The 144,179-nt window shown below is 46.4% G+C and overlaps 1 protein-coding gene across 2 annotated transcripts; it reads right to left on the reverse strand.

The window, feature by feature from the left end:
* Positions 1-42,006: 42,006 nt before the first annotated feature.
* On the reverse strand, positions 42,007-96,198 carry TUNAR (transmembrane neural differentiation associated intracellular calcium regulator). 2 transcript variants are annotated; one of them, XM_070477881.1, is made up of 3 exons: positions 95,385-96,198; positions 94,777-95,109; positions 42,007-44,496 (listed from the first exon to the last, which is right to left on the reverse strand). In XM_070477881.1, the coding sequence occupies exons 2-3, from the start codon at positions 94,786-94,788 to the stop codon at positions 44,311-44,313; spliced, it is 198 nt and encodes a 65-aa protein (XP_070333982.1). In that variant the 5' UTR covers positions 94,789-95,109; positions 95,385-96,198; the 3' UTR covers positions 42,007-44,310. The 2 variants fall into 2 exon arrangements, with proteins under 2 accessions (XP_070333982.1, XP_070333980.1); XM_070477879.1 differs by lacking the exons at positions 94,777-95,109; positions 95,385-96,198 and adding an exon at positions 45,565-45,630.
* Between the last annotated feature and the right edge of the window lie 47,981 nt (positions 96,199-144,179).

Below are 144,179 nucleotides of genomic sequence, written 5' to 3' on the forward strand. Positions count from 1 at the left end.
TTTTATCATCCTTCAGCTGGTCAGCTCTTGCATGTGTCAACCAAATAGCTTATCTGCATGGAGGGCTGTGACTCACACCGGTGCTTCAGCGAACCTGACGTCAAGCTCTCTGCTGTGAGGCTTTACTGAGCAGCGTGTTTCTCCACCGCAGGCAAGTGACAGCCAGTGACTAATGTGTGGACGCAAAGGTGTTGCCCAGAGCTTACACTGCAGGGAAGATGAATAGAATCAATACTTGTCCTGCTTATGAGTCTGAGGGGAAGCTGATTTTAAACCAACCGTGAATCATGATGTTTGCTTTCTCTTCTTGATGAGACTAAATAAAGAACTGTCTTAATTCTGACCTGTGAGCCCTACCTGCTCAAAGGGGTCCTCTTTTGCTTTATGGAGCACTGAATGGTTGTAGTAACTCAGTGATGCATAGTGTTCTTGATTTCTGTTTAGTATCTTTGTCTCTCTAAGTCTCTGCCCCTCTGGCTATCTCTCTGTCTCTCTCTCTCTGCAGCATTTCATGTGGATATTCTGCAAATATCTTTGTCAGGCGTTATTAAAGATTCAGAGGATGTGAATTTATAATTCCTAGTCTTATTGCTGACAATTTACATATTGCTGAATATTGCTGAGAGTTTGGAAAGAAGCCACAATAACACACTGAAGGTTTGTCGTGTGAAATAGTAATGCCAACTCTAAGCACAGGCACCTTCTCAACCACAACTAGGCCAAAGCCCCAAGGAGATGTTCCTTGGCTTGGCCTACAGTGATCCTGGGAGGATTTGGATCAACAGAGAAGTTAAAACGGTGTCCGTTGAGCACCTCCTTGGTAGCTGGCCTGGGTTGGGGTCTGTAGATACAGATGAGTTAGGGACAGCTCTGTCTTCAAGAAACCCAGAATTCAGGCAGAGGGACAGCATACCAGATGTGGCATGCAGCATGTGTGCAAACAAAGTCTTTGCAGTTATGTCTGACTGTTTTTGACCCTATGGACTGGGGCCCGCCAGGCTCCTCTGTCCATGGGATTCTCCAGGCAAGAATACTGGAGAGGGTTGCCATGACCTCCTGTAGGAGATCTTCTCGACCCAGGGATCAAATCCACATTTCTTATGCCTCCTGCATTGGCAGGTGGGTTCTTTACCACTAGCACCACCTGGGAAGCCCTGGCATGCAGCATGAACAGCCAAACATGACTTGTCCTCAGCAATCAGATTTAGCTTGAGGCTGGAAAACCCCCTCTGCTTCTTGGGCCACAGAGTCCCCATGTGTACAGGTCTATACTTATGACCTTCCCACCCATCACAGATCCAGTCTGATTTCATTTTCAGGATCCAGAGCTGTCCCTGTCTGTGGTTCAGTTCAATCTCTCAGCCGTGCCCAACGCTTTGCAACCCCATGGACTGCAGCATGCCAGGCTTCTCTGTCCATCACCAACTCCTGGAGCTTGCTCAAACTCATGTCCATTGAGTCGGTGATGCCATTCAACCATCTCATCCTCTGTCATCCCCTTCTCCTTCTGCCTTCAATCTCCCCCAGTATCAGGGTCTTTTCCAAAGAGTCAGTTCTTCACGTCAGGAGGCTAAAATATTGGAGCATCAGCTTCAGCATCAGTCCTTCCAATGAATATTCAGGACTGATTTCCTTTAGGATTGATTGGTTGGATCTCCTTGCAGTCCAAGGAACTCTCAGGAGTCCTCTCCAATACCACAATTCAAAAACATCAATTCTTTGGCACTCAGCTTTCTTTATGGTCCAACCCTCCCATGCATACATGACTACTGGAAAAACCATAGCTTTGACTAGATGGTAAAGTAATGTCTCTGCTTTTTAATATGCTATGTAGGTTGGTCATAGCTTTCCGTCCAAGGAGCAAGCATCTTTTAATTTCATGGCTGCAGTAACCATCTGCAATGATTTTGGAGCCCAAGAAAATAAAGTCTCTCACTGTTTCCATTGTTTCCCCATCTATTTGCCATGAAGTGATGGGACCAGATGCCATGATCTTAGTTTTTTGAATGTTGAGTTTTAAGCCAGATTTTCACTCTCCTCTTTCACTTTCATCAAGAGGCTCTTTAATTCCTTTTCTCTTTCTGCCATAAGTGTAGTGTCATCTGAGGCTATTGATATTTCTCCCTACAATCTTGATTCCATCTTGTGCTTCATCCAGCCTGGCATTTTGCATGATATATTCTGTATATAAGTTAAATAAGCAGGGTGACAATATACAACTTTGATGTACTCCTTTCCCAATTTTGAACCAGTCTGTTGTTCCATGTCCAGTTCTAACTATTGTTTCTTGACTTGTATACAGGTTTCTCAGGAGGCAGGTAAGGTGGTCTGGTATTCCCACCTCTTTAAGAATTTTCCAGTTTGTTGTGATCCACATAGTCAAAGACTTTAGTGTAGTCAGTAAAGCAGAAATGATGTTTTTTTGGAATTCTCTTGGTTTTTTGATGATCCAACAGATGTTGGCAATTTGATCTCTGGTTCCTTTGCCTTTTCTAAATCAGTCTTGAAAATCTGGAAGTGTTTGGTTCACATACCATTGAAGCCTGGCTTGGAGAATTTTGAGCATTACTTTTGAGTGTGTGAAATGAATCCAACTGTGCAGTACTTTGAGCATTCTTTGGCATTGCCTTTCTCCGGGATTGGAATAAAAACTGACCTGTTCCAGTCCTGTGGCCACTGCTGAGTTTTCTGACTCCTAAAGAAGACAAATCAAGACGGAGGATTCTGAAAACAGGAGAGTCCAAACATGTGTCTCAGTTGCTCTCTATTACTACCTGTCCCAATCGACCGACCTCTTCCGACCCCAGCAGCAGCTAGGAGGGAAGAGCAGTGGAGGCCCAGAGGTAAGAGCTGGTCTGTGGCTACCCTTGCATATTAAGAGAGGACAGCAGGCTCAGGACATGTTTTTCCCTTTCTTACAAGGAATCTGGGGTCCAGCAGCCTGAGAGATGGGTCAGGGCACTTGGCTCAGAAAGATCTATGAAGGCTCAGTCAGACTCTCTGCCCCAGATTCCTTTCCTACACTCAGGGACAATGTGATGATACCAGATTTAGAACCCAGGTCTCCTGATGGTGCTGAAGCTAACTCATTGCCTCACCCACTGTCATGCACTTGCCTCTTAAACACACATAGATACCCTACAGTAAAATGACCTTGCTAGAAAATTCCATGAGGGCTGCTTTTGAAAGGTTGCTGCTGTCAGCCGTGCGTTACACTGGGATTCGTGACCTCCAGAGGAGAAGATTTCAATCCAGGGTCAGACTACCCTGGAGCTTTTCGTGTAGCAAAGTTTTATTGAAGTATAATAGAGATAGGGAAAGCTTCTGAGATAGACATCAGAAGGGGGCAGAAAGACCCCTCTTGCTAGTTTTTAGCAAGGTGTTTTATGTTGGGCTTCCTTGGTAGCTCAGTTGGTAAAGAATCCGCCTGCAATGCGGGAGACCTGGGTTCGATCCCTGGGTTGGAAAGATCCCCTGGAGAAGGGAAAGCCTACCCACTTCAGTATTCTGGCCTGGAGAACTCTATGGACGGTAGATGGTCCACAGGATCACAAAGAATCAGACATGACAGAGCGACTTTCTCTTTCACTTTATGTCAGTTAGGTTCAGTTCAGTTTAGTCGCTCAGTCACATCCAACTCTGCGACCCCATGGACTGCAGCACGCCAGGCTTCCCTGTCCATCACTAACACCCAGAGTCCACTCAAGCTCATGTCCATTGAGTCGGTGATGTCGACTCATCCAGCCATCTCATCCTCTGTTATCCCCTTCTCCTCCCGCCCTCAATCTTTCCCAGCATCAGGGTCTTTTCAAAAGAGTTAGCTCTTCGCATCAGGTGGCCAAAGTATTGGAGTTTCAGCTTCAGCGTCAGTCCTTTCAATGAATATTCAGGATTGATTTCCTTTAGGATGGACTGGGACTCCTTGGAGTCCAAGGGACTCAAGAGTCCTCTCCAACACCACAGTTCAAAAGCGTCAGTTCTTCGGCACTCAGCTTTCTTTATAGTCCATCTCTCACATCCGTACATGACTACTGGTTATGTCTGTTAGAAAGCTAAAGATAAGAGAGACACCGCAAGGCTGAAGGAGTTTCACCAGGCCCCTCCCCCACAATATGCATTTTTGAGAACATATGGCACGAGGTATGTCATCCCCCACCCCCACCCCCACCATAAAACAATTGACAGGAATACTAGCTTGTTGAGCCATTATCAGCCCAAGGTTTGAGAAAAGAAAAAAGTTAGTCTTAGGGGGAACCATTTTGAAGAAAGACAAATTCCAAAGCAAATACATTTCATTAACATAGCTTAAGAAAAACATTTCCATAAGAAAAACACATTGGTTAGCTCAAGGCAGAACAAGGTGTTGTCCACACAAAATTAAAAGAAACCTCTTTTAATTTTGTGTAGAAAAGGGGGGGAAAAATTGTCTGCCAGCTTCAGTTTATTTCCTTCTGCCTCTTGGGGACCTCTGGTCTTCCTTCCTGTTACACGCTCACTTTTCCTCGTGTTACTGTACAAATAAGGGTAATATGGGAAGGGAGCCTTGGATTGGCAAGTCACATAATTGATGCCTTCTGGAATTTCTCAGCTTGCCCTCAATCCCCACAGTGTTTGTACTTTAGGAATTTCATATTTACTTCCATATTATGCACAGATTACCTGAGGGAGCATGGAGATGTTACATGTAATTACGGTGAATCATTTAGCAAACAATTAGGGATCAGGAGCAAACAAGTCGCTCTTTCCAAAACCCCTTCTTTAATCACTTTGCACATCCCCAGAACCTGGAGCAAATATTAAGATAATTAATCCCTGCCAGCCTGTCAGTCATAGGGACAGCGTTCCCAATTAATTATGTGGAATTGATGCTCAGTCCTGGAATGAATTGAAGTTCTGTTAAAGGTCACATTCTAAATCCTCTGTGTGAAAAGGAGAGATTCAAGTCAGTTCCAATGCTTCCTCTAGGATTATCTGTTCTGGGTTTGGCTGTCATCAACGACAAATTCCACACAATCTAGCTGCTTCATCAGAGCATCTTTTCCATGGCCCTGCATGAACTCCCATGCTCGGAAGAAGCAGAAGAGACTTTCCAGTCATTTCTCAGAGGTCAAACTGTGGTACTTTTGTTATATAAGGGTGCCTTGGAGAATCAGACAAGTCTGGCAAATCCACTAGCATTTGGAAGCAGAATGAGATAGTGCCAGGTGGTAGAACTGCTCCATCAGGGTCTGAGGCTGGCCTCAGAAAACAGATGACTTCTTGGTGGGGGAATTTTGGAGAACTTAGAGCTCAAGGGGGGATTCCCAGACTTGTGTGATGTACTTGGTACTCACCAGGACTCACATGAGAAGTCCAGCACAGGGTGAAAGTGGTGAAAATGTTAGTTGCTCAGTTGTGTCTGACTTTTTTGCATACCCATGGACTATAGCCCGCCAGGCCCCTCTGTCCATGGGATTCTCCAGGCAAGAATACTGGAGTGGGTTGCCATTCCCTTCTCCAAGGGATCTTCCCAACCTAGGGATCGAACCCAAGTCTCCTGCATTGCAGGCAGATTCTTTACTGACTGAGCCAGCACATGGTGGGAGCTATTAAATATTAGTTTGGATGGATGGATGAATAAATGAATCAAAACTAGATGCGTCAGTCCTTGTCACAGAAGAAAGGTACGAATCTAACACCTTCTCCTCCTGAGAAGCTTTCAGTGGCTCCCTCTGCTGCTCTGGGGGCACCCACCTCCACAGCCGCCTTCACCTCCATCCCAGCTCAGACCACACCGCGGAGAGCCTGTTCACCTATCTGTCTCCTGGGAACTGTGAGCTCCTGTGAACTTCTGCATCCTTGGTGTCCACCTAGGACTCAGCACATAATATGCGTCCAGTAAGATTTTGTTGAGCAAATGAAGGACACTGGAAATTATAAACAAGCAAACAACAGAACAACTAAGTATAGAACACTGGTAGATGAATGTGCGTGCAAGCAGGAGACGGTCCCAAGTGGAAACAGAAGGACACTGGAAACAGACCAGTGGGGTCTGGGGGGTGGGGGGCAGGGTAGAGGAGCTGATGCTAATGAGGCAGCTCATCTTGGTAGTTCAGGGGTGCTGTTGGGAGGGCAGGGCTGGAGGAAGCTGTGGCTGTGTGGGGGTCCCCCGGTATTTGGGGTGATTGGCTCATAGGACTGTCTGCACTGAATGCAGGGAATCAGGTTGTAGATTTCTTCCTTGATCATCCGAGTCACTGTGGCCCAAGATCATGGCTACTGGATTGACTGGCAGAAGCCAAAGACCTCAACTCTAAGAGAATGAGCACAGTGTCAGATGATTTTCAGCGTTTATCTCCCTGAACTCCTAGGCTCTGGACCTTGCTGGCTGAGCCCTGCTCTGGCTGGCCATTTTGGTCCTAGCTGCCCTATCTGTGCCCATCTTCCATTACATCAGCATCCTCCTGACCTTTCCCATATTGCCCAATCCCCCTCCAAGACTCAACCTCCAGCTGCATAATCTGAGAGGCAGCATGGACTCTGAGGGATGGGAACTCTGACTTGGTTTTGAATCCCAGCCTTGCCATTTCCTGCTGTATGGTCCTGGGCCTCTGTCTTCTCATTTTCAAATTTACCTTTAGTAAAAAAAAAAAAAAAAAAATTATATTAAGCAATACATCTTAAAGCCCAGTAAAGGCTTAAATTTAAAGATGGAAGACTGAACGCATGAGTCCAGCTTTGTTGTTTTCTGAAATCCCATCAAAGCTATAGTAAAGGGATTTTCAAGATAGCTTAGATCATCAAGGCTAAAGGGAAAAGGAGAAGATCTCCCTTGCCTGGAAAGTTCCATGGACAGAGGAACCTGGTGGGCTACATGAGGTTGAAAAGAGTCATACACAACTGTGGGGCTAGCACACGCACACACACACACACCCCCACACAAGGATACTGTTTGGGGAAATAAAAATTTTTGGAAATGGATGTGGTGATGGCTGCTCAACATGTGATGGGTTTAAACTTCTCCCAGTACCACATTTTGCTTTTCCATTCATCCATCCATGGACACTTGGGTTGCTTCCTTTGTTTTTTTCTTGCCTGTTGCGAATAATGCTGCTGTATAAAGGAAATCAGCCCTGTATGTTCATTGGAAGGACTGATGCTGAAGCTGAAACTCTAATAATTCAGCATCCTGAAGGGGACAACAGAGGATGAGATGATTGGATGGCATCACCGACTTGACGGACATGAGTTTGAGTAGCCTCCAGGAGTTGGTGATGGACAGGGAAGCCTGGTGTGCTGCAATCCATGGGGTCACAAAGAGTTGGACATGACTGAGCCACTGGACTGACTGATATGTGGGTGTACAAATATTTCTCTGAGTCCCTGCCTTTGCTTCTTCTGGGTATACCCCCAGAAGTGGAATTGCAGGATCATACGGTAATCCTGCTTAATTGTTTGAAGATCACCATACCATTTGTTCAGTTGCTTAGTTCTGTCCTACTCTTTGTGACCCGTGGACTGTAGCCCACCAGGCTCCTGTGGTCATTGGATTTCCCAGGCAGGAATACTAGAGTGGATAGCCATTTCCTTCTCCAGGGGATCTTCCCAGAGCAGGGATTGAACTGATGTCTGAAGAGGAGATAGCAGCAAATTGGGGGTCTGGAACTGGAAACTGGTGAACAAATAGACAAAATGTAAGTGATTTAGCACATCAGAGGCACTGAACCCTAAGTCACATGGGCCAGAGGAAGAAAGGATGAACACTGAGAAGGGGTGTGTGGTACTTTTGGAAGTGGGGGTGATTTGAGCTAGAAACAGGAGGAATGGTTAAAAGTTCAAGGAGCAATTAGACTTCCGGCTTCCCTTTGCTACTTCATGTTACTGGACATTTCCTTTTCCCACTCCAGCAGAATGTGAGAGCCTTATTCCCTGAGGAGGGTAAAAAGGGGGCTCTGACTTGGGGTGTCAAGGATGCCATGCTAGAAAACGGGGATTTGCAGGAGAATGTTACATGCTGGAGGATCACCAAGTACCGACAGCAAGAGGGGGCGAGTCAGCCTTGAGTGCAGTCAAAGAGTCACACCTTGTAGGTACAGAACTTTGCAAAAACTGTAAAATTGATTGGAAGTGAGTTTGTTGTTTGACATGCATTCAGTTCAGGTCAGTTCAGTTCAGTCGCTCAGTCATGTCCGACTCTTTGCGACCCCATGAATCGCAGCACGCCAGGCCTCCCTGTCCATCACCAGCTCCCGGAGCTTACTCAAACTCGTGTCCATCGAGTCAGTGATGCCATCCAGCCATGTCATCCTCTGTCGTCCCCTTCTCCTCCTGCCCCCAATCCCTCCCAGCATCAGGGTCTTTTCCAATGAGTCAACTCTTCGCATGAGGTGACATGCATTAGGATACTTTTTTTTTTTAAGCAGAAAATAATAAATATTGAAGAGGATGTAGAGAAATTGAAACGCTTGTGTGTTGCTGGTGAGCACGTAAAATGGATCAGCTGCTGTGGCAAATGGTACGGTGACTCTTCAGACAATTAAGCAGGATTTCCATATGATCCAGAAATTCCTCTTCTGGGGGTATACCCAGAAGAAGCAAAGTCAGGGACTCAAAGAAATATTTGTGCACCCACATATACAGCAGCATTATTCTCAACAGGCAAAAAGTGAAAATGACTCAAGTGTCCATGGATGGATGAGTGGGTAAACAAAATGTGATACTGGGAGAAGTTTAAACCTATCACACTGTTGAGAAGCCATCACCACATCCATTTCCAAAAGTTTTAATTTCCCCAAACAGTAACCTTCTGTGTGTGTGTGTGTGTGTGTGCGTGTGCGTGTGTGTGTGTACACGCTAGTCCCTCAGTTGTGTCTCACTTTCTGCGACCCCGTGGACTGTAGCTCTCCAGGCTCCTCTGTCATGGGATTCTCCAGGCAAGAATACTGGAGTGGGTTGCTATTTCCTTCTCCAAGGGATCTTCCCAACCCAGGGATCGAACCTGCATTTCTTGCGACTCCTACATTGGCAGGCGGATTCTTAACCACTGTGCCACCTAGGAAGCCCCCAAATAGTAACCCTATACCCATGAAAACAATAATCCCCAGTCTCCCCTCTCCTAACTCCCACCTTCTACTTTGTCTCTATGAAGTTGACTACTCCCTGTACCTCCTATAAGTAGAATTTTAACAGTATTTGTCTTTTAGTGACTGGCTTATTCCACTTACCATGCCCTCTGTCTGCCTCTTGTCTAGAGAAAGACTCTAGCCAAAGTAGAAATTTAAAATCAGAGAAGTGAGGAAATGCAGGAAAAAAGAAATATTGTTAAGCAGGGCAAAAAGCCACTAAACAAAGTCAAGGACTTTTAGTTCCTCCTTATGGGTTGTAGATAATATTCTGAGCCATATCCTTTGAGCTGTCTTATAGATACTGAACACCCTCCTGGAGACTGTAAATAGTGCTGCAATGAACGTTGGGTGCATGTCTACAGAAGGTTTTAGAATTTACATTCCTTGCACTTCTCTTTAGGAAGCTATAGAAGGATGCACTGCTTCAAAATGAGGAGCCAGTCATGGAAGAGCAAGGCAGGAGATGGGGTACAACAGACGGGGACTGTTGATAGAGGAAGATCCCCAGAGGTCAGCCGCGTGGCAGGTGGAGGGAGTCAGTCCAGATCAGGGCCGGTCTGAAGTTGAAGGTGCCAGGAGAGGTTTCTTCATGACAAAATTCTGGGAGCCACCCGGCATGTTTGGACACATCTGGAGAAGACTTAGGTACCAGGAGAGTCCAGGGTTGACTTACTGATAAGTACATTAAAAAAGCGAAGCAGGGTGTGTAGGGGAGAAACAATGAATGGCAGGTCCGGTTGGGTGAGAAGAACACTAGGATGGAATCAGCTGTTCAAAAGATTGAGGGGAATATCTGTGAACTGCAAACGGGAGGGCGGCAGAAGGCAGGGGAGCCCTTAGAAGGCATGCGGTGTGGATCCACATGAAGGCGGGGGAAAGGATGGAAGTGGTGGGGGGAAGAATCTAGAATGTGATGCAGCATCCAGAAGGAAGCAGCCGGAGTGATGGGCAGTTTTCCAGCCAAAGATGCCCATCGGAGGAGTTTTGTGCCGTGGGAGCGGGCCTGTGCTCAGTCACTGAGCTGCAGGACCGAGGCCTTGGAGCAAATATGGAGATGGACCCAGAGTGGCGGCAGTGAGGTTGTCTGTCAGTTACGCTCCCCGAAGTGAAGGATCTGAGTGGTGTGTTTGCAGGGCCACTGCACCAAGGTAAACACACGCCACATGTCTCAGGTTGGTTTTATATTCACATTGTGGCTCAGCTGGTAAAGAATCTGCCTGCAATGTGGGAAACCCGGGTTCGATCCCCGGGTTGGGAAGATCCCCTGGAGAAGGGAAAGGCTACCCACTCCAGTGTTCTGGCCTGGAGAATTCCACGAACTGTATAGTCCATGGGATGGCAAAGAGTCAGTGATGACTATGCGACTTTCACCTTCACTTTCACTTGTCATAATACAAAACTGGCTGCTGGTCTAAATAAAATGGCAAAAAATCACCAAGTTGAGATGATGAAGGCAGGAAACATGTATGTGGTAGGTGTAGGGGGTGGGTAAAAGAGGACTAAATTTCACTGTGGAAAGTGAAAAGACAATGCTCCCAAATCAAGCAATAGAAATAAATTACATATGGAGGGGAATGTGAAAAGAATTAGGAAAAAGAATTAAAAGTGCTTGTCCCTGAAGAGCAGGACAGAGAGAAAAGGGAGAAGAGGGTGGAGAAGGGAGAACACATATAAGTGAAAGCAAGAATTCAGAAGCTTGGTCGAATACTCAGCACGTAGTAGGTGCTCAGAAAGTGATCATCAAGGTGATGATGATGATGGATTCGATGCACTCAGTGTTTGATGCATATTAGTCTTCACTTGTTATATAATAGTATTTCCCATCTTGAAGAGTGAGCAATTAGCCATGGCTGTTCATTCTCAGGGCTTCCCTGATGGCTCAGAGGGTAAAGCGTCTGCCTGCAATGCAGGAGACCTGGGTTTGACCCCTGGGTTGGGAAGATCCCCTGGAGAAGGGAATGGCAACCCACTCCAGTATTCTTCTCAAGGATTCTATATCAAGTGATCAGAGCCTTTGAGTATCCATCTGCCTCTCAAACCAACCACCTAATGGGAGCCAGAGCTGGTGGCTCATTCCACATTGATTTTTACAGTGTGTGGACACCTTCCGTCTCTTTCCCAAGCAGGTTGAGCCTGTGCTGCTGAGCAAACGTTTTGCTGGTGCAGGAGAGGAGGATGTCCTGTGCGTTTTAATAAGGGGAAAAAAAATGCCAGGGGGAATAGCTGCTGGCTCAGGTGACGTCAGCCCACAGATGGGGCTGGCAGGTAAGCTTGGCAGCCACAGTCGCTCCAGCTGTGCCCGTGGTCAGGAGCCAGACGCGGTTGGGGGAGCACAAGAGGTTCCACGCACACCTGGACATCAGCCTCAGTACACGGGGTCACAGAGGGGGAAGCCTAGCTTAGCTGAGCCAAAGGATGTTCCTAAGGAGGTCTGGGCACTAACCCCAACAGCTGGGGCTGGAGCAAAGCAAAACCAGGGGAGCCTGGCCAGCTCGGCTCATCACCTAGGGCTCTAAGGTTCCACTGCATTTAAAGACGGAAATCTCAGCCCAGCCTGCGGCTGTTCACTGGCAAAGGCTCATGAAAACCGAAGCACGGTACCCCACTGGGTTCTGAACCCTGGGTTCCAAAACAGGCTCTGCTCTGTAGGACCCAAGCAGTCTCCTCCCCTTTCTGGGCCTCGGTTTCCCCATCTACAAACTGAGGGCTCCTCTATGTCTCTTCTGGCACTTGCAAATTTCTATTTGGCACAGTGCCCCCACACATAGCTGGCCAGCTATCCACATCTCTAGAGTGAATGAATGATCACCCCCTTTGAGGACAGCAGTTTGGAAGGAGTAGTCCTTTCTACCTCTTAAGTGTAGGAGACACAGAAAGCAGGAGGGATGAAGGACTGGCTGGGGAATTTAAGAACAAACCGGGGATCCCTAAACGTGGCCGTCTGGGACCTCCTAGGGCGGGGGAAAGATCAGCTACACACTCGGAGTGAGAGCGGCAGGCAGATGCCCCTGTGTTACCGTGGCAACAGCAGCTGGTGGGAAAGGCAGCCAGAAGATGCCGAGAGAAGCTTTTTTTTCCTTCTTGTTTTAAATGACCAGCTTTCTTTCTGCAAAGGAGAGAGGAGTAGCAGTCAGCAGAGAAGAGGGGCTAAACAGAGGGGAGACTCGGGATGAGGGCAAAACTCACCCTTGAAATGGTAAGAAAATCTCTTCCCTTTTTTGAAAGCAAACTCTCCAAGTCTGGTTTTATGATTTGAGGACAGCAGTAAATTTCAACAATCGCGGTAGCGACTCGGCAGCTTCGGTGTCGGGGGCTCCTCGCTCAGTGCTCGACACAGGGGGTCAGTTTCACCCTCCTGGTAGTTGCCATCAAGACAGAGGATCAGGTCCATCTCACAGACAGGGAGACTGGGCTTCAGATAGGGTAAGTGCCTGCACCCAAGAGCAACATGGCAGTACAAGGGGATCGGCGTCCTGGTTTGGCTTCAGAGCCTGTGACTTAAGTGTGTGTTCTCAGTTGCTCAGTTATGTCCCACTCTTTGCAACCTCATGGACCGTAGCCCACCAGCCTCCTTTGTTCATGGGATTCACCAGGCAAGAATACTAAAGTAGGTGGCTACTCCCTCCTTCAGGGGATCTTCCTGACCCAGGGATTGAACGCTCATCTCCTGCTTTGCAGGAGGATTCTTGACCCTCTGAGCCACCGGGGAAGCCCCCTGTGACATGCCTTCGCAAAATCGTGTGGTATGACCCAGGGCAGGTAGTTGGGAAGCCATAGTGATTGCTGTTCATTTTCCTTCTCAAGTCATCTTTTCAGGATGGGAGCCTTAGACCCACACTCTGTGAAAATATTTGCTTCCTGTCCCTGAAATGGACTGACTGTCCTCTGCTTGCTCTTAGAGTTGATGTAGTTGCCTGCGGTGGAGTGGGGAAGGATCAGTGGGGTGGATGATGCACGGGCTCTGAAGGTTGAATCCGGCACTTAGCAGGTGTGGGCCCTGCGGCTGTGCCTTGGTTCTTTCTCCTGTCGGTGGAGATGGTCGTGGACCTTTTCATAGGACTGTAATGACTAAATGCATTAATGCATGTGGAACCCACTGGAGCATCTGACCCATGGCACTTGCTCAACAGATATTAGTTATTTTACTGAACACCCATCCTGTAGGAGAAGGAAGAGAAGCCGAGAGGAAGGGTGATTTCCCAAAGACCCACAGAGAACCAGCCTCCTAGGGTGGATGTGATGCCCACCACGCAGTGGGGTTGCTGCCTCACACCTCTGGTGCACCAAGACCCTCACTCACAGCGCGCCCAGCCTCTGGTCACAGACACAGCAAAGACATAAGGAACACAGTGCCAGGGAGCTCCCAACGGGGGAAAGAACCTGACTATTCAGAACCATAAACCCAAGGAGCCCTGTTACGGGGCCCACTGCTCCATCCTCTTGGAATTACGGTTTCATCAATGAAAGTTACTGTAATTCGTTATGTATGTTATTCATGCCATCACAATTCAGTAATCAGCTTGGACTATCCCCTGAGTTCATAAACAGACCATGTTTCTTAGTCCATTGCTCTGGTTTCAGGCAGGGTGAGGATCCCGGGGGTTAGAACAAAAGGCAGGTGTGAGAGGAGAGCAGGAGTCCTGCCTCCAGGAGACAGGTCTGAATGGAGAGCTACATACAAGCGATGGGGTTCACATGGGAGGCCCTGGCAAAGAGAGGAGGATCCAAGTAACAAGGAGGCATTGAAGGAAGAAAAGCAAGATACACCCTTGAGCACAAGTGCCCAGCACCAGGCAGGAGCTTCTGCACACATTCACTTGCTAATCCTTTGTGGTGGGTATTTTGGCCCCTGTCTTACAGGATGGGTAAGTGAGTCTAAGTCTAAGTGAAGTCGCTCAGTCGTGTCCGACTCTTTGCGACTCCATGGACTGTAGCCTACCAGGCTCCTCTGTCCATGGAATTTTCCAGGCAAGAATACTGGAGTGGGTTGCCGTTTCCTTCTCCAAGGATGGGTGAACTGAAGATCAAAAAGAGAGCCAGAAGCTTGCTGGTTGTCAAACGGGCGTGTCAGTGCTAACTGCCAAGCTCCAGACACCAGAAGGATGTGGTGGGGTCTGGGAAGACTGCATGCTTTTCCTGAAAGTGGGAATGGAGATGTGAGTCTTTGTGATACATATGTTAAAGGTCAGGGGTCAGATTCTCCAGGAACACCAACTGCTGTGTACACAGTATATGGGTTTTCCAGGGTGAAAGAGAAAGTATTCACCCCTTTGCACTGGGGAATCAGTGTGGATAGTATTCCCTGGATTCACTGGGGTGAGTAGAGTGGAATGTTGTACAAGGCCTGGCAGGGGCCAGAGGGCCTGGCAGAGGCTGGCATTCAAAGCCAAGTCATCCATCTTTACAGGGTGGAGGAGCCAGCTGGGTCACTGCCAGCCACAGGTTGGCGGCAGGTCTTTGTGAGAGAGGTTATAATATTGTTAGAAAGTGTGAACTTTTACTATTAGAAGGGGATGCTCTGTTTGCAAAACACTTCTTGGTCACTTTCAATTTGGCAGCTACTGGGTGCAAGTTTACTAATGCCTGAGCATCCCATTTTGGTTGGGGGTGAGAAAGTGAAAGTCGCTCAGTCATGTCCAACTCTTTGTGACCCCATGGACTACACAGTCCATTGAATTCTCCAGGCCAGAATATGGAGTGGGTAGCCTTTCCCTTCTCCAGGGGATCTTCCCTACCCAGGGACTGAACCCAGGTCCCCCACATGGCAGGTGGATTCTTTACCAGCTGAGCCACAAGGGAAGCCTGGTTGGAGGGGTAGAGGAGCTGCTTTTTGGTGATTCCTGCAAAAGGGAACAACACTAAATAGGAATTATTGCTACAGAAACCAGAGTTGCTCTGGAGAGTTGTCAGGATGTAGGATATCACCTTTTAGGGGTGAGGAATAGAGCAGGAAGTGCCCCCTAAACACCACCTGATCTAACCCACCATTTAGAGGGGCTGTTTGAGAGTCTGCAGCCAGACTGTGGTCTGTGGTCTGCAGGGTGTGTCTCTTGTCTGGTCACTGAGCAGGCAGGACTGGTGGCTAAGAGGAGCCAGAGCCAGGCCACTGACTGCCTGGGGGTCCATCTCGAAGCCTGAGGTCCGTGGGCACGGGTGGGTGTGACTCCTGTTGAGCCCTTTGATGAATGTTGGCGGCAGGACCACAGCCAAATGGGGGTCTAACCGAACCCACAGGTGGGGTGGCCCTCCTCCTGGGTGTGTCCCCGGGGCCCCGGTCAGGGAGTCTGCCGCCTGAGCAAGGGTCAGCCTTTGCAACACAGCCCTCCTCTCTCTTGGCCACCCCCCGCCCCCAGGGTTTTGCAGGCTTCTCCCTGGACCTAAAAGCTCCCACAAGGCACTTCTGTCACCGGTGGCTGCCAAGTCATTGTTGCTGAGGGTGATCAGGCCCGCTGCTGATGCTACTCCTAGAGGTATCCCATTGAGAAGTGAAGATACCATTGGCAGGACATCCTGCCCCAGACTATTTTTCCTTGTGTCTTATTGGCCAGTACATTGCGTCCTCTATTTTTCTTAAACCAGTTGTGGCAGAGGAATAATATTACCATCATGGTATGTATCAATCAGGAATCTTTACTCAGCCATAAAAAGGAGAGAAATTAGGTCATTTAAAGAGATGTGGATAGACCTAGAGTCTGTCATACAGAATGAAATAAGTCAGAAAGAGAAAAATAAAAATCCTACATTAATGCATGTAATATGGAATCTAGAAAAATGGTACGTGCATGCTCAGTCGTGTCCGACTCTTTTAGACCCTATGGACTGCAGCCCGCCAGGCTCCTTTTGTCCATGGGATTCTCCAGGCAAGAATGCCGGTGTGAGATGCTGTGCCCTTCTCCAGGGGATCTTCCCGACCCAGGGATAGAACCTGGGTCTCACGTGTCTCCTGCTTTAGCAGGCGGGTTCTTCACCACAAGCACCACTTGGGAAGCCCAGGGAAAAAATGGTACCCATGAATTTATTTCCAGGGCAAGAACAGAGACACAGAAGTAGAGATCAGATATGTAGACACATGGGGTGGGGGGAGGGGAAGGCCGGACAAATTGTGAGATTGGGATTGACTTTTATACATGACCATGTGTAAAAGAGATCGCTGGTGGGAACCAGCTATAAATAGAAGGTACAGGGAGCTCAGCCTGGTGCTCTGTGATGACCTAGAGGGGTGGGATCAGAGGGGGGACAATGAGAGGGAGGGGATGTATATAAGCACATAGCTGATTCATTTCACTGTACGACAGAGACTAACACAATATTGCAAAGCAATTATGCCAATAAAATTGTTTTTCAAAGGGATCGTGTCCTGGGCTGGAAAGGCCATACCTTCCCCAGCGTCTGAACAAAGGGGATCTGTGTTGCAGAAAAGAAGAGAGGAAGGACTCCGGGGCAGCTGCAGAGGTTTGCTGACTGCCTTCAGTGGGCCAGCCCTTGAGCTGGCCTCTTCTATGTCGCTTCAATCACATCACCCTCTCTGCAGCATGCAGGCGGGTATTACCATCCCCATTTCCTGAAGTTAAAGCCCAGAAAGTTGAAGAGTGATTTGCCTACGGTCCCACAGCTACTTCCTGGGAGAGCTGGGGTTCGAATCTGATTCCACCTTCCGGAACCACCAGGGTCCCCTGCAGGGAAAGCACTCTACCTGCTGATTTGGAGAGGTTTTGCAAAAGTAAGAAAAACGTCAGCTTGGAAATAGCTGGCTGATTGAAGGGACAGAAAGAAAATTGTATTCCCTTGCTGGAGGTAACCTTGTGTTTTAATAAAATAGTTTAAAGGAAAGAGAAACAGCTTCCTGTTGGCTGTTGAGAAGCCTAACTCTGAGCTGCTGAAATATTTACTCTCCTGTAATTTTTGGCCATCCCTCAGGCTCAGGCAAACTGCTGCGCAGGAGGAGAGAATCAGCAGCGACTCCATGGGCCTTTCACAGGAAGAAACTCCTGCCAGTGGGTAGCTGTGGTCCATGAATGGGCTCCCTGGGAGGCTCATTGGGGATTTATTTCCGGGCAGAAGTAATTTCTCTTTAGAGGGAAGACTCTAGGCTGCCTCTTCCGGAGGGAGTGGAGGTTAGATCTTGCTAATTTTCTTCCTATATGGCTGGCAAAATTTCCCCCCTAGGCACACGAGCTGTGCTGGCAAATTGCTTTGGATTTGAAGGTGGTTTTGTTTCTAATTCAGATACAGTTGGTTCATTTTAACTCCCACGTACTAGAGGCATCTACTCTATACATCTACACATCTACACCCTGTGCCAGGAATTACCAGAACACATCTGGAAGGTCCTGTCTGCCCCCTAGGGCCCCACTGGCAGCAAAGAGAAGATGCTGATAAACTAGGACAGTGTTGGGATGGGCTGTGGGTGTCCTTGGGTCAATTCTCCCACCTGGGGAGAGGCAGGGTCAGGAAAGGAAGGCTTCCTGGAAGAGGTGAAGCCTAGCATTAAAGGAAGAGTAAAGGAGGCTATTTCAGTGGGAGGGAATAACCATGAGAGACTAAATGGCAAAATCACAAAAGCCTAAACTTGTGTTGCCACCTCTACCCCAGGCACATACTACATAACAGTAAAAGGAACAAATACACCATCCTAAGGGTTTTGCATTTATAAAAGAATTTAATTCTCATAGAAATGTGTGGAAAGCATTTATTATTGCTCTTTTACAAATGAACAAACAAGCACAGAGAGATGAAACAACTCAGTGAAGTATATGGCAGAAATGGGATTAGAAATCAGGCAGCCTGGCTCCAGAGCCCCCTGCCCTAAACTACCAAGCTGGACCACCTCTCTTTATGTATTACACCTGTAAAAATTATTTAAACACTGTATACATTTACTGGGCTTCCCAGGTGGCACTAGTGGTAAAGAATCTGCCTGCCTTCAGGAGACAGGTTCGATCCCTGGGTTGGGAAGATCTCCTAGAGAAGGCGTGGCAACCCACTCCAGTATTCTTGCCTGGAGAATCCCATGGACAGAGGAGCCTGGCAGGCTACGGTCCACAGGGTCTCAAAGAGTTGGACACGACTGACGCGACTTAGCCCACACATACATTTAAGACTGCAGCAACATGTATGTGCACATGAAAGTGAAGTGAAAGTGTAAGCCGCTCAGTCATGTTTGACTCTTTGTGACCCCATGTACTATACAGTCCATGGAATTCTCCAGGCCAGAATGCTGGAGTGGGTAGCTTTTCCCTTCTCCAGGGGATCTTCCCAAACCAGGGATCAAACCCAGGTCTCCCGCATTGCAGGCAGATTCTTTACCAGCCGAGCCACAAGGGAAGCCCAAGGAGACTGGAGTGGGTAGCCTATCCCTTCTCCAGGGGATCTTCCCGACCCAGGAATCAAACTGGGGTCTCCTGCATTGCAGGTGGATTCTTTACCAACTGAGCTATCAGGGAGCTATCATAACCATATATAAAATTTAATTTGAAAAGATTAGAATTTACATTTTCTTCCAACCTGCCTATGGCTTACTTTAGCCATCTACACCATTGAACTAGCAGCTTACTGGAAGTAAATGAACCACAATGGGTTGTGATCAGAGCAAACCAACCAGGGAGAACATATGTTCTATAGGAAGCGGCATTTAGGATGGGGAAAAAAAAAATCTTCCTTTGTTTTGAGGTCTCTGCACATATTGGAATGGTCTTTCTGACAGTTCTTTTCTACGGTGTTGAAGTGAATGACAATCACGTCTTATGGATGCAGAACTCTACAGTTTACTAAAACACAACAAAAGCCTCTTTTGCCTTTCACTACCACCTTCAGAAGGAATCAGGGGACATAGTCTCCAATTCACAGACAAGGAAAGGATGCTCAGGGGGGGGAAAAAAAGGAGGCTCAGGGATGTGAAATGATGCCGCATGGGTCACAGAACAGGCAGTGGCAGAACATCCTAAGGAGCAGAACCAGAGAGACAGGTGGCAGGCAGGAGCAGAAGGGAGGCTCTGAATGGAGATTGTTAAGTGACAAGTGGACGCTAAGTGATTTTAGGAGACAATAAAGACATATATGCATGCATGCATGCTAAGTCGCTTCAGTCGTATCCGACTCTGTGCGACCCTATGGACAGCAGCCCACCAGGCTCCTCTGTCCACAGGATTCTGTAGGCAAGAATACTGGAGTGGGTTGCCATTTCCTTCTCCATAAAGACATACAGGTGGCTATCGATATTTCTTTTTTGGACGCTTAGTGATTTGTAAGATCATGCCATCTGAGATGCAGAGAGAGGTGGTCAGAAGTCCACTGGGCAGAAGACCTGGGGCTCTTAAACCCGTCAAGAACAACCTGGAATAGGAAGGGGCCAAGGAGCATCTGATCTTCCTTGGATGGTGGCAGCTTCACCCACAATATTTAAGCAAAGAGGCCCAGGAGTTAGGCAGGCTTGGACTCAAAATCAGGTGTTTATTCTCTCTGAGCCTCATCTGAGCTGAAGATCCAAAAGAACTTATTACATAGCATTAACTGAGATGACATACGTAAAGATCATGTGATAGTGCCTGGCACAGGGTAAGTGCAATTTATTTGAGTAATTGTCACTACAAGTTCTTGGGATGCTTAGCAATAAGGTATCTAAAATGTTTCACTTGCCTATCAGTTGTGCTAAAAGGCACTTAGTACTGTGATAAGAGCTAATGTTTATTGAGCGCTTTCTATGTGCCAAAAACCACTCCTGGTTTTTCCAGTAGTCTGTGTACGGATTTGAGAGTTGGACCAGAAAGAAGACTGAGCCCCAGAGAATAGATGCCTTTGAACTGTGGTGTTGGAGAAGACTCTTCAGAGTTCCTTGGACAGCAAGGAGATCAAACCAGTCCATCCTAAAGGAAATCAGTCCTGAATATTCACTGGAAGGACTGATGCTGAAGCTGAAGCTCCAGTGCTTTGGCCACCTGATGCGAAGAACTGACTCACTAGAAGAGACTCTGATGCTGGGAAAGATTGAAGGCAAAACGAGAAGAGGGTGGCAGAGAATGAGATGGTTAGATAGCATCACCGACTCCATGGACATGAATTTGCAAACTCTGGGAGTTAGTGAAGGACAAGAGAGCCTGGTGTGCTGCCGTTTATGGGGTCACAAAGAGTCCAACACATAAGTGAGCAACTAAACAGCAACAACAAATATCTCTCAAAAGACCTTTCATATGTCGATTAATTCAATCATCCCAATGACATTACAAGATAGGTACTGTTTTGAAAATAGAGTCAAATAGTGGATCAGGAAGCTCACAGAATTTGAGTAACTCACCTGAGGTCTACACAGCTAGGATTTGAAGTCAAGTCCTCTAGAAACTGCACTCAGCTACCGTACTATTCTGCCTCTCGCTGTTTAATATCACTCCTACTGTTGTGACATTCTTGTCATTATTCTTTTCTATTATTATTCTCACTGTGATGCTTCCCATCAGCAATGGGTTTTTCAAGAATAGCCTTGTAATTGATATTTCCCCACTGTTTCCTTTGTGCAGTTTGGGTCTCCTACCATCATGTGAGCCGTGAATAATAGGGAAGATCCTCGGTGGAGTATCTTGTTGAGGACACATGTGGGTTACATCCAACTGTAGATGCTGCTGCAAAGACTCATCTACTTGGCAGAAGACAGAGGGCCCCAGCTGTCATGAAAAGCTCCTTCCTGCACCTAAAATGTTACATGGACTTCTGATAATGACAGTGAACTTAACACATACTGCCAAATTGGTTTTTTGTTGTGTGTGTGTACTCAGTCATGTCCAACTCTTTGCGACCCCATGGACTGTAGCCCACCAGGCTCCTCTATCCATGGAGATTTCCCAGGCAAGAATACTGGAGTGGGTTGCCATTTCCTCCTTCAGGGATCTTCCCTGAAGATTGAACCTCAGGGATTGAACCTGTGTCTCTTGCATTTCCAGCACTGGCAGGCAGATTCTTTACCACTAGTGCTACCAAGGAAAGTGAACTTAACACAAACTGCAAAATTGAGGAACGTCTAAAAAACAATAAAATATTTGGTTAAAGCATGACATTGTGATATTGGATCATCTTGCAATTGGCTTTCAAAATGACAAGTTTCATAGGATTAAACTTAATACAAAAGTAAAGGCAACATTTAGAGAAAGCAATAAATGATCATGCAAAACCCTGAAGCTAGCAATTTAGGGAGCTATGACCACTGTTATGTCTGAAAAAGCAAGAAGAGGGAGTGGTTGCCAGAGCCCAGAGACAGAGAGATGCAAGAAGAAGCCACCCAAGAGAAAACATGGCCCTTGGATGAGCCCACAGTGATCCATCAGAGAGGGAGCAAGGGGATAAGTCTCTGGATAGCCTCTTCTCAGTTCCTGCATTCTCCACTGAGGCTCCCCACTGCCCGAACTAAACTGGAAGCCGGAGACAAGGGGGGCTTTGCTGCGGTTCATAGAGTTCAGCCTCTTGGAACACAGAACAGATGGAGAATAGTAGAGAAAGATTTGAAGAAGCAAATGGAAGACATTCAGGGCTGCTAATAAGTGATGGAGTTGAAACGTAGGTCCAGGCAGCTTGGTCCCCGGGCCCATGTTTGGAACCAGCACCTCTCACTTTGAACTTGGCAGAGAGAGCTGGGTCCACAGAATCACCAGTGCACCAAAAGCACCTCTCCACAGGGATTTCCACAGAGCTTCTCAGGCACTAAGCCTCACCCATGAATTATTCACTTTTCATATCAATATTTGATTTCTAACAAAAGAGCTGACTTTAAGAGTGCTGTGGTGCAGAATGGAGCCAATCTGAGCCCAGGGCTGCAACCAACTCTTTGTAAGTCCAATTCACCTTTGGCAGTTAAATGTTTTGGAATAGATAAGGGTCCATGACGAGTTTCATAATTATTTTATAAGTTGAGACTGGCTATCAAGATGATGGTATATTTATGAACATAAATGGCATCCAACCAACTGAAGGCAGCTCACTCAGACCACAGAATATCAACTCTGGGAAGACTCGTGATCCTGGAAATGGAAAGTCCATGCTTTGGGTACCTCTTGAGATGAAAAACACCAAAACAGCAGGTTCTGGGACAACCCACTGTTACTAGACAGTGGCAGAAAGAGGTGAGAGTATTTGTCCTAGTGTATGTGGCAGGAGACTTGCCAGAGGCTGAAAACAGCCCATTCTCTCTATACCTTTGGTACTTTTGCCCTTGATGTTTTGCCTGCTTATAACATACTCTACCTTTAACCAAATGACCAAATCTTACTCAGTCTTCAAGTATCCCCTTTTCTATGAAGGCTTTCATGATTTTTCCCCAGGCAGAGTGAAGCCTTCTCAGGTAACATGATATTTATCTGTCTCCTCCTACTGCCAGACTGTGACTTAGCTTTACCCCACGGCCAGAGACCATGTCAGAGTTATGTCTGGAGACTATGTCACAGTCATGTCTGGAGACCATGTCACAATCATATCTAGCCTAACAGGAAGCCTGGAACATAGTAGCTGCTCCATACCCTCTGGATGGATGGATACAAGAGTTAATAAAGCCTGCAGTTTCAGAGGAAGCTATCTTTAGTGTTGGAGAAAGGACTCAATAAATTTCTGTGAGAAATCCAACTGAAAATTCCTGTCTATTCTTTGGGTTCAGTAGGGAACCTCAGCTGGAATTCTGAGCTGTTAAAAGTGTACATGTGGCAAAAATGTGCAAGAAATATGTGTACTGGGGTACTGGGTTTATTCCCAGTGTTTGTGTGTGATTCTAGTCCCTGGAGGCCAGTCTATCTCTAAGTTTCTTTGTCTATAACATGAAAATAATCCTACCTAGCCTTCTGGGCTACTGTAAGTTTTAAATGAGATGGTACACTGATGTATGAAAATTGTTGGGCACATATTCAGCAATGAAGGATGATTTCTTGCTCCCTCTTTTTTTTTTTTCCATTTATTTTTATTAGTTGGAGGCTAATTACTTTACAACATTGCAGTGGTTTTTGTCATACATTGAAATGAATTAGCCATGGATTTACATGTATTTCCCATCCCGGTCCCCCCTCCCACCTCCCTCTCCATCCCATCCCTCTGGGTCTTCCCAGTGCACCAAGCCTGAGCACTTGTCTCATGCATCCAACCTGGGCTGGTGATCTGTTTCACCCTAGATATACATGTTTCGATGCTGTTCTCTTGAAACATCCCACCCTCGCCTTCTCCCACAGAGTCCACAAGTCTGTTCTATACATCTGAGTCTCTTCTTCTTTTTTTGCATATAGGGTTATCGTTACCATCTTTCTAAATTCCATATATATGTGTTAGTATACTGTAATGGCCTTTATCTTTCTGGCTTACTTCACTCTGTATAATGGGCTCCAGTTTCACCCATCTCATTAGAACTGATTCAAATGAATTCTTTTTAATGGCTGAGTAATATTCCATGGTGTATATGTACCACAGCTTCCTCATCCATTCGTCTGCTGATGGGCATCTAGGTTGCTTCCATGTCCTGGCTATTATAAACAGTGCTGTGATGAACATTGGGGTGCACGTGTCTCTTTCGGATCTGGTTTCCTCAGTGTGTATGCCTAGAAGTGGTGTTGCTGGGTCATATGGCAGATCTATTTCCAGCTTTAACAGACAAAGGATTAACCTCAAAAATATACAAGCAACTCCTCCAGCTCAATTCCAGAAAAATAAATGACCCAACCAAAAAATGGGCCAAAGAACTAAACAGACATTTCTCCAAGGAAGACATACGGATGGCAAAAAAAACACATGAAAAGATGCTCAACATCACTCATTATCAGAGAAATGCAAATCAAAACCACAATGAGGTACCATTACACGCCAGTCAGGATGGCTGCTATCCAAAAGTCTACAAGCAATAAATGCTGGAGAGGGTGTGGAGAAAAGGGAACCCTCTTACACTGTTGGTGGGAATGCAAATTAGTACAGCCACTATGGAAAACAGTGTGGAGATTTCTTGCTCCCTCTTTAGGCGGTCTCACCTAAGATTGCTGACGTCAAGTGCAGGACTCCACACGGTATCGTTGCCAAGGCAACGTGAAGCAGATAGAGCACCAGCCAGTAGGCTACAGCATGTTTCTCACACTCCCCTTAAGGCTTTCCTTTCCGGCTGCCTTGGTACTGGCCTGTCCCTAAAACCTCTCATCTCAGACTGCGTCCTGAACTGGTTTAACCTCCCTGGGTCTGATTTTTACCACTTGAATCCATCTCCCATACTGCAGCCAGAGTTGTGTTCCTAGAGCATAACTTAGACCAAACCACTGTTCAGCTTAAATATATATCACTGTCTCCTCCCTCCCAGCTGAGCTGAGTCCAGGCTCATTGAGGTAGCTGTCACACTGGCTGACTTCTGGCTCCAACATTCCTCTTTTTGCACAACTTCCTCCACTCACCCAAAGCTCTGAGAGTGGCATTTCTCTCTTCTTTGTGTAATTCTGCCTGTCCCACATTTGAGCCTTTCCCCTTGCTGTTCCTTAGATCTGGGATGGCCTTGGTCCCACCGTCATGCTAAGAGCAACTTGGCTTTCAAGAATCAGTTGTATAATAACTAGTACTAGAGGCTATCTTTCCCTTCTTGATCCTTAAAGCTGATTCTGTGTCTCTCTCCGTGACTCACATAGCACCACAAACCACCACCATCACTACCACTACTGCTATAGACTGAAGAGTTGTGTCCTACAAAAATTCACAGATTGAAATCCTAATCCCCATGCGTTAGAAGGTGGGCGTCTTTGGGAGTGGATTAGCTCATGAGGATGGAGCCCTCATGAATAGGATTAGTGTCCTTATAAAAGAAACCTCAGAGAGATCTCTTACCTCTTCTGCCATGTGAGGACACCTCAAGAAGATACCATCTATGTACCAGGAAGATGGTCCTTGTCATATTGAATCTGCCAGTGGCTTGATTTTTTGATTTTCTAACCTCCAGAACTATGAGAAATAAATGTCTAGGGTACAACTCAGTTTGTGGTATTTTGTCACAGCAGCTCAAAATAATTTAGACCACCACTACCATTACTGTTGGCCTCCTCCCTCTCCTCCGCTTCCTCATCATTGGGTTCTATCCGTGGGTTGGGAAGATCCCCTGGAGAAGGGAAAGGCTACCTACTCCAGTATTCAGGCCTGGAGAATTTCATGGACTATATATGTCCATGGGGTTGCAAAGAGTCGGACACGACTCAGCCACTTTCACTTCACTTCAAGACCGGCTTATGAAGTCCTTCCCCACACACTCTCTGCTCTTTGTCTTTCTACCACTTGCATCAGGACCAAGAGAAGGACAAAGTTGTAAGATGTGAGGAGGCTGGGTCCTAGAGTTACCATATGGAACAAGGAGCACTGACTTCGGATTATGACGGGGTAGGAAATGAATTTCTGTGTTCAGCCAACAAGAATATGGGTTCTGCTATTGCAGATAGCCTTCCTTACCCTGACTAGTATACCAGAGTTTGGGTAAAAGAGCAAAGTGTGAATTTGGGCTCTGCTCGTTGTAAGTCATATGACCTTGGTCAACTTCAAGCTCTTTTGCTTCCTTTGTGAAATGGGGATAATGAAACCATCCACCTCATAGGGAGCCTGTGGTCTAAAATGAGATCACGAGCAGAAAGTGCCTAGCACAGCACTTGGCACAAATGCAGGCATGTCAGTGCCTGTGACTGTTAATGTTATCCTCTGCCTGGGGTGTTGGGTCTGGAAACTTCCACTTTGCTTCCTGCCTGGCATTGCGCCTTGTGTTTCATCTCTTTTGGGAAATGCATAGAGAGAGGAGGCTACAGTTTGCTGCTCCTTCGTAATCACTGCAACAGCGCAGAGGGCAGTGTTTGTACAAAGAGAGGGCCGCTGTAAAGGGCTGGGAGCAAGGGATGTTTCTTAGAGGACGTGATGTCCAAACGGCTAACTGGGTGTTAACTTGCCCAAATTTTTATCCATTTTACCTAAGTGCTTCATTGCCCCTAAGTGATTGGGTTATGACAGAATGTGGTCCACTGGAGAGGGAATGGCAAACCAGTTCAGTATTCTTGCCTTGAGAACCCCATGAACAGTATGAAAAGGCAAAAAGATAGGACAATGAAAGATGAAACTCTGGGAGTTGGTGATGGACAGGGAGGCCTGGCGTTCTGCAGTCCATGGGGTCGCAAAGACTGAGCTACTGAACTGAACTGAACTGACTGAAGTGATGGGGGGTGCACCTATAAATGATGGCATGTGGTAAGTAATGGGCAGCATTTTTTTCTTTCTTAGAGGCACATAAAATGATGCACCCTAGACATACAGGATTGATGGCTGGAGGTGCACGTGGGAGGAGTGGGGAATGAGCTTCTGGTGAAGGGGAGTGCCTAGACAAAGACCCTGAGGAGGGGAGAACCAGGCCCCATAGGAGAGGCTCTCATGCCCAGGGTGGAGGCTTCTTGCTGTGTTGCAGATCAGGCATGCAGCTGCTGTCTTACATGGAGGGATGAGCATTCTTGAACTTCTGCAGCAATGCATTCTGCTGAGATGGAAATGAGGAAGTGTTACTCTTGGTACCCCCGTAAAGTCTGGGAATAAGAGGATCTGGGCTGCCTATGGTGATTGTACAATGGGATTATACCACCCCCCTACCCCTACCCTCCGCATCCTGTCCTACAATTGTCATCTCCTTCTGTGGCCCACATCCCAGGCTGCCTCAATAAAGATTTAGTCCCTAACCACAGAGATCCATTGGGTATCGGGGGCTATATCTTATTCATCATTATGATCCCCACTCCACCCTGCAGTGTGATGCATAATGTCCTACACACAGTCAGTAGGACTGTGTGAATAAATTCAGTTCAGTCACTCAGTCATGTCTGACTCTTTGTGACCCCATGGACTGCAGCACGCCAGACCTCCCTGTCTATCACCAACTCCCAGAGTTTATCCAAACTCATGTCCATTGAGTCGGTGATGCCATCCAACCATCTCATCCTCTGTCATCCCCTTCTCCGCCTGCCCTCAATCTTTCCCAGCATCAGGGTCTTTTCAAATGACTCAGCTCTTCGAATCAGGTGACCAAAGTACTGGAATTTCAGCTTCAGCATCAGTCCTTCCAATGAACACCCAGGACTGGTCTCCTTTAAGATGGATTGGCTGGATCTCCTTGCAGTCCAAGGGACTCTCAAGTGTCTTCTTCAACACCACAGTTCAAAAGCATCAATTCTTTAGTGCTCAGCTTTCTTTACAGTCCAACTCTCACCTCCATACATGACCACTGGAAAAACCATAGCCTTGGCTAGATGGACCTTTGTTGGCAAAGTAATGTCTCTGCTTTTTAATATGCTGTCTAGGTTGGTCATAACTTTTCTTCCAAGGAGTAAGCATCTTTTAATTTTATGGCTGCAGTCACCATCTGCAGTGATTTTGGAGCTCCCCCCAAAATAAAGTCTGCCACTGTTTCCACTGTTTCCCTATCTCATTTGCCATGAAGTGATGGGACTGGATGATGTCATGATCTTAGTTTTCTGAATGTTGAGCTTTAAACCAACTTTTCCACTCTCCTCTTTCACTTTCATCAAGAGGCTCTTTAGTTCTTCTTCACTTTCTGCCGTAAGGGTGATGTCATCTGCATATCTGAGGTTATTGATATTTCTCCCGGCAATCTTGATTCCAGCTTGTGCTTCATCCAACCCAGCGTTTCTCATGATGTACTGTGCATATAAGTTAAATAAGCGGGGTGACTATATACAGCCTTGAGGTACTCCTTTTCCTATCTGGAACCAGTCTGCTGTTCCATGTCCAGTTCTAACTGTTGTTTCCTGACCTGCATACAGGTTTCTCAAGAGGCACGTCAGGTGGTCTGCTATTCCCATCTCTTTCAGAATTTTCCACAGTTTATTGTGATCCACACAGTCAAAGGCTTTGGCATAGTTAATAAAGCAGAAATAGATGTTTTTCTGGAACTCTCTTGCTTTTTTTGATGATCCAGCAGATGTGGGCAATTTGATTTCTGGTTCCTCTGCCTTTTCTAAAACCAGCTTGAACATCTGGAAGTTCTCGGCTCATGTATTGCTGAAGCCTGGCTTGGAGAATTTTGAGCATTACTTTACAGCAAAATAAATACTTGCTGCATTGAAGCAGATGAAAGGAAACCTGGACTCCCATTCCAGGTCACTTCACTTTACAGTAAAGTTTCACACTGACACTTGTAAACAATCTGGTCCAGGGTGGTCCTGACCATGAACAAGTCATTGTGGGCACTTGGCTTGTTCCCCCCTTAGCATTCCTTCATTCCCGTCTGTAGGAATGATAACACAGAAACTGGGATTTTTTTTTTTTAATTCTCGGATCCTAACTCAACATTGGAGATATCATCATTCCTAGGAATACAGCTGTGAGTCTAGAAAAAAAAATAATAGAAATTCATTGAAAAAAGACTTCAAGAAATTTATTGGTTCTTGCAACCGAAAATTAGAAGCAGGCTGCCATCAGGTACGGCTGGATCCGGGGGCTCAAATAAGGTAGTTTCTAGTAGGCTTCTTCCACGTAGTGTTCCTTCCTTAGATTTAAGAGGTGCTGAATGAACACTGTGGCCGATGTTACTCCCAGTCTCTGTAGGAGACCCACATTACTCTGAGTCATCTCCTTGAAAGCCATCTTTATAAATGAAATGGCAGACATTCCCTGTCCTCCAAGTCCTTTCCAAAGAAACGCTCCCTGCAAGCCCTTCTCCAAGCTCCAGACTCGACCCTTTTATATCCTCAGTGTCAGCAAAGAGCTATCTCAACACTCACCTTGACATCTAATATCTGTTGTATCTGGCTGCTTCACTCGAAGCTACTAGACATCCCATTATATAATTTCTGTGCAGCTATAGGCAAAGTTGGAAGTGGATATGGATCTTAATTTAGCTTGATCTCAAAGCTAAGATAACTTAGAAAGGATCAGAATGAGTGATGGAGGCTTGGAAGTTCTGCTCATGGGATTGAGGTAAATATACCTCATCCCCAAGTCTCTGCTTTCTCATCAAGATTGCCTTCACAGGGGTGTGACTGAGATTCAACAAGGCAGTGAATTGCACGGAGCCATTGTAGGTCCTGGATCATAACAGCAAATCACTGTTGTTGGATAATCACATGTGTGAACACTAACTCGATTCTCACAGCAAGCCAATGTAACAGGCGCTGTTGTTAACACTCCCATTTCACAGGCAAGATCATTCAAGCACAAAGGGGTTGAATAACTTGCCAATGTCTTCTGGTTAGTAAGTAGTAAAGATAGAATTTGAACCTACGGAGGTGGACTCTAGGACCTTGGTCTTCATCACTGTGCCATACAGTCTCCTGGTAAGTTGTAGCTCCTTCGCTGCTGTCCCTTGAAGTGAATTCAGCTGACTTTGCCTCAGTCTTCCTTGCCATACTGTCCACACCTAGTTCCATCTTCATTGTAGCTTGACAAGTTACACAGCCCTGTGAGGTCTACTGCGCCCAAAATTTGGAGTTATAGCTTATGGATGGAGGTTTGGAAGAGTTTGCACAAATCTGTGTCTTGGAACAAATCTGGTTTTTTATATATGTGACAGTCTGCATGCCAGATTTATGAAGCAAATATATATTTGCCATTTGGACAAGGAGTCTCTGGGGGATAAAACTTAGTGGCTGGCTATTAACAAAGAAAACAAATATATCACACTACTTGGCAGGAAAGAGTGCCGTACTTCCAAGTGACATCAGGAAAATGGGTTGTGTCTTTTTCCCACCAGCTGGCAGCCACATTCTCTGCAGAGGGAGCCAGCCTGTCGCCCAGTGCAGCCTGTAAGGTAGGAGCCATGCTAGGCCTGGCCCTTCTGCCTGCCTAGGGAGGCAGGTGGTTCTCATCTGGTCATGACACCACCTGCGGGTTACGACTCTGGGCTATTACATCCCTGCTTGAGTCTGTCTCACCGCTGATAGAACAGGAGGAGGGGTGAACCGGAGGATGCAGAAGGTTCCCCTGCAAAGTATGACTGCAAATCCAGATTCCGTGCGTAGTGCAGTCAGTGGTTTAGATGCTGAGGAGCGTCCGTAAGACACCAAGCAAGATGGAAATCAGCATTTTGCAAGCAAAGGTGTTACGTAAAGGATGGTCAGGAGGAAAGGTATTGTTTGGGTTCTCGGTTTCTCAGAATAAGTTTCTGTCTTTTCTGGCTCCTATCCTATTGTACATATGCCCTGACAGAGAGTGAGAAGAGACGCTGGGCTGTTGTCTCACGTTGGATCTTTTGGATTGCTAGAAACACAAACTTTTTTTTTTTTTAAGTCCCTAAGACCACAGTCCAGAAAGGGAAGTGATGCACCTGGGCCTGAGGAACTCCTATCCTTCTTTGGATCTTACTGGACATAAGTTTCAGTCTCTAGGACCAGCATCCTCTCATAGCCAGAAATCAAATGAGCAGTGCAGGACAGTGGTTAAGCACTTCAGTCTGCCTGGGCTTAAACTGAAGCTCTTCTACTTATTAGCTTTGTCCCATTAGCAGATCTGTTAATCTGTCCAAGCCTCAGCACTCCCAATAGTAAAATGTAGATAATATATGAAACTACCCCATAAAGTGTTGCAGATACTAGAGTGTTCAGTAATTTCAGCTATGATGACGATGATGATGTCACAGCTTTGCCTTTCAAACCACCAACAGTCTTCCTAATCTTTAGTCTAATTGTTACAGGTTGGTTTTGGACCATTCAAAGCTGGTCGTGTGGGAGGTTACTCTGATTGACTCACCCACGAGCCAGTCAAGAGAAAGGGGGAGTGCGGAGAGCTAGGACTTGGAAGAAGATGTTGGCTTCTCACTACAATCATGTCTACTAACAGTAGAGCAGCATGCAAAAGAAGAAATTCTGTTTTTGCAAATAAGATTGTAGGTATCCACTACAAGATTAGGTAGCAGACTCCCTGTTAACTAACAAAACTGCCATTTCAGGATCTCTCACATCTGAATATGCTTTTTACAAGGCTCTGGATGGGGCACAAGCAATGTATTCACAGGGCCATAGGTCTGGTGAAAGTAATACATTTAACCACAATAGATTAATATTGCTGTCTTTTTCCCATCTGATTTCCCCTCCATCATACCTTCCTCTGGGTCAGGTAATATTGGAGTGGCTGTGAGCATATTTAGTATCTGGCTAAAGGGATGTCGAGTTAGGGACAAATTTATTTTTAATTTTGTGGAATAAATTTATGTCATTCAGTCTCTTTCATATACAGTTAAGCTATTGATAGCTCACTCTGTGCAGGAAGAGTTTCCAGGAAAATTGTCACTCATTTAACTGACTTAGCTGGCATTATGACTAAAAGTACAAGGCCAGAGATAAGATTCTTGAAATGAATACAACCTATGGCACCCAGCACCAGAAATATGTGGTTAACAAAGGAGGAGAAATAAAGTTTGAAATACACAAGGAAGACGCTTATCTGGAAAATTTCTGATTCCTTCAAGCTCCCAGAGTCTCATAGTTTGGATGGTTTTAAGCACACATGACAACTTGGAATTGAGAGTAGGAGTAATGAGATCTGCATATGATAAAACTGTTTAAGTCTTGCACTGCAGGTGACGTCTCGACATCTTAAAAGGTCTAGCAAATATTTTGGAAATTCAGAAGACATAAGATGCAGAAAGTTTATTCTAAATGTGGGTGTGTAGTTGGCATTTAAAAATTTCATTTTCCTAATGATTAATGACGTTTTCAAGTGCTTATTGCTCATTTGTGCATTTTCCTTTATGAAATTTCTATTCTAGTCTTCTGCTCATTAAAAAAATGGGTTCCCTTGCTTTTTATTAGTGAACTGCATGTGATCTTTGTGAATTCTGATGACAATTAAATTATTATGAACATTTTCTTCCAGTCTGCTTCAACTTTTCTCATGAGTAAGTTTTAAATTTTATGAAGTATAATTTATCAGCTTACTGTTTTCTAATGAGTACTTTCTGTGCCCCATCTTGGAAATCTCTACTGATCTCAAGATTGAAGTATTCCCTTGTGTTTTCTTTAGGAAACTTTATAGGTTTAGCTTTTTCATTGGGCTTAGACTCATATCAAGTTAATTTCATATAATCTGTATGAGACGGGGAGTAAAGATTCATTTTTCCCCTCCATGAGGAAATTCAACTGATTGATCATTATTTGTTGAAAAGATTTTGATTTCCCCATTAAACTACACTAGAATTTTGTAAAAAAAATCAATTTCCATATTAGGTATGGGCTCATTTCTGGCTTTTCTATGCTTTTTCATTGATCCCTTTGTTGCTCTTGACATCAAATACCAACACATCTTGTTAATTCTAGCTTCTGAGTGAGTCTTGAAGTTAAGTGATGTAAACCCTCAAACTTTGTCTCTTTTTAAAAAAATATTAGTTTAGTTGTTATATGTCCTTTGAATTTCCATATAAACTTTAGAATCAGATTGTTTATTACTACTCAGAAAACCTACTGAAATTTGATAGGGATTGTTTTAAATATATAGGTCAAACTTGGGAAAACTGAAATCTTAACAATATTAGCTTCTGGGTCCATGAATATACAATGTCTATTTATTTAGATCTTTAAAATGTCTCTTAGCAAGAATCTATTACTTTGATCACAGACCTGACATATATTTTTGAATTTATTTTTAAATAAATACATTTTTCATTTCATAAATACATCATACATTTTCGCATTAGTATTTTGTTCCCAATTATTTGGGGGAGGGGAGCATTCAGTTTTTTACCATTAAGATAATTTTAGCTATAGTCTTTATTTATGGATATCCCTTAGTACTTTGAAAAAGTTATGTTGTATTCCTGATTTGCCAATAATTTTTATCACAAATGGGTGTTGAATTTTGACATATGGTTTTTCTGTCTATTGAGATATGATCTTATGTTTCTCCTCCTTTATTCCGGTAGTATGGTGAGCCAAATGGATTGATTTTCTGGGATAAACCTTGCTTTGTCACAGCATATTATTCTTTTTATATATTGCTGGATGTGATTTGCTAATGCTAAAAGGATTTTTGCATCTATGTCTATGAGAGATGATGGTGTGTAGAGTGGGTTTGCTGTTGTTATTGTTTTTTAAATGTCTGTCTGATTTTGGTTCAAGGAGAGTTGGCCTCATATAATGAGTTGGTAAATGTTACCACCTACTTTATATTCTTCAAGCTTTTGTATCATGTTATCTTTTCTTTTTTTTTTTTCCTCCCTTGTGTCTTTGACAGAATTTACCAGAGAAACTACTCAGGCTTAAAATTTTCTTAGTGGGGAGGTATTTAATTTCAAATTAAATTTCTTTAATATATATAGGGCTTTTTCATTTTTTTAATTTCTTTTTGAGTCACGTTTGACAACTTGTGTCTCTTAGAGAACTTATCCATTTCATTCAAGTTGTTAAATTTCTTGACATGTAATTGTTCATGCACGCGTGCGTGCTAAGTCGATTCAGTCATGTCTGGTGCTTTGCCACGCCGTGGACTACAGCCTGCCAGGCTCCTCTGTCCGTGGGATTCTCCAGGCAAGAATACTGGAGTGGGTTGCCATCCCCTCCTCCAGGGGAACTTCCCAACCCAGGGATAGAACCCGAGTCTCATATCTTCTCTAGATTCTTTACCACTAGCACCACCTGGGAAGCCCATAATTGTTTATAATATGCCATTATTATCATTTTAATGTCTCTAGGCTACATAGTGATATCCTTTCATTCCTGATACTAGTAAATTGAGTCTTCTTTTTTCTTGATCAGTCTTGCTACAGATTTATAATTTTATCAATCTTTCCAAAGAACCAGCTTTTAGTTTCACTGACTTTGTTTCCTATTTTTCTGTTCTCCTACTTCATTGACTTTGCTCTTACCTTTTCCCCTTTCTTTCTACTTACCAGGATTCTTAATTTGCTCGTTTTTGCATAGCTTCTTTATTTTATGTATTTATTGGATGGTCTGGGTCTTCACTGTTGAATGGGCTTTTCGCTACCTGTAGGGAGCAGGGGCTACTCTCTCGTTGAGGTCCAGGGGCTTCTCATTCCAGTGGCTTTTCTTGTTGTGGAGCACAGAGTCTAGTGTGTGTGGGGCTTCAGTATTTGTGGCTTGAGAGCTCAGTCGTTGCAGTTCCCAGGCTCAAGACCACAGGCTCAGCAGCTGCGGCACACGGGCTTATTTGCTCCTCGGCTGTGGGATCTTCCCAGACCAGGGGTCAAACTCGTGTCTTCTGAGTTGGCAGGCAGATTCTTTACCACTGAGCCACCAGGGAAGCCCTCCGTGTAGTGCAGCTTCTTCGTGTGGATGCTTAGATTATGTGAGTGCTTAGATTTTCTATGGAAGCTTATTTTATGTTTCTGATGCAAATAGTAATGTTGTGCTTAATATCATTTTCCATTTGTTCATTTCTAGCATATAAAAAATTTTGCATATCAAGCTTACATCTTTCAATCTTATTAAATTCACTCATTATTTCTAATAGTTATGTTGTGACTCTCATAAGATTTTCTATGTAAACAATAGTATTATTTATGAATGAAGATGGTTTTACTTTTCTTGATCCAATCTTTATAAGTCTTATTTATTTTTCCTTCCATTGCACTGGCTAGGACGTCTGGTACGTGGTATGTGTGCATGCTCAGTCGTCTGACTCCTTGACCCTATGGACCTGCCAGGCTCCTCTGTCCATGGGATCTTCCAGGTAAGAATACTGGAGTGGATTGCCATTTCCTTCTCCAACAAGTGACTAAAACTTTCTTTCACTTTCATGCTCCAGGCTCCCCTGGTGGCTCAGACAGCAAAGAATCTGCCTGCAATGTGGGAGACCCAGGTTCAACCCCTGGGTCGGGAAGATCCCCTGGAGGAGGGCATGGCAACCCAGTCTGGTATTCTTGCCTGGAGAATCCCATGGACAGAGAGTCTGGCGGGCTACAGGGCATGGGGTCACAGAGTAGGACATGACTGAAGTGACTTAGCATGTAACATGCATGTCAGCAAACATGCAAACTCTTTCACTCCACAGGGACCTTTGGTACCCCTCTCTTGGGATGGCTTTTCACCAACTCTTTGCTCGCTGATTCTCTCATTTTGCACCAGAAGTATTGGCTCCATCAGAGGCATTCATGATTACTAGGATTAGATACATCCCATTCAGTACGTAGAGGTTTCAGAGTGCTATGATATGAGCTGAGCTATCGGTGTATCCATTGTTACTTGTGGCACAAACATCTAGTTTAGTTTTATGCAGAGATTTGTTTCAGATTGCCTGCTGTTTCTTTGTTCTTTGATCTTGTTTTCTAAAGTGGGAAGCATAAAATACCCTCCCAAAAGATGAGGTTAATGTGTTCAGTTGGGAACACAGACAGCTGAAAAAGAAGGCTGCCCTTTTATGTGGTCATTGCCAGGAAAATCTCCTCCAAACCACTAAAAATAGTCATATTATATATTCCAGTCTATGGAGTAACATCTTTTTGCTATCTTGCCAAGATTAGGGAAACAGTACAGCAGTGATTTCTTTATAAATATTGATAGAAGAGTTTGGCATAGAATATTTAAATTGTATCTATGACAAGGCACTTGGTATAAATGCCTAGAATGTGAATTGTAAATATAGTTATAATAATGTTTACAAATAGTGTTTACAAATTCTATTCTAACTTTATGCTGATAAATAAACTGTGGATTTAGTGTTGGAATTGAAAACTAAAAAGGACAGCTATCAGCCCTAACAGTGAGTCTAGCTGGGCTGGTGTCTACCAAAAAGACCAGCTCTGAAAGGGGGAGAGGAAACTGGAGGGAGGATCTAGAATGAGACACCCAAATTATCTTGCACCCAAATTATTGAAGACATAATTAGGATTATATTAATATATTTCATATATGAAAGTATTTAAATTTAAAATACTTTCCAATTATATTTCATAAATGGAAAATATTTTAAATTTAAGGAGGAATAGTAAGTCCTGGGGTGTTACTATCTATCCTTGGAGACTTTATTCAGATATCATTGCCTCTAAAAAAAAGTGCTCATATGCATAATTTGTCTCAAGGCCATACAACTAGTAAGGAACAGAACTCTTCAACTCCTTACACGTTTCAATGCAAGATCACTTTGCAAGAGGGGTCTAGAGTGTCATGTTAGAAGAAATGGTTGGTTGGGACTATTTCCAGCCAAGCAGTGCCTAAGACTCCATGCTCCCAATATAGAGGGACCCATGTTCGATCCCCGGTCAGGGAACTAGATAGATCCCAAAGGCCACAACTAAAGACCCTGCATGCCACAACTAAGAGCTCGTACAGCCAAATAAATACATATTTTGTGGTCATTTATTTATTTATTTGACTGCACCGGGTCTTGGTTGGTTACTAAGGTGGCTACTAAGGCTGATTTCAAAGGAGCTGAGGAGGCCTATACCCCGATATCTTGGGAAATAAGGCACAGTAAGCACCTTCCAGGTACCAAGCACCATGCTAGGCACTGGACACACATGAGCCATAAACCTGATCAAGGTTTTGCAAGACAGCATCCTAGTTCATAGACAAGAGAGCTGAGGCTCCCAGACTCGAGCTGAGGCTCACTGTGTAAGAGCAGCAGAGACCAAGCGCTATGGTGACCTCTTCCAGCAGCCATGACTGTGACTCTGTCTCCTGGAAAAGTAAAGAGCCAGCAGAGAAAGGATGTGCTCGTATCTGACCGAGACTGGAGGCTGGTCTCCATCTGCTTCATCCATTCCGCAGAGATTCTTCTGAGCACCCGGAATGCAGAAGCTTAGAGTACAGGGCACATTCTTTCTGCATAGAAGAGTTTTAAAATTTCCCATTCTCCATACTGTTCACAACACATTCACATACATACCTTTGTCTTTCTAATGAACACTTCTAATTTTCTTTTTGAGTAGAAGACAGAGCTAAAATTTCAAATTACTAATGAAGAGCTGATTATCCTTTCATTTTAATATAGGGCTACTTCCAAGTCTCCGATACTTAGTTTTTCAATTAAATAGACCTTTGCATCATCCCGGGTGAAATGAATCACTTAATATTGTCAGGAAAAGGATTCTGAAACACCACTGAATCTGATTTTTGTGTCCTTATTGTTATTCCTTAATGGAAAAAGATTTTTAAAGGCATGCTTTCTAATTGCTGTTATTAATAGCTAATGGGCTTCCCTGGTGGCTCAGAGAGTAAAGAATTCTGCCTGGAATGTGGGAGACTTGGGTTCGATCCCTGGGTCAAAAAAATCCCTTGGAGAAGGAAATGGCAATCCACTCCAGTATTCTTGCCTGGAGAATTCCATGGACAAAGAAGCCTGGTGGGCTATAGTCCATGGGGTCGCAAAGAGTCGGACATGACTGATCCACTAACACTAAGTATTAATAGCTAATAGAAGCGTACAGTCCTTAGTTTCCAAAATGCTATTACATAAAAATGTAATCCCCTGGAGTAGGAAATGGAAACCCACTCCAGTATTCTTGCCTGGAAAATCCCATGGAAAGAGGAGCCTGGAGGGCTGCAGTTCATGGGATCGCAGAATCGGACACGGCTGAGTGACTGGGCACACAGCACAAAAACGTGATCTACACAGCAGCACTGAGAGATCAGATTTATTAAATTCACGACAGGAAAATGAAATATTCTCCCAGGAATATTAAGGATCCATATCAAGATCAATAGTCAATCAGTGGCAGAGTTGGGACTCAAACACAGATTTTCTGGTTTTGAGCCCCAGCCCCATTTCTGAAGGTCATCCTGGTCCTTAAAATAAATGAGAGAGTGGTCCCTGATGAGGAATGAGTGACAGATTTGGTGCTCACCTTACTGCTCAAATATCCACAGGCGATGGAATTATCCACCAGCTTTTCTGGAGGAAAGTGTGGGAGGAAAGACTTTATTGCCCAGCTCTGGTGGCCAAGCCCACATCAAACCAGAGTGTCCCACTGAAGCTGAGTTCACACATCTCTTTAATACAGAGGCAGAAGCTTTAGAACTTCAGAAGCCCGAGTTCTACAGCAGAGTCATCAGAACTAAAAACACTAAAGTTGGACTCTTTAGCACAGAAAGCAAAGAGACCAAGGAGAAAGGAGGGCCAGTCTGATCAGGTAATGTCTCAGAGGCCAGGACAATAGAGGCTCAGATGGTGAGAAGGTAATACAACCAGGAGAAGGACAAGCACGTTGGGCTGTGTCCCCTGATTCCTATTCAGAATTACAAATACCAGTCGCTGGGAACTGACTAAGGAGTTAGCTTAGCTAACGATGTATGAGCTCCAATGGAACCTACTAGTTTATCCTGGAATGTGCGGGTTTGTGAAGAAATGTTTGAAGTCCACATTTCCTGGGCTGGAGATCCCAGAGATTCAGAGACCTGTAGGCATTCTAGGAGCCCTGATTTGTGGCTGGTCCATACCAGTGGATCATCGATTTGTGCTTTTGAATTTTCATGATAGAAGCATCTTCCTGGTTTAGAAGAAGATGTCAGCTTACAGGTCGGGGAGATGTGAGGAGCAAACTTTGGATCACCTCTGCTTGGTCTAACTTTGATTCCTTTAGTCCCAGTGGGTGCTGCATGCTAAGTCGTTTCAGTTATGTTTGATTCTTTGCGACCCTATGGACTGAAGCCCGCCAGGCTCCTCTGTTCATGGCATTCTCCAGGCAAGAATACTGAAGTGGGTTACCATGCCCTCCTCCAGGGGATCTTCCCGACCCAGGGATTGAACCCACATCTATGTCTCCTGCATTGGCAGACAGGTTCTTAACCATTAGTGCCACCTGGAAAGCCCAGTCTCAATGAGTCAGATACTAGTTTAAAATGTTGTCCTTTTATTGCTGACTAGCTACTTCCAAGTACCTTAGAACCATCCAGCTGTTACCCTTTGGCTTCCTGCTGTCTGCTGAGAGTAGGGAGTGGATGGATGCTTTGAATGTCTGAATAGGACGTTGGGTTGTGCTGTCTTCCAGCAGTTAGGGCAGGTGACAGAGGTGAACATCCAGGATTTGGAGCCAAGTCTCTGCATACCTGGCAGGCTGCTGTCCCAGGTAGGGAGAGGCATGCTGCAGAGACATCCAATCACGACTCTTACCTAATTCTGCATTCCCCATTATTGTCTAATAGAAATAGAGTAAATAAGCACAGCTCTTAACAATGAGTCTTGTAGTAAAAAATTATATATTCTGTGATCTTATTTCTCATGGCAACATGCAGTCCTTCTATGAAAAGCATACCCCAGTTTTATACAACTTGTTTACAAACAACAGAAAATGTTAAGTCTGTCCATTCCATCTGCTTCCCACAAGAGGAAAGAATCATTATGTAGTGAGGTCAGAAGGTACCCCGGTCCACAGGGGCATCTTTCTGGGGCGGTCTCACATAAAGATCCTTCCTTTAGGAGGTGGGGCTACAGGGCAGTCCAGGAGAGCCTCAGAAGAGAAGGCAGGAATTTGGCCTCTGTAGCTTTCTCTTCCCAAAGTGTGACATGATCATAGCCAGTCTGAGTTCCCAAAGTAGCTGTTAGGAAATTGTTTAAAAAGCCAATGAGATTGTCTCTATGAAGAACAGTGAAACAAGGAGGCGGGGGGGCTTTCTGGTGTTCTGCAGGCAGTTGACGGAAAAAGGGGAGCCCTTAGACTATAAGTATGGGTGATGTCAACAGTGAGAGACGGTGAGCTGGGGCCCTGGGGCTTTGAGGGGGAGAGAAAGGGAGAAATGAACAGAGGACGGGAAAGAAGGAGAGAGAGAAGGAGAGTGAGAGGGGAATATGGGAGAGAAAGAGATAAGAATAGTCCCCACATTAGAAACACACAGGTGTCTGTTAGAAGCAATGTGAACGTAAGTTTTGATCCAGTATTTCTTTAGTAAATGGTACTCATTCATACCCAGGGGCTTCCCAGGCGGCACTAACAGTAAAGAAACCTGCCTGCTAAAGCAGGAGACCTAAGAGGCACAGGTTCGATCCCTGGGTTGAGGAGATCCCCTGGGGGAGGGCATGGCAACCCACTCCAGTATTCTTGCCTGGAGAATCCCATGGACAGAGGAAGCTGGAGAGCTACAGTCCATGGGGTCACACAGAGTAAGACACGACTAAAGCGACTTAGCATGCACACACGCATGAACAATGACATGGGGGTTTAAGTGACATTCTTTGGTGTAAAGGTGAAGGTAGCAGCTTCTGGAACCCTGGCCACATGATGTCATGGTCCCCAAGTCAAAATGAAATTGTTATCCGCTCAGTCATGTCCGACTCTTGGAGATCCCATGGAGCCTGCCAGTCTCCTGTCTGGAATTCTCCAGGCAAGAATACTGGAGTGTGTAGCCATTCTCTTCTCCAGGGGATCTTCCCAATTCAGGGATCGAACTTGGGTCTCTCACATTGCAGGCGGATTCTTTACCATCTGAGCCACCAGGGAACCTCTGCTGAAGTCAGCTCATCTTTCCAGGCCACACTTTCTGTATCAATAAAAATGAGGTTAAAATTCCTGATGAGATTTGGGAGGCTATAGCACCCGCTGTTGACAGATGAGGAAAACTGAGACTCACAGAGCCGGTCATATCGATCATATAAGGCAGATGGAAGTCAGGCCCAGGCTGTTTCTGGCCATCGACAAGCACCTTGTGGCCCCAGACCACCAGGGGCACACTGCCATGGGGTGCCTGGCCCTCCCCTGCCAGAACCCAGGCTTTCTGAGTCGCTTTCTGGGATAGAAGTCAAAGTCACCGATTCAGCCATGTTTTGTTGTGACCAAGGAGAGGCAGGTGCAGTGGGAAACTGTGTGATGTAACTGGACTGGCCCAACGGCTCCAGGAGAGCTCAGACCCACAGCCGGGACCACTCAAGGTCTGTGGATGGCACAGAGATGCGGACAGGTCTGATTCTGCTGATTTCGAGCTGTGTGACCCTGTGACCTTGGAAAAGTTGATCAGCCTTTTTGAGCCTTTCTCCTCATCTTCTAGGGCTTCACAGGTGGCTCAGTGGTAAAGAGTCAGCCTGCCAATGCAGGAGATGTGGGTTCGATCCCTGGGTCAGGGATCCCCTGGAGGAGGGCACGGCAACCCACTCCAGTATTCTTGCCTGGGAAATCCCATGGACAGAGGAGCCTGGCGGGCTATAGTCCATGGGGTCACAAGGAGATGGACACACACTTCATCTTGTGAGACGGGGTCAGCACGGACATCTCACGGGCTGTTGTGAGTGTCCCTGAGGATGGGTGGGAAGTATCAGCCCTCGGGCTGGTCATTTGGGTTTTTGCTACTTGTGCCAAGGTTGGGCTCAGCACACTAAGCCCCAGGGCCACCGGCTGCCTCCCCATCACGTCCCCACGAGACGCCTTGAGGTCGTGGAGGAAACTGTGAGTTTGCCCAGTCTGTGTTCTCGGGCTTTGCTAAATGAGGGCAGAAATGAAAGGCTCTCTCTGCAGGAGACAGTGCTGCCACTTGGGTTGGCAGTCATTGAACGGGCAGCTTTATTTCCAGGCTGTGGATTAGGACAATGTAGAAGGACCATCGGGGAGCTGTTGAGAGAATCGGAAAGGCAGTTTTCCCCCTCAATAAATTTCAAATTAGTACACTTGAAAAATCACCAGGGCTTCCACAGTCCAAACAAAACACTTTCAGTGGAACAGAGTCACATTCAGTTCTGTCCGCTTAAAAAAAAAAAAAAAAATCAGGACCTCCCCGGTGGTCTAGTGGTTAAGAATTCACCTTCCAGTTCATGGGGTATGAGTTCGATCCCTGGTTGGGGAGTTAGTATTCCCAACCAAAAAAAAAAAAAAACCCCAGAAAACAGGAAAAACAAGCAAAGGTAAAACAGAAACAACACTGTAACAAATTCAAAAACCTTTAAAAATGGTCCACACCAAAAGAAAAAATCTGAAATAAAATAAAACAAAAATACGTATAGGTAAAGGAATGACATGAAGGTTTAAAAATACCCGGATGCTGGAGGAAAAAGAAAAAGGACATCAGTAGATTTTTTTTCCATTGCACCTTTATTGTTTACTCTGTTCACGGTTCAGAATTCTCACACAGTCTTTCTAGAACCACACGGAACCTGTGAGATGGCTCCCTCCCCCAACAGTCCATTATATGTCTAAGCAAGCCTCCTCTTGGCCCTCCTCCTCAAGTCCTTACATGTACAACGTTCTGCCAGGGTGCAAGGAGTTCCCAAGGGTTATTTTTTCTTGGGAGGGAAGGAGGGCGGGGAGCAGAGCTGGCCCTCAGCAAACCATCGGTGAGCATCCGGCCCCGAGGGCCCTTTCCCGGCCAGTCCGTGTCTCTCCATTCCCTCTTTCCCCAGCATTTGATGCCCCTCACCGGGCTAGGGAATCAGACAGCTCTGGGAATTTGCATTCTGACTCACCACTACCAGCTACCTGACCTTGGGGAAGTTTCCCCATCTGGGTCCCCCTTTCTTTCTCTGTGATGTAGGACAGAGACTCTCTAGTTCATTTCCTGTGAGCATTCAATGACTGAAGGAATAGAGTCTGGCACAGTGCCTAGCACACAGTATGTCCTGAACACACATCAGCTTCTGTTCCTTCTGGTGGGGAAGAGAAGACTCCTGATGAGGGCCAGGTGCTAAGGGCATCTGCTTTAAAAAGTGCCTGGTCCCTAACACAGTCCAAGAAGTGACTCTCTAAGGGTGAAATTTCAGACACCATAACATCAGGAGGGAGAGAGACCTGGCCGTGATCTCCTGGACATCACTCGACTCCACCTAGGTAGCCTGCTGCTTCTTTTGCCCACAGGCAAGGCTGGCGCTGGTAGAAGGAATGCTAACCTTCTTTATAAGGCCATGCCACTGCAGCCAGTGAAAGGCCCCATCTCAGGGAGGCAGGAGAACAGGGCACATTCATTCTGATTCAACTGTCCCTGCCAGGGAGGAAGTCGCTTCACGTGGGTGTAAACCAGGAGCCTGAAGAAATGTAGCAATCTCTTGGGGTGACCATTGCATCCCCTTGTAGTGCTCCTGAAAAGTCACCTGTTGCAGGGGTGTCTTCCCAGCCTGAAACAGCCAGATGAGCTGTTACGGTGGGAGGAGTCCAAGTGTTATTTATACCCCCACCTACTTTGCAAAGGCTCCTAGGAGGCTCACGAAGGGAATTACGCTCCTAACACTGAGCTTTCCCCCCCTTGTCCTTCCCACCCATCTCTCATGGCATGTGGCCATTAAAATCAAATCTCATCGACAAATGGTCACAAGAATGAAATAACGCTGCCAACAAGAAGCTGAATACTCCATCTATAGTTGATCCACAGATGTAGCTGCGCCCTTCCTCCATGGTATTCCTTGTAAAAAAATTTTTTTAAAGCTGATCTATATCACTCAGCCCTGTTCATGCATAATTCTCAGTAAGGATACGGTACATCCAAAGTCCACATGCCCACGACCGTTTTACATTTCCAGTATAACAACAAAAAGTCGCTCAATGGACAATCTTAAAACATGCACCAACCAAGATCACAGCTGGTCTTATGGGAAAATGTCCTCCAGACCGAAAAGCACAAAGGGAGAGAGAAGGGAAACGATTCCAAATGAGAGAATGAAGACTAGAGTGATTACACAAAATAACTGCAGTCTAAGGTAGATACAGCAGGTAAAACCAAGGAAAGCTGTATGGATCCAGGAACGCCTCTCCAAATATTTGGTTCATGCTAAAAAATAGAGCACATTTATTAAAAATATATATTTATAAACCTTGATATGAACAGATACACACATCAAGCCAATGAAAAAAAGAAAAAATAAGTTATCTCCCCAGTATCAAATAGTTAGACACTTTTGATGAATGGGATGCTTCTTAAGGATTGTCCCTGTGGTTTTTTGGTACCAAACAGTTCATCCAGTTAGGAGGAAACACATGTCCTGGGAGAGAGGCCAAGAGCTGTGTCTGCTGTGAGCTGCATCCACCCATTCCTCTTTTTGAACACGTGACATCCGTCAGCGACCTGGGATAACCCATCTCTGTACCCATCCACTCCCTGATGGTGTCAAAGGGCGGTCTTCCAAGCGCCTTTCAGGTCCCCTGCCAACGATGTTGAGTTCCTTGCTGTGTGAATGAGTTTTGGTGGATTCATTGTGCTTTAGTGTCTGCTCCTCGCAGCAGGGTTGGTTGATTTTGGTGACCCTTTATCAAGTTCGAAGGTGCATCTGATCGAGCGGTGTGTGTCGGTCAAGGCTGCTTGTTGGCGCAGTGTCCAGTCACTGATCTGCCAACACACAGGACTCCTCCTGTCTTTTGGCCATCCCGAGGCCCGAGGACCTGCTGGGCCATTCACAGAGTGGTGTAGATGTATACAAATATGATGACGATCAGGTTCAGAATGGTCCCAATAATCCCCAGCATCGCCAAGACACTCTCTTCTTTACTCTCCTTTTCCTGGCCTCCTCTGTCTTCATCATTTCCACCCGTGATTACCATCTTGGTGGCAAATGTCTTTATCTTCCTCCCCAGACTAACCTGCAATTGGAAAGAGGCAGCACAAAAAAATGACGGTTTATAAGCATCCTCTCCAAAGCCTGGCAGACTGGGTAGGGGAGTGAGTTCATGTCTGGGGATGAGGTCTTGGGTGGGCCCAAAACGCTCATGGAGAAAACCTTGGGACGCACTGCTCTTTGGCCATGGAGAAATGGCAGGGCATGGCTGATCAGTTTCAAGGATGAAGGTCGTGATATTAGCATAAGGAACTCAGCCCCGGGGTTCAGCTTGGCCACCACCCACTCTACTGGGATTCTGTTTTAGTCCTTTGCCTTGAAGCAGAGACAGAGACAGCCGCACAGTTGTCCAACAAAAGCACGTGGATTCTCCCACAGCAGCGGGAATTTGACACGCATTCATGTACTAGATCCCACCCTAGACAAGTCCAGTCCTGCACGTGCATGAAGTGGGCAGGCCGGCGTCATGGTCACACTGTGCTTTAAACACTGGCCACCCTGCGAACAAGGGTGACCGAACATAGGGAAGGCAATTTACTGAGACCAGAGAGGATGGAAACAGGGGGAGGGGGAGAGCATCATAAGAATCCCACATCACCACCAGTGGGAGCACACACTGGTAAAATCATTCTGGAAAGTTCCCTGGCATGACCCAGAGAAGCAAAGAGATATTCCCCAACGGGGCTCAACACCTGACCTCCCAGGTGTTCATCTTAGAGAAATCTCTGTAACTGTGAACTTGGAGATGGTGACAGAAATGCTCCTGAAGCTTCAGCTGTGATGGCAGAGGCCCAGAAGTAACCCAAACAGGCATCAAGAGCTGAAGAGACAGACACGTGGCTCCTACGATGGACGCATCCACACCAGAGAATATGATATGGCAGTGAAATGAACGCACAGCTGCTACACGTGACGGGGTGGATGAGGCCCCCATCTCGTATGAAGAAGCGTGGTGCAGAGAACGCCCACAGCATGTGTCAATTCATAAAGACTCAACCAGGGCACAGCAAACAAGTACATTTACAGACGCACACTTTGGAGTTTGTAAAATGCAAGAGAATGACCGATAGAATTCAGGAGAGTGGCTACTTACAGGAAAGGACAGAGCGGGAATCCCCTCGAAGGAGCACCCAAGACCTTCAATATACTGGTCATTTTCCATTTGTGAGGCTGTGCGGGAAGCATGTGGAGGTTCATTTCTTATCTTTATCCTTTCAACTGTTTCAGAGATTGCCTGACGTATATGACGTATTTTGTAATAACTAAGATATTTCTATTTATTCTTTAAAATCATAAATATGACCATTCAGGGGGCCTGGGGAGCAGCTGAAGCCTTCTTTTCCACTGATGACTAATCCAAACAATGTGGGGGGGGGGGATGACTAATGTGTATGAGGTGGCAACAGCAACAGCCTGTCCTACTTGATGAGATGGGACAGGGACCAGGCCAGGGCCCCTGGCTCACCTCTTCCATTAGAGAGCTGTGGCTTTTCAAGCTAGAAGGCTTTTCAGGCTCCAGAGTGGTGACAATTAATTTTCTCTGTCAACCTGACCAAGTCCTGGATCCTGGGGTGCCCAAACATTTGTAAAATATGATTCTGGGTGTGTCTGTGAGGGTGGTTGCAGGATGAGATTGACATTGGAATTGGTAGACGGAGCAAAGCAGACTGCCTTCCCCAGTGTGGGTGGGCCTCTTCTAAGGAGCTGAAGGCCTGCATAGCAAAAAAAGGGTTGAATGAGAAGGAACTTCTCCTGCCCAACTGCCTTTGAGCTGGGACATCAGCTGTTTCCTGCTTTTGAATCCAGACAGAAACCTATGCTCTTCTTGGGTGTTGAGCCTGCCAGCCTTCAGACTGAAATGAAACCATCAGCTCTCCTGAGTCTCTTGGTTGCTGACTCACTCTGCAGATCCCAAGACTTGGGGGTCTCCATAATCACATGGGGCTTCCCAGGTGGCACTAGGGGTAAAGAACCTGCCTGTCAATGCAGGTTAGATGTAACAGACACAGGTTCGATCCCTGGGTCAGGAAGATCCCCTGGAGGAGGGCATGGCAACCCTCTCCAGTATTCTTGCCTGGAGAATCCCATGGACAGAGGAGCCTGGTGGTCCAGAGCGTCGCACAGAGTTGGACATGATTGAAGTGACTTAGCGTGCATAATGATATGAGCTAATTTCTTATAACAGACCTCTATCTCTCTTTCTATCTATATCTCTGTCTCTCTCTCATTGGTTCTGCTTCTCTGAAGAACTCTTGACAAGTCAGTTCAGGGGTCAAAGGATATTTCAGGACAAACACATGAGAAGAATCACAAAAAAGGACTCCAGGAAGGCAGAGAGGGTGGCTGCCAGGTGAAACGCCTGCACATCTCTTCCTTCCTCTGGGCACATGAGCCCCTGCAAGGGCCAGGTCACACCTTGGGAACCTAGTCTGGGTTCAGGACACAGTGTCTGTGGATAGATTTCTGTGTGAAGACCCAGGGAACTGATGCAACAGGCATATGTGCACAAATGAACAAGCGTGTGCCTTAAAGGGAAGTCTCATTCCCTTCACAACTTTGGTTTACTTGACAGACTTAGAGTGGGTTCCTACCACCCTAAAGTGGTCAGGGCAAGACTTCATCTTTTCAGAGCTCTCCACTCTGTCCTAGCCAATGGAATGAAACTTCTTGGATAACATTTGTATACAGGATGTAACTTCTAATTAGAATTGCTTTTTAAATAAAAAAAGTAGCTTTGTCTAGGCAAAGCTTCCAGGCTGGATATGTTTGGTTTTCTTTCTTTTTCTTCCCAGTACAGTTTTTTTTAATGATGTGTAATACCACAGAAAGGCACACAGACTTTACACATACTTGATGAATATTCATACCTGTTAGCTGTCACCAACATCAAGAAACAGAACCCTCAAGTACTCTAGGAGGCTCCCTATTCCATTCAATCCTTTTCCTCCTGCCTCTTGAAAACCATTACCTTGATTTCTAACATCATAGGCTAGTTTTGCCTGTTTATGGATTTTATAGAAACAGAACCATACAGGATGTCCTCTTTTGAGTCTTTCCCCCTTCAATGTTATGTTGGTGAGACTCACCCATGTGTGTGTAGCTGTAGCTTGGTCATTCGCATTGTGAACAGTACTCCATTATATAAACAGACCCACTATGTGTGCATTTATTTTACTGCTGATGGGCATTTGGGTTGCTTTCAGTTTGAGGTCGTTATGCTATTCCGAACATTCTTTTACATTCCTGCTGGCAACACAAATATGCATTTCCCCAATGTTTTAAATGAAATTTTTCACGTACAGCAAAAAAAAAAACAAACAAACAAAAAAAAAACAACTTTATACTAAGCACCCATACACTCAGCAACTAAATGTCACTATTAGCATGTTACTATATTTGCTTTAATCACTCACCTAGAGCCAGACATCCTGGCGTGTAAAGTCAAGTGGCCCTTAGGAAGCATCACTACGAACAAAACTAGTGGAAATGATGGAATTCCAGTTGAGCTATTTAAAATATAAAAGATGATGCTGTTCGAGTGCTATACTCAATATATCTGCAAATTTGGAAAACTCAGCAGTGGCCACAGGACTGGAAAAGGTCAGTTTTCATTCCAATCCCAAAGAAGGGCAATGCCAAAGAATGCTCAAACTACTGTACAATTGCGGTCATTTCAAATGATAGCAAGGGTATGCTCAAAATCTTTCAAGCTAGGTTTCAGCAGTACATTAACTGAGAACTTTCAGATGTACAAGCTGGGTTTCAAAGAGCCAGAGGAACCAGATATAAAAATGCCAACATTTGCTGGACCATGGAGAAAGCAAGTGAGTTCCAGAAAGCCATCTACTTCTGTTTTGTTGACTGTGCTAAAGCCTTTGAGTGTATGGATCACAACACACTGTGGAGAATCTTTAAAAGATGGAAGTACCAGACCACCTTACCTGCCTCCTGAGAAACCTGTATCAGGTGAAGAAGCAACAGTTAGAACTGGACATGGAACAATGGTCTGCAAAATTGGGAAAAGAGTAAGACAAGGCTGTATGTTGTCACCCTGCTTATTTAACTTATATGCAGAGCACATCATATGAAATGCCAGGCTGGATAAATCACAAGCTGAAGTCAAGATCGCCAAAAGAAATATCAACAACCTCAGATACGCAGATGATACCACCCTAATGGCAGAAAGCAAAGAGGAACTAAAGAGTCTCCTGATGAAAATCAAAGAGAAGAGTGAAAAAGCTGGTTTAAAACTCAACATTCAAAAAATGAAGATCACGGCATCTGGTCCCCTCACTTCATGGCAAACAGAAGAGGAAAAAGTGGAAGCAGTGACAGATTTTACTTTCTTGGGCTCCAAAATCACTGTGAATGGCCACTGCAGCCATGAAATTAAAAGACACTTGCTACTTGGAAGAAGGAAAGTGATGACAAACCTAGACAGTGCATTAAAACACAGAGATATCACTTTGTTGACAAAGGTCCGTATAGTCAAAAAGTTATGGTTTTTTGCAGTGGTAAAGAATCTGCCTGTCAATGCAGGAGACACTGGAGATGTGGGTTTGATCCCTGGGTTGGGCAGATACCCTGGAGTAGAAAATAGCAACCCACTCCAGTATTCTTGCCTGGAAAATTCGATGGACAGAGGAGACTGGCTGGCTATAGTCCATGGGGTTGCAAAGAGTCAGAGATGACTGAGTACACACATCATTTTTCTAGTAGTCATGTATGAATGTTTCAGTTGAACCATACAGAAGCTGAGCACCGAAGAACTCATGCTTTCATATTGTGGTGCTGGATAAGGCTTTTGAGAATCCCTTGGACTGCAAGGAGATCAAACCAGTCAATCCTAAAGGAAACCAAACCTGAGTATTCATTGGAAGAACGGATGCTGAAGCTGAAGCCCCAATACTCTGGCCATCTGATGTGAAGAGCCGACTTGCTGGAAAAGACTGATGCTGGGAAAGATTAAGGGCAGGAGGAGAGGGGGTGGCAGAGGATGAGATGGTTGGATGGCATCACGGACTCAATGGACATGAGTTTGAGAAAACTCCAAAAGGTGGTGAAGGACAGGGGAGCCTGGTGTCCTGCAGTCCCTAGGGTTGCAGAGAGTCAAACGTGACTTACTGAATAACAACATTTGTTTTCTCAGATACCTATCCCTGCATCTATCCAGCCACCTTTTTGGGGTGCATTTCAAAGTAAACTACAAATATCATTATCTATATCAGTCGCTTAGTCATGCCTGACTCTGAGACCCCAGGTACTACAGCCCGCCAGGCACCTCTGTCCATGGGATTTTACAGGCAAGAACACAGGAGGGGGTTGCCACTTCCTTCTCCAGGCAAATACCATCCTTTTAAATACTTCCCTTTAAATACTGCAGCGTACATGTATTAACTAGATTCAATGTTTGTTTGCAATGTTTTCTTTTGATGTAAATTTGTGCCATTTCCTATTGGCTCCACCCACCTAAGAGAACTGCTAGGGTATAAGGTATAAGTGGTTGTATCCACTCACTTGTTTCTGAGTGCGAGGCTGGCCCCTTCTTTTATCTTGGTGATTCCATGGCCTTTTCATGGGGTCACAAGAAGGAAAAGGGACACCCACTCCCTTCTCTGCCCTGAACAGACCTCTACCCAAGCACCAGTTATCTCTTTCACGTGTCTCCTGTTTCTTGCAGTTCTTTAGCTAGACTTGAGACTAGTTCCTTAACCTCTCCCTGAGAGAGCAAGCTTCTGAATCTCCAACCCCAAGCACAGGGCTTGGCATGGACCAGGCATTCGGGTAAGGGCACTGCAGGAATGTGTGAGTGGGTACTGCGGCGGAGGGGGCGGTGGAGGTTGGGGGGGTGAATCTGGCCATCCCTGTCTCTGCAGGGCAGGGAAAAAAGATCACCAAGGTCAGTCTAAAGAGACACAATTAGTGCTGCCCTTAAAACCCAACACCCATCATCGCAGTCACTCAAGCAAAACAAACTGCCAGTCACGGAGGCTGCTTGGTTTCAAGGCTTAATTTAGCCTCTTCCCCGAGTTAACCCGAGACAGCTCTGACTCAGGAGGAAGTGGAGGAGAATAATCAGGTCGACTGTGTTTACTTTCTGAGGTCTCTGCAGAAAACCGAGAGCCCAGAAGAGGCCTTCTCCGACTCCCAAGAGCTGCATTCCCAAAGTCTGCCTCCAAGCGGCTTGAGTCATCAGCCTGAATTTCCCCAGAGAAACCTGTTGGGGGGGTGCAGCCGGATTCCCAAGGGAGCCACCGGGGGTTTCCTCGGAGAGAAGTGATTGGAACACGGTTTTCCTTGGGAAAAACTCTCTGGCCAGGGAGTGGAGGAGAATGAAAGAGGTTGGGAGATTAGCTGAAAACTAGACCAATAACAGAGATGGGAGGGGAAAATAAAACCAAAATAAAACAGAAAGGAAAGGTGGGGCCTAGGCAACATCTGATCTGAGTCCAGCTGCACAGGTTAAGCTCATTCATTCAATCCCTCACTCCTTCCTTCCTGCCAGGAGCTGGAGCGGGGAGAGAGGAGTGAGACTTAACTGCTAATGGGAAAGGTGTTTTTTGGGGGAATGATAAAAATGTTCTAGACTTAAATTTTGGTGATGGTTGCACAACTCTGAACTGTACACTTTGAAGAGGTGAATGTGGTGGTTTGTGGATTTTATCTCAATAAAGAGGTTTATCTCAAAAAGAGAGAATTTGCAACAGTAGTGGAAATATAAATTACCTAGAAATCAATCTAACAAAAATATGTAAAATTTTTTAAAAAGAAAAGTTTACAGACATAAAGTTGCGCATAAGAAGGAAGACGCACCATCTTCAAGGACTGCGAGAGTCAATATCTAGAAAACATGAGTTCTTCCTAAGGCAATCTATATACAGAGCTATTGCAGTCAAAATTTCTACAGGGCTTTTGGTGCTACCTAGCAGGCTGATTCTAAAATGTATATCAAAGTGCCAAGAGATAATAATAGCCAAATTATTTATTAAAGAAAAATAAGAAAGGGGAACTTGCCTAATAAGACATCATGAATTCTTATACAGCTTTAGGAGTTAACCCTTAGAAAGATAAGTCAAAAGAACAGAAATAGAGCTACACATACATGGACACTGCTCATCACTGGGGAAAATGGGCTTCTGGATAAACAGTGCTAGAATAATTGGGTAACCATATAGAAAAAATCAAACCAAATTTCACCAGTTCCAGGTGGATTACAAACAACTGCGAAAAGGAAAACTTAAGAACTTTTATAAGATTGTATAAGTGAATATCTTTATGACCTTGAGGCAGAGGATACCTTATTGAGACATAACAGTGCAGAGGATACCTTATTGAGACATAACAGTTCCAACTATAAAGAAAGATAGTAATAAATTCAAAAACATTAAATTTAATACCTCTGTTTATAAAAAAATCATAAAGTTAAGCCATAATCTGGGATACATATATATACACACATATGTGTATGTACTATGTGTCTATCATATACATACTATATACACAGTATATCACACATATCATGTTAGTGTCACGCCAGTAAGAAAATGACAAAACTCCCAGTAAAAAAACTGGGCAAAAACCATGTTCAGGCACTTCTCAAAACAGTAAGTAACCGTCGAGAAGCTAAACCTCAGTAATCAGAGAAACGCAAATTAAAATACAATGAGAGCAAAAATAATAATAAAATACAGTGAGTTACTACCCAACAGCCATGATGGACAAGAGGTGAAAAAATCAGAGAAAACCATTCAATACTGACAAAGGCTGTAAAGCAACAGGGAGGCTTGTTCACCAGCTTCGGGAGTACTGGGGCCTTCCAAATGGCTCAGTGGTAAAGACCCTCCTGTCAATGCAGGAGACGCAAGAGACACGGGTTCGATCGCTGAGCCGGGAAGATGCCCTGGAGAAGAGGATGTCCTCTCCATGGACAGAGGAGCCTGGTGAGCTACGTCCACGGGGTTGCAAAGAGTCGGACATGACGGAGTGACTAAGCACACGCAGAAGGAGAACTTGGCCACTGTCACTTTGTAAGACAGGATGCTATCATCTTATAAAGATGGATATGCTCAGACCCTGATGACCCACCATCCCACCTGTGGGCACACACCTGGGAACACCTGCACCAATGGCCCACAGCGGCCAAGAATCTTGACAGAGAGCAACGTCAGTGTTAGCAACATGTTGGGAACAACACAAATGTCCATCCACAGGGGCCTGTCATATATTCTGTATGGCGTGAAAAGGAGTGAAATGCTGCAGGCTGCAAGAATAAATCACTAATACAACGTAGATTTAAAAAGTAAGCTGCCAAAGACTACACAAAGGATAGTTCCATCTATATAAAGTTCAAAAACAGGGAAAACTGAACAAGTTGTTTAGAGATGGAGTGAGTGAAAGTCACTCAGTCATGTCTGACTCTTTGCCACCCCATGGACTTAGATAGTCCATGAAATTCTCCAGGCCAGAATACTGGAGTGGGTAGCCTACCCCTTCTCCAGAGGATCTTCCCGACCCAGGAATTGAACCATGGTCTCCTGCAATGCAGGCGGATTCTTTACCAACTGATCTATCAGGGATAAAATTACAAAGAAAAGCAAGAAGATAATAAACCAAAAGGCCAGGGGAGTGATTACTACCAAGTAGAGAGGGGGAGTGGATGGGATTGGGGACCCCTGAAGTACTGGTAATATTTCTTAAGTGGAGAAGTGGGTACATGGATGCTTGTTCTTTACACCTTACATTTTCTAAATAGACTTTTGATATCCATCCAATAATTCACACAATTAATAGATGAATAATTATTTCAACTGAATACTTACTAATGAAACAAAGCTTATAATAAAAACAAATTTATAATTCATTAAAACAACTTAAAAAAAAAAAAGATCCACAGGGTTCTGAAGACTAGAAGTATTGAGTGCTATGTAAATATGTATGTGTAAATTCCAGGAGGAGCACTATGCTCTGTCACCAGGGAGGGGCCACCCTCTGTGCAAAGACCAAGGTGATGTTACGGAACTCTGCTCAATGTCACGTGGCAGTCTGGATGGGAGGGGAGTCCGGGGTAGGATGGATACATGTGTATGTATGGCTGAGTTCCCTCGCTGTTCACCTGAAATCATCGCAGCATTGTTAATTGACTGTACCCCAATACAAATTAAAAAACAAAAAGACCAAGGTGATTGTGCAAGGCAACAATACCTCAGGTTTTGACAAAGGGATATTCAGTGGGAAGAAATGACAAGTCTGCCCTCAAACGCATCTGACATCCCATCTCGGCTCTGTGGTTTACCAGCTGTGTGGCTCGGGCAAGCGGCTTCACCTCTCTCAGACTCAGTTTCCTAATCTGTAAGGCGGGGGTTAATACTTAGCTTGTAGGACTAAATAGGATGGCTGTGAACTGTCTGGTTCAAGGACTGGCAATTACTGAGATTAAATGATGATGATGTGGATGGTGACTGGGACTTGCTCTCGTGGCCCCATGAGCCTCCTTTCCTCCAGCTAAACACCGCCCACCTCTAACTGGTTCATGCAGTCCTGCCTAATCATGATCCTGCTCCTGGAAAGACCCATTCCAAAATCACAGCATTTACGAGGAAAACGGTACTTCAGGAAAGGTTTTCCCAGCCTGGTGGGGCAGGGCTATCCCCTCCATCATTCTGGGGCAGCACACCCATAATGCTGCCCAGAGCCACACTGGCTTTGGAGTCACCACACCATGCTATGGAATCATGATGCTACAGAGTCACATGGCCCTCTTCCTGTTCGAGGGAAGTGAGTGTTTGGAACCCAAAGACAGGACTGAGTATTCTGACTCTGTTACATTTCAGCAGGCTGACTTTTGCCCATGAAGCGACCCTGTGAGGCCATCTCAGCTTCCAGAGGACCCCTTCTACCTACCCAGTCCTTCTCCTCCATCTTCAGACCATCCACAAACTGGACATGCACACCCTCCACGCTGTTGTCTAGATGACTCATGTCCCAATTTTTGACCAGATTTCCAGGGTAATGCTAGCATCATTTGCATCACAAGTCATTTGACTTCTATTATTTGCTTTCTCCTTCTATGCATATTTCTCTATCTTTTTTGAAAGATGCCGTGAAGTCCAGCTAAGACTTCTAGGTCTACCAGGCCAGTGACCTTGCCAGAGGAGGACATGGCTGAGAAACGCAGTCCTAGGGACCCACACTGGGTCCTGGTGCCCTAGGTCCCCTCAATTCACTTGCAGGGTCCCCTTCTCTGCACCCAATTTCTCAGAGCTGTTTAGTAAGTCACAGATCTTCCTTCAGCTGCCACTTGGCAATCAACAGCAAACAGGGAATGAAAAAAAAAACAAACCTTACAGAATTATGAAACATTGCACAGTAGTTTAAAATGAGGATCAAAAGACCAAGTGGCCTAAAGGCAGATGCCCCAGCTATGAGATGGGGAAAAAAACCACAAGATATTGCTATTCAGTCCTACTTAGGATTCCAAATAATAGTTTTAAAGCTGCACTAGAACAGCAGAAAATGCCTGGGGGAAGAATATTTTGAAATTTTCTGTAATGTAGTTGATTATGTTATTTTAGATGTGAAGAGCTGACTCACTGGAAAAGACCCTGATGCTGGGAAAGATTGAAGGCAAAAGGAGAATAGGGCGGCAGAGGATGAGATGGTTGGATGGCATCATTGACTCAACGGACATGAATCTGAGCAAACTCTAGGAGATAGCGAAGGACAAGAAAGCTTGGAGTGCTGCAGTCCATGGGGTCACAAAGAGTCAGACACGACTGAGCGACTGAACACATGTTGTTTATATTCCCTCATATTCAAAACACATATATGCGTAAATAAACCATGAAGACTCCAAGTGCTTCTGTCTTTCTAAGAGCCTTAGAAAATTCACTATACGAGTGAAAAGGACAAAGCAGGCAGCCTTCTCTGTGACAGTATCTCTCTGCTGGGGGAAGGAAGTGGGGAGGGGGCTGGAATTTGAGCTGGGAAAGGGGTGTGGCTGTGTGTGGTAATGCCAAATGTTAAAAGTTCTGACAGTGTTTTTGTTCCACCAGAGATACTCAGGCAACATGGAGCTGATTTCAGTAAGCTTTAATTCTAGCAGAAATTCATTTTTCAAAATACTGCCAGTCTTGGGACTAAATCTGAGCTCCCCAACATGCTGAGAGGTACCACTCATTCCAGACAAGGAGAGGAGAGATTATTTCATTCAAATTCTTTCCAGGACTTGCTGACCACGTTCCCAAGAGTGGCTCTGGCTCAACTGTAATTCCCAGTGTTTCTCCATCTCAAGGAAATTTTGATATTGTTGGGGGGAGGAAGTTTCATTCCATCCTATTTAACAAGGATGAGCTTTTGCCTGGACATTCAGAAACGCTGGATGAAAAATCCAGTGGATGATGCCAGAGCATTAAAGAACCATTGACATCTCTCTAGAGAACAGACCTTAGTGGTCCCTTAAAACACAGTATTCCCTGGGGAACCCATGGACCAGGATTCCCATCAGTATCCTCCAAGCATCCATAGAGCATCTGCCAATGGAAGACCATGTCCCTCGGGCATCTCGTGACCCAAGGAGGGGGAGACACAAACATCACTATGGTGATGTGAGCCCTGGGCACCGGGGAACACACAATGGGGGAGTCCCCATTCACCTGAGAGGCATGCAGGGAATTCTCCCAGGAAGATGGGAGGGAGCTAAGCTGAGACCCGAATGGTTAGCAGGACTAGTTCAGCCCATCTAGGGGAGAAAACTAGGCATTAGGAGATTGGCAGGTGCAAAGAAAAGGTGTATGTGTGAAAGGCTACACGCAGTGAGTCTGGGTGATAAAGTATCCCAGTGAGTCTGGGGAAGAGCTGAAGTCTCAGGGGGAAGAAGAGGCCAGAACAGGGGCTCTTGTAAACCGCACAAAGACTTTTGGAATTTATTCCACAGACTGTGCAATAAGTACATGGATGCTCATTTCATATTTATTATCTCAACCATACGTATACACTATTTATACGTATGGGCTTCCCATACGTGGCTTCCCCGGTGGCTCAGCGGTAGAGTCCACCTGCAATGCAGGAGACACAGGAGACGCAGGTTTGATCCCTGGGTCAGAAAGATCCCTTGAAGGAGGGCACAGCAGCCCACTCCAGTATTCTTGCCTGGAGAATCCCATGGACAGAGGAGCCTGGCGGGCTACAGTCCACAGGGTCACAAAGAGTCAAGACACAACTAAGCATGAGCAAACACAAGCACACACGAGACACTTCATGAAAAAATTTACAAAACCCACGTAGCTCCTAAAATCAGAGCCCGGTAAGTAGAAAATGGTAACCTGCTCTCCAAGATGAAATGTTCGGACCAGGTGGCCTCCAGCTCTGCCTCAGGAAATCAGCCAGGACGCGCTTTTCGAGGGACAGACACCCAGCACCCAGGCAAGGTCCTCTGCGGAAGCTGGGCAAGAGTTCTCCAGAGGACACACTGCTGCCCACGTGCCCACACCCAGGCCAGGCAGCCACAGAATAGCCTGTGTTTCATCAGATGCTACTTACGGCAGATGGCAGCTTGGACACACCTGTGAATTTACCCCCCTAGGGGTTCCAAAGAGCCATCGAAGAAAGAACATTTGTAAAGCACTTAACCTACTCAACAAAGATTTACAATTGTTATTACTATCATTACTGAGTCCAAGTTTGTACTGCTCATCAGAGACAAGTTGCTGGGACAAGCAATAGCTACTTTATTTGGAAAGCTGGCAGACTGAGAAGATGGTGGACTCATGTCCCAAAGAACCATCTTGCCCGAGTTAGGATTTGGGCTTCTTTTATACTAAGAGGGGAGGAAGTAAAGTCAAACATTTCTTGGTTCTGGTCAGCCTCCAGAAGGGATGTGCTAGCTTCTTCCTTCCTGCAGTTATTCACAGGTAGGCCTGGCCAGGAGGTTTCCTATGAGCTAAACAAAGGTATTTTAGCTTAATACTCATTACCTGGGGGAAAGGGTTCCCAGAGATGGGCCATTATGTATAATGTAAGCTTATGGGCATCATCCCTTTAGTGATTAACTTGTAATAAAATGCAAAGGTTCTCCTTTATTACATCATCATTATCATTGTCTTTTACTAACTGACAAGATATTGCTGGATCCAGCTTTGCATGAGACCCGTCGTGATGTGACCACTAACTACTTCTCTAACTAACCAAGAAGGTAACAATTGTAGCTGCTAATTATACTGTCATCCAGCCTGTCAACCACTTAAAAAATATTCATTGAGCACCTACTCTGTGCCAGGCCCTATTTGAGAGTGCTGGGATACAGCAGCCGCAAAAAGAAGCGCTTGTTCCCTTTAAGAGACACGGAATGGAGACTCAAAATAGTTACTGAACACCTACAACATGCCTGGCACTGCCCTAGGCACTAGGGATATGGCAGTGAATAAAACAAAGAACTCAAAAAACTGAGTCAGGATCGACCCAGCAGCCAAAGTACTGCCCACCCCCTGCCTGATTCTCACGCCTCTCACTCTGGTCCTACAGCATCCTCCCCTCCACTCCCGCCATGTTCCCTAACCTCAGCGCATCTGCCCACTCTCTTCCCAGCTTGGACAACTGCCACTCATCCATTCAGGTTCAGCTCACTTGGCAGCCTCTCTCCAAGGATCCCTTCTTGATGTCGGGAGGCCCACTGCAGACTGTGTTTTGAGCATCTCCAGTCCTATTCTGTAACCATTGCTTTATCTGGGTCCTTCCCTACTCAGCTCCTGAGTCTGGTTCATCGCCGTGACCCAGCCCTCCCCCACCTGGCCTGGAGTTCTAATGGCGTTCAGTGTACTGAAATAGCAAGCGAATGAATGAATGAAAAGATGGACTCAAGGAAGGCTGGGGAGGCCCAGGGCATCTTTCTTCTCTTGTCTGCCATCTACAAATGGTGACACCATTTGCATTCAGAGTGAGCAATGGACAGACTGGGACCAGCCTCCTACCTGCTCCTAACCTGGCAAAGAGCCTGGGAAAATCTCTCTGCACTCAGCTCACTCGTGTGATCAAGGAGAGTGTGAGTCCAGATAATAAGATATGGGGGCCCTCGTAGGTAGATGGGCTTGTTTTCTTTTCCACCTTGAAGTCTGATGAAAGGGAGGCTTAGTTTACTATGTGGAAGGTAAGCAAAGTTTAAATACTGATATAAAGAGAAAAAACAGCTCCCTGTACTAACCCTTAAGGGTAAATTAATCAGTCTTTCTCTCACTCAGATGACAGTACATTTTTAGTTTTGGGAAAAATGAGTTATATTAGCCTAGATTTTCCTGAGGTCATCAGGTAGCTCCAGGGCAAGATTGCTTAAACCCAGCAGTGGAAACAAGACACACCCCCACCAGCCACATCACATCCACCTGCCTGCTACTCCCTCTAGAGGGCCATGGACCCCCCTTGTAGGAGAACCACTCCCAATTCTTAGAAGAAGCAGGAAGTAGGGAAAGAGGTGGGGACTCTGGGGAGCTGGATCTGAGTTCCAGTTTGGCCCCCAGTGAGCTGTGTCACCTTAAATACATCATCCTCTGTCTCCAGTCCTCATCTGTAATCAATTCAAAATGGACATAAACCTTGACTTTCAAGAAACAAATATTTTCCAACAGTTGAGGGTAAAGCTTACTGGAGGGAAAGTTGGCAACACCCAACAGAACTGCATGTGCATTTATCTGCCAAGCTGGCAAGCTCACTCCTTGGACAGAGCTCTGAAGATAATGCCCAGCACTGCAAAAATATCCATGCAGTTTATTCAATGCAACATCATTGGAAAATGCAAAAATGTGACAAGCAACCCAAACACTCGGGCACAGGAGAGAGCTGAATGAACTCTGGTAGGGCCACATGGTGGAGTACTACGCAGCTGTAAAGAAGGAGGGCAAAAGAGTGATAGGAACTAGTTTGGGGACCATTCCAGGACATACGGTTAAATTAGAAAAGCAGAGAGTGAGAGTGGAATGCTACAATTCATTCAAGAATGAGGCTGTAAGATATACAACCTGCTCATCAGTACAGAAGAAATACAGAAAGGCTAAATTAGAAATGAAAGAGATGGGCTACCTAGAGGAGGTAAGAAAGGGGTCGAGAGCAGTCAAGGATGAGATCAGACTGGCAGGGATAAAGAGGGAGTGACATGTCTCCGAGTATTTCTTTTGGTTCAGCTCTGATGGAAAAGCACTGTGATGTTTCGTATGACCTTCATATGCACACAAAAAAGCAACTAAAAGCAACCAAGATGTGAGAGAAACTCAAAACAGAATGTCAATGCTAACAAAAGGACCAAATTACTACAAATAGGTAATATAACCACATTGAAGAAGGTGGGAAAGAAAAGCATTAACTTGAGTGGCTTTGGAAAACCATAACCTGAATGTGTAGTGTAGCACTGAGGACAAAAGGTCGGTATACAAGGGCTCTCATCACTTAGTAAATGCATTTCTCGTGGGGATGTGGGTTAGCAGTTCTGAAACTACTCTATATTGGAGTTAAATAAATGTATCTGAGATCATGAGAACTGGGCTTCTCACTGCTGGAGAAAGGAATTACAAATAAGGAAAGGAGGAAGGTTAAGTGACCCTTGTGCTGGTGGACTAGAATTAGACCTATCAGGATAGACTTATGGTTTTTAATACACATACAGGTAGGTGGATACAGAAACACAGATGAGGATATATTCGTGTCATATATTCATTGCCATGTAATTCCCAGCTGTGTCCCTGGGAGGGTCTAAACGCAGTGACACCTCAGTAGCAATGAGCACACCCAACACCCAGATCTTGGTTTCTATATGCCATTCTCCAACGAAAGGAACCAGGACCCTTGGAGAAGGGGCTTGCTGCAGGATTTGGGAAAGGAAAATACAAGATCACTTTGAATATCTTATAACTTGAAAAAATAAAGAAACGCTCACACAAAAAATGAGTGGGGCTGCTCAAAAACACAAGTGCAAAATGGAAGGTGTTCCTAATATGAGGCCAAAGCTGGAACAACATAAGCAAGAAAATAAATAGCCACAGTAACAAGTCATAGCTTATAGAATAAAGCCAATCTCCAGGGGTCTATATAGCTATAAATAATCACATAAACAAATAAATGGGGGAGAAGGGATGGTTCTTTCTTACAGTAGAATTCCAAGTAATAAAAGCAGAAATAAAGAAGGAAATATAAGATTATCATTAGGCAAAGATTACAGTAATAACTGTTGTAGAAAAGACCCCTTGATGGACGCTAAAAGTAATGGGTGAAAATTTAGGGAAAAACAGCGTTTGCTTAGTCTCCCGGGTAAAGTACCTCCCTCCAGACATCTATTAATTTGAAAGGAAAGATAGGAACTTGACAGCGGACAAGCCTGGCAGACAGTACCTTAAACAAGTGACCAAAGTCAACATCACCAGTGATGAGATACGGACACTATGAACCCCTGATAGGAGGCACCAAGGAGGACACAGAATCACCTCTGTGGGATCCCAGCCAAAAATGGACCACCTCGGTCCAAACCTGACAGAACACTGCACAAACCCAAACTGAGGGTCATTCTACAAAACAACTGATCGGGACTCTTCAAAAGGGCCAAGTTCATGAGACGCCAGGAAAGACAGAGCAACTGTTACAGACGGGGGGACGAAGGAGCCAGGACAATTAAGGGATGTGGGATCCTGGGTGGGACGCTGGAACAGGAAAAGAACCTTCATGGGAAACCTGCTGACATCAGAATAAGGTCTGAGGTTTAGTTAGGAGCCGTATACGATGCTCTCTGCCTGGGTTTGCTCACTGCACTCTGACCATGCAAGATGTGAACTTGAGGGGACGCTGGGGGAGGAGAACTCTGTGCTATTTCCGCAACTTTCCTGTAAGTCCAAATTAGTTTTTTAAGAAGTAATGCTTAGCATCATCATTCAGTTACGTCACAACTGCTTCTGCCAGCTCACCAGGCCTTTACCAGGCCCTACAGAACTGTTTGTGGCGTGTGTGTGTGCATGCTCAGCCGTGTCCGAATCTTTTGAGACCCCATGGACTGTAGCCCGCCAGGCTCCCCTGTCCATGGGATTTTCCAGGCAAGAATACTGGAGTGGGTTGCCTTTTCCATCTCCAGGGGATCTTTCCAACCCAGGGATCAAACCCGCGTCTCCTGCATCTTCTGCACTGCAGACAGATTCCTTATCACTGAACCACCTGGGAAGCCCTGCTAAAGTGTCAATCACTCTGTGGGGGCTGGGAAGGGCACCAATCCTTGGTGAAAGGAGCTCCAGAACGGAAGGGAACGTGCGGCACACTTTAACGTCCTCAGCCAGGGCTGCAGTCAGCCTCTGCAGAGTTCCCAGACTGGGTGGCCCCTCGGCTACCCGACTCCTCTGCAGACACGCTACCCCTCTACAGCGCCCTGCTTCTCAGGAGCACCCAGGACTCAAGGCCTCCGCCTCTCAGGGGCTGAGTCTCAGGGCCCTGGGTTCCGGTCACTTCAGATTCTGCATTTCCGGAGTGACAACGGGGCCTGGCCGGCGCCCACCTGCGCTGCACTTAGAACCAGGCCTCTGCCTGAGCGCAGCTCCCAAAGTTCCCGTCTGAGAAGCCTGCTCGGCGACCCTGGGCCTGGGCTGCTGACCTTTGGGTCCATCTCCATCCTCCAGGGGAAGACCGCTTTGCTCCAGGGGCTGACTGATGGCTGGCGCTCTGCTCCTGAGGCCAGAGGGGTCAGGCTGCCTCCTTCCCAAATCCAGCCTGTGCCTGCCTGCCCCTCAGCCCTGCCTATCTTGTAGCATGCATACCCCACTGCCCAGCATCCCACAGACCCCCGATGCCAACCGCTTGCCAGCCTCAGTCTGTCTGCCAGACCACCTTTTCCCAGTTCCCCAAAGATGCAGGTCCCGGTCAACCACTCAGGCCGAGCAGCGATTCTCCAAGTGTATCAGGCAAGACCCCAGGCCTATGCTCAGGCAACTAGCAGAAACCCCATTACATGGGAGTGAGCCGTCAAACACATCCACAGCTCACAGCATCTGCCAAAACCCTCCTCCCCAGCTGTGGTGGGTCACAGATGACCAAAAAGCCTCTGACACGCTCTACCCTGGAGAGGCTGGCATTCGTGTCCCCTCCCTTGGGGTGACAGCACACAGTTGGCAGTGACCCTGTGCCAGTTTCTGGGTCCAGCCTTAAGACACTGGCAGCTTCCACTTCCTACCCTCTGGAACACTGCACTCTGGGGGAAGCCAGGTGCCCTGAAGGAAGGTCAACATCTCTAGGACTGCCTGCTGCAGAGAAGCCCAATCCTGGCCCATGGAGAGGAACGAGGAAAGAGAGGCTGAAAACCCCGGCTGTGCCAGCCACCCCACCCAGGTACCAAACGTCTGCGCGGAGGAACCTTCCAACCACATGGCTCCAAAGCAGGAGTCCTCATGCGGCAACCGGCCCACCAAGCCCAGTCCACCCACAGAGCCTTAAGAGATAATAACAACTTCTGTCTCAAGCCACTGAGTTCCGGCTGGTTGTGCAGAGGATGAGACGGTTGGATGGCATCACCGATTCAATGGATGTGAACTTGGGCGAACTCTGGGAGATGGTGAGGGTCAGGGAGGCCTGGCATGCTGCATGAGGTCGCGAAGAGTCAGACACGATTTTGTGACTGAACAACAACGACAACGCAGCAAGAGCTAACCCTGGCTGAAAGAGGCTTTTGTTTGCACTCCTTCAGGAGAGAGAGGCTTGTCTTCTTCAAGTAACTGATTCAAGCAAGTGATTACAGCAGAATTTGACAGTTAAAACAAGCAGACAGAGTCTTCTGGGAGAGCAGCAAAGATCATGAACATCAGTTTTCTCATCTGTAAAGTGGGTGTCCTAATTCCCCAGGGAGTCGGATGAGAACTGGGTGACCGAGCTGGCTGTGTCTGAGATTTGTGTCCAATATGTGTCATTGGGTGTGTATGGGGGGCTTCATTCTGAAATCCACGGATCTGAGTTCAAATAGATCCAGAGACCTAGCAGGGACTCAGGGTATCGAGTGTGGCTGCCCCTCACCTGGACAGTCCCGCTTGGCTAAGCCATCATCTCTCGCTTCCTGCTGGCCAAGGGACCTTGGCCACACTGAGGGCAGTCGGGGGGCATGGGGTGATGGAGCCCTTCCCAGGTGCCAGGCAGTGTTCTGGGCACTTCACATCCATGGACAATTTTAACCCTCAGAATAATCACAGAGGAGGAAGTGCTGTCATCACATTTTATCCAGCAGCAAAGTCAGGCCAGTGAGAGGAACGGACATCCCAAAGCAGGTCCCACAGCTGGGAGGGGTCAAGAGGCCCAGACACACATCTGGCTTTAAGCCTATGCTCCCAAGTACCCTGCTCTATTGCTTCCTGGCAAAGGGCCACAAACCTCCCTCCCTCTGTCGATCTCTGAGCCTCAGTTTTCCTGGTGTACAAAATACAACAAGAACACCTACCTGCTAAGTGTCGTGCGGATTAATGAGAACTCACCTTGGTGCCCAACACACCTCTCTCCCCTTCTCTCCACCACCACACTTTGTGGGTGAAGGTCGCAAACGAAGCCTATCCCTGCTCCTTGGAAGAAAAGCTATGACAAATCTAGGCAGCACACTAAAAGGCAGGGCATCTCTGTGCAAACAAAGGTCCGTATAGTTAAAGGTACAGTTTTTCCAGTGGTCATGTATGGATGTGAGAGCTGGACCATAAAGAAGGCTGAATACTGAAGAACTGATGTTTTTAAATTGTGGTGCCAGAGAAGACTCTTGAGAATCCCATTAGACAACAAAGGAGATCAAACCAGTCAATCCTAAAGGAAATCAACCCTGAATATTCATTGGAAGGGCTGATGCTGAAGCTGAAGCTCCAGTACTTTGGCCGCCTAATGTGAAGAGCCAACTCACTGGAAAAGACCTTGATGCTGGGAAAGATTGAGGGCAGGAGAAGGGGGCAACAGAGGATGAGATAATAGGATGGCATCACCGACTTAATGGACATGAGTTTGAGCAAACTCCAGGAGATAGTGAAGGACAAGGAAGCCTGGCGTGCTGCAGTTCATGGGGCCACAAAGACTCAGACATGACTTAGCAACCAAACAACAACAACTGAGAAAATGTATGTTCCTTAATCTCCCCAAAAAATCACACAAGGGAAAGGACAATCCTTTTAAGGAAACTCAATATGAAGATCTTGATCGAATGAGAAACAGAAGAAGCTGAAGTGACTGCGGAGGAATGTGGACCCCTCCTCCTGCAGGGGACATGGAAGCAAAAGTCTCTATTCTTTGCCCCCCACTCCAGTCCAGGCTGAGCAGTTTAACTAGCATATGAAAAGGATGTGGCCAGAAAGTCCTTTAAAGCAAGTCCCCAAACCCTCGGGATCTAATGCCTGATGTAATGATGATAGAAATAAAGTGCACCATAAATGTAATGAATCATCCAGAAACCACCACGCCCCCACCCCACAGTCCAGAGAAAGATTCTCTTCCACAAAACCGGTCCCTGGTGCCAAAAAGGTTGGGGACCACGGCTTTAAAGAAGTGAGTTCCTCACCCCAACTCCTGATTACCCAGCACTTGCGTGTCCCCATTTCTCAATGCCCCTGGGGGAGGTCCTGGGATTTCCAGAGGATACAGCACAGTGCCTGTAACTGAGATTTCTTAGCACTCAGGTCTTGCTGAGCAAACAGCTCAGCCAGCTAGCTGTGGATCAACAGCCCGTATTTCATGAATATTTTTCTTTGGAGAGTTGTACCCATCAACATTTCACTTTCTCAGGAGCATTTGCATTTTAATGTGAATTTTTCCTCGACACGACCAGACAGCTGGGTGGGTTTTACCATTGACTGAGATACCAAAATCCCATCTCTGCATATGGATTCTCCAAGGGTGTTTGTGTCCTGGCTGGAAATAACATCCGTCTGAATGATAGCTTTTCTGAAGAAGCCACTACTGACATGCAGAGAGAAGTAAGGGTTACAATTTTGATCCAATGCGTGTCTAAAACTAATGGGGAAAATTTTTTTTAATGGATTTTGCTATCAGGCCTCATCCTCCCCCAAACATATATAATATAGCTCCTGCCTACCTGTCCAAATTCCTCCTACTCTCCTCAGTCTTTGCTGTACCAACTGTACCCTCAACCCTTTTGGCAAATACCACCCCAGACCCTTTGCACTTGACATTTCCTCTATCAGACACTTTGATCAAACTTTTGTGCTGACTTGCTCCTATAGTATTCAAGTTTTGCTCAGATAGTCTGCCATCAAAGAAGTCTTCCTGGCTACCCCATCTGTAAAGGTCCTACCTCCTCACCCTTCATTCACATAACTACTTTATTTTCCTCAAGGTACCGATCATGACCTGAAAGCATATTATGTTTTTATTCTTCCTCCTCTTCCTCTCTTGGAAGACTAGCCACATGAAGACAATCTTGTCCTCCAGAGAAGCCCCAGTGCCAAGAACAATGTCAAGTGAATCGGAGAGACTCCATAAGTTGCTTTAAATAAATGCGTAAGTGCCCATTTTCCAGATGAGAAAGTTGTGGCTCACTGGGGGAAAACGATTTGTCCATGACAGCAGGATCCAGGGGCATCAAGCCTTACACTGTCATGAGCCCAAATCTATCAGATTAACTCCTACAGTCTATATTTGCATACCTTCTTTCTTTTTAAAATTATTTATTTGGCCACGTCAAGTCTTAGTCGCGGCAGGCAGGATCTTCGCTGCATTATGCGGGACCTTTCGTTGCAGTGCACAGAGTCTCTAGTTGCAGCATGCAGGCTTAGTGGCTCTGGGGCACGTGGGATCTTAATTCCCTGACCGGGATCGAACCCGCATCCCCTGAATTGCAAGACAGATTCTTAACCACTTAACTACCAAGGAAGTATCTATATTTGCATAATTTCTATTTTCTGACTCAACCCAAGCACACTGGCTTCCTTGACATGTCCAACACCAACACCATCTACATGGGGTTTGGTGCCCAGAAGATGCTCAGGCAACAGCTGCAGAAAGAAGTCTGAATGCATGAGCAGGATTCCCTGTCTGTGATTCACATGTGGGAGAGGAGACGGGAACACCAAGGGTCTTCCCATCTGACCACTCCCTGGTCATTCAACCCCTATTCTAATATCTTCCCCACAGGGATGCCCAGATTTCTGCTGGAGCATCTCAGGGCTGCAGGAATCACCGCCTCCTATGAGCAATCACTCTTGCCAGAAAGTTTTTCCGCCAGCCAGACGATAATTTGGGCTCCTTTCTCTACTAAGCACACGCCTTCTGGAACTCTTCGTTGAATCGCTTCCTACCCATCTCAAATGTTACGTTAGAAAATAAAAGAGAGAATCAATAAATGATCGCTGAAGATAAAAGGCCGGGGGGCGGGGGAAAACATGCTCTTAAAAAGCTAAAGAAGGCCGAAAAAGAGAGAAAAAGGTATTTAAGGAAAGCACTTGTAAACCATGCGCCCTCAGCCCTGTCTAACTGCACATAAAACAGACCAGAACTTCCTGCTACGAGACTGTCCATAAAATGGGGATGTGGGCCAGATGGGTTCACCACTTCTAAAGGCAGTGTTGCCCCTCTTTCACTGCCTTCTGTTAGATGCTGACAGGTAGTGAGAAATCCAGCACCACTTGCCCTTCTGGGACTATTCTCTGCCTGGGACCCTGAGCACCATGTCCTACACATGAATAGCTGAGACAAATAAGCACTGTGTCCAGGCCACCCACTCACTGCCTAGCACAGCCTGTCTGTGCAGAAGGCAGCCTCTGCCTGCACCCTCCGTCCCACAGACTTACAGACCCCTGAGGGGAAAGAGGGTGGGGGAGGGATAAATTCAGAGTCTGGGTTTAGTAGACACAAACTACTACCTATAAAACAGATAAACAACAAGGTCCTACTGTATGGCACAGGGAACTATATTCAATATCCTGTAATAAACAGCAACAGAATAGAACACGATAAAGAATATATGTATGTATAAGTGAATCACTTTGCCATACACCAGAAACTAACACATCATCATAAATCAACTATGCCTGCGTGTTAAATCGCTTCAGTCATGTCTGAGTCTGCGACTGCATGGGCGGTAGCCTGCCAGGCTCCTCTGTCCATGGGATTCTCCAGGCAAGAATACTGGAGTGGGCTGTCACGCCCTCCTGCAGGGGATCTTCCCAACCGATCCAGGGAGAGAACCTCCATCTCTTACATCTCCTGCATTGGAAGGCGGGTTCTTTACCACTAGCGCCACCTGGGAAGCCCCCAAATACTCCAATTAAAAAAACGGGAAAATAAAAAGGAACCCAAGGCTCCAAATGGCAGACTCCTCTGCTGCCCTGGGCTCTGCCCGCTGGGGCTCAGCGACCCTGGAACAGGACTCTCCCCTCTGCACCTCTGGCCCTGGCTCTCGCTCTGTCTTCAGCCAGTCCTGCCGTCCTCACCTACTAACATTCAGCTCTCACTGTGCACAAAGGCTGAGACTCATGCTTAGAGCAAAGACTGCCCCCCCCACCCCACCCCTTGTAATTAGCACTGTTCTACGCTTACAGAAAGACTTCATATACACTTGCGGAATAAACAAAAACCATCAAGGAACAGACAAAAGCTCCTGGTAAGTACTTCCATCTCAGATCCCCTGTGATTTGAGGACCTTCCAAGCCAAAGGGATCCTGTGAATTTCCTTTAAGTAACTGTTTCTGTTTCCTCTCCACAAGTCAGAACATTCTAAGGAGAAAGCTCTCACTAGGAGAAGAGGAGGGTAAGTGAACTAAAGTACCCATGGTTAATGTTTACTTCATGTTTTCCCAATTTTGCACCTTATCTGGAGTCATGAACCCCTCTGAATTCTTCCCTATGCAGGCGGAAAGCCCTGGGCACCAAGGAGTCCTTCCAGGGGGCGCTGGTACACACTGGGGTGCCTATGTGGCCTCCTCAATGAGAGGGTCTCCTGTCCTGAGAGGGAGGACCCAGGTCTTTTCTGGGGGTTGCGGGGAGCCTGGGAGTGGATTCTGCAGGCCTCCCACCTGGGAAAGGACATGGGGTCTGGGAGAAGTAACCAGCCCAGGACTGATCTGCATGTCCCCTGACAAAACCACAGGACTCAGAAGGAACTCAAGCAGACCTCCTCCTGGGACAGCAAAGACAAGTGCATGGGAAATCTGACCCCAGTCAGAAAGGAAATGAGAGAAAAGGAGAAAAAAAAAACAAGCATCTGCAGCTGTGCAGAGCGTGGGAGGTGTCCCTGTCCAGCTGTGTGACTTGAGGCTGGTCATTCCCCCTTTGCAGGTCTCGCTGTCCCCATCTTTAAATTAAGTGAGGTGGATAAGATACCAGACAATCTGTGGGGCTGCTTCCAGCTCCTGCATCCCATTATTCAATAGCCTCAGTCGGGAAATATACGAGAGAATAGATTGGGATCAGAAAGCCAGGCACCTGTTGAAGCCACCAGCATCTGCCAGCAGAAATAACTCTTCCAACCCCTGCCCAGAAGCTGGGCCAATTGCTCTCCCCGGTATTGCACAAGGCACGCTGCATCTCACTGATGCTCTGACTACCCTCAGCCTCTTCTGCGACACGGGTAGGATGAGAAATGCGTCTTACTTCTTTCTGGATGGCCAGCACTTAGCACAGCGCTTGACACGCTGTGGGCACGCAATAATATTTGATGGGTGGGGCTCCAGCAAATCCCCTGGAGGGCTCACAACACCCACTCTGGTGGGGACTGCTGACTGTCTCCCAAGTCCAAGGTCTCCTTTTCCCTGGCACACAGCCAGGCTTCATTTCCCATCCGCCTTGCAGTGAAGTGTGGCCATGTGACTGAGATCTTACCACCGGATGCAAGCAAAGTGATGCATGCCAGGGCTTTGGGAGGTGGAGCAGTCGAGCTCCACCATAACAAAGAGGGCACTCTTTGTTATTCTTCCAGGCTGGGACAAATGGCGACAAGGTCTTAAGAGTATGGAGAAGTCCAAGACAGGGAAGTTGGGTCCCTGCACCGCCGCCTGGAGGACAGTTATCCACACACGAGCACACCCACTGGACTGTTTATGCATGAGAAATAAACTTCCAGTGTATCTGAGACAGTACATTTTGGGGTCATTTGTTATAGTCCTTCTGTTTGCCCTAACATTCCCAGGCCCTTTTAAAAATGGAGAAGAAAACTGTTGAATTGCAAAAGGGGAAAGTTACAGAAAAGCTGATGCATTTGCAACATTTTGTTTTGAACTGGCTGTTTCCAGGGCTCTGAGGCTCCAATCTCTTGTCTGCTTATTGACACGCTGATGCCACCCTTCTCCCACAACCTACTATTAGCAGAAAATGCCAGCGCTCCGACAGTCAGCAAAGTGAATGAGTCTGGGCCTAAAATCAATCAAGTCTCTTGAAAAACTGGTACTGAAGACCTGCTCGTTATAAAGCACTGGGATGGATGCCCTAAATTTGCTGTCTGTGTTTCCAAACCCTAAATCAGTCTGCCTGGTCTGGGAGGCACAAGTATAATCAGCACAGTCAGAGGTGGCCGAAGAGAATAACTGACATTGACAGAGTCCCAGAACTTCTAAGAAGGATGGAAGTCAGAGGGCAGGGTATCCAGACATAAAAGATACAGACCTTTTTATGGGATGAGGTGGTTAGTTGTGTCTGAAAAGAAACACTCAGCTATCAAGAAGCAAAGTTTCAGAGAAGAGCAGATCAGAAATCACAGGGTTGGGGTGTACCAGCTTTGTTCTTCCTCCTTGTGTGACCTTGGCCAGTTCCTCAGTCTTTCCGAGTCTGATTACTTATCTACCAGGGAAGAAACTTACAACAGCTACTAGACTTCTCTCAACTCCAGATAAACCGGCACATGAGCCAATGAGCAACATGAGAGAAAGATCCAAATAAGCAAACACAACAACTGACCTTGGAGGAGAGAAATAACTCATGAAAAAGTGAAAGTGAAGTTGCTCAGTCGTGTCCGACTCTTTGCTACCCCGTGGACTGCAGCCCACCAGGATCCTCCGTCCATGGGATTTTCCAGGCAAGAATACTGGAGTGGGTTGCCATTTCCTTCTCCAGGGGATCTTCCCAACCCAGGGATCGAACCCAGGTCTCCCGCATTGCAGGCAGACACCTTAACCTCTGAGCCACCAGGCAAGCTGGGTTAATAACTCATGGGTTAAAGCAAATAAAGAAATAACAATTTTTAATTCATATCCCACCACTCAGCATAATAATAGTTATGAAACAGAAATAGATTTCCTACCAGGAAAAGGAGCAGTCAGAGAATAAGGGAAAGCTCTTAAGATTTAAAAATATTTCAGCAAAGATGCTTTTAAAAAATAATTTTAAAAGATGGACTGGAAAATGAAATCAACAAAATCTAGAATAAATAGCAGAAAATCAAAGAAATAAGAAAATATGAGAGAAAAAAATGTAGCAATACCTTGATCCATTCTGGAAGGTTTAAGAGCCAATAAGAAAAGGGTTAAGAAATGCAGAATGGAAACAAATGGGAGATATGTTAAAAAATCAAATATATTAGGATCTCCCAGAGCTAAGGGACTAAGTCTTCAGTTTATAGGAGCCATTAAGTATCCAGAGCAATGACTGAATGGAGAGTATCCTGATGTAATGCATAAATTCAAAGGGTGAGGAAAAATTGCTAAAATCTGCCAGGAAAGAAAAGCAGGAAATAGACTACATGAAAGCCTTTGACCATGTGGATCACAACCAACTGTGAAAAATTCTTAAAGAGATGGGGCTTCACTGGTGGCTCAGAGGATAAAGAATCTGCCCGCAATGCAGGAGACCCAAGTTCAATTTCTGGGTTGGGAAGATCCCCTGGAGGAGGGCATGGCGACCCACTCTAGCATTCTTACCTGGAGAATTCCATGGATGGAGGAGGCTGGTGGGCCACAGTCTATAGGTCACAGAGAGTCAAACACGACTGGGTGACTAATACTTTCACTTTCACATTTTACCCGTCTCCTAAGAAACTGTATGCAGGTCAAGAAGTAACAGTTAGAACCAGATATGGAACACCAGACTGGTTCAAAACTGGGAAAGGAGTTCATCAAGGCTGTATACTGTCACCCTGCTTATTTAACTTATATGCAGAAATGCTGGGCTGGATGAAGCCCAAGCTGGAATCAAGATTGCCAGGAGAAATATCAACAACCTCAGATATGTAGATGATACCACTCTAATGGCAGAAAGTGAAGAGGAACCAAAGAGCCTCTTGACGATGAAAGAGGAAAGGGGAAAAGCCAGCTTAAAATTCAGCATTCATAAAACTAAGATCATGGCAACTGGTCCTTTACTTCACTGCAAATAGATGGGGAAAAAGTGGAAACAGTGACATTTTATTTTCTTGGGCTCCAAAATTATTGTGGACAGTGATTGCAGCCATGAAATTAAAAGACCCTTGCTCCTTGGAAGGAAAGCTATGACAAATCTAGATAGCATATTAAAAAACAGAGACATCACTTTATCAACAAAGGCCCATATAGTCAAAGCTATGTGTTCTCCAGTAGTCATGTACAGATGTGAGCGTTGGACCATAACGAAGGCTGAGCGCCAAAGAATTGATGCTTTTGAACTGTGGTGCTGGAGAAGACTCTTGAGAGTCCCTTGGACAGCAAGGAGATCAAACCAGTCAATCCTAAAGGAAATCAACTCTGAATATTCATTGGAGGGACTGATGCTGAAGCTGAAGCGCCAACACTCAGGCCACTTGATGCGAAGAGCCAATTCACTGGAAAAGACCTTGATGCTGGGAAAGATAGAGGGCAGGAGAAGAAGGGAACACCAGAGGATGAGATAGTTGGATGACATCATCAAAATAAGGACAAGAGTTTGAGCAAACTCTGGCAGATAGTAAAGGACAGGAAAGCCTGGTGTGCTGCTGTCCATGGAGTTGCAAAGAGTCAGAGACAACTTAGCGAGTGAACAACAATGACAACAGAAAATCTACAAGGTATCTGAATCAAACTTCTCATCAGCAAGGTAGAAAGCTCCAGAATCTTCCAGATTCTTTAGGAAAACGATTTTGAACCAGAAGTCAGCCCTCAGTCTGTGTATAAAATACAGACATTTTCAGACAGTTTACTTTCCAAGTATCTTTTCTTAGGAGACCCCAATCCAGGAAAGCAACGAAGGGAAACCCAGATAATCTCAAGGGAGCAGACATGCAGAGGAAGCAGTGTGCTTCAGGAACAGAGAGGGTCTTGAGAGGACAAAAAGCAAAAACAAAAAATTGGGACAGGCTTAACAGAGCAGGTGGTATGAAAAATAGGGAGAGTATGAAAAAATGAAGATATGATAAACGCAGATAAAGCAAGAAGGAAAAAGGCAATGAGAAATTCCAGTGAGGAGGAAAAAACAGAACACAAAACCCTGCATAATAAGGTCATGATTCAAACAAAAATATGGCATGATTTTAAACAGTGGACGAAGTCTCAGCAAAGAGAATCCATTTGAGTCTGTTATGGAAGGACCATCCTGCCATGAGGGACCCAAGGGTTGTGAAGCTGATCTTTGCAGGAAGCAATGGAATCCCAGGACACAGTTTAGCCCAGCATCAGACACTTCTGATAGAGCAATTACTACATCAATGTCACCTGCTGTTTTTGACTTTTAGAGTCAATTTACAACAAAGCATATGGCAGAAAATACAGGACAGGAGGTAAATATAAACAACCCCAATGTAACATCAACCATATAAGCCGTGCGATCCTGAATCTGAGAGGAAAGGCCAGAAGAATGGAAAGACACAGATAACCTCAACTTCCAAAATGCGGAGACGGAAGCATCATGAAAGGGTAACGGGGAAGACATTTATATAAATAAGTAAATAAAAGCACTAGAGGAGCTGTTTGAATCTTACTTGCAAATAGTCCCCCCCTGCCCCCCCCCCCGCAAACTTACTTATTTTTATTGGAAGGAAAATTGCTTCACAATACTGTGTTGGCCTCTGCCATGTATCAGCATGAGTCAGCTGTAGGTAAACAGTGTCCCCTCTCTTTAACCTCCCTCCCACCTCCCACCCCTTGCCACCCCTCTAGGTTGTTACAGAGCCCCGGTCTGAGTTCCCCGAGTCATACAGCAAATTCCCATTGACTGTCTGTATTTTACACCTGGTAGTGCATATGGTTCCGTGTTTCTCTCTCCATTCATCCCACCCGCTCCTTCCCCCTTCCTCTCCGCCCATGTCCATAAGTCTGTTCTCTGTGTCTGCGTCTTCACTGTTGCCCTGTAAACAGATTCATCAGTACCGTCTTTCTAGATTCCATATATTTTCATTAACATACGATATTCGTTTTTCTCTTTCTGACTTACTTGGCATATACCTTGAGGAAACCAAAACTGGAAAAGGCACATGCTACCCCAATGTTTATTGCAATGCTATTTACAATAGCTAGAACATGGAAGCAACCTAGATGTCCATCATCAGATGAACGGATAAGGAAACTGTGGTACATAGACACAATGCAATATTACTCAGAAAATACGTTTTTTAAAGTTCCCAGGCTCCCCCAAACGTCTGCAGACTTATTTTGTGTCTGTATTATTTGGAAAAACAAATAACTTTCTGTTGATCGAACAACAACTTTCTTTTGATGGAACGCAGAAGTAGAGAGCTGCAGAGTTTGCAGACAGTTTAGGGGTGTAAAGAGTAGTCTCCCTCCAGCCTTCTCTCTGGGAAGCCTCCCTCACCAAAGACTCCCCCTCACTCCCATGTTAGGCCCCTGATGGTACCTTGTAAGGATTCTAAATCATTGCTAAAATTCAGTAAGTCTCACTTTGCGGAAATGTGAGGTTTAGCGACCCATGACTCTGACATGGGGGCTGACTCCTAGGACCTACTGTGAGACTGTAATGGTAACTGCCTGGCAAAGCACAGTTGCCTGGTTGACTCCATCATCCCAGTGCCTGAATTTGGGCTTGACCCATCCTACGGCAACTCTCCAAGGCCCTGACCCTACACCCATGAACACAGAGCAACCAAAACCAGGCCCACATATGGGCTCTGCTGGGATCCAGTTCTGTGGACACAGAGCTAAGCTGGGGTCCAACACTTCTCCCATCAGATCAAACCTGCATGCAAATCTCTTTCCTGCCCCAGGCCTGATGTCCTGCTCCTCTCACTGGTCCCTGCCAGGTCCCAACACGTTTTTGCCTAGAGCTGGCCTTCCTAGGTGGCAAAGAACCTGCCTGTCAATGCAGGAGAAGTAAGAGATGCAGATTCGATCCCTGGGTTGGAAAGATTCCCCTGGGGAAGGAAATGGCAACCCGCTCCAGTATTCTTGCCTGGAAAATCCCATGGACAGAGGAGCCTGGCGGGCTATGGTCCATGGAGTCACAGAGTCAGACACGACTGAATTGACTTAGCACACTCCCCTCCCCAGTTCTTCCTGCCCGGACTGCCCTCTTTCATGTGGCTGATTCTTGCTTTTCCTTTAAGATACAGCTCAGTGGGACCCTCCCCAGGAAATTTCTCTGAGGAGCTTATTCTGGTTTCAGTGCTGGTCCGAGCTCTCAGCGTCACCCAGAGATGCCGCTCTCTGACCTGACTCCCAGAGGAGTGAGCCTGCCTCGTCCAACTCTCCCTTTGGCTCCAGCCCAGTGTCACTGGGGAGATACTGTTGGGCAAGGGCACACATGGACGATCGGTCCACCCAATGGGGATGCCACACAGCGCCCCGGGCACTCAAAGAGAGCTCTCCGAATGAGGATGCTTCTGGCCTCTGGATCTTCCCATCCACCTCCAGACCTTGGCTGTACACCCCTCCACCCCCATTAGCGGCTTGCCGGGGGGACCGGCAGGCAGGCGCCTCTCTTTAGAGCTCTTGAAGCTCCGCAGTGGTACAAAAAGAAGCAGGTCAACTGATGGAAAAGTCTGCTCTTTCAGGCATGGCCTTTGCGATTTTTTTTTTTTTTTAATGTAAAAACCTAAAAATCTATAGACCTACAGCTCAGCACCTGCAGAAGGTCACGGGCCCAATGCCAAGCCTTCTTCCTCTGTTGACCAGGAACAGTTTATACTCAGAAAAAAAAATGTTTTGATGAGCATGAAAGCCACAGAGGCCCCACAAACCCCTGAACCTCACGAAGCCAGACCACCTCTCTCCCTCCCCTCATCTCAGGCAGCCCAGGGAGGGAACCCAAAGCCCACTGGGCTCCAACAGGGCATGACTATCTAAACTGTCTAATTCATTTAGGGGTCCCCAACCCCTCCTTGCACAGATGTGGCACAGAGCGTGTGCTCAGTGACAGGTCATTAGCGGGCACTGCGGCGCCTAATCCCAAGCAGACGAGTTCTGGCAAAAAGGCGTCTGCTTCACCCCAAAAGGACACCAAGTCCAAGGACATGAGCTTTTTTTCCCTGAAACACTCCCCCGTCCCACTGACCCTTTCACCAGTACCCTTGGCCACTGACCCGGCACAAGCTGCCCCTCTTCCCTCTTCCAGAAACTAGCCGTTTCCCTGAGCAGAGTCTGCCCAGTCTGGGCGTGGCAAATCAGCTCTCTCCTTTTGAAAAATGTATCTTAATTTCTTAATTTTTGGTTGTGCCCTGCATGGCATGGGGATCTTAGTTCCCCGACCAAGGATTGAACCCACGCCCCCTGCAATGGAAGCGTGAACACTGAAGCAGGCAGGAAAGTCAACCAGCTCTCTGGTTTGAGTCAACAGGCACAAGGGTGTCTGGGCACTAGGCACTGTGTCAGACCCACCACACCATCACGTCTGCAAGGTGGGGCCTCAGGCTGGAGGATGGAGCAGGCCCAGCAGGGCAGTCTCGGTCAATCCGGTCTCGCGCCTCAGCCTTGGAGGCGGTGTCCGTGGGAGCTTGCTCAAGTACTGCTGTCCTGGCCCCACTGCAGACCAGCTGAATCCTAATGCAAAATGAAAAAGACCCTGATGCTGGGAGAGACAGAAGGCAGGAGGAGAAGGGGACAACAGAGGACGAGATGGTTGGGTGGCATCACTGACTCAATGAACGTGAGTTTGAGCAAGCTCCGGGAGTGTCGGTGATGGACTGGGAAGCCTGGCGTGCTGCAGTCCATGGGATCGCAAAGACATGACTGAGTGACTGAACAACAAATGCAAAATGAGGAGGCCCAGACATCAGGATTCTCCAGAAGGTCCTAGCAGGCAATTGAGGTTGTGGACTCGGGACTGGGCCCGCTGCCTTGGGCAACGGGTCTTCTCAATGCACCTGTGTACGCTGCACCTGGCATTCTGCTGGCTGCTGGGGGAGCCTGTGGTCTTTCAGAAACAGCCCTGCCCTCAGGGCACATTCAGGCAGCTTCTGTAACCAGGGCCACACACCGAGGGGGAAGACAGATCCAAACTGTCAGAGCTACAAGGAGCTAGGGGAGCATGGCCCTTGTGCTTAGGGGCTTGGGCCACTTGGATTCTTCCTGGCAGCCCCTCTTCCTTAAAGGGCCAGGCAGGCAGTACCTTCAGGTCTGCCACACCCATGCCCACCCAGCTTGCCCCAGACTCCCATCTCCCAACACCCTAAATTCCCATCCCCCAAACCTAAACATCCCAGGCTGCCCTCTGTGCTACCAACAGGACAGACTGCTCCTGCCCAAACTCCCCTACGGCCCCCACCCCGGGCCCTCTCTCTTCTTGGGTCTCCTCTAGGTCTTGGCAGAAGACCCCTTCTAGAACTCTCTAAAGCCTCCCTCCTTTCCTGGTGGCTCAGCAGTAAAGAATCCACCTGCAATGGGAACGATGCAATAGATTTGGGTTCAATACCTGGATTGGGAAGATCCCCTGGAGGAGGAAATGGCAATCCACTCCAGTATTCTTCCTGGGAAAATCCCATGGACAGAGAAGCCTGGTGGGCTGCAGTCCATACAGTTGCAAAGAGTTGGACATGACTGAGCGACTGACCACACACAGACACACAGGCACACAAAGGGTCCCTGCCTATCCTCCTCTCTCTGGTCTCCTCTAGTGACAAGATGTTCCCACCCTGTGGGTCACAGTTGGCTGCAGATGTGACAGATCTAGGGCATCAGGCATGTCCATGCTTCCACTTGCAAATGCAACAAGTTTACAAAAGGGCCAACTCCACCCACCCCCAATCCCTTCCTCGGATCTGTTCCCACCCGTCCCTGCAGCCAGATGGTGAGGAGCCGTCCTTGACAATGCTCCATTCTTCAATCAAGTCCTGCCACTTTCTCCTCAAACATCTCCTACATTATGACTAGAGTTGACATTTCTCAGGTGTGGGGTTTTAATGAACATACACCAGCTCACCGCATCCTGAAGCAGCCCTGAAGTGCGCACAAAGCGAAGAGATTTGCCCATGGGTATCTCAGGGGCCCCCAGTGGCTGCCACGGGGTGACTGAGTTTGTAAATACCTGGCAGATCCCATGCATCCAAAACTGTGCTGAAGGGAAGACAGAACTGGCCAGACGTGCCTGCCCTGGAGATGTCTGTGAACTGGTGGGGAAAGACCCAGGTTAGCTCGAATGTCTAAGCTCTGAGCCACCTCCCCAAACACAGCTGCCCCTCGATCTTCCTGAAGTCAGAACCACACCCAGACCGAGCAAGGCGCCAGGTGCCGTCTGGAGCCCTGGAGAAGGACGCTAAGCCAGCCGGGCCGCCCTGCATCCTCAAATACGCTGTGTGCCCATGCTGCCGCCCACTCACTGCATCCAGGCTTTGGCAGCATCCCACACAGATGCCCACAAGGCACAGCCCGTCCCCATGAGCTCTAAGCTGGCAGCAGCTGACTTCTCGCCCGATCATAACACAGAAGCCAGAGGACTCTCCAGGAGTATGTGCCAAGTCAACCTGAAAAGGGGACAGGTGAGACCCCACCCTTGGGCCAGAGATAAATGACAACTCATAGAACCTTCTGGTTGAAGACATAGTCCACTAGAGACCCCGCCACCCAGGCAGTCTCTCAGAAGATGGGGTGCGTTTTGTTCCCCCAAAAGATACAATTCAACAAAACAAGTTCAAGTCCTGACCACCGGTACCCGTGACCTTATTTGGGTCTCTGGAGATGTACCCAGGTTAGGATGAGGCCATACTGGACTGTTGTTGCTTAGTCACTGAGTCGTGTCCCACTCTTTGTGACCCCACGGGCTAGAGCCCACCAGGCTCCTCTGGCCATGGGATTCTCCAATTAAAAATACTGGAATGGGTTGCCATTTCCTTCTCCAGGGGATCTTCCCAACCTAGGGATCAAACCTGCGTCTCCTGCATTGGCAGGAAGATTCTTTACCACTTGAGCCAGCAGGGAGGCCTCTATATTGGTTAGGGTATATCCAATGCCTGGTGTCTTTATAAGAGAAAACAGAGCATTTGGTACAGAGACACTCTTGGTGTGTACAGGTACACAGGAAGAACGTCATGGGATGGAGGCAGACACTGGAATGATGCAGCTATAGGACAAACACCACCAAGGATTGCCAGCAGTCACGAGAAATCTGCCTTTGCAAGAGGCAAAGGCAAGGTTTTTTCCTAAAATCTTCAAAGGGAGCATGGCCCAGCTGACACCTCAATTTCAGACTTCTGGCCTCCAGAATGCATTTCTGTTGTTTTAAGCCATCTAGCTTGCGCTATTGTTACTACAGCCCAGGAAACTAAGCACTCAGCAAGGATACGGGACAAAGGAGCAGCCAGATCAAAAAGCCCTGCCCACGTGCAGGTGCTGTGCATAATCACAGGGCCGTGAACGTGGTAGAAGTCATCTGTGGCGTTAAGACCTGGCAGCACAGAGACCCTGGTCCACGTTCCTGCTCCACCCGTGTGACCCTCTGGGCATGCTCCCAAGGCAGTCTGAGCCTTTTTCATCACCTGTCATTTCAGGCCATTAAGCTACACCCATCCACCCAAAGAGCTGCAAAATTCAAATGGGCCCGAGATGGGCTTTATGAACAAAATGGTTGTATGAATTACAAGACTCTCATGGGAGAGCTATGACAAACCTAGACAGTGTATTAAAAAGCAGAGACATCACCTCGTTGACAAAGGTCCATATAGTCAAAGCTATGGGTTTTCCAGTATTCATGTACAGATGTGAGAGTTGGACCATAAAGAAGGCTGAGTGCCGAAGAATTGATGCTTTCAAACTGTGGTGCTGGACTCTTGAGAGTCCCTTGGATAGCAAGGAGATCAAACTAGTTCATCCTAAAGGAAATAAACCCTGAATATGCACTGAAAAGATGATGCTGAAGCTGAAGCTCCAATCCTTTGGCCACCTGATGTGAACAGCTGACTCACTGGAAAAGACCCTGATGCTGCGAAAGATTGAGGGCAGGAGGAGAAGGGAGAGTCAGAGGATGAGACTGTTGGATGGCATCACTAACTCAATGGACATGAGCTTGAGCAAACTCCAGGAGACGGTGAAGGACAGGGAAGCCTGGAGTGCTGCAGTCCATGGGGTTGCAAAAGAGTAGGGCACAGCTTAGCGACAGAACAGTAACAACAACATGGAAGAAAGTGGAAGTTGTTCTAAAAGCCAGTGGTTTTCTCCAAGAAGGGAATTAATGTTCCAAGTCGACATTTCTCTCAAGGCTGCCCTCTAGGGAAGTGAACCTCAGTATGGCTTTCTCACCAGAATGCATTTTCAAAAATCAGTTGACTCATTTGAGTGTCTCTGCATACGGAAAACATTTGCTCTATTTAAAAGTGTTTTCCAGCAAGGATTTCTCGTTTGCAAATGTTGCTTCCACCTCCACGTTACCAATCGGGCTGTCTTTCTAAATCACAGACTGGTTGGTGTCACTTTTGGGCACCCCGCGCTGGGCGGGCTCTGACTGTCATGGTTCTCCAGGCTCTCCCAGACCTGTGTCCACATTCCTGCGTCCATCCCCCACCTGGGGAGCATCCTTCCTTCCTTGGGCCAATGCTTCCTTCTCATCCTTCAAGGGCTGACTAAGTAAACACGTCTTCGGGGAGATTTCCAGGGCAGCTCTGTTCATCTCTGAGCAGCGTGTTCATTGTACTAGTTCACTTATATCACACGCTTACCTCGTTCTAGATGGGACCGTCATCTTCACCCAAAAAGACTCTTTTTAAGGAGTCAATACCTAGAATCAAATCTCACTCCTTTCCGTACCACCCGTGCCACTCTGGACAAGGCTTTGAGCTTCATTTCCTCCATCGCACAAGGTGGAGGCAATAGCTCTGACTACGGGAGGCTCGGAATTAAACCGTGAATGTCTGGCTCTGAGCCCAGCGCCAGCACATGTCAGTATCATTAAATGACCTCTGAGGCTGCCCTGGTAGCTCAGTGGTAAAGAATCTGCCTGCAATTCAGGAGAGGCAAGTTCGATCCCTGGGTCGGAAAGATCTCCTGGAGAAAGGAATGGCAACCCACTTTAGTATTCTTGCCTGGAGCGTTCCAAGGACAAAAGAGATTGGCAGGTTATAGTCCATGGGGTCATAAAGAGTCAGACACAACCGAGTGACTAACACTTTCACTTTTTTTCACTTTCAAGTGACCTCTAGAGGCTCCTTAATGCCCGCGGGTCCCCAGTGTGAGTCCACAAACAAGATAAGGGGGACCCAGGGGCATTAAGGAGACCAAGATCTTAGCTGTCTTTGGCAAAATGAAGAAAGAAAAAAAAAAAAGAACACTGCATGTTTTTTGGTTAATTAATTAGATTTAATTAAGTGAATTAATAAAAAATAAATACTCTTTGGAAATTCCAACAGTAGAGTCTTCCTATTTTTTTTCTTAGTATTCATCAACTGAGGATGGTAACAAGGAGCAGATCAGAATTTGGCAATCTCATGCTGATTCCTTGATTAAACAAATTTCCCCACCTATGGACATCAAAAGGCTGGCAACTGCAATTCTAAACCATGAAATGGGGAAGTGAAACCTCCCCTCTGCATGCGCTTCCTGGGGAACCATCCCAGTTACATGTAAGGACAGACAGCTCTCCCCGGCACATGACCCCAGTGGCCCAGCCACAGATGCTTAGATCAGAAGCCTCCCACCCCCAGGCCAGGCCACTCAAGACTCTCTCCTGGGAATCTTGGCCCCTAAGGAGAGGGAGTGAGTTGTGAGAATCATGTTGATATAGGGCTAAGGCTACCACTTGGGGATGACCACTATTGAGCCATAAGCTCAGAGGAACAGAAGAGGAAGCCAGAGTTGAGAAATGTGAGTAGGAGGGAGGTACCAGATGGTGAGACCCCAGGCTCCTGACGGGGGGAAGGGAGACGTCCTGACAACTGATGATTTTTCTGTGACTGTTTCTCCTTTGTGAAGCCAGACTGCACTTCTTGTTTCGGTCTCCAGGACATGCCGATTCCTTATCCACAATCTCCTAGGGCTTATAATAATTCATGTGTTGATTTTTCCGTCCTCCACCCCTCTGGGTTCCATGAAGGCAGACACCGGGTGGGTCCTATTGGGACAGAGCAGTTGCTCAATGAAAAATCTCTGGGTGGATGGCAGGATAATGATAAACCTGCTAGGGGTGGGGCGGGCGGTGTCTGATTCCCGCCACCCCATGTGCCAATCAAGACGCAGGACTTCCCCGGGAACAGCCCTGAGAGAAGTCATCTCTCTGTGATGTTACCTCTCCAAATCTTTCGGGAAAACAAGAAGTGAGAAAACCAGAAAACAGAACCAGACAGGTGTGACTGCTCGTGGGCTTATGGGGAAGAAGCCCCTGCCGAGTCCCTTCTCACAAGCAAGACCCATCCCCAGTGAAGGACCACGTGAAAGAGATGGCCCAGAGTCATCGGAAATGTTCTGTTCTCAGTCCTGGTTCCAGCCCAGAGGATGTAAGACAAGAACCTAGGGCATCATGGTCCAAGGGAGGAGAATGGCCTGCAGAGCGGGGACCGGAATCGAGTGAGAAGTAGGGCAGGTGTGGGGAGAAGAGAGAGTCAGAGGAAACGGAGGGGAGGGAGGGCGGGGGTCGGGAGAGAAAGGAGGCAGGGAAGGGGGTGCAGGCAGGTCTGACTTCTCCACGAGATGCAGCGAGCAGAGGGCTCGGGACCCATGAACATGTTTCCATCTCTTTTAAAGCGAGAAGGAAAAAAAAATGCACTTTGTATTTAGAAGAAAATGTTACAATATATAATATAAAAGTATTCCTTGTGACATTAATTCAATCACGAGATACAACTTTTAATACTTTTTGAGGCGGAAAGGCCCATGGAGGCAAAAGAGCTGGTGAAAATGAGCAGAAGGCCTGTGTGCAGGGGAGAGGAGGTGAGGGGATGAAAGAGGCGGCGAGGAGGGGTGATGACACGTGGTCTGCACCAACGCCTCTCTGAATCAAAGAGCAGACATCAGACTCTTAGCAGCTTTGTGTGCATCTTCAGGGAAGATGCCTAGAAGGCAGACGGGAGGGTGCAGGGCTTTAGGGAGCTCCAGTTTCCTGCAGAGCGAGGTGGTCAGTGTTTGAAAATGTCAGCAGAATGACCAGATGTGCTCAGGGTCCGATCGCCTGAGTCACACCCCACTTGGCCGCCGACCACAGACCACCACCTGTAGAAGCCACCCACGCTCTCCACGGTGGCTTAAAACGTGTCCCAAGTTCCCCAACGTAATTCCCTCCAACAGGGCCCCGTGTGGACAGCCTTAGTGATTTGCTTCTAAGGGACAGCTTACGCCAGAAGTGACGGTGTGAGTTCCCAGACCATAAAAGGGAGATACAGACAGCCCTCCCACCCCTCGGCGCCCTCTTGGGACATGCGCACTGGAGCCCTGAGCCACAGTGTAGGAAGTCCCAGCTGGCCTGGCCTGCCTTGCAGACCATGTGGAGGGACTGCCCAGAGATCCAAGGAGCCTCAGCTGTGCCAGCCCCTCCCCCATACCCCCAAGCTGTGTGCATCCTCCTGGCCCAGGGCCACGCATGGAAGTGAGGAAGCTTCTGGATGGTTCCAGCCATAGCCACAGCCTGACTGCAGTCTCACATGAGGCCTTCAGCAAGAACCATCTAGCTGAGCCCAGGCGGCCCCTAGACTCCTAAGCAAAAATAAAGGATGCCTAGTGTTTAAAAAGCCACCATAGGCAGCAATCTCTAAGCCTTAGTTTCCCCATCTGTAAAATGGGAATGAGAAAAGTAACTGCTTTCTTGAGCTGCTGCTCAGATGAAATAGTCCATGGAAAGGCATTTAGCACAGTCTCCACCGAGACTAAGCACCTAGTATGTAAAAGCTATGATTATTATTGTTACAACCATTGTACGGAAGAGAAACAGGGCTTGAAGAGACTAAAGCAAACTGCACACACAGTGACTTAGATGCCGCATGGTTTGACTCTGAAAACAGGTTCAACTAAAACACGCCTGCCCCCTGGAAGAGGCTGTGACAGGACTCAAAAATCTCATTGATGGGACTTCCCCGCTGGTCCAATGGTGAAGAATCCGCCCGCCAATGCAGGGGACATGGGTTCCATTTCTGATCCAGGAAGATCCCACGTGCCATGGGACAACCAAGCCTGTATTCCACAACCAGAGCCACACTCCTAAAGCCTGTGCTCCGCAACAAAAGAAGCCACACCAGTGAGAAGCCTGAGCACCGCAACGAGAGAACCGCCCCCACTCGCCGCAACTAGAGAAAGGCCCCGTGCAGCAATGAAGACCCAGCACAGCCATAAACAACTACGCAGATAAAGTTTTGCAAAAGGCACTTTAAAAAAAAAAATCTCACTGAAGAACTGCCATTCCCATCTGGGAGGGGCTAGGTCGTTGACCAGAAAAGCAGAGGGACTAAAGTCAGACATTCGAAACATCTTCAAAATAATCACCCTGCCTATCTGCATGGCACTCAGACATTTTCCGAAACATTTAGCCTCCCTCCACAAGAGGATAATATTTTTTAGCTCTGCTCTCTTCTTTCGTTAAAAATAAGTATAAATAAGGCAGTGAAACCTGTGAAACTTGCCAGCAGGTAGATTACCTCTGTCCCAAACTGCCATAACACACGGGCCTCCCAAGATTATTTATCTAATACATATATTCAAACAAGTTTGGGGGTAATAACCTGGCAAAGTTTGCAAACAATTCCTTCACGTTCCTGAGGGCTGTGACGGATGCATTTTATGAACGGGAACTGTACTTATATATCTGCCTAATAAAGCCTTGAAGGTTTTACTGTTGTGAAGTCAGCCGGCAGTACTGCCATCAATCAGCTCTCACGCATTTGGGAGCACCTACTTGATAAGGCGAAACACAGCCGGGAGAGCCGGCTTGCTACAGAAGCTCATCAAACGAGCCCCTTTCCACACAGCACCCCTCACTCAGCCCCTAAGAGGCCTGGAGTCACTCCAACGCTAAGCGAACTCTGTCCATGGTGCTGGACACGCAGGAACAGAGACACAGATGGGGATACCAAGGGTGCTTTGGACTAAACTCGGGTACATCCAAAGAACTTGGAGAATCTGGGCGGCAGGATTTCCTGGATGACTGATGGGGCTTTTCCGGATACCCTGAGCTCCAAACAGACCGCAGCCTCAGTGCTACGCATGCCCAGATCCTGAGAAGCATTCTAATTTGCTCTGATACCATTCTCTCAAGTCACATATCCACACAAGCTGCAGAACTGCAATGAAGCACAAAAGGGCCAGAGACTTAGGGGCTCACTTCCAGCCCCCTCCAACTGTGGTTGCCCAGAACCCTGACTCTGGGCCTGGCTTCCAAGAGGAAAGGCCACAGAGCAAGGAGAAGGCCACATCCTTTGTGACTGGTTGGGGGCAACACAGTGAGTACAAACTGTCCATTTCCAAGTGGACTTGCGCCAACCCTGGGCACTGGCCAACTTCAAAGATCATGACCGGCTCCAGACTGATTTGATGCCCTGCTGGGCTCCAGTCCCACTGTGTGACCTTGGGCCCGTTACTTCAACTCTCTGGGCCTCTATTTCTTGACCTACAAATGGGGCCTTTGAGAAGGTGGAGCTGTGTCCCTTCCCCCAGCCCAAATTCTCGGACAGTGAGCTTGCCAGCGGAGAGCAGTTCTTCAAACTGCCCATGCTGCTCTGCCCTTGGCATGATCTGGCAGTCAGCCTGCCCTCGGGAAGGCTCTTTTTCCAGGGCCAAACTCCCCAGAAATAGCTAAGAATTTGCCTGCTGGCCTACAGGACACGCTCTGTATTTCCCTCTGCTTCTCTTAGCAACAGAAAGGTGGAGGATGGAAGTGGCATAACCATATTCACTAGTGACCCCTGGGACCCTCTGCCTTATGCCCACCCCACCAGCTCTGCGGAAGTCACCCGTCCTGCCAAGGATGCCAATTTCAAGGCTAACGATTAGACAGGCACGGGCTTGGGTTCCTGACACTGACCCTCTTCCCATGCATCAAATCTGTCGCTGGGGGAGCTCAGGGAGGCCGGCCGGTGAATGCACGCCCTGAATTCTCTCAGCTGTGGATGTAGATCTGGGAGCATCGTTTTTAGGCCAGGAGCAGCCTGAATGTGCTTGCAGAGGCACGGGGAGACCCACGGCTCAGTGAATCAGGCTGGGACACTGCCCGCTCCATTTCCTGTTGGCCAGAGGCCACGATGACTGGGCAGCGAGGGCCGCAGTCAGCGGCTACCTTGCGCTCCCTCGGAGTCCAGCAGGGTCGGTGGAGCTGGGGTCTGGGCAGTGGGGCCAGACTGTGTCTATCCCTCAACAGATACAGAGCAGTGGCAGGGTGCAGGTCACAGTCACGCTCACCCAGTCACACTCGTCCCGCAGGGACAATGTCTTCTTTTTATATGTCTGTGTGTTCTACACACCTTCACTGTAATATAGACTTTACAAAGGGCGCATGAAACAGGATCACCAGATACCTTGTTATGCACTGGTGTGTTCTACACACCTTCATTGTAATATAGACTTTAAAAAGGGTGCATGGAACAGGATCACCAGCTATCTTGTTAAAAGCCACACCCTCGCTCAAGCACTTCCCATGGCTCCCATCACCTGTGAGACCCAGCCTTCCAGACACACTCCCACGGGGCCAGGACTGACTCACCTGTGCTCCTGCATCCCGATGCTACAGCCTTTCACCACCTGCTCACCCACCTGCAACCGCCCAGCCCCTGCACCTCTGCTCTCCTCCTCCCTCCCGCCTGGAATGCCTCTGGCCTTCGTCTTTGCTTGACAAATCCCTACTTGTCTCTCAAGACTCATGGCAAATGCGCCGCCCCCCCACCTTCCCCCATCTAGACCCACCTCTGCCTTCTCAGGGCACATCAACCACTCTAATTAGTTACAGGTAGTCACACGTTACCCCAACTGTCTCTGAGTCTCCTGAAGACAAAGAGCATCTTGCCTGTCTCCATCCCCACACCATCCTTCCTGATGGGCTCTTAAGTCATAGCCTGGTCCACGTGTCCACTGCAGGGAAGTGCAAGGCGGATGCTAAGAGTGAACATCCTTCCTTCTCCATGAGATTCAAGGAAAAGCACGTACCATGGGCAGGACCCAGAAGGGTCTGAGGTTTGCATGGCCTTTTTCAAACAATATACTGCCAGGCAGACTGGCTTCAAGGGACCCTGAATTAACGTTATGTGTTGACTCATGTAAGATCATCTTTATGTCTTCCATTTCTATACCAGGTCACGCACTCAGCTCTGCTTGGAGACACATCTTACAAAGTGGTCCATCTTTCCCTCCTATTCAGCACACAGTATTTCTGAGTGCGGTTTGCTTCACACAGGCCCCAAGAAAGCCACTCTGATAAACCTTCCATCTCTTCCATGGTGGAAGACAGAGGCCAGAGGACTCCAGCCCAGGCCTCACTGTTCCATCTGCATGAAAGCAAGAGCCAGAGTTAGAGACGAAAGCAAGCAGACACCAGAGCCGCTGCATCTCCCGTGTATGGGGGGGCCTGCAATGATGCTTGGACAAAGCTGGTGCTCTGGGCGTGCTTCTGGAAGGAAGAGAAGGAGGGACAGCAGACCCACCCCCTGCCCCCCCGGGATTAACTGTGGCCAAAGAAACATCTCGCCCAGTGGAAGGAATGGACTCAGGGTATTTCTAGAAAAATTCCTCTGGAAGAGAACTCCAGACCCACTTCAATGATACCATCCGATAAAGAATCACCCTGTAATACAGTGCTCTGAGTTAAAGGGCTGCTTCTAAAACAACTTGACATGGCAGAGGGCTTGGAAGCTGAGACTGGCCCTGTGAGCGTGACAGCGTCACCTGGACAAGGTTTCAAAGCCGTGGGGGCCCGGAGCATGGCAGCTCATCAGGGCTGCTCCCCACCAGCTGAGCCCCCTTCTTACCCAGCCCCCAGGTCCCGTGGGCTCCTGGAGAGTGACAGGGCTGCGGGCAGCTGTGAGGGTTTCAGGAACAGCATGGAAGCCGGTATGCGGCTAGAAGCGGAGAAGCAAGGGGCGGGGGCAGGCAGGGCCCGACACAGGGCCAGGTCATGCAGGGCCCTGGACACCGTCCCTGTCAATGCTCTCGGGGACACTGGCAAGCTCCGAGCAGAGAAGACTGCGATCCTTTAGAAGGCTCCCTCTGGGGGCCGCTGGAAAACAAACTGTCGAGGGTGGTGGGGGAGCAGAACAAAAGGTTCCGAGAGAGATGAGAGCGGCCAGGATGGAGGTGGAGAGACAGGTCAGCATGAGTCAGGCACCGTATTCTAGGTGTTTGGCGGCAGGAAAGGGCATGAGTGATCAACTACCTGCAAGAGCCAGGGTTTCTCACTGGCTTATTGCTCCTGAGATAGGAATTAAAGGAAGGTGCTAAAAATACAGATTCTGGGTCCCCACCGTCGGAGGCTCGGACTCAGTAGGTCCACAACAAGGCCCAGGAATCTGTATTTGTAAGCATCTGTAAGCTCCCCAGATGCTTTCATGGAAGTGGCCCCTGTATCCCACTTGGGAAAAACCCTACATTATGACTCAGTCCTTGAACTTGACAGCCAGGGGAGGGTCGAAGTGGGATGGAGGCTTGTTCCCAGGTGTCCAGGTGAGATGACAGAGGGAGCCGGGCTGACAAGCAGGCCCCCTGACTCCCAGGCTGGGCCCTCCTCACTGGCCTCCTTGCTCCCCTGCAGATGGGCAGGGGTGCCCTCCCAGGCCTACAGGATCCATGCACAGATATCCTGCAGCTGTCCATCATCTACCAGTCTGGCCCCGATGCCCAGCAGTGCCTAGACAGAGCTGGTGTACAACAGATCTTTGTTCAGCCATTGATGATCAACACCTGTCCCGATGGGAGAATGATGGGGGCGGATCTCAGTGATCAAGCAAGACCAGAGAGGCACAGAGGATGGAGAAGACAGCACCACTCCTGGACAGATGGACAGAGCAGCTCTCCAACTTCACAGAGATGTCCTGGAGCAGGCCAAGGACAACCAGCCCCCCTGGAGAAGCAACCTCAGCAGCTACAGAGATTTTCAGACCCGTGTTATTTTGGTAAAACTGTGAAAAGCCTCAGTCTTCCCTTATAGTGAACAAGTGTATCCTTCCACTCCTGCCTTCCAGGTAGAGAATGCAGGCTTCCATGTCTCTCTTTAGAGTTTAACACTGCAAAGCCAGGCTAACTCTCTTAGAAGTTTTCATTACAGCCCTCTCACCAAGTTAACAGGAACATGTGCTCATAAACTGTTTCCAGTTTAGGCATGATGCTCTCAAGGCAAAGAGGAGACTTGTCAATATCAATCATTAAAAGATGGTGACTATCATTATCATCTAGCTTCTGAATTTAAAAAAAATCAAGACTCTTTCAGTGGGGAAGGAGGCTCATGTTGAGGCCAATGTGACTTGCGTGGTTTATCTGTGACAGAATGAGACAGTCTTGGTCAGGCTCCCAGACTATATTAGCAGATACAGGCTCAAAAGCTGGGATGACGAAAAAACAGGAAGCCCTGGGCATTCCTTATGTGTGCTTCTGCTTGGAGGTGCTAAATGAGGCATACAGAGTGGCTCATCACAGTTTATTAAGAAACTGAAGCAAGTGAGAATACACAGACCCTCCCCAACACCCTATCTGAGCTGTGATTCTGGTTTCAACGATGCTGAGTGCAGAAGCATTCAGCCTAGAAAATACTAAGACAAGTCGTCAAAGTCTACCAGAAGGGTTTGCAAAGGTGCAGGTTTTTTAACCCCATGTAAGATTTCATTTACACTTGTCATAGGTCACATACGAAGATGGCATGAGACATCTAGAATTCTCGAGTAAATTTATTCTGTGATTCTCGATGCTGGACATGGATGTTAAATCATTTCTACTTACTGGGCCCCAAGTAACTGCTCATAGGAACCACCAATCAGAGGCCAGGGGCTTTACTGCCTTCTTGCCTCACCCTCCAAAGCCTCTGTACGGCCATTTTTGCATTCTCTGTCACTGAATAACCACAAGTACTAAAATTCTGGCCCAGAACTGAAGCTACCAGGAATCTGTTCACTCAAGGTTTGGGTGCAAAAGGTAAAATCTCTGTTGGTCTCACTGGGGACAAGTTATGCAATTTCTAGTTCACCAAATCCAAAACACTGTGCTGGCTGCTAAGACATTTTGGTACTTTACCAATGACAGATGAATCACAACCAAGTTTTTCAACTCATTCTCTCTGCTTTTTCTCATTAATCACCTATCACAAAACTCGAAGCTCTTGGCACATAAGCTGTTTAGGAATCCAGAGGCGATGGAGGGAGGGTCTTTTTTGTTAAGACATCACCTGCTCTGATGTGGGCAAGGCCAGAATCAGTTCTGGAAGGAATTTAAACTGCTGGTGAAGAAAGTCAGCTTGAGTATCATTGCTAGAATGTAAGGATGGGTGATTTCAATGAGCTCCCTTTAGCATCTATAAACTTGTGCATTGCAGACGGGACTCTGGAATCTCCTGTCCTGGGTATGGATGACACTCTTCCAGATCTGTGAAGCTATCAGCAAAGACGGCAGCAGCTATACTAATGTGGGTGGACTTCTGCAGGCTCCACCAAGTTTCTGCTATGACTGCATCTCTATTCCGGGGCTTGAAAATTTCTTGAAACTGACATTCCCTCCTCCAAGTCCTGGAAATTCTTAAGAGCTGGAGGTAGACCGTTAAGTTCCTGTATATGTTCCTCCTACTTCCTTCTCTCCTTTGTTGTCTGGGGGAGGATTAACCCGTGTGGCATCCTGGAACCAGAGTCACACTCATTTAGGAAGCTTCTGTTACATAACTTTTAGTCCGTGTCCCTTTTTGTGAGGTGCAGGCTGGCAATGCCTTTCAAAATATCCCATGTGTCAGCCAGTGATCGCTCCCAGGGTGACATGGGACCTACAGAGCTGTTTTAGCTTCCCCAGAAGAACCACCAACTCTAAACTTTATAGGGTAACACTCGACTTATTTCTAACTATCCTTCAAATCTAATACATTTGACACAGAGTTCAAAGAAATCCAACATCTTGGATGCAGAAGTCTTTCAAGAACTAGATAGCTCCCCCCACCACCACCCATGTTACCTACATCAGAGCTACATGCTCTCTCTGTGACATGGTGCTATTTAGAAATTCGACAAGAAAGACACAACTTGGTTTCCAGGCACACTGCAGCACCGGTGGAAATGAAGTCTGAGGGGCAAGGGTGGGGCGGTGACCCCAGCACTTGAAAGCATGCTTTTTTCTGCCACTCCGTAACTGTGTGACCTGAGGGACATACTGCAGCTCTCGGAGTCCGGGCTCTGAGTCTAGAACAGGGGTTCATAAGATCTACTTTGCAGCAGAGTCGGGAGGATTCAATGTGTGAAGACTGGTGGTTCCTTTCTTCCACCCTCTTTATCTGACAACAATTGCAGCTTCACTAGGAATGCTGACCTCTGACCGCAGACTGCTTAAGTGTGACAAGCCAGCCTGCCCAGGGAACCTAGCAAAAACACCACTGCCAAATCGAAGAACTTCTAACTATTTCTCAGCTTCAGCTGAATTCAAGGCTCTAATTAAAGTACTTTCCATTTTCAAAACAACTGCAAACAGTAATTACACACTTTCCCTCCTACCTTCCAGGAACAGCCTAAAAAGACTACGGAGAAACCTCTACAGTTAGATGTGACACTTCTCCTACTCCATGGACCCAAATTACGTAAGGGCTCCTGCGGCTCCTGGCACAGGGACCCTAGAGAGGGTCCCGGCTCAGCCCTCTAAGATGCGTGCCGAGACTCCACCCTGCAAGGCGCCCTGATGGGGAAACTGGCATCACTGTTTTGGAGATGAAAAGTTCTTTCATCACATACTCAGGGTAGCGCTCCCCCTTAGGATAACCAATACGATTTTTTATAATGACCCGTTCTTTACTGTTTATACGGATGTTTAATAAGGAAACGTTATGTAACCTTAAAGCACAGAGCATTCTGGAGCTATTAATAACCGGCTGCATCTAGAGTCTGAGGACTCTTCGGGCTTAGAGTTGGAGGGGACCCCCTGGCACTAATATACACACGTGCCCAGGGACACAAAGACACAAACATACACGCTCACGGCACGGGTGTAAATGAAGACCCCGAGAATGGGGATGACTCGTCCAAGGTCACAAAGCCAATTAACAACAGAGTCAAGAATAAATCCCGGGTCTCCTGGCCTCTGGAAGATGTTTCTTTTCTCTACACCCCACATAGGTACCTATGTACATCCTTAACCCTGTATAAGTACCACAGTGTCCAAACTGCGTTAACACAATGCAGGCGCTAATCAGCCCTGATCAAGAGTTCCTGGTCTAAACACTCCAGTCAGAAATGGGACACTCACGAGGAAACATCTTGTTGTCATTTAATTGGTGATAAGACCCTTCTGCTCTCTCAACAGTAATATGAGGCACTGAGATATATCTGAACATGAGGCCATCACAAGTGTGGTGTGGAAGAGGTCCGCTTTAGAGATCTTCCGGAAAAGAAGTGGGTTTAAGACAAAGCAGAATCGAAAACGGAGATTTTGTTCTCAATCGCACACTTTCCCACCAGGAAGGTTAAAAAAAAAAAAAAAGCAAAAAAAATAAAGAGAGAACAGATGAATTTAAAACTATAGATGAGGAACAAGGGTAACATTTTCCTGTGGAACTTGGCTTTGGGAAGCAACAGCATGATATACGACATAAAAACTGTTCTCTCATAATTACATTATCATTTTCAAAAGTAACTTCATGAAAATTGTTTCTCTGCATTCATTTTTATTCAAAACCTCACCCATTAAACATGAGGCGCTAAAACACACAATGGTGGGAGATTAATATGCCCACACAAGACGCATTACTTGCCATTCACAGACCCTGCGAGCTTGTCAAAAATAAAAGCTTTGCTCTGGTTCTGTGAACAGCAAACAGTTATAAAACCCACTGGGAGCTTAGTTTCTGGGGAAAAAAGGTGGGACATGCCTGCTTCATTGGAGATTCAGTAACACTTTAAAAGGTTCATTAATCCAGATCTTTAAAAGACCTATGACAACTCCATTAAGGGCCCATAGGTCAAGTTGATGAATTTAGCTGTAATCAACAGGCAAAGACTAAGTCAGGGTCTAAACAGCCTTGTGGCCCGTTTCATGTGACAAACTCTCTGAATACCTGCTGAGGCAAGCTCCACCATTCGCTAATACAATCAGCAAACAGTGCAGAGAAGAGCATCTAAAAATCACTTTATTTCCTGGTATCACTGGGTTAGTCGGAGAAGGTTTTACCTTGCAACTATGATGGATTCCTTCTGGAAAGAACAGGCAGGCTCACCAGCTGGCTGCTTTCAAGCTGCTGGACATCCAGTCGATGTACTGTATTTCATCAGTTCTCAGAGATCAATGTCATCTCTCCAAATGCAATGCCTAACCTACCCCATAACCCCGATCTGGCACCCTGGGACGTTTGACAGCCATCACGCTTTAGCCCAATAAATAATCCACTAAAGCACAGCCCAGGATTCACCTCCTGTGGATGCAACCTGAATTCTGCAGCTCCCTCGGGCACCACGTCCTCCTCTTGGAGATCAACAACCTATTCAGTGTGGAGCTATCCGTCCAAATGCAGGTGTCTGACCAGTTCACACACCCCAGCTCTGGCCTGTGACCCACTCTCCTCCCTCTTGAAGAATCATTTCATCGGAAGGGATCTGAGGGTTCATCCAGTGTGACTCTTGACATTTTACTATCAGGGAAACAGATGGCCCTTCCCTGGCCTGACACCAGTACCATCCAGGTCCTGTAGACAACGAAGTCCAACATCTGCTGACTCAACCGATTAAACAAGCCACTCAGATCAGGACCACACGACTCTGTGCGGCTTCCCCCTTGAGGGTCGCTCTGAGTGCACTTAAGCAGACAGTTAAAAGCGACAAAACCAGAGAGCTGGGAGCAAGCAAAGGCTTCCGATCTACATGAAAACCCCCTCTCCTTTTCTTCTGGATTGAGCTGTGGGAAGTTCTGCTGACAAGGAGGGCTGGCAAACACGAGCCAAGATGAAATTTCCCACAGGGCTGATTCCTACACCGTGGCCATCTGGGACCAGCCTGTTAAGTAACCATCTCCAAGACTTACACAACCAGGGGCAAGAGCCTAGATGAGCCCTCACCCTTAGAAAGGTTCGGGACTCAGTTCTGAGGCCAAGCATGTGCTAGGCACATGCAGCACAGAAGAGGCACACAGCAGGATCCCAGGCCCACCTTTGTCCCCTTTAAGATGTCTGGGAGAAAAAGAATAAAAGAGGGAGCACCCAGGGGAACATCTCTTCCTCCCACCTGAACAGAAGGGGCCGAGCACTCACAGTTCACATTATGGCTGAGCGGGTGCATGACGGAGGGAGGGATGAAAACGTACATGCCACCAGTGATTCATGTCATCCGAGCAGATACTCATCAGCACAAGTATTTTCACACAGGCGCAGCAACTCCAGACAAAAGCAGGTAGTAGGAGAGCTGGGACAGGTGTGTTTGTTACAAAGGATCAGCTCTCCAGGGAGCGGGGTAACGAGCTCCCTGGTTGACGATCCCTGGTTTGCACTCCCTGGCCCTGTGACCTTGATTAAGTCGTCAGCCTCCCTGGGCCTCAGTTTCCTCATCTGAGCCAGAGAAGAAGGGGAACCCACTCCCTCGGGTGGTTTGGAGGCTCCCTACCCTGTACAGCCTAGACACCCTTTTCCAGGTCACTATGTATGAGTCGTCTCCTTCCCACAAATGATGAGGCAGAACCCAGGTTGCCTATGTCATTATTTCAACCAAACAGGTCTCCTGCCTGCGTGTCAAGCCCACATCCACTTCCCTGATGGCCCAGGGATTCACCAGGTCTCGAAGGCAGTGTTCGGCCTCCAGGCAGGGCTTGGAGAATGATGGAATACAGGGGTTCAATCGGAAGCGCCCCGGGCAGGCTCTGGGTGAGTAGGGGCCGGGCAGGGGCTCAGAGGCAGCCTCCGGGGTCCCAGGCAAAGGGGCTTTGTTCCGGTGGCGGAGGGCCTGGCTTACCCAGCAGCGCATCCGGAGGCGGGCGGGGGGGCGCGCGGGGCACGCAGCAGAGCCACAGCCCGGCCGGAGCCCGGGGCGCCCGAGCCGGAGGAAGGCGAAGAGGAGGAGGAGGAGGAGGTGGAGAACCAGGAGGCGGCCGCCGGCTCCCGCCTCATTCTCCCGGGCACCGCGGATCCGCTGGCCGCCGCCGGCTGGGGCTGGCCGCCGAGCGCCGGACCCCGTGCGCGCAGCTCATGTCCCCGTCCGCCGCTGGCAAGGTGTGCGCGCAGCCGGGTTGTCTCCGGGCGGCGCCCCGGGGCTCCTCATGCCCCGCGCGGGGCTCGGCAGGAGGACCTCGGGGAGGCGGCGCGGAGGGAAAGAGAGAAAGAGAGAGCGTGAGTGCGCGCGGAGCTGCGCCCCGCGGGTCCGGGGGTGGCGGGCCGGGGCAGGACCGCGCCGCCCCACCCACCGCGCCGCTGCGCCCGGCTCTGCGCGGCCGCCTCTGCGCGCCTGCCCGGTGGGGCACGGAGCCCCAGAAACTTTAGCACATGGCCGGTCCGGCGGCCGTTCCCCCCTACCCCCTCCATCTCGCTCCCCCGCCCCGGCCCGGGTCCCCGAGAGCGGCTTACCGGCGACGACGGCGATCGCGGCCGCGGGGCGCCCACCCTGCCGCGCGCGGAGCTGTGCGCACCGGCTGGGAAGGAGGGAAGGGCTGGCGGCGTCGGGGTCCCTGCAGGGGAGGGGCACCTCGGCGGCGACCGGCCGCGCGGGTTTAAGGGAGCCGGGGAGGCGGGCGGCGTGCCAGCCCGGGTCCGCAGGCCCGGATGGGGGAGGGCCCGTGCGCCCCCCGCCCGCGGCGCCGCTACTGACGACGCGCGCGCGGGTTTCCCCGGCCCGGGGTCTGCGGAGCCAGCCCCCGTTACTTAGCGACTCGCTCCGGGGAGCCCACGCTGACGCGCGCGACTAGCGGGGCTGCGGCAACCGAGCGAAGGGGAGGGGAGGGGAGGGGAGCTCCGGGGCGGGGAGGGCGGGTGGCCGCGGCCGGAGCTCCTCCCTCCGCCTCCCCTTCTGCGCTGGGGAGGGGGCCCCGGGGAAGACGTCCTCCAGCCCGGGCCTGGACGAGGCGGGGTGGGGGAAAGCCCGCACCGAGCCGGGGCGGATGGGGAGGGGGACGCCGCGGAGATGCGCCTCCCCCTCGCTAGGGCTGCAGCAGCAGGTGGCGGCGACGTGGCCCGTGGAGACCCGGCGCCGCAGGCGCGCGGACAAGGGCCGGGTTGGGCCGGGCCGGGCCGGACACGCGAGGACTGTGGCAGCGGGCGCGTGGGTGTGTGCGACACGCTCCCACCCACGTGGCATACTTAGGGACCTGGGGACGCGGGCGGAGGAGGAGCCTCCTTCTTCTGGTCTCTCCGTCCTTCCTGGATTTTTGCTCCTGCGCTGCGCTGACTGTCTCTTCCTCTTGGAAGCCCGGGTCGCTCAGCTCGTTGCTCTCAGCTCCTCCTTCCTTAACGCCCAACAGATGACCCGGGATGTCGGATGTCGGGAACAGCTTCGTGGTGTTCAAACCAAGCCCGGTGTTGGAAGCTCCCCACCCTGCCCCCTCCCTGTATCCAGTTGCCCACATTGGGGGAGGCCCCTTTAATCTGACTCGGAGTACCTTCCTATTTTGAGATTTGGGGGCCCTCCAATAGCCTGCATTATGCGGAACGTGTCCTAAATTACTTCCCACCTTCCACAAAATTGTGTTCCTCCCCAGACCTGGTAGCTAAGTGCTAACACCTAAGGGGCACCGTAAATGTGAACACGCGTTAGCTGCAAAGCTACAGCCTGATCCTCTGGGAGACCCCCAAAATTCATCCCAAAGCTAGGGAAAGTGGGCAAGAGTCTGTGAGAATCCTCATCGCAGGCAGGAACCGCTTTCCCGGGTAAAACAGATGACTTGTCCAGGTCCGCTGGGTGCCTCAGCGCAAGCAGAGCCCGGACTTCCCGATGTCCAAGCACCCACATCCCCACTGCCCCTCTTCAGAAGCTGGGTGCTGGCAGCCTCACCTCCTTCCTCCTCGGAGGACCTCTTATTCCTGCCGCCTCACCCCCTGGACCAAGCTCACACCCCCTTTTCACCCTACTGGCCTCTCTGGTGTGCCTGCCTGAAGAAAGAGGCAGCTCACCCAGAGAGGAGAAGGGGTCTCCCTGTCCAAGAAAGCGCCGGCATCCTAGCAGGGGCTCTCACCAAGGCAGATCCCAGCCAGCCCTGAGGGGCTTTGGAAAATACCATGGCCCAAGTGGGTTTTGTTGGCCCTGAGACAAGACTTTTCCCAGTTATTAGTATTACCATCATCATCATGAGTATTATTGAGATGCAAGTAACTTGTTGAAAAACCCTGCAAACCGATCCTGTATCTTAAGAGACAGAGGTCCAAGGACTTCCCTGGTGGGCTAGTGGTTGAGAATCAGCCTGCCAATGCAGGGGACACGAGTTCAACCCTTGGTCCAGGAAGATTCCACATGCCGTGGAGCAACAAAACCTGTGTGCCACGACTGCTGAGCCCATGTGCCTAGAGCCCATATTCTGCAACAAAAGAAAGCACTGCACCGCTACCAAGAGTAGCTCCCGCTCACCGCAACTACAGAAGGCCCTCACATGCACAGTGAAGACCCAGAACAGCTGTAAATAATAAGTAAAAAAAAAAAAAAAAAAACATAAAAATGGAACAGAGGTCCAAAGGCAACACTTTTCTGAGAAAACCACTTTGCATCACAGCCCGTGTCCCACAGTTGAGATGCAGCATCTTCTAGTGCAATCGAGAGCAACATTCCTGAATTTCCAACCAGTTTTTATGGGTGGTGGCAGCCTGGCAGCTGGTCTACAGAAACTCCAGAAGGACTGCTTCCTGGTGCCATATTGGCAGCTGGCTCTTTCTTCAGCCTAGACTTTGCAATATGCAGCTCTAATTGGACATCTGATTTGGTCAGGGAGCCCAGTGCTAACAATAAATACAGGCTCCAAGCTTACATTCCATGCACAGCCTGTACCAGCCCCCGCCCTGTTCCAAGAAATAAGGCAGCCTGTGGGGAAATGTGATTTGACAGTACGAACATCTCATTCACTGTTCACAAAGATCTGGAAAATAATTGGCTTGTGTCAAAGTCAAAGCCAGCATGTCCATCCTTTACCGTGTGTGTGTGGTGGGGGCGGAGGGGAGCAAGAAGGCAACAGGCAGGACTTCCTCTGCATCACATTGTTATTCCTCATGCTTTTCTCAGTAAAGGTGGGGAATATACGAACACATTGGGGTTGAGGAAGCTCATGAGTCCCCAGGGCCATATCTTTCCAGGATATCCATCTGCACTGCAGTGCAGGAACTGCTCCCCCAAATTTGTCAGGGGTGTCCCCTGGAGGTCAGGCAGAATGCTAGGCACTAAGGATGCAAAGATGAATTAGATAAGCCCTCTGTCCTCTGGGTCTTCTTCAGGACATCTATAGAGGGCTTAACTCATGCCACATATTAATACTAAGGGTCTTATCTACAAGAGCGCCTTTCAACCTCATTACCCTTCTCTGCATGCGAGTGCTTCAGTCATGTCTGACTCTGCCACTCTGTGGATTGTAGCCCACCAGGCTTCTCTGTCCATGGGATTCTCCAGGCAAGAGTACTGGAGTGGGTTGCCATGCCCTTCTCCAGGGGATCTTCAAGGGGACCTAAGGATGGAACCTGCATCTTCTGTGGCTCCTGTATTGCAGGCAGATTCTTTAGCATTGAGACACCGGGGAAGCCCTGACCCTTCTCTGAAGGATGTTCTGTAAGGTTATATACATTCCCTTAAGTCAAGCAGCTGGCAAATGATTGAACTTGGGAGTTGCAACCTGGTCTCCCTGATCCCCAAGTCCATGATCCTAACCATTTCCTTACTTTATCTGCCAGGCTAAAGAAAACTGGAAACAATAATATAGAAAATGCCTACTCTACATTTAAGATTATAAATAAAGTGTGTGTGTGTGTGTGTGTGTGTGTGTGTGTGACATCACCAGGATTGTTCCTGAAAGAGTCAACTCTCAATAAAAACTATCGCTATCAATTCTGTCCTTTATTATGCCCATCTTTGCATGAAATGTTCCCTTATCCCTAATTTTCTGGAAGAGATCTCTAGACTTTCCCATTCTATTGTTTTCCTCTATTTCTTTGCATTGTTTGCTGAGGAAGCCTTTCTTGTCTCTCCTTGCTATTCTTTGGAACTCTGCATTCAAATGGGTATATCTTTCCTTTTCTTCTTTGCCTTTCACTTCTCTTCTATTCTCATCTATTTGTAAGGCCTCCTCAGACAACCATTTTGCCTTTTTGCGTTTATTTTCCTTGGGGATGGTCTTGACCCCTGCTTCCCAGACAATGTCATGAACCTCTGTCCATAGTTCTTCAGGTACTCTATCAGATCTAATCCCTTGAACCTATTTGTCACTTCCACTGTATCATGAGGGATTTGATTTATGTCATACCTGAATGGTCTAGTGGTTTTCCCTACTTTCTTCAGTTTAAGTCTGAATTTGGCAATAAGGAGTTCATGATCTAAGCCACAGTCAGCTCCCCGTTTTGTTTTTGCTGACTGTATAGATCTTCTCCATCTTTGACTGCAAAGAATGTAGTCAATCTGATTTTGGTGTTGACCATCTGATGATGTCCATGTGTAGAGTCTTCTCTTGTGTTGTTGGAAGAGGGTGTTTGCTATGACCAGTGCGTTCTCTTGGCAAAACTCTAGTAGCCTTTGCCCTGCTTCATTCTGTACTCCAAGGCCAAATTTGCCTGTTACTCTAGGTATTTCTTGACTTCCTACTTTTGCATTCCAGTCCCCTATAATGAAAAAGACATCTTTTTTGGGTGTTAGTTCTAGAAAGTCTTGTAGGTCTTCATAGAACCGTTCAACTTCAGCTTCTTCAGCATTACTGGTCAGGGCATGGACTTGGATTACTGTGATATTGAATGGTTTACCTTGGAAATGACAGAGATCATCCTGTCATTTTTGAGATTGCATCCAATTACTGCATTTCAGACTCTTGTTAACTATGATGGCTACTCCATTTCTTCTAAGGGATTATTGTCCACAGTAGTAGATATAATGGTCATCTGAGTTAAATTAACCCATTCCAGTCCATTTTAGTTCACTGATTCCTAAATTGTTGATGTTCACTCTTGCCATGTCCTGTTTGACCACTTCCAATGTGCCTTGATTCAGGGACCCAACATTCCAAGTTCCTTTGCAATATTGCTCTTACAGCATTGGACTTTACTTCCATCACCAGTCATATACACTACTGGGTGTTGTTTTTGCTTTGGTTCCGTCTTCTTCATTCTTTCTAAGGGAATGTTTCATGCAAAGATGGGCACAATAAAGGACAGAAATGGTATGAACCTAACAGAAGCAGAAGATATTAAGAAGAGGTGGCAAGAATACACTGAAGAACTATACAAAAAAGATCTTCACAACCCAGATAATAATGATGGTGTGATCACCGACCTAGAGCCAGACTTCCTGACATGCGAAGTCAAGTGGGCCTTAAGAAGCATCACTATGAACAAAACTAGTGAAGGTGATGGAATTCCAGTTGAGCTATTTCAAATCCTAAAAGATGATGCTGTGAAAGTGCTTCATTCAATATGTCACCACATTTGGAAAACTCAGCAGTGGCCACAGAATTGGAAAAGGTCAGTATTTATTCCAATCCCAAAGAAAGGCAATGAAAATAATGCTCAAACTACCATACAAATGCACTCATCTCACACACTAGTAAGGTAATTCTCAAAATTCTCCAAGCCAGGCTTCAACAGTACATGAACCGTGAACTTCCAGATGTTCAAGCTGGATTTAGAAAAGGCAGAGGAGCCAGAGATCAAGTTGCCCACATCTGTTGGATCATCAAAAAAGCAAGAGAGTTCCAGAAAAACATCTATTTCTGCTTTATTGACTATACCAAGGCCTTTGACTATGTGGACCACAACAAGCTCTGGACAATTCTTCAAGAGATGGGAATACCAGATCACCTGACCTGCCTCTTGAGAAATCTGTATGCAGGTCAGGAAGCAACAGTTAGAACTGGACATGGAACAACAACTGGTTCCAAATCAGGAAAGGTGTCCGTCAAGGCTGTATGTTGTCACCCTGCTTATTTAACTGCTATGCAGAGTACATCATGAGACATGCTTGGCTGGATGAAGCACAAGCTGGAATCAAGATTGCCAGGAGAAATATCAATAACCTCATATATGCAGATGACACTACCCTTATGGCAGAAAGTGAAGAACTAAAGAGCCTCTTGATGAAAGTGAAAGAGGAGAGTGAAAAAGGTGGCTTGAGGCTCAACATACAGAAAACTAAGATCATGGCATCTGGTCCCATCACTTCATGGCAAATAGATGGGGAGACAGTGGAAACAGTGACAGACTTTATTTGGGGGGGCTCCAAAATCACTGCAGACGGTGACTGTAGCCATGAAATTAAAAGATGCTTGCTCCTTGGAAGAAAAGTTATGACCAACATAGACAGCATATTAAAAAGCAGAGACATTACTTTGCCAACAAAGGTCCATCTAATCAAAGCTATGGTTTTCCCAGTAGTCTTGTATGGATATGAGAGTTGGACTATAAAGAAAGCTGAGCATTGAAGAGTTGATGCTTTTGAACTGTGGTGTTGGAGAACACTCTTGAGGGTCCCTTGGATTGCAAGGAGATCCAACCAATCCATCCTAAAGGAAATCAGTCCTGAATATTCATTGGAAGGACTGATGTTGAAGGTGAAACTCCAATACTTTGGCCACCTGATGCAAAGAACTGACTCCTTGGAAAAGACCCTGATGCTGGGAAGGATTGAAGGCAGGAGGAGAAGGGGATGACAGAGGATGAGATGGTTGGATGGCATTACCAACTCAATGGACATGAGTTTGAGTAAGCTCCAGGAGTTGGCAATGGACAGGGAGGCCTGGCGTGCTGCAGTCCATGGGGTCGCAAAGGGTTGGACATGACTGAGCAACTGAACTGAACTGACTGATCACTATCATCATTAGACCTGCAATTTTATTTTGAATTAATAAACCCCATCTTATGGAGATTTCCAAGTACTATTGTTGGAAGAAAAGACAAAAGTGATAAAAGTGCAAACCTCTGTCTGCAGGACTGTAGCTAGTTGCACAGAGGAGGTGGTATTTGAGTTGAGTCTCTAGGCTTGAGTAGGTGTTGGTGAGTAGAGCAGGCAGGAACAGCAATGGGCTGATCAGGAGGAATGAGTGGGAGAAATTCACAGAGCTGTGAACTAGCAGCTCATGTGGGAAGGGGTTGAGACCCAAGACAGGCAAGCCAAAGGCTGGACAGGAACTGGGGAAGCCACAGCATCTGTGAATGCTGGTCCCTTCTCTGAAAATGCAGACAGGACCCTCTCCTGAGCCGGGGCCTTGGGGTGGTGAGTGAGGAGGGAGGAACAGTGGGGCGGGGAGCCAGAGAGAGGACCCAGCCTCCAGGCAACCGCCAGGCCTCACACGACAATGGCACCTCCCATCATTCACAGGGGCCACGGGGTCATGATCCCTGCCAACCTCAGCGCTTTGCAGGCCCCCTGCCAGAGACAGAATTCATCACACGAGTCCCTTAATGCACCAGCAACCTTGGCAATGTATAGTGGTACATGGTATGCAGAGACGACATGGCCCCCTCACCCGTTCTCAGAATTTTACTACGGCTCATTCATTCACAGGTGCATTCATTCATTCAATATTGTTATTATGTTTAATATTATAATATGTTTATTGGACATTTACTATGTGCCCAGCACTCTGTTGGCTCTGGTGAGGAAAGAGATCAGTCAGCGGTGGGGAGGGATGACAAGACCAGGGCTCAGCCCTGTGGTGACTACAGGCCATCTGGTTGCAGAAAAGAGGGACTCTTCCCTGGATTCAAGGCATCGAGTAAGATCTCCTTGGTGGGATGATCCCTCAGCCTCAAAGCTGGTACCTTGCAGAGCCCATGACTTGAACCTGGGGCGTCTTCCAGGCTGGCTGGTCTGGTCCTGATAATTGTAGCATCTGAAATGAGCAGTGTTGGTGCTAACAAGACTACCAGGGTTAAAGGCAGGGCCTGTATGGGGTCCAGGGGGTAGGGGGCAGGTTCTTGAAGGGCAGGTAAAATGAAACACTCTCCTGCCTAGAAAAGGAAGCTTTAGGTCTGACTCTTTCCTTTCCAACACCCATTTTAATGTGGTTATCAAAAGAATTCCACCAGCCACACTAAAGAAGAGGTGAGAGACTTGCAATTGGGACAACGGAAGAGAGAGAGGACCATGGGAGAAAAGAAAACAGGTAACTTGGAAAGAGGGTATTATCACCTTCAAACAGCTGAAGTGAGTGAAAGTCGCTCCGCTGTGTCTGACTCTTTTCAACACCATGGACTGTAGCCTGCCAGGCTCCTCTGTTCATGGAATTCTCCAGGCAGGTATACTGGAGTGGGTTGCCATGCCCTCCTCCAGGGAATCTTCCTGACCCTGGGATCGAATCTGCATTGCAGGCAGAATCTTTACCGTTTGAGCCACGAGAGAAACTTCAAATAGCTGAAGGCCCATCTTATCATAGGAAAGGTTGCATTAGATTTTGTGTGTGGCCCCCAAACGTTGAACGGGACCACCAGGGAGACATTTTTTTTTTTTTCCAGGACAAGGAAGACTAACACTTAAATAGATGAACTAAGGCTCACAGACAGCCATATCTGGCTCTCTGACTACTCTTGTAAACAGTTTTATTGAAGCATAGCCTGCCCATTCATTCATGTATTGTCTATGGTCCTTCCATGCTACAACAACAGAGTTGAGTATTTGCCCCAGGGGCTATATAGCCCACTAAGCCTAAATAATTCCGTATCTGGCCCTTTGAAAAACAGTTTGCCAACCCCTGAATTAGAGCAACCCAGATACCAAGATACCAGATATAAGATACCAGAGGATGAGATGGTTGGATGGCATCACCGACTCGATGAACATGAGTTTGAGCCAGCTCCAGGAGTTGGTGATGGACAGGGAGGCCTGGCGTGCTGCAGTCTGTGGGGTCACAGAGTCAGACACGACTGAGCAACTGAGCTGACTAACTGACTGAGGTACCAAGTGTTTGAGCAAACTCCGGGAGAAGGTGACGGGCAGGGAAGCCTGGTGTGCTGCAGTTCACGGGGTGGCAAAGCATCTGGCATGACTTAGCAACTCAACAGCAAGATACCAAATGAGGTACCTTGGGAGGTAGGAAGTTCCCCATCACTTGGGGGTATTCAGCATAAGCTGAAGTCCTGTTAAGCAGTGATGTGGCTAAGAGTCCAAATGACCACTGAGGTCCCTTTGAGATCATAAGGATCCAGCGGTTAATGACAATTACTCACATTTCTTCAGTGCCCACTGGTCATATAGTCGCAACTATCGGAGAATAAATCCATCTTCAGGGCAGCCTCAGTAGGACATCAGGCCTACAGGGTCATCACCAGACCTGAAGTCCATCAAACAGAGCGATGGCTTCCTCTGCCTGTTTAATATAAGACAGATGATGGGCAGATTCAGGCAATTCTCTTCCCTGGCGGCTCAGACAGTAAAGAATCTGCCTGCAATGTGGGAGACCTGGGTTCAATCCCCGGGTTGGGAAGATCCTCTGGAGAAGGAAATAGCAACCCACTCCAGTATTCTTGCCTGGAGAATCCCATGGACAGGGGAGCCTGGTGGGCTACAGTCCATGGGGTCTCAGAAAGTCAGACATGTCTGATCGACTAACGAGGGTGAACCTCTTCAGGGAGTCTTTACACCCAAGCCTCAGTTACAAAGAAGATGCGTTCACATGTGCTCTCACTGATGAATGAAAGTGGATCGTTTCTGGGCCACAAATGTACCCACAAGGCTCACATGGTACTGTGTGTTTAAAAGGAATTCCCTATGAAATAAACTAATTTAGCTTTGGTAGGCTTCTGTTGGGCTTCCCAGGTGGTGCTAGTGGTGAAGAACCCGCCTGCCAATGCAGGAGATTTAGAGACATGGATTCGATCCCTGGGTGAGGAAGATTCCCTGGAGGAGAACATGGCAACCCACACCACTATTCTTGCCTGGAGAATTCCACGGACAGAGGAGCCTGGCGGGCTACAGTCCATAGGGTTGCAAAGAGTCGGACACGACTGAAGTGACTTAGCATACACACACACAAGCTTCTATCGGGATCCTCAGGGACATTATTCAGAACACTCAGTGCCAGACCTTGGACTGGACAGAGCATCTGCCCTTGAAGAACTGGTGGCCTGAGCCCCAGCTCGCTTGGCCAGAATGTGGTGAATATCTGGTAGATCCCAAAGTCAGGGAGAGACTCACTCGGCCAGGTGCACTTATCCAGTAAAGCCACGTTACTGCACAACACTATTAACAGAAATTTGTTTTCTTTCCAAGTAGAATTGCAAAGAAAAGCAAAATGTTCTCTTTAGAGGGGGAAAAAAAAGTCCGTGGCCCTTTCACTGTCTTGTCCTCAGCTAGATTATATATAAACAGGGTCAGTTCCCCCAGCTCAGACTGTCTTGCAAACACCGTGATGGACACAAGAAAACGTTTTTGTGCAGTAATCCACAGCCTGTGTGCAGAAGCAAAGATTTTCCAGCCAGAAAAGGAGAAGGACCCTTTATGAAGTGCATTGGCAAAGACTAACTTGATTAAATACTGTTCTTAATGACCATACAAAGGACTGCTTTCTGATCCTTACTGGCCCAGACTGGCTCACACCATGGTGAATTCCAGGTACTGATTTTCCTAAAGCCTTTGTCACTTGCCTTGAGTTTTCAGCCTTTTCCCCAATCAAAGTAAAACAACAGCAGCAACAAACTCATTTCATGTTTTTCCATTTCATATTTTTCTTGCTGCTGCTTTTGCTTTCAGGTGACAGTTAGATAATCAAGGTATCTAGTGATAGGCTGCCTTTGGCAGAATTCCCCAGTCAAGAGACAGACACCCCTAAGAGCTTTCTTCTGAGAAGCATTCAGATGTTATTCAAGCTCTGACGCATCCATTCTCAGACACTTAATCATGCTCAAAACCCATTTGAGCCAAAGTTTTGCTAGCTCTCCAGCTAGGGGGAATCTTGGTGTTTACGTAGAATTTTAAAAGAGCAGAGAGAATGCTGGAGACTCCACCTGGCGATAAACAAAAGGGATGTCTCGGAAAAGCCTCTCAGCTTTCCTTGCCTTCTTCACATGCGTCCGTAAGCCGTCTTACTCCTTTGTCCTGTCCTCCTGTGATGTGGATTGTCTAATCTCAGCACTGAAGCCTCGTGTCCAACCTCACCTCTGTTCCAGGCTCCAGAGCCCATGAGCCTCAACTTTGCTCTATTTTTTTTTTTTTTTACCATCTGCCTTAGTCATAGCTTGAATGGCATTGAATTCTTAAATGAGGGTTGATTGCTGTGTGTTTACAACAATATGCAGTGCAGGGAGCAAGGTACTAATAGCCTGGTCCCCCGATAAATAAAATGACTCCTAGATATTTTGTTGATAGTTACCTGGTGTCAGCATTCTTGGTTGCAGCTCGCAAGGTAAAATTTTAAAGTATTATTAAATTAATAAATTGAATTATTAAATTCATCTCCCCATGTACATTCAAGTACACATTACCTTATTCCAAGGATTACTATATTAATGTAGTAATTTAGCTGTGCTGGGGACATCTTCCCATAAAATAGACATTTCCATAAACTTCCTGAAAATGTGAAGGTTGTTGAAGTCATTCATTCTTCCTTAGTTTCAACTATCCATAATGTTAATTGCTCTCAAAGCTGACAAATACTCTCCCGTGGCAGGGAAGCCACGGTCATTAAGAGATAACATGCCACGGAGCTGATCTATGATCAGAGACCTTGAACCTGCCCCCTCCTCCGCCACACCAGATTAAGCTCGTCATCTGCTACTGTTAGACAAACCATCACACTGTCGCCTCAGTCATGCGTAAGAGAGAAATCACTTGCCTACAAAGAAGACAGAAGCTTTCGTACTTTGTCGTTCTGATCAAGATCCTTGCTAAGACTTTTTATTTGTTCCAACAAATTGGCCAGAAGCTGACCTGGCCTGTTGGAGACTGCCTAAAACCAAGTCCCGTACAAAGAAGCTGGTTTCCTTGCAATCGAGTCCTCAAATGATTAAAGAGGGAGGGACTTCCCATGGCTTATGAAAAGGTATCTTATAAAACACTTGCATGCTGAATTGCCAAGGTGATTACATGAATAACCCATTTACGAAAATGTCCCAAGATGTTTCACTGAGTTGAGAAAATTTTCAAAAGGAATAATCAGGATACACAAATTTCTGCTGAAGTTTCTTCATTGTGTTTACCATCACCACCATCTTCATCATTGCCAGCATTTCTTGAACCTCTATTCTATGCCAGCCGCTTCCACATACATTGCTGCTGCTGCTGCTAAGTCGCTTCAGTTGTGTCCGACTCTGTGTGACTCCATAGACGGCAGCCCACCAGGCTCCTCTGTCCCTGGGATTCTCCAGGCAAGAACACTGGAGTGGGTTGCCCTTTCCTTCTCCAATTCACATACATTATTTCAACCTAAAATTCACAGAAACACTGCAATTACGTCTCTTTATCCCCATTAAACAGATGAAGAAGCAATGGTCCCAAGATTTTTAATCTTGGAAAATGTAAACTGAGCTGATGAATATTTCAAATTGTTAGAAGTCATTAATTTAATGGTAACAGTAAAATATCTGATCAGAAAAGGCTTTAGTTAATAAAATGCAATGTGTTCTGTTACATCAGTGAACACACATGCAGAACTTTCAAGTAATAATTATTTCTCCCTCTTCAGAGTGACAAAACAAGCAGTGTCTGACTTACCTCTCTGCCTTCTAAATGGCTAGTATTTTAAAAATTATTGTTATTTTTGGAGTTCACCCACTGAAAATAATCACTGTGCTTACTTTTGAACAAAAAACAATGTTCTTTCATTTCTTATCTGTTGTGTTCTAAACTATTAAGGTTTAACTGTCAACTCCCTGTGAAAACATCATTGCAATCCATTACATTTTTAGAAATCATTGAATATACAAGTCCAGAAGGTACCTCTCTGTTCGCTTCCAACCCATTCCAGTTTCCTGAAGTCCTTTCACAGATCACTCACTAACCGTATTTCATCGCAGTTTTTATGTTACAAGAGCAAGACTTGCAGCTGGCTTGAGTAGGATGGAAAAGGTGGATGCAAATATAATCAGTAAAAATGAAAATGTGTCTATTTGTTGCCATTTTAGAGGTGGCTGGCATCCTCTGCGTGTGTATGTGTGTGTGTGTGTGTGTGTGTGTGTGTGTGTGTGTGGTGAGAAAGAGAGGGGGAGAGAGAGAGTGTGTATGTGCTTCATCAAATAGCTAGAGAAGTTATAAAGGAGGGGTGATGCAAACTGATAGTACAGAAAGCAGCAGGCAGCAGTGGGTCTTTCGTGATGACTTTGAGTTAATACTCCTCCAAGGAAGATGGAGCAAAAACAACAACAAAAGAAAGCACACACACAGCGAATTCCATCCTGCAGAGTTGAAAACTGTTGGGTCAGCCAAGCTTTTCTGGCAAAGCAGTACATAATATGTGTTTACCCTGTTAATTTTAAGTATTACAACTGGACAGTGACTAATATCCAAAGGTTATAATCTGCATTGGGGGTTAAGTATGATGGAAGAGTGATAAAGAAAATGCAAAGTTTTTTTTTTTCACAGTAACTTGGGAAAACACTGACTTGAAAAGCTAGTATAACATTGCACCTCTCCCCTCAATATAAGGTAAACTAATTAATATGTATCACAAATCCAACCACAGTACTGGACCCAGGAATTTCTTTGGTGCAGTGTTATTGAGCAGTATGTGCCGTCAGGGCCAGCCTGGGGAAGTGAGGGACGTAAGGCATCTAGAGGGGTGGGGTTTTTTTTTTTTTGTTTTGTTTTTTACTTTTTTACCCTGTTCTGGAGATAAATTTCTGGGAGCAGTTTGTGGAGCCATATTGATTCTTTCATGTGTGTGTTCAGTCACTAAGTAATGTCTGGCTCTTGGCGAACCCATGGACTGCAGCCCAGCAGGCTCCTCTGTCCATGGGGTTTTCCCAGGCAAGAACACTGGAATGGGTTGCCGTTTCCTTCTCCAAGGGATCTTCCCCACCCAGGGATCGAACCCGGGGCTCCCGTGTCCCCTGCTGGCAGACAGATCCTTTACCACTGAGCCACCTGGGGAGCCCCGTTGATTCTTTCACTGGGTGGCAAATATGCACAGCTTGTAAAAATTTACTGATGACTATTTTCCTTTATGCATGGTTGGTGTGGTGGCTGAGGCAGCAGTGGTGGCTGCTGTCAGTGGACCAGCTACCGGTAGACTTGCCAAAAGTGGGCACCCTACCAAATTGAGAGGTGGTTCAGTTATTACCCTCCATTGTAGAGAAGAAAGAAAAAGCACAGATCAGTGGTATTAAGACATACCTAAAGTCGCTGCCTTAGTTATCCATTGCTGTGTAACATATCACCACAACGCCATGACTTGGAACACACATTTATTATTTAACAGTTATTGTCAGTCAGAAATATGGGCATTGCTTACAGGGGTCCTCTGCTTCCAAGGTGTCTCACAAAACTGCAACAACATGTCCATCAGGGCCAGAGTCTCATCTGAAGGCTCACCTGGGGACGTAGTCTTTCCAGTCTTTTTTTGCTTTATTCCACATAAGCAGAACTTGCTTATTTTTTTTAAAAGGTTATGTTCCACTTTACAGTTATTACAAGTATTGGCTATATTCTTGATGTTGTACAATATATATTTGAGCCTACCCAATAATTTCTGCCTCCCACACCTGCACCCTTATTTTACCTCTTCCCACCCCTACTGGTAACAACCAGTTTGTTCTCTATTATCTGTGAGTCTTCTTTTTGTTATATTCACTACTTTGTTGTGTATTTTAGATTCCACATGTAAGTGATATCAAAGAGTATTTATCTTTCTTCGCCTGATGCATAATGCTCCCCAAGTCCATCCATGTTGCTGCAAAAGAGGAAACTTTCTTTTTTTTGAGTGAGTAGTGTTCTATTGTATATCTAATTTCTTTTGGGGAACCTGTCTACACTTTGACAGTTCCCACACATGAGACCTGCATTCCCATGAGTGAATGAAAACCAACAAGAACAGCAGCTATGATGCAGGCACATCACCTGGGCTTTTTCAATCACATCCTCCCGTGAGAACTGGATGTGGAAGTGTTACATGAGGCATCAGTCTCGATCACAACCTAGGAGCTGGTGTATACCAGGTGCAACAGAGGAGAAATCTATTCCTCCGGGGCAGCTTCTGGCGTCCAGCCTGGGGTGATCGGTGCCAAGTGGTGGGTATTGGCTATTGTGGCATTCTGGGGTGCTCAGTATTAGCTGTGGCTATGTGGTTTCTGAATGCATGTTGTCTTAACCCCATGAGATAATGAATGGAATCGAATCTTTGATTTTTCAATAAGAACCCTGACCAAGATGACAAATTTTTCCAGCCCTGACAAATTTCTTCAACACCCCTCTTGGCACTTCCCCACACCCTCTGTGCTATGATTGGACTGCATTAAAGATATTCAGAGTCACCAAATATTCCATTCCTTCTTTGAATCTTGGGCTTCTCCACATGATATTCCCTGTGTCTGAGACATTCTTGCATGCATGGGTGCTAAGTTGGTTCAGTCGTGTCCGACTCTTTGCAATCCTATGGACTGTAGCCCTCCAGGCTCCTCTGTCCATGGGATTCTCCAGGCAAGAATACTGGAGATGAGTTGCCATTTCCTCTTCCAGGGGATCTTCCCGACCCAGGAATCCAACCCACGTCTCTTATGTCTCCTGCACTGGCAGGCAGATTCTTTACCACTAGTGCCAGTTGGCAAGCCCCTGAGACATGCTTGAGTGAAAGTGAAAGTCGCTCAGTGGTGTCCAACTCTTTGCGACCCCATGGACTCTACAGTCTGTGGAATTCTCCAGGCCAGAATACTGGAGTGGGTAGCCCTTCCCTTCTCCAGGGCATCTTCCCAACCCAGGGATCGAACCCAGGTCTGCTGCATTGCAGGCAGATTCTTTACCAGCTGAGCCACAAGAGAAGCCCAAGGGAAGGGAGACATTCTTACCTGCCCCTTATTTACCTGGATTTCTCCTATTTAGTTTGCAGGTTCTATTTTGCTGTTACTTTCCCTAGACATTCTTTCCTGACTGTCTGTGTGAATGGTCTGTCTTTGACCTATACTTCCTAAACTGTAGACCATAAACTATTGCATTTTCATAAACTATTAACTCATCTGCATCTATTTCTCTGCATGAGAAAACAACATGCTTATAGTATTCATCCTTTGCAGTGGACAGCCACTGTTCTGCCCATCCACACTTGCTCTTATTCTGGAAAATGTTGTATTTAATTCTGTTATTAAATTCTGGTAAGAATGAGACTGCGATCTTCTTGCTGGTTCCAGTCCACCCGGTAACTAGTAGGGTAGAAACCTGATGCAAGCTGGGCCAAATACAGTTTCTCATTAGGGTTTTTGAACAAGAAGGAAGAAGAAGTGAGCTTCAGATCCATCCAGATTCCAAATTTTAAGATGTGAGTCTGGGGATTTTAGCGGTCAAGCGCCGTGTGTTATTTATCTGTTGCAAAACAAAAAATACCACAAACCTAGAGGTTTAAAATAGCACACATTTACTATCTCAGAGTTCCTGTGGTTCATGAATCTGGGCACAGATTTTCTGAGTTTCATCTGAGAGCTACAATCAAGGTGTCCATCAGTGCCCGAGTCTCATGTCAAGGTTCAAATGGGGAAGGAACCCTTTCCAAGTCTGTGTGGTTATTGGCAGAACTCAGGTCCTTGAAGCCTATAGGACTGAAGGTCTTGGTTGGTTGGCTGTTGCTGGCCAGAGGCCACCTTCTGTTCCCGCCTGCTTGTTGGCTGAGGTTGCTCTCAATTCCTTGCCACATGAGCCTTCCCAACATGTCCACTGGCTTCATCCAAGCCAGGAAGGGAAAATATGCTAATAAGAAAGGTGTTACAGTCTTCTGGAATATAATCTCAGATATGACATCTCATTGCCTTTGCCATATTCTGATATTGAGAAGCAAGTTGTGGGTCCTGCCCACGTTCAAGGAGAGGTTATACAAGGTTATGAGTGTTCACAGGTCCGTCTTATTGAGAATCATCTTAGATTCTGTCTGTCACACATTCTGAGTAGAAAAACTCATCTGGAATAAAACAGAAGAAAGAAAGAAATGCTGAGGGTATTACAGATTTTCATTCCAATTCTTACCTAGTCCCAACTATAATCCTACAGGTTACCCCATTATGATTATCCTTTTCCCACATAAGCAAGTGTGTTTTTGTCTGTTCTAAAGAAAAAGGTTGTAACTAATATATCATTGTATTTTTAGGGCCTAGCACAGTACATGGAATATGAAACATGACCTTTAATAATGTTATATTGAATTAAATTGAGAAGTCTGCCACTTGTTCAAATATTAGTATTTTGGCAACTTTAAGCCACCCAAACATAGGATGTTGAAATTTAGAGTCCTCTTGTTCAACTTGTTCATTTTACATTCTGCAGACATCGAGACTGAGAGATAATGATTGAGTAATCTGCCCCTTATCACATAATTAGTCATATAGTGATAGAGTCAGAGCAGGGTTCTAAATCCCAACTCTGAGTCTGGCCTTCCCAGGGAGAGGAGAAAACCAGATCCTAAGGTCTGAGCCCCAAAGAATTGATGCTTCTGAATTGTGGTGCTGGAGAAGACCCTTGGACTGTATGGAGATCAAACAAGTTGATCCTAAAGGAAATCAACCCTGAATATTCATTGGAAGGACTGATGGTGAAGCAGAAACTCCAATACTTTGGCCACCTGATGCAAAGAGCTGACCCACTGGAAAAGACCCTGATGCGGGAAGAGATTGAAGACAATAGCAGAAGGGGCAGCAGAGGATGAGATGGTGAGATAGCATCATTGACTCAATGGGCATGAATTTGAGCAGACTCTGAGAGATAGTGAAGGGCAGAGGAGCCTGGTGTGCTCCTGTCCATGGGATGGCAAACAGTTGGACACAACTTGAGGACTGAAGAACAGCAAAGGCCAAATGAGGTATAATGCAGGACCACGGACAGTAGTTCACACATGCTGGCCCCTCTAAGCCTTGACTACTCAATGGTTTCCTGAATCCATGCATTAAGGATTGAAATAAAAATATCTGATGTACCAAGTAAGAGCTTAGCTGGGCAAAATTATCAGTTTTGATGTGATTTACAGTTTCAATATGTATGAGAATCATATAGCACATCCCGCTTATGGCTATGAGTACATAATTTTCCTCAATGATTGTCAGACAAGGAATTTAGATTAGTTGCTATTTTTAACACAGTTTCAGTAATTCTTGATAATCAATTTGTTTCAGAAAGAATTCAGCATTCTTGCCGTTCAATGATCTAAAAATATACTCTAGGAAAAAAATTATTTTATAGCCTAATGCAGAGTGCACATCTTTTTTTTTTTTTTTTGCTGAATAATGTTCTTTGTTTCTGCAGAGTCATGTGCATTCCCCACTGGTTTGGTTCAGATAGTTAAAATAGTTGAAATGTTTTGCTTGCTCTTCTTAATACTTGAAGGGTGTCAGTGTGCGTTTTGGCATAGCTGGAAATGGCCCAGAAGGGGTTCTCTTTACAATATTTGGAAAAGGTAATCTCTCAGACTTGCTAGTTGTAGAAAATGGAACATAAATACTTTCAAATGAAAAATATTACCTGACTTAAACATCTCTGAATCTGCAGTTTTAGGGCACAGTGAGTAGAAAAATGTTTTGTAAACTTTGAGGCACTATACAAATGCTAGTTGCTCTTGTTAGAAATAGCAGTATTATTGTGGTGGAATTTGCTTTCAAGAGATGTAGAGGGATACCTTTTCTATTTGACAGACACAAAAAAGGTAGCTGCCAACAGGGTAAAATTTTGGACTTCAGTAGAAGAAGCTGGGAGAGGAAGATTACAGAACTTACTGGATGAGACTCACACTTGAGTTAAATGGTCAGGTTCATCTCCCCCAGCAAATGTCGAACTCCTTGAAGTCAAAAAGAGCGCTATTCATCTCTCTGTCAGCCCCTTCTCCACACCAAGTACCAGACTCTCAGCAAATGTTCCTTCCTTTGCAATGAATGCCTTTCCAAGCCAAGTCACCCAAACGAATCAGTTCTTTATATTGTAGAAGGACTGAATCTGCTTCCTTCACCAAATTACATCTTGTAGCTTTCTTTACTTTTTCTTTTGGCTTTCTGTAAGCTATCAGAAGCTGTAAAACTCTAAAAGGATGCTAATTAGAAGTCAGTATAACTCACAGAGAAAGCTCTTTAAAATGGCAGCCATGAAGATGAAACATGAAAACAGAATTTGCAAAATGGGTCCTTACTTTACTATATCATGTGGCATTAAATACTTTTAATAGAACCACATCTTTCAGAAGCAGAGAGACACTGCTGGCTGTTTCTATTGTACCTCTATAAATTGAAATTATTGGCCTGTATTGCTGTTATCTGATAGAACAGGTTCAACCTCACAAATGGGGAGGGGAGAAATGATCTGCATGGACCCTGAGTTTTTATTCTTTCTCTTTCTCATCCAGTTGTCAGCTCTGGAGAATGGAATCTCAAGAAGATCATGAGATTTGTTGGCTGTATCTTTTACTAACAGTGTGACCTTGGGCAAGAGATTGATCTAAGTTTCAGTTCATTCATCTGTAAAATGGGGATCCCAGGCTTGTCTCCGAGGCTTCTTAAGAGAATTGAATAAATCCATGTGGAAGCACCGTGCAGTGTGGCAAGGACCTACCTCCTTCCTCCTCCCTTTCTTTTCCTCCTTCCTTCTTCCCTCTCGCCTCCCCCCATCCTTCCAGTCTTCCTTCTCTACCTTAAAATCATTCTCAGTGCTTCAGCAAGATATATTCTCCTTGAAGGTGGAAGAGAGAATAAGAGGAGAAAAAAAGAGAGAAAGAAAAGCAAGATGGAAATAAACCCACAGATCTGCAAGGCTCCCTGGTTTGCTTCTGCTGGCAGCGAGAGAGTAGGTTAGAGAGGAGTCAGTGAAGGGGGCACAGGTGGACTGGCTGTGGTGTCGAGGGCTGACCACCTGGACGGCAGCCTTGGCTCAGCCTTGACTGTCCATGAGACTTTGGGCAAGTCATTTGGCCTCTTTGAGCCTTAGTTTCCTCATCTGTGAAATGGGCATAATAACTGCTGTCTCACAGAACATTAGCTAATGGATATGGCAGTCTTACATAAACCATAAAACTGTACAAAAGTACCAGGGATTATTAATTGTTAGTTGATAATGAACCCAAAAGCACTTGGAAGATCTAAATCCCACCCTCAAAAGAGAACATTTTCAAGTTGCTCCTTTCATTTTAAAGGTGCAGAACCATGAAATACCAGTGCATTGGCTAAGAGGTCTATTTTATATTCAGGTAATTGGGAAGGGGTGTAATTGAATTTCATCATCAATGAAACTGATAATTAGGAATGGAAGTTCCATTTTTATTTCTCCAAACTACACTTTTTATTGATGTCCACAGTTGCCTGGATTTGGGGCTGGGCCCTAGAGATGGAGTGAGCCAGGTCTCTGTCCCCTTAACCCATCCCACCCCTCAAGATGGGTGGAAGAACATTCCCAGTAGAAGAGGGGCTAGGGATCCCTGGAGCAGAGGGCTTCCATGGAAGCTGTAGGTCACGGGGGGATGCTAGATAGGATGTTACTTGTAAGTGGATTCATTCTGTCTTGAACCTAGTAGGTTTCTTTTTCATATTATTATTATTTTTTTTTTTTTTTTTTACTAATTTTGCTGTTGATTGCTAAGTGCTTGGGAAATAAACCTACTACTCACCAAAAATTCTGTCTTCTTTATTAACCTCTGCATCCTTCATGTCTTTCTAAATGAGCTCTACAGACACTAACCCATAGAATTTGAGAACTGGGAAAGGGCCTTAGAGACAACATACTCTGGTTCCCTCATTTTACAGAGTGTGAGCCAAGACCTGGAGAGACCAGGTGACTCATTCAAGGTCACACAGTAAATCAGGGTTGGGAATACGATCTAACCTAAGGCTCTTTCCATGACTCCCAGCTGCTCCCAGCTCTAAAATGTGTTCTTATCTTCCATGCTACCGACAGCCTTCCTCCCAAGTCACCATTGCCTGTTTTCTTTTTTTCTTTTAATAAATATATATTTTGTCTTTTAAAATTATTTTGCCATTTAAAAAATTTTTATTTGATTATTTTTAATATTTTTTATTATTTTTTAAAATAACTTTCAGATGTACAGCATAGTGATTCAAAATTTATATAGATTATGCTCTTTTAAAGTCATTATAAAAGATTAGCTATATTCCCTGTGCTGTACAATATATCCTTATAGCTTATTTATTTTATACATAGTACTTTCTACTTCTTAATTCCCTACCTGTATTTTGCCTCTCCCCCTTCCATCTCCCCACTGGTAACCACTAGTTTATTCTCTATACTGTGAGTCTGTTTCTGTTTTGTTACAATCATTTATTTTTTTATATTCCACTGATAAGTGATAATAGCATACAGTATTTATCCCTCTCTGACTTATTTCACTAGCATAATACCCTCAGGTTCATCCATACTATGGCAAATTACTGTCTGTTTTCTGAACTAATCATTCAGGATCCAAGGTTAAGCTAGTGATGCCCTGGGTAACTTTCTTCCAGAGAAGAAAGCACTGATGAGAAATTGAGTTTGGCATCACAGGTGAACACATTCTGGTTTGGTTATTTCGGGACAGCACTTCGCTTGGTGTACTTTATGACACTCCCGAACCCTGGGAAAAAAGTCTAAAACTACTAAAATCTCTAGTTTTTTAAATTTTTCTATCTCCACTGGGAAATGTTAGAAAGAACAGAGAACTGGAAGCCTGAACACCAGGACGTGGATCCAGGTCATCTCCCTAATTTTCCGTATGACCATAGGCATATGTCACTGTGCTTTTTCATTCACTGATTTGGTCAGACAGTTACACAGTTCATTTAGTCATTAAAATTTAGGGCCTCATGCTCGGCACTGGGGATACACTCACATATAAAACATGGACTCTGTCCTTGGTTAGGGCAGTCTCATGTGGGAGGGACACACAAAAGGTACAGTGTTCTGCAGTTCCTAGGCTCAGAGAAGGTTTGATGAAACTGCAGCTAATTTATATGGGGCGGGGGGCGCTGAGATCCAGGGAAGATGTCACAAAAGAGGAGGAGTTAAATATAAGGAACCACTGAAGGATTAATAGGTAACCAGTGGATTCCAGGGGTAGGAAATAGTATCCATCCATCCATCCGTCTATTTCTCTCTCCACGCATTTTATTGACAGGTGTTAAACATCTCCTAAAGATCAAGGAATAAAGAGATGATAAGCTAGTCTCTGTCCCCAAGGAGTGCTCATGACCTTGAGCAAAAGACTCTGGGGCCACAGAGGCTTCAGGGAACAGTAAGTCACTTGCTCTGACGGGAGCAGAAGCCCCTGAGAAGAAGCAGCAGGAGGAGACCCTGGAGAAGGAGACAGGGCCTTGTACCCCATGAAAGGCCTTAGGAACCATCCTAGGAAATTCGTGATGTACCTGAAGGATCAGGAGGATGGTTTACAGGAAGATCAGCACAGGGGAGGAGGGGATGGACAGAGAGTCGCCTCATCCAACGTGGGATTTTGGAAGCTCTCTCTGGCTGAGCAGTGAAGAATGAATGGGCAGGGGAAGAAGAGAAGAGCAAAGGGGGCAAGTTAGGAGACTGTGGCTGATGTCAGGGGGACTGTCAGGGTGACCTGGACAAGGGCGAGGGCAGAAAAGATAGGGGGGCCATCACTGCGCAGGAATCAGAAAATCTTATTTTACACGCCCCTGACTCTAAAGAGAAAGTTAAGAGATAACAAGTCTCACCCACGGTCATGACCCTGAGTTAAGGCCATCGGCCATGAATCTCAGTCCCAGGAAAGCCAGACGTGCGCCTGCTACCAGCCCGAGCCACATGGTCCCTTCTGTTGGATGCGTTTCTTCATCAGTCACACCTGAGACGTGAGCTGAAGCTCCTCTGGCTTCAGCGGCGTGACTGTCTCTGCTCTGCGTGCTGACAGCTGGCCCCGGAGCATCTGCTTTTACCAAGGGTGTTTAGGGTCTTAGGAGAGGGGGAGTTTTAATAGTCTGGCCCCCTTGGAAGACAGGAGCCAGAGGAGAGAAGTGACGGCCGGCAGTGGAGTAATGAGAGAAGCCATCCAGGGAGGAGGTGGGCTGGGTGGGGCACAGCGATGCGGAGGGGTCTCCCTAGAGGAAAGGGAAGCCACCGCGATCGGAGGGGTCTCCCTAGAGGAAAGGGAAGGCACCGTGATCGGAGGGGTCTCCCTAGAGGAAAGGGAAGCCACCCACCGCGATCGGAGGGATCTCTCTAGAGGAGGGAAGTCACAGCGATCGGAGGGATCTCCCTAGAGGAAAGGGAAGCCACCGCGATCGGAGGGGTCTCTCTAGAAGAAAGGGACGCCACAGCGATGCAGAAGGATCTCCCTAGAGGAAAGGAAAGCCACCGCGTGGGGCCAGAACAAGACATCACAGTGGTCCTGGCAGGACGGCCCTGGCTGCCTATGGCCAACTGCTGCCGTGACTGGTCACAGCATCCCAGGCTGGCTGGGGAATATGGTGAATAGACTGCTGAGTGTAAGCCCTTAAGGTGGCAACCTCCCTTGCTAGGATGTATTCTGTGAGAGGAGAGAAAGGACAGAGGAGATATTAGAAAGAGAAGGATGAAGTCACCTTTCAGGTGGGGATGGAGCTTGATTATTGGGGCCTTGAAAGCCAAACAACAGGCAGAAGCGCACATGTCTCTATCCCACCCCCTTCCTGCTCCTGGAACCGTGATGTGGATGGTCCGGTTTAGTGCTTGAGAGTGCTGGCTCCCTTTCCAGTCCCCGGTCTAGCCCAAACCTCAGGCAGTTTACTCAACTTCTCTGTGCCTTGATTTACTCATCTGTAATATGGGGTTGCCTTTTCATGCTGTTCATGGGGTTCTCAAGGCAAGAATGCTGAAGTGGTTTGCCATTCCCTTCTCCAGTGGACCATGTTTTGTCAGAACCCTCCACCATGGCCCACTCATTTTGGGTGGCTTATATACTCAAAACCATGTTTTTTCCAGTAGTCATGTACTGATGTGAGAGTTAGACGATAAAGAAGGCTGAGCATGAAGAACTGATGCTTTCAAACTGTTGTGGTGCTGGAAAAGACTCTTGAGAGTCCCTTGGAAAGCAAGGAGGTCAAACCAGTGAATCCTAAAGGAAATCAGCCCTGAAGATTCATTGGAAGGACTGATGTTGAAGCTGAAGCTCCAATACTTTGGCCACCTGATGCAAAGAGCCTACTCACTGGAAAAGACCGTGATGCTGGGAAAGATTGAGGGCAGGAGGAGAGGGGGGCAACAGAGGATGAGATGGTTGTATGGCATCATTGACTCAATGGACATGAGTTTGAACAAACTCTGGGAGATAGTGAAGGACAAGGAAGCCTGGCGTGCTGCAGTCCATGGGGTTGCAAAGTCAGACACAACTAAGCAACAACAACAACATATGGGTTTAGGAATAATAGTATCCACATGCCCTGCTCTGTTGGGATGATGAAAGGAAATAATGTGATTAAGAGCCTAACATAGTGCTCGGCGTGCTGTAAGGGCTCAGAGCAGGTTGGTACTGCTTCACAGTGGCCCCCTGGGTCCTTGGCTTTCTGACCTGCCCCGTGTGCTACCCTTTGAATATCTTTGCATGATTCCTTCATCTTCACCCACTGTTGTCCCATCAGAATCCTGAGCTACTCTACAAGCTGCAATGTGATTCTTCGCTTCTAAAAGACTCCTGTCAGTGTCATCCATTTTGCATGATCCCCTCCCTGAGAAAGTGGGTTTTCAATCATAAACGCTATTTGGAATGACATACCTTCCCCCACTACGTTTCCACGAGCCCTGTATGCCTGGGAGGAGGATCCACCAGGATACTCGCAGTGAGTATGCTCAGCTGTGGAAATCCTTGGGCTATAAATAGTGTGTGTGTTTTTTTAATATGATGGACTCATTTTCTCTGATCATAAAATCCATGGCTTCTATTTATAGCCACAATGATGCTCTGCTAGTACTGAGGGATTTTAAAAATAGGCTTCAGGAAATAAGATGTGCTTGGTCAAGTCTCTCAGTACGGAGGCAGCAGAAGGGGCCTGGAGATTTGGGACTGGGATTCAGGGTCTTGGCATTAACCCTACACTGTCTCTAAGTCATCCTCCATTTCAGCTTGCTTCAGGCCTTATGCTTTCAACTTGCATTCCATTTGCTCCAGTGAAGAGTATTATTCATTCATTCATTCATTGGAACCTTGCTCTGGGTCAACTGTAATTGCAGGAAAGAGTACTTCTAGTATCAAGGTGCTTATAGCCTAGATGGGGGGAGACAGACCTGTAAATACATACAAGACTCCATGATGAGAATGATAAATGCCAAGCCCAGGTATAAATGAAGACCTGGAAAGCACAGAAAAAGGTTCACCCAGTTCTGTCCAGGGCAGCAGAAGAGTCACCTCTGTTGGGTTAAATAGTGACCTCCAAAGATGCCCAGGTCCTGATTCTGGAATATGTGCATGTTACTTTACGTGGCAAAAGAGAATTTGTAGGTTTGATTAAGTTAAGGGTCTTGGGATGAGAGATCATCCTGGTTTAGCAGTGGGCCCAATGTAATCACAGGAGTCCTGATGAGATGGAGGCAGAAGGGTTAGTCGAAAGAGAGAGAGGAGAAGGGGAGATGTCTCCAGAAGCAGGGAGAGATTTGAAGATTCAATGTGCTTTGAAGATGCAAAAGGGGGCCATGAGCCAAGGAACAGAGCTCTAGAAGCTGGAAAAGGCATAGAAAAGGATTCTCCCTGAGAGTTTAGGAGAGAGCGGAGCCCAGCTAATACCTTGGTTTCAGCCCAGTGAAGCTGATTTCAGACTTGTGAGCTCCAGGAGAGGAAGAGAATCAATTTGTTTTGTTTCAAGCCATCAAGGTTACAGTGATTTGAGTTAGTGGCCGTTGGAAATGAGCGTACCACCCAAGGTAACACTTCAGCTGAATGGTTGTAACAAACAGCTGATGTTTGGGGCCACTCAATATCCATTCCCTTCTGTTGGTTCCTGCATCCAGTTTTTGCTTAATGATGCCCTACTCAGCTGCACAGGGCTGCCTGTGCAGCCCTGAGGCCAGCTCAGCTCCAGCCCTGGGGTGGCCCAGGCTGTCCTTAGTCACTCAGTCATGTCTGACTCTTTGTGACCCCATGGACTATAGCCCGCCAGGCTCCTCTGCCCATGGAATTTTCCAGGCAAGAATACTGGAGTGGGTTGCCATTTCCTACTCCAGGGGATCTTCCCAACCCAGGGGTCAAAACTGCATCTCTTTTCTCTCCTACACTGAGCCACCTGGGAAGCCCCAGGGCTTAGACTCAAGCTTATTAGCATAATCCATTCCCCAGGCCACATAATTGGCTCTGGGCTGAGCATAGGACGTATGTTGATCCAATCAGATGTTAAAAGAATTGCTTTCCCACCGCAGCTCAGCTCTGGATGAACAAGGAAGCATGAAACCCCAGAAAGGCCCTCCTGGAGTCAGGTAGGAAAAGTCATCCTGAGAAGAATGCCATCTCTGAGCAAAGGGAATCTGGAGATGGTGAGAGATGCAGGGTCCTGGTTGTGTGCCTGAGCTTCTGGACTTTTAAGATGCATAAGTCAATTACATTAATGTGATGGTGAATTTTAGGTATCAGGTTGACTGAGAATCAGGGTACCCGGATATTTGGTTAAAACGTGATTTCTGGGCATGTCTGTGAAGGACCTTCCAGAAGAGATTGATGTTTGAGCTGATGAACTGAACAAAGCAGATGGCCCTCCCTACTGTGGGTAGGCATCATCCAACCCGCTGGAGGCCTACACGGAACAAAAAGGCTGAGGAAGGGATCACTCGGTCTTTCTGTCTGATTGGCTTCAAGCTGTGTGTGTGTTAGTTGTTTTGTCACCTCTGGGACCAAGTGGACTGCAGACCTCCAGGCTCCTCTGTCCATGCGATTCTCCAGGCAGGAATACTGGAGTGGGTAGCTATTGCCTTCTCCAGGGGAACTACCCAACCCAGGGATTGAGCCTGGGTCTCCTGCATTGCAGGTAGATTCTTTATCATCTGAGCCACCAGGAAGAAGTCTCCAAGCTAGGATGCGGATAATCTAGCTGGGTCATCAGTCTCCTCCTGCCTCTGGAACTTAGACTCAGACTAGAACTTACACCACTGGCTTTCTTGCGTCTTCAGCTTGGCAACCACAGATCTTAGACTTCTCGGCCTTCTAACCACGTAATGAGCCAATTCCTTACAGTAAATTTCTTGATATTTATCTCCTATTGATTTGGTTTTCCTGAAGGGCCCAGACTAACACAGTTTTAATATTAAAAAAATGTTTTGTGTGGCGTTTTTTTGTTACCAGCCCCTAAAATATCCAATAAAGAATGTGAAGGTTCTGCTATGAGCAGAGGGAAGGGAGAAGACTAGACATGAGGTCAGAAGCCAGTGTTGTGACTGCCGTATGTATTTGTGGAGGCAGTCAGGCAAGCATGCATGCTCAATCGTGTCTGAATGTTTGAGACTCCATGGACTGTAACACACCAGGGGATTTCCCAGGCAAGAAAACTGGAGTGGGTTGCCATCTCCTCCTCCAGGGGATCTTCGAGACCCAGGGATCAAACCCAAGTCTTCTGTGTTTCCTGAATTGCAGGCGGATACCCTACCACTGAGGTGCCTGGGAAGCCTCAGTATTTGTGGAGAAGGCAAAGGAAACCCAGAGACTTGAAGGTCAAGATCACAGTGCCCAGTGAGAGGTGGCTAAAGATAGATCACAGTGCTATGGGTGTTGGAGCTGAAAGGAGGTTGGCTGGCGTTGATTCCAAACCCTTTTTTTTACAGATAGGAAATAAGGATGCTGATACAGATAAAGATGCAGTTAAGGAGACTGATGCAGAAAGGCTTGCTCCAGGCCACCCAGTGAGTCAGTGACTCACACAGAACAAGAAGCTACTCCTCTCTAGTTTTCCTGCCTGCTGCCCCCTGGGTCCACTCTGCTCTGACTCTGCTGTTGTATAAGTGAACGGTCAACCTGAGGCCAGGTCAGCCACTTACATACAAGTGCCCAGAACCCCAGCCGGTGTTCCAGGCGGTCCAGGCTCCAAGCGGAAACCCTTCTCACGCTTTCTCGCTGTATGTGGCTCGCGGAGGAAACAGAGGACTTCTCAGGACTTTCGTGTGCTTTTCTGTACCTGCAGTTTGGTGCGGAAGACAGAGCAGGAGAGTAGGAGCCCCAGAACTGGGTCCAGCCACACGCTGCCTGTTAGAACTCTATGCGCGGAGAAGGCTGTTAAACCAGCAGCCCTGTTGCTACCCATGTGATCTTGCTAGCTTTCAAGGGGTGGCAACTATGTAGAGACATTGGAGGTAAGGTGTTTTCTCAGTCGTAAAATGCTGGCATCCCCCTAGACAGTCGTCACTCAGATTATCCCTTCCCTGAAGGATGCTCCGTAGAAGCTGATGGCCTTGACAGCAGGCCCATATGGCACTCCAGGGAGCGGGCTGGCTCCCAGGGCCAGGCTGTAGTTCAATGCCTTGATCTAGAAATAAGCCATCTAGGAATCTGCCTTAAACTGAGCATGGAGAAGTGTGCCCAGGACCGTGGAAACCCTCATTTGAGTCTCACTGTTGTGTTTCTTGGTGCAAAAAGAAAGCAAGCTGTGCTGGGGAGTAGGAGGGATGTCTTTAAAAAGAAGAGAAATTTCCCTCCCAGTTGCTCAGTATAAGAGTGTGCCTCTTTATTCTCCTGTCAATGCAGAAGACATGGGTTCGATCCCTGATCTGGGAAGATCCACCAACAGCAGTGCAACTAAGCTGATGAGCCACAGCTATGGAACCTGTGCTCTAGGGCCCGGGAGCCACGACTACTGAGCCCACGGGCCGTGGCTACTGAAAGCCGTATTCCCCAGGGCCCTGCACAACTGGGCTGCCCTCTGCAGCTAGAGGAAGCACACAGACAGCGACGGAGACCCAGCACAGCCATGTATGAACTTTTTGAAAAAGGAAAAAAAAAAAAAGAACCTGCATCTTTTATGCAGCAGAAGTGGAAAATCAGCAAGTGGCATCAAAATATAAGCCATAAATGTAGAATGTTGCAGAAATGGAAGAGCTTTATAAATCACCGAACCGCATTCATTTTACAAATGACGAGACGGAGGCCCCAAGAGCAAAGCACCTTGACCGAGGCTGCGCAGCAAATTCATAGCGTTGCCAGGCCTGGACCTGGCTTTTCTGGTTCTGAGTTGTGTGCCTTCCATATGGATGCCCACAATCGGGTCTTAGAGCTAGGGTGTGCCCGTCTTCCTTAGCTAGGCATTTGTATTGACCAGAAAACACATGTCAGTGTATCAAATATGATGATATTTATTTGTTATGCTTTGGAGACATAAACAAACCTTTGCATGAGATGTTATAGCATCCAGGAGATTTCTTTCTAGAAAATCGTGTGAAGTGATTTTCAACAAATGTGAACTCTCTATTTCTAAGCCGTCATTATGTCCAGCTCCAGGTTCACACTGAACATTTCCATTTCTTATCTAACAGCCGGAACACTCTACAAGTCACCGTCTAGCCCACTAAAATGCAGGATGTGCTATCCTGGGTTCAACCTGGCATGGCTTTGGAATAAAATCTGGATTCAGATGCTGGATTTGCCAATCACACACTTTGCAAATTTGACCAAGGGGCTTCTTTTTATTCTGGGGATCAAATTCCTCTCTAATCTTTGCTTCTTCTCAAGTTTGAGGAAAGATCACAGACAATGTACACAAGACACCTGAGAAGGGCAGGGCAACCCAATCCAGTGTTTTTGCCTGGAGACCCCCATGGACAGAGGAGCCTGGTGGGCTACAGTCCATAGTGTCGGACACAACTGAAGTGACTCAGCACGCACGCAAGCATGCACACAAGATACCTAGTTGATGGCTCATTCCATGGTGGTCATTATTCTATTGGTGTTGCCATACCAACCATCATGAAATGACAGATACTGGGAGATGGAGAGAGGAGAGGCTTTTGACCACCCTCAGGGTTTTGAGAAGCCTTAGATAAGGACCTGCTCCACAAGAGTCCATTTTATGCAACTGATACTACTGAAGATCCACAAGACACCTATGGAAGGGATGCTAGGATGAAAGAGGCAAAATCACTGCACTCAAGGAGCCCACAGTCCAGCGGGGATGCAGATACACGCAAATTATCACACAGGCCAGAGGGAAGTCCTGACAGAGAGACAAAAGAGTCCATAGTGGGAATCAATAAATCCCAACAGTGGGATCACACCATTGTAGACCTGGTGAGAGCATTCATGATCAAATGGTACAACTTCAATTTCTGATGGAGTCGTTGATTCATTCCTGAGTGGAGCCAAATTGGAGAAGTTGCAGGATAGACTCCTCAAGTGCCACAGCCAGCAGAGATATTTGATAATGCAACCTAGGAAGGATTTTTCAATCATCGATTTCTGTGCAACAAGGATGACTGTTTTTTAAACTAATAAGGAGCACTTTTAAAGTTGTGCTCTTTCTGCCAAACACAGGGGTACATGAACTTTCCTTCCATGACATCAGAGTGTGCTGTGAAGAAAAGGCTCTATGTTGTGAAAACAAATTAACTTGTGCTTTTCTTATTGAATGGATCTGTGCAGTATCAGACTAGGAATGGGCCCAGCAAGAGCTGTAGACTACAGATAGGAAGACACAATCCTAAACAGATGCTATCCTAAATTGTGACCTTTGAGTCATTACTGATGAAGAGAAGAAAACATTCTCTGTACTGTCATAGGAACATCCTATGACACAACTGGTTGATACTGACATCCATTTTATTTTTCTTTATTTTAACATGTTGATGTATAGCAGAGGCCAACACAATATTGTAAAGCAATCATCCTTCAATTAAAAAAGATCTTTTTCTAATATGTTTACAAAATATGTTTTCATATATGTGACTAAAAAATATGATTAATGAAAAATAACGGAACCCAGCTTTCAAATATTCTTATAGTTCCCAGCTTTTCATAGTGTTACAGCCTACGAGAAGTAAATAAAAGTTTTTTGGGTTGGGTTCCCAGAAATGCTCCTCAAAGGGAGGAAATTCTTCTCCACTTGTGTTTTTTTCTCTTCCATGCTCCTTCCTGGAACACAGATGTGATGGTTGGAGCTGCTGCACCCACATTGCAACCATGTAAGAAAGGCTAAGAACAACATGGTGTCTATGATCCTGAGTCAATATCAGCCTACCCCTACTTTTGAACTTACCTTTTTGTGAGAACAATAAATCTATGTTGTTTATGTCACTGTTATTTGAGTTTTCCACAGCATCATCCAAATGCAAATCCCTAAATGATAAGCACTGATATTGGAAAGTGGTTTGAGCTGTGTATTGGCATGAAATCCTGATGAGGATAGATGTAAAACAAAAAACCAAAGTAATAAAGAAGAGGGTCTGGATAGGACCAGAACTTATTCCCTACCCCAGGCCAAGAACCGCACCTATTGCCTACTAGCAGGGGTTGGTGTTTGCAAGTATAATCAAACAAACTTATATTCCCCTTAATTTAATTTGTATTTGCTTTTTATCAGCTTTATTGATGTATAAGCAACACAAAAAAATTGCATACTTTTAACATATAAAACTTGATGATCTTGGACATACTCACATTCTGATACCATCACCACAATCAAGGTAATAAACATCTATCACCTCCCAAATTTCTTTACGTGCCCTTTTAAAAATTTCTTGTAGCAAGAGCATTTAACATAAGGTCTAGCCTCTTAACAAATTTTTAAATGCACAATACATATTGTTAACTATGTGCGTGAGGCCATATAGCAGATCCTACAACTCATTCATCTTGTATTAGTGCAGCTTTATACCCATTGAACAACATGGTTATTTCCCCCTGGCAACCACCATTCGAATTTCTGCTTTATGAGTTTCAAAAATTATTAAATACCTACAAATTCAGCAGCAGCTTTGTTTTAGAAGAAAAAAAAGTAGCTTTGTGTTAAATGTGCATGATAGAGAACCTTGAAGACAATCTGCTCGGGTATACCACTTTCTTCTTCAGTATCACAGTAAGTTTAAGCCAAGGTCTCTTACTCTAGCCAAAGTCTGAAGTTTCACTCACCTTGGTTCATCAGCATTGATTGCAGAGTACCATGGAGACATGTCATTTCCCATAACTTCCCTGGCTTTTTACTGTCCAAAGAATGACAGCATAGTTCAAGGCATATTGAAGAGCACTGATGCTCTGTCTGAATTTTCTATTTGGTTTAGCTGTTGTTTTTTTTTTTCCCTGTTAATTGAACTCCTGTTGCTGTAATGTAGAAAACTTGTCACAGGGATCAGCTCATGACTTCTAAGTCACCCTTTTTCATTAGCATGGATCAGCCACACTAATCCAAGTTTCATGTTTGCTAATCTGTTCTGAAGGATTGGTCAGTTTCTTTTGCCACCAATTAACTGTATTGCTTGACTTGCACCATCATTTTATGTGTCTCACAACAAGACAAGAACTTACTTATCCAGACATTTCTCCAAAGAAGACATACACATGGCCAACAGGTATATGAGATCTGCTCAACATACCTAATCATCAGGGAAAAACAAATCAAAACCATAAGGAGACATCAACTTACACTTATTAGAATGGCCATTATCAAGAAAATGAAGGAGTGTTAGTGGTGATGTGGAGAAATTGGAAGCTTTGTACAATGTTGATAGTAATGTAAAATTGTCTGAAAACGGTAGAAAACCATGAAAAACAGTATGGAGGTTCCTCAACAAATTAAAGATAAAACTACCATGTGATCCAGCAATCCCACTCCTAGGTATATATCCAAAAGAATAAAAATCAAGATCTTGAAGAGATACCTGTGCTTTCCTGTTTGTTTCAAAATCATTCATAGTAGCCATGGTATGGAAACAACTCAAATGTTCATCAACGGATAAATGGATAAAGAAAATGTGGTGTATCCACACAATGGAATGTTCTTTCAGCCTTTGCTGAAGGTTGTTTAGTTGCTAAGTCCTGTCTGACTCTTTGCAACCCCATGGACTGCATCACACCAAGCCTCCCTGTCCCTCACTATCTCCCAGAGTTTGTCCAAGTTCATGTCCATTGAAATGGTGATGCCATCCAACCATCTCATCCTCTGTCACCCTTTTCTCCTTTTGCCTTCAATCTTTCCCAGCATCAGGGTCTTCTCTAATGAGTCGGTTCTTCGCATCAGGTGTCTGAAGTATCGGAGTTTCAGTTTCAGCATCAGTCCTTCCAATGAATTTTCAGGACTGATTTTCTTTAGGATGGACTGGTTTGATCTCCTTGCAGTCCAAGGGACTCTGAAAAGTCCTCTCCAACATCGCAGTTCAAAAGCAATTCTTCGGCACTCAACTTTCTTTATAGTCCAGCTCTCACATCCATATGTGACTACTGGAAAAACCATAGCCTTGACTAGATGGACCTTTGTCGGTAAAGTAATGTCTCTGCTTTTTAATATGCTGTCTAGGTTTGTCATAACTTTTCTTCCAGGGAGAAAGCATCTTTTAATTTTACGGGTGCAGTTTTCTTCCACAGTGATTTTGGAGCCCAAGAAAATAAGGCTATTACTGTTTTCATTTTTCCCCATCTATTTGCCATGAAGTGATGGGACCAGATGCCATGATCTTAGTTTTTTGAATGTTGAATTTTAAGCCAGCTTTTTCACTATCATCTTTCACCTCCATCAAGAGACTCTTTAGTTCACCTTTGCTTTCTGCCATTAGGGTGGTATCATCTGCAGATCTGAGGTTATTGATATTTCTCCCAGCAATCTTGATTCCAGCTTGTGCTTCATCCAGTCCAGCATTTTGCATGATGTACTCTGCATATAAGTTAAATAAGCAAATGAAATAAGCCAGTCACAGAAGAACAGATAGTGCATGATTCCACTTACATGAGGTATCTGAAATAGTCAAACTCATAGAGTCAAATGGCAAGAGGAGGGTGTGGGGAATTGTCCAGCGGATATAAAGCTACAGATGTGTAAGATGAGTAAGTTCTGGAGACCTGAGGTACAACAGAGTGCCTATTGTTAACAATATGAATCGTGCCTTTGAAAATTTGTTAAGGGCTTCCCCAGCGGCTCAGTAGTAAAGAATCCTCCTGAAAACGCAGGAGACGTGGGGTTCAACCCTGATCAGGGAAGATCTCACATAGCACAGCGCTACTGAGCCCATGTTCCCTAGAGCCTGTGCTCCACAGCAAGAGAAGCCACTGCATCAGAAACCCAGGCACCACAACTAGGGATTAGCCACCACTCTCCAAAACGAGAGGAAAAACCCACGCAGCAGCAAAGACCCAGTGCAACCAAAACTAAATTTTTTTTTCATTTATTTTTATTAGTTAGAGGCTAATTACTTTACAATATTGTAGTGGTTTTTGTCATACATTGACATGAATCAGCCATGGATTTATATGTATTCCCCATCCCAATCCCCCCCTCCCACCTCCCTCTCCACCCGATTCCTCTGGTCTTCCCAGTGCACCAGCCCCGAGCACTTGTCTCATGCATCCAACCTGGGCTGGTGATCTGTTTCACCCGAGATAATATACATGTTTCGATGCTGTTCTCTCGAAACATCCCACCCTCGCCTTCTCCCACAGAGTCTAAAAGTCTGTTCTGTACATCTGTGTCTCTTTTTCTGTTTTGCATATAGGGTTATCATTACCATCTTTCTAAATTCCATATATATGTGTTAGTATACTGTAATGGTCTTTATCTTTCTGGCTTACTTCACTCTGTATAATGGGCTCCAGTTTCATCCATCTCATTAGAACTGATTCAAATGAATTCTTTTTAATGGCTGAGTAATATTCCACTGTGTATATGTACCACAGCTTCCTTATCCATTCTTCTGCTGATGGGCATCTAGGTTGCTTCCATGTCCTGGCTATTATAAACAGTGCTGTGATGAACATTGGGGTGCACGTGTCTCTTTCAAATCTGGTTTCCTCGGTGTGTATGCCCAGAAGTGGGATTGCTGGGTCATATGGCAGTACTTTAAAAAGTTGTTAAGAGGGTAGATCTCTTAAGTGTTCTTATGCACACATACAAAAGCAAAGGGACCCAAAGGAACTTTTGGGGGTGATGGATATGTTTATAACCTTGATTGTGGGACCTCTCTTTTAATTAAGAATCTGCCTGCCCGTGCAAGGTACATGGGTTCAATCCCACATGCCGCTGAGAGACTAAGCCCAGTCGCCACAACTACTGAGCCAGGGCTCTAGAACCCACTAGTTAAAACTACTGAGCCCAAGCACCTAGATTTGGAGCTCTGCAACAAGCAAGGCGACTGCAATGAGAAGCACATGTGCCCCAGCTGGAGACTAGCCCCCATTCTCCACGATTAGAGAAAAGCCCTTGCAGCGATGAAAACCCAACACAGTCATAAATAAATTAATCATTAAAATAAATAACCTTGATTGTGATGATGGTGTCAGGGTGTATGCATATGTCCACACTCATCAAATTGTGCTGTTTTTATATATCATTTATGCTTCAACAAAGCTGGAAAAAAAGAAAATAAATACAAAATTATGTACACACAGGCGCTCATACACAGCATTTAGGTGGTGGATTTGCATTCTTTCCCCCAGATCCTGTAAACACGCTTGATCACTTGATCGTTGCTTTTCAAGACAACAAGGCATTGTGGGATCCCCAGCCACAGATATTTGCTTCACTCTCAGTAAATTTGCAACTTGGAGCTCTATGCTCAGGCTTTTCTGCTTATAATAATTTTTGTTTTAACAACCCTCCAGAAGGTAATCTTTTTGAAGACATCACAAGTGACAATTAGGGATTCAATTTAAGATAAAAAATCCAACTCTATGTGGTGCTGCCAAGTCAAATAATTCAAATTAGGTAACAACACCAGACAAGTAGAGACAACATTTTCACAAAAGGCAAGTCCTTTTTAAAAGCTGCAACCCAATTGCAGGCCCATTAGCATTTGAAAAGACATGATTCTGCAATTGAGAAAATACAATGTAATAACTGTCATATGGAATTTACTAAAGTTAATTTTTCAGTAAACCCTATGTTAAATAAATTTCAAAGTACAGGTATAGCTGAAATCTTTGATTTTCTTACTGCCTCTTTCTAACACTCAGAAGTCGAAGAACCTGTGCAGGTATCATTAGAATCCCTTCAGTCTCAGGAGACTTCCTGCTCCATCAGGCAGAGATGGGGGTGGTTCTGGGGTCACTGAGGGTGCTGCATAACTGGGCACAGTCACTGCAGATGGTTGTCCAACAACTTCTCTGGACTATTGTCAACAGTATCCTAGTATCAGCAACAATCAGAACGGCATTTGCCCAAAACAACCTCATTTGAACTTAGCCTTCCTTGAAGGATGGACGAGATGTATTAGTCACATGGTGTATTAGTCACATGGGGCTACAATAACAACGGCATAGACTGGGTGACTTCTAAACAACAGAGATTCATTTTTCACAGTCCTGGAGACTAGAAGTCTAGATTGGGGTGCCAGTGTGGCCAGGTTCTGGGGAGAGCCCTCTTGTGGGGTGTAGATGGCCCACTTCTCGAGGTGTCTTCATGTGGTAGAAAGAGGGAGAAAGAGTTCTCTTCTGCTTCTTATCAGAGTACGGATCCATCCTGTGGACCGCACCTCATGGCCTAATGACCTCCCCACGCCAGAAACCATCACATTGGGATTGGAGTGTCAGCTGATAGATCTGGAGGAAGACAAACATTCAGTTCATTGCAGTCTGGGAGTAGAGGGGGTCAGTGGAGGAAAGAACATAGGACAAGAGGAGGCAATTCTAGGGGACGAGCAAGAACAAAGCTCAAAGATGGGCACGCGTCTAGGAGGCCTGAACAGTGAAGGGGCATCTTGTTGTGACAGAAGAAGGAGGTGGGAGATAAGGAGCCTTGACTCCGGAGACCTGAATGGGACTTGCTGCAACGTCCTGGGCCTTCGTTCCCATGCCATGCTGTATGCGTGTTAGTTGCTCAGTTGCATCTGACTCTTTTTGAGCCCATGGACTGTAGCCCGCCAGTCTCCTCTGTCCATGGGATTCTCCAGGCAAGAATACTGGAGCGGGTTGCCATGGATTCCTCCAGGAAATCTTCCCAACCCAGGTGTCAAACCCGGGTCTCCCACATTGCAGGTGGATTCTTTACCATCTGAGCCCCCAGGGAAGCAGAAGAATACTGGAGCGGGCAGCCTGTCCCTTCTCCAGGGGAGCTTCCCAACTTAGGGATCCAACTGGGGTCTCCTGCGTTGCAGGCGGATTTTTACCAGCTGAGCTACCAGGGAAGCCCTCTCTCCCGTGATATGAAATTGCAAATTTTTCCAACTACATTTGGCAGATGTTAAAGAGTTACTAGGTATTTGACCTTTATCTTATGCCATTTTAAAAAGGTTTTAAATATCAGGTCAACATTAGCATTTGGACCAAAATATTAACACATTTTTACCTCAAACTAGCCAGCTAGGATAACACTTCTAAGCTTATGTACAAAGATGACATTTCCTGCTAAACAAACTCCAAGTCACGAGTAATTACTCCGTGGCTGCCCTTCCCAGCATTCACGTCTCACTGTGGGTGTTGGTCACCTAGACAATCCACTCCTAGGTTTGCAAAAACCCCCTGTTCTCTGATTCCGACAGTTCCTAAGCATGTTTCATTATAATAGGAGCCATAATACAAGGATTAAATGGCTGGGCCACTTAGCAGAATAGAACTCTTCTGTTGCAATAAAAATTTCTTCCAATCCCTTCAATAAAGAATGGTGTGGATTGAGTTCTACAAAGGTATCGGGTTGGCCAAAACATTCGTTCAGACTTCCCCCAACATTGCATGGGAAAATCCAAACGAACTTTTCGGCTAACCAAGTATGTTCACATCATCATTCTCAGTTGGGCTTCCTGGGTGGCTCAGAGGTAAAGAATCCGCTTGCGAAGGCAGGAAACATAAGAGAGGCAGGTTCAATCCCTGGATGGGGAAGATCCCCTGGAGAAGGGAATGGCAAGCCACTCCAGATTCTTGCCTGGGAAATTCCATGAACAGAGGAGTGTGGCAGGCTACAGTCCACGGGGTCGCAAAGATTCAGACAGGATTGAGCTTGAGCACACGTGTGCACGCACACGCGCACACACGCGCACACACGCGCTCCTATGAGACTCTCGTGCTGATCTGACGGGAGGCGGAGCTCAGGCAGTAATGAGGACGGGGAGCAGCTGTAAACATGTGAAACTTCGCTTGCCCACCTCCTGCTGTGTGCCCTCGTTCCTAGCAGGCCACGGACCAGTGCCAGTCTAAGGCCTGGGGCTGGGGGCCCCTGCTCCTCAAGCTTAAAGGTAAGCTCGTGTTCACCCCTCAGGCTGCATCCTACTAAGATTTGTACCAAAGGAACAAGCAGGAGAGAGGTTGTTGAGGTTGACGTCCAGCTTCCTAGAAAAGGACACCTTTCTTCCCTCTCAAATCGCCATGCCCTTCTTCACCGCCTAATGAATGTCTGTCGCGTACAGAGTATTCTCAGGACTAAATCTGACTCTGTCTCATGAGCCCAAACGCAGGGCGGTGTGCTCCACTCACCTTCACCTCCCCAGTCCCGGTGCAGCAAAAGAATAATGAGAAAATTAATTGTGCATTTTAGTTCTGTTTTTTAAAGAAATGAATTAATAAATAAGGTGAGATCCTGTCAAACGCTCAGCTCCCTGTAGATTTGTTATCTGACTTCTTTGTTCATAATTCAAAATCTTTTCTAATGAGTGAATTTTTTCAGCTGCAGGATGCTGTTTAGTATTTCAAGGACTTCTCTGAATAGTAATATTTAGGACAAGTTCCCTTGATCAAATCTCTCTAGGCCTTTTCAGGAGATGCAAAACACCTCATCCAGCTGACACCGATATAAAGAGTAAAACCCGAACCATGTTTCTGAATTCCCCATCCCTGAAACTGGATCCTTTACATCATCTTGTGGGAATGCAGGTGGTGGGGGCAGCTGGAAGGAGAGACAGAGCCCAGGAAGAGGAGAAGATGAGATTCAGAGATCTGTACACTTGCATCCTGGTTTCGCTATGTATCACCTGGGACTCTGCTAATTGAATTAGGTTCTCTCTTTTTTTTCCCTGTGCACCTTGCAAAGTGACTGATGGTTCAATGAAACCATACACACATCTTGGGTAGTTTTGAGCTAGAAGAAAGCCTACCGCGTTAGAATAAAGAAAAGAACTCAGTGCAAATGGGTTCAGTTAGACATCAATGGGATGTGTTTAGTCAAAAAGGTGGAAAATCATTTGAGGAGGAACATAATGTATGTTTGGAAACACTTGGTGTGTGATGGTGGCAGGAGAAGCGAGTGTTCAGTTGCAAACGGGGTGATGCTGTGGTCAGAAAGATGTAAGGGAACGTAGGCAAGAAAGGAAGAGGAGGAGGCTTGAATCCCTGTAGCTCTGTGAGGTGGGAGTCAGGGACTCAGGGGATGTCAACCTTAGGGCCTGCTTAGGACCTAAGGCCAGGTGTGTGGGTATCCACCCTGGTCTCCCAGTGTGTGAAGTCCCTCCTCATGCAAATGGACCAAACAGTGACAGGCACAGAAAGAAACACCCGGTTTTAGGGGATTCACCTGGGAATGGGCATTGGCGCAGAGCTTGAGCCGAATTTGATAGAAGCTGAAAAGGGGTGTCATGGAGAAGGGGGATCATTGACAGACAGACAGACAGGTAACCACGCATGCAGAGTAACAGAGAGTTGGACTGTGTGTCTGAGAGCATCGTGACTGTGCCTGTTCATTCTCCCGTGGGATGGTTGCAAATTGCAAAAGAAAGAAAAGCTACATGCTTCTAAACCTGCATTGCCTCTTGTGCCCTGCTTACACGGACATCATAGTGGGTCCTGGGCTGGGCCAGAGTTCACGGTCTCGGTGGCTTATGTGCGCTTGTGTGGTTGTTGCGGTTGGGGCAGCTACAGTGGTTTGCTGACTCAGTTACTCTTGTATCCCTGGCAGTAACCAAGAAAGGTTGAGCCCACCCAAAAGGAGGCAAAAGAGAGGGAAAGGCAGTCGACACATATCAAGTATCTTTCTTATAATAGGCACTCAATAAATGTCAACTCTGTTCACTCTTAGGGTTTTATTTTTTTTAAAAAAGGTAAAAATTGCTTGTCATGAATATGCTCAGAAACTTTAGATTCTCAGCACCAGGTACATGAAAATCAGAGTTGCATGATTTTTAAGCAGTGGTTAAAATAACCCAGTGATGGATTGCCCTGATTTTTTAAATAACATAAGATTTTGGACCTAGCTGTTCCGATCAGAAAGCAGAAGGAACTGGGTGAAGGTACAGAAGGCTCAGACCCTGGATCTGACTGCATCCTGGCTTGGTATCACCAAGGGATGCTAGGTGCTCCCCCTTCTGCCTACCAATCAGCCCTGAGGATGGAATCCTTGTCAGCCCATCTTTCTGAGTTTGCCAGACCATTCTAAAACCTGCTTTATCCTTTGTAAAGGGATCAGACAGACAGAAGGCAAAACTCAGAAATTAAAATATTATGCTTTCTTAAATTAGAAAAAAAAAGCCTAAGCATTTAAAATGACTGTTTTTCTTCGCTTAAACTTGCCAAGAATTAAAAATAGTTTTATAAAGGCTATTAGTCTGTATATTCAAAGCTATAGATTTTCCAGTAGTCATGTATGGATGTGAGAGTTGGACCAGAAAGAAGTCTAAGAACCAAAGAATTGATGCTTTCAAATTGTAATGCTGGAGAAGACTCTTGAGAGTCCCTTGGACAGCAAGGAGATCAAACCAGTCAATCCTAAAAGATATCATCCCTGAATATTCATTGGAAGGGCTGATGCTGAAGCTGAAGCTCTAATACTTTGGCCCCACCTGATGAGAAGGGCTGACTCATTGAAAAAGACCCTGATGCTGGGAAAGATTGAAGACAAAAAGAGAAAGGGGCAGCAGAGGATGAGATGATTCGATAGCATCAGTGACTCAATAGGCTTCCTTGGTGGCTCAGCTGGCAAAGAATCCACCTGCAATGCAGGAGACCTGGGTTCAATCCCTGGGTTGGGAAGATCCCCTGGAGAAGGCAAGGCTACCCACTCCAGTATTCTGGCCTGGAGAATTCCATGGACTATATAGTCCATGGGGTCACAAAGAGTCAGATACGACTGAGCAACTTTCACACACACAGTGACTCAATGGATATGAATTTGAGCAAAGTCCGGGAGATAGTGGAGGACAGAGGAGCCTGGCATGCTGCAGTCCATGGGGTGACAAACAGTCAGACACGACTTAGCGAGTGAACAACAACAGCAAAGGCTACTAGACCGGAAAAAAAAAAAAAAAACTATTAGAATATCAAAGGACACAGGGAGTCCAGAAATAAACATAAAATTTTAGTATAAGAATGTTTCATCTCAGTGGAGGGGGGAAAAAAGGAATATTTCATGGATAAGATGAATAATTGGCAAAACATCTTTAAAAAGCTCGCAGCACCCTTCCTTATACCAAAATATGTTCCAGATGGAAAAAGCTGGACATATAAGAGAGAATCACAAGATGACTACTGTGATAGTATCAATACAAATAAAACAATATTAGCTCATCCCTGCATTGGGCACAGTGCCTGGTGTATTTGAGACATCCAGTAAACATTTATAAAATCGATATGCAATGTGCTAGGTTCTCCATACATGCTTTGTATGTTTTATTTCATCTTTCTGTCAGGACTTAGACATGGGAGATAATAGTTTCTGTATTTTGCTGAAGAGAAACAGAGGCACAAAGAGGTTAGGTAAATCCCCAAGGACCACCAGCTAATTAATAAGTGTGAAGGTGCTGTTTAAATACTGAAATTCCAACTCCAGAGCCCTTGCCTGCTTTCTTTTCCCATGTGTGTGTGTATCTACATACACACTTGTGTTCTTCTGAGAGATGACATTTTTAAACTTTTTATTACAGAAAAAGCTTACACACCTACAGAAATAGAAAGACTGTAGTGCAGTGAGTTTCCAAGGACCCGTTTGAAAGAGGCATCATGGCCTATCCCACTTCATTAGTAGCTCCACCCATTTCTGTCCACCTTGGGTGACTCTGAAGCAGAGCCCAGACTGCGAATCACTTCAGCTAAAAATATTTCTTCCCCTGGTCCTAAAAGACAGAAACATTTTTCTTCAAACATTACCGCAGTTTCATCATCCAGCCCATCTGCTACCTGGCACATGGTCAGTATCTGAAAAATATGTATTGAATGAATGAATAGATGATTGAATGAGTGAATGAATGAATTAAGTGCTCCCAGCTTTGTTTTCAACCGCATCTTCCCATTTCACTTTGCAAACCCTCTACTTCAGTCAAACAGGGTGACTTTGGGTCACTGCTAATGGCATATGGCTGTGCTTTATTGAACATCTGTGCACTGAGCGGAGAGTTTGACTCACATCCTGTGTGATTATTACCACAACCCAGAAAGGCGGGAGAGTTCCCCCATTTTACAGATGAGAAAAATGAGGCTCACAGAGCTCAATAACTTGCCCGTGGATGTGCAGTCAATGAGAGTCAGCACTTGGATTTAAACACACACGTCCATCTTGAAGGTCCATATTCCTTCCTCCTTGTTGTGGCTGGGACAGCACTAGGCTATCTGAAGACCCTGTGCTTAACTCCCGAAGTCCCTTATACCCCATCACTTGTTCTGAAAAATGCGTGTCCAGCGCACTTCTCCCTGGACCTGTATGTGTGTTATTCTTCCCTGCTTTGGGAATTTCATTGGTCATATCACGTCTGCCCTATGCTAGATGCTCCTGCCACCCTTGCAGTTGTAACCAGTGTGAGCACCACCCGTTGAAGCTGGGGAACAAGGTTGTGGGGGCATCGTGTGACAAGGAGCAAGTACAGCTTCAGCAGGCTCATCTGAGGACATGGCCTTTGGGCCGCTGTTCCCCACAGCCACCTGGAAGTGCTTTAATTGGGGGCCTGAGCCACAGACGACATCCTCATTACAGGCCCGGAAACAAGGTGCCAGGTCATCTGAGAACAGGCTGCCCAGAGTGCGGTTTGTCCTCTGCCGATGTTGATTTCAGCCATTAAACCCCAGTCACTGTAATAGTCCTGATAATTTCTCTGGGAGGAAAAAAAAAAACAAAAACAAAAACCTAATTTGCAGAATTGTAGAGGTTGGAGAGCCCTTCTGGCTTTGTTAGTCATACTCTAATCCAATTCCCTTTTTTAATACTGGTAGATTAATCTTTTAAAGTTATCCAAAGGGTGAAGTGCTTTGCTCAGGTAACATACCTGGCCTGACACACAGCTCTGAGCGGGAAGCCAGGAGTTCGGTCTCCCCATCTCATGTTCCTCACCCTCTGCCCAGATCCCTGGAGAAATGATGGCCCATTAGAGCAACTTCCCACCCTAAGGATCCAGGGTAGTGTTTACAGTTGTGTTCTGGTCTAATCCTAGTTCCTCCACCTGCCAGTGTATGACCTTGGGCAAGTTCAAAATCTTCCTTTGCCATGGTTTTCTCATCTGCAAGATGAGATGAGATGACAGAACATGATACCCACCTAGGGAAGGGTTTATCGTGAAGGTCAAATACTTTACCATATACAAGTAAAATTTTTAACTCTGCCTGGTATACAACAGGGTTTCCCTGGTGACTCAAAGAATCTGCCTGCAATGGAGGAGACCCAGGTTCAATCCCCAGGTCGGGAAGATCTCCTGGAGGAGGAAATGGCAACCCACTCCAGTATTCTGCAGAATTTCATGGACAGCGGAGCCTGGGGGGCTACAGTCCATAGGGCTGCAAAGAATCAGACACGATTAAGCGACTAACAATTTCATTTTTTTCACTGGTACATAATAAAAACTATGCAAATATTTGCTATTACTGTTATTATCATTATGTATCTATGAGTTCCTAAGTAGGTGCAGGAAATGAACAGTTGTATCTTCTCACAAGTAAAGTTAAAATGATTTGTACCAGTTTATAATAACTCCTTAATGAAGGAATAGATGAATAAATGAATATACAGATGGATGATCAAATGAGTCAAAATACTTCTGAAAGGTTAGCTAATGACTTGGATATTTTTCCATGTGACATATCTATTCAACAGAGAAGTCCTTCATCTTAGGGTGTTAATGGTGTGATTTCAGACATAGTGGTTTCCCAACAGAATGGACATTTAGGGGCGGTGGGGGGAACTTCCCAAGGTATTTGATCTCTGTATTAAAATAATCTTCTTAGCTCCAATGCGGGCTAATTGGGGCTCTGAGTTGCAGGAGGGAATCCCAGCCGTGATCAACATGCATTTAAGCTCCAGAGGTAGCTTGTCAGCTGACGGAGAGATGGAGAGCAGACATGAAAGTTAATGACACAGAAAGACAGAAATGGATGGGAAAGGTACAATTATCTCTTGCTTGAGCATTTTCTGCCCGGTCAAGAGCATAGTTAAATTCATACTGTCTCAGGAGGCCAGAGATAAGGTTTGCCTTGCAAAAGCATCCATTTCATCACCATCAAGCAAGTACCTACTATGTGCCAGGCACTGAGCCTGAGGTTGGGAATGTCAAGGGGACCCAGGTGCAGCCCCTCTTCTCCACCAGCCAGCAGAGAAGTAACTCAACATTTCAGAGTGCTGCAGGAGAGAGAGTATGTCTGCACTGGATTCTTATCAATGCAAGAGGGTGGAGGGCGCTCTCTTGCATCTTCGTTGAGTGGAGTCAGAGAAAACAGAATGGGGATGGGACGCTTAAGCTGTAGTTCCAGGTAGGTGAAGAAGAGCTTCCTATAAGAAAAGCTGTTAGCTCCCTAACAGAACCACAGCACGTCAAAGGGCATCAGGGAAGCGGCCACTGGTGTCAAGGCCATAACAGCTGTGAATGCCTGACGGGGCGGGGTGGGAAGTGGGGAGGAGAGCGATACAAAGGAAGCTATATTCTCTCCTTCCAGCTATTGGAGGGTCATGGGCAGAGGCTGATCTTGCCGCAGTTAGCTCCTCTTCTCACTTTCAGAGGAAGAAAATGCAGATGTGAAATGACTTCTCCAGGAACAAGCAGCAAGTCCGTGTCAGTGTCAGAACCCTACTCTCCAAACTCTTCCTTCAGTTCCTTTCCATCCTGCTCTGTTGCCCCCCTTTAAACTTAGGAAATTTTTAAAAATTTATTCATTTATATTTAATTGATGGATAATTGCTTTACAGTCTTGTGTTAGTTTCTGCCATAACTCAACCACGAATCAGCCACAGGTATACATATGTCCCCTCCCTCTTAAAGCTCCCTCCCACCCATCGAGGTTATCACGGAGCATGGTATTTGAGCTCCCTGTGAAATTTCCACTGGCTATCTAATTTTACATGCGGTCACGTATAGGTATCAGTGCTATTCTCTCAGTTCGTCCTACCTTCTTCTTCCCCTGCTGTGTCCACTAGTGTAAACCTAGGACATTTTAAAAAATGACATAAAACAAAAAACTTCCATCAGAGAGAGGCCACATGAGGACGAAGAATTCCATTTAAGGCTGTTGGAGATGGAATCTCTCTTCCACTTGACAACTCAGAGACTCAGCTTACTCATCTATAAATTAGACAAGATTAAACTTTATATGCATGACAATGAGATACACACCGTGAAGATATCCAGCATCGTGCTTGGAAAGTAATGGGGGATCAGTGAACATTGACTGTCACCACTGATGGGATAAAACCTTACTGATGCCTTTGGTGAATGGCAATCTCATCTCAGTTCATAAAATCTCTCTGTAGACCAGGGTTATTTTCTTGGACAATCTTTAGGGGAAATGCTCAGGTCTCTCTGCATTAGTGGTTTCCTTTAACCCAACCATCTTCTCTCAGCCAAACTAGTACAGGGCTCCCTGGGGTAGCTCTGTTTAGGGAAGGCTCCCAGCCTGGCATTGGTATTCTAAGCAGCTTTGGTTCTCTGAAATGACTGCCCACAAGTTACTTGGGCGCTAATTTGCATGTTGTGTTTGTTGCATTTTGAAATGGTTCTTTTGTTTTTGGCACAGCAGACACACTGGAGGAGGAACTTGGGGAAAAGTGAAATCTATCTGAATTTGAGGGTAGTAAACAGTCTTAAGCCAAGCTCTGAGCTGTGTCTGAGCTGAGAACGCTTGCGTGTCCTTGAAGCTGTGACTACATTGGGGTGAAGGAAGTGGGAACCACTCTTCAGGGTGTGCATCACCATAGCACACTGCGCTGTTTCCACTGAGAGTCCTGGACGGTGCCTGACAGTCAAACTAAACTGGAAAGGGGGGAGCAAAGGTCCTTAGTGCAACTGTGATTAAGGTGCTGTTAAGCTGGCTTTCTGTCACTTACAATGATGTGAGAGTTGGACAATAAAAACATCTTAGAATGGCCAAACCCTGGTGAGCCGCCCTGCTCATGGGATAGTGAAATGCAAAGGACTTTTTCACATCTTCTTCCTCTCCACCCCTTGGCAGGGGTGCCCCGGTTGTTCATTTTATTCCTTGACATTTTCTCCTTCCCTGATTTCCAATAGCTGCCCTCTACGGGTCCCCAGATCCTCTCTGACCCCTTCTGTGCGCTAAATGTCTGGGTTCCCCAAGCGACAGACCTATGAGCCCTTCTCTTTCCCGTCTCCTCTCCCTGCCTAAGGGATCTGTTGTTCGTGTCATGTTGCTTCTGTGGTGTGAACCCAGATCTCTGTTTAGTTCCAACCTCTCTCCCAGGATCACTGTTTTTTTCCAGCGTTGACCTCAGCAGCACCTTGGCTCCCTCCGTTTCCCCGGACCACGCCCCCACTCCGCCCCTCCGCCATATGCAATCGGTTAAATGCCCATCAGTTCTGCCTCTGTTGTCCCTCTGACACGTGTCTGGTGTCTTCTGTCTGACCTGTGTCCTTGGATCCCAAGAAGACTGCAGGAGCCTCCCAGTGGGCCCCTCAATTTCAGTCCTGCTCCTACCTGAATTTTCTTTTAATGTTACTGCCACCCATCACTATTAAAGCTTATCTCTGTCAGCAATCACCATGTGCCTGGACAGGGATACATTTGGTAAACAAACCCTCGATTTTAACACGACTCCCATTGAGCAGGGATTTGGCTGTCCTAGTCTTTCCTATTTGGAGCATCTCTGGGACAAAGCAGGTACTCAACTGATGTTTGTAAAATGAACATAAAATAAAGTCCCTAGCACAGTACTCTCATTGATAAAGTTGTTTCCCACAGAGGTATGGCTTAGAATTTCTGCAACAACTATGCAGTACCTGGAATCGAACAATTAAGTAAATGAATGGCAGATGGTAGGAGGCTGATTTCTGACTGTTGGAGAAGGAGGTTAGCCCACGTGGAATGGACCAGAGTTGGAGCCATCAGAAAGAACTCGTTTACAGATACATGTGTGTACAGAGGTTAGTATGCACATGTAATTTCCTTTCTCAGTCAGCTCAGAGAGTCTAGAAGCAGCAGATCCTCCAACAGAACAAAGCACCCAGATCCTGGTTTCTAATTCTCCAGTAAAAGTAACCAGGGAAGGGATCCTTGGAAAAATGGCTGATGCTAGAACTAGGCCTGGACATATGTTAGATGAGCCTGGAGCATCTTACAGTGATAGAAAGTAAGGATGTGCTCACAAAACTCATGATGATGAGGGTATGCCAAGGGGACACAAGAGCCAATAGAAAGAAGAAAAGCTGGAACAGTTTAAACAATAAAGTAAATAGTGAAACGCCAGGAGATGGTGAAGGGCAAGGAAGTCTGGTGTGCTGCAGTCCACAGGGTCGCAAAGAGTCAGCCACAAATGAGCGGCTAAACAACAACCAAGTGTTGGACTATAACCAAAGTGTAAAATCAGTGTCCGTAGGTCCATACTGACATAAAAATATATGACTGAATAAATAAATGGGGGAGAATAGTCAAATCTTCCATGCAGAAAAATTCAAATCATTTGTGTAGATCCTCCACGTATTAAAGGTCGGCTGTGCAAAGTAACTTCCTTCAGAAGACGACAGTATGGAAGGGTGGTCGTGCAGGCGGTGGAGGTGGGCAGGGGTGTAACTTTACAGTGGAGAAACCTGATGAGCATAACCTCAGCATGGTGATCAAGGTCAACATCTACAGGGATATGGTATCGATAACATGAACGACTGGTAAGTGTGAGGAGAATGGCACCTTACCTTCTGTGGTATTCTTCACCCAAACTCATCATCCTAGTTAATCATGAGAAAAAAAACACAGCATGAGATATTCTAATACCTAACCAGTACTCCTCAAACCGACAAGGTCATCAAAAACAAGAAAAGTCCAGGGACCTGTCACAGACCAGAGGAACTTAAAGGAACATGATGACAAGATGTAACTCAGTGTCCTGGATGGGATCAGGACAGTAGGTAAAAACTAAGGAAGCGAAGTACAGTCAGTGCCTGACTTGTGATAGCTCCACTCGATGATTTTTTGACATTTTACTGATGCAAAAGTAATATGCCTTCCATAGAACCATACTTCAAGTTTTGGGGTTTGATCTTTTCTCAGCCTAGTGATAAGCGGTACAATCCTCTCTTGTGATGCTGGGTGAGCACAGCTCCCAGTCAGCCATGTGATCATGAGGGTAAACAACTGATACACTGACAACTATCCTCTACCCAGACAAACATTCTGTTTTCCACTTTCAATGCAGTATTCAGTAAATTGCATGAGATATTCAACACTATTATAAACCAGGCATTTTGTTAGATGATTCTGCCCAACTGTAGTCTAATGTGAGTGTTCTGAGCATGTTTAAAGTAAGCCGAACTAAACTATGATGTTCAGTAGGTTAGTGTATTGAATGTGTATTTGATCTAAGATATTTCCAACTTATGATATTTTCAATTTACAATAGTTTTATCAGGACTAAAGCCATTGTAAGTAGAGGAAGATCTGTATGGATTTGAGTTTATATTAAAGTATCAAATATTTGTGGCAAATATACCATAATTATGTATAAGAAGTATATCATCAATCTAATAAGAAGGGAATCTGTGTTATTGTAACTTTTTGGTAAGTCTAAAACTACTCTAAGAGGAGAGTGGAAAAACTGGCTTGAAATTCAACATTAAGAAAGCTAACATCATGGCATCTGGTCCCATCAGTTCATGGCAAATAGATGGGGAAAAAGTGGAAGCAGTGACAGATTTTATTCTATTGGGCTCTAAAATCACTGTGGACAGTGACT

The sequence above is a fragment of the Odocoileus virginianus genome, chromosome 16 (genome assembly GCF_023699985.2).
Source record: "Odocoileus virginianus isolate 20LAN1187 ecotype Illinois chromosome 16, Ovbor_1.2, whole genome shotgun sequence".
Classification (NCBI taxonomy): Eukaryota; Metazoa; Chordata; class Mammalia; order Artiodactyla; family Cervidae; genus Odocoileus; species Odocoileus virginianus.